At 41.3% G+C, this 120,301-nt stretch overlaps 2 protein-coding genes and 1 pseudogene across 2 annotated transcripts; 2 read left to right on the plus strand and 1 right to left on the minus strand.

Annotated features, from left to right (window-relative positions):
* Nucleotides 1-9,161: 9,161 nt before the first annotated feature.
* On the plus strand, nucleotides 9,162-15,288 carry LOC117512648 (dysbindin-like). The gene is made up of 2 exons (XM_034172797.1): nucleotides 9,162-9,336; nucleotides 14,780-15,288. Exons 1-2 carry the CDS (start codon nucleotides 9,171-9,173, stop codon nucleotides 15,064-15,066), a joined length of 453 nt encoding a protein of 150 aa, XP_034028688.1. The 5' UTR covers nucleotides 9,162-9,170; the 3' UTR covers nucleotides 15,067-15,288.
* A 23,395-nt stretch (nucleotides 15,289-38,683) lies between these two features.
* On the plus strand, nucleotides 38,684-115,208 carry LOC117511491 (cadherin-like protein 26). Its single transcript, XM_034171510.1, has 19 exons — nucleotides 38,684-38,742; nucleotides 50,804-50,869; nucleotides 50,969-51,061; nucleotides 64,895-65,056; nucleotides 65,153-65,300; nucleotides 80,885-81,057; nucleotides 81,898-82,026; nucleotides 82,116-82,301; nucleotides 82,382-82,644; nucleotides 92,959-93,101; nucleotides 93,226-93,456; nucleotides 93,547-93,768; nucleotides 106,007-106,131; nucleotides 107,592-107,669; nucleotides 108,948-109,094; nucleotides 111,794-111,859; nucleotides 114,522-114,560; nucleotides 114,684-114,755; nucleotides 114,863-115,208. Exons 1-19 carry the CDS (start codon nucleotides 38,713-38,715, stop codon nucleotides 115,079-115,081), a joined length of 2,592 nt encoding a protein of 863 aa, XP_034027401.1. The 5' UTR covers nucleotides 38,684-38,712; the 3' UTR covers nucleotides 115,082-115,208.
* Nucleotides 80,249-80,367, minus strand: LOC117513144 (annotated as a pseudogene).
* Nucleotides 115,209-120,301: the final 5,093 nt, after the last annotated feature.

Consider the following 120,301-nt stretch of genomic DNA (forward strand, 5'->3'; position numbering starts at 1 on the left):
GGCAGTCTGCAGTGCCTTTTATGGTCATCTGACAGCAGTCTGTGTCGTCTGCATACGCTCTGGATGCGATCTGATAGGTGTGGACAAGGCAGTCTGGCTGCACTTCGACACTACAGACCACGCCTCTTTTCCTACCGACTGCATCGCATTATGGCAATAGTTGCCGTATTGGGCATACTTCTGGCACATTCTTGCTATGTGTGACGGGGGCTTTACACTACCATCTTATGTGTCTCTTATAACCGAAACAACACAACGGGTTACTGTATGTTTGGATCTTGTACGTAACACAGTCAGTAGGTAAAACTGCCAACAAGTGATGATTTGTTAACAATGACAATAACGCACATTGTTTTGTTACTGGTCTACACCCCCACAATTTCACAAGCTGTAGACCAGTGATAAATGAGACATAGTAATCTGACCTCCACGGGTAAGGGGTGAACAAAGACCTGAGCCGAGTACATCACCACATCTCAGTTAACAACAACAAAAAAAAAAACTCTTTTGCACACCTATTTGAATACATAGCATGTAATTGGTTCTGTTCATATACAAATATAGTAAAAATGATCATGCATACACGCATGTCTGAACAAACTTGCCTATGTTTGCAAGCCATCCTGCTGCCTCAAGGGAATGTGGGCTGTCTTTTGCTCACTCCTGTTCCAGCAAACTTTGATACCTTTTTTCAGTTCCACAGAGGATTTCATGCACATTTGACCAACATGAGGACTATTCTCACGCTTATGCTGATGGTAGGAATGAAATTTTTATGAATATGATAGTGTTGTTACATATAAAATGTTAATTTCTGATCCAACATGAAAAAGCTTTATGCATCAATAATTTGACAGCTTGTTGTGTAGATAATATAAACTTGTAAGCAACAGCAGAAAACATATGAAACAATATTTCTATTTTTGCGGCTTATTCAGCTGAGCAGTATTCATGTAGAGAATGATTTTTAAAATAAGGGCGCATGCAAAACCAGTTCTATGTGTTTAACTGGGAAACACTTAACAATGAGAGCATAAAGGTGTGCATTGTTAAACTCCTCTGTTGATTGCTACGGTCTAAATTATTCAGTTAGAGCTTGCTGTTATCTTTATTGAAGCAGGTGTGGTTGATGTTTCAGCATTAAATAAAGAAATACAAAGCAGCCAGTCACAGGCAAACATGTTTGTATCCATTGTTGCACTCCAGTCAGATATAGTGGTTACAATTTTTTCAGACTTTGTTATGTATTTCATTGCATTCATGTGATTTGGAGTCAACTTTTTACTTTTTTACACGTTAATGTCACTTCTGTTCCTGTAATAGAAAAATGGGTAGAATTTTGTGGTATTCAACTGCAATAAACAGCAATAAACTAGTGATACAAACATTTTATGGTCTTACATTACACATAATTTAAAGGGTTTGACTTTTGCAGCATATTTTCACTGTCAAACAGCCACTGGTTGAAAAATCTGCAAATTTTGTGAGCACGTTACTTTATAACTGTGGATGAAAAAAATGTGTCTTAAGCCCCTTTCACACTGGGTTGCTCCCAGCTGCTCCCGGTTGCGTCGTTATGACGACGCCAGGTGGAAGCAACCTAGTGCGGAGACGATGCAGCTCGGCACCACAACAGTGCGAGGGGTGCAAACAAAAATTAAACATGTTTAATTTTTTTCTGCATCCTCTGCTTTACACAGAATTAAGTGGTTTCAGCGCACGTCAGAGCAATAGGACGGTACTCGGCATGACTGGAAGCCACACCCTCACAAGATGACGTTACCCGATGCCAATTTATGATTTCTGCTGTGTTCTGTTGTTCCCGAAGTATAAAACATGCAGGATTGTTTTTATACCAAGTACTCAATGCAGTAAAAACTAAAAAAAAAAAGGCCACAGGAAAAAAAATGCTGATTGCAGCTGCTGCTCCTCTTTGTGGAGCTGTCTGGTGAAGAGAGGCACTGTGAAACAGCTTCTTCTCTCACAAATGTGTTTAAATAAACTCCATAAAAGTCCTGCTCACAGACTGATTGCCAGAAACATCCAGTAAAAAGTCTGGACATCTCCAGTCCACTCACGGATGGTTCATTCACGCGCACACATGTGAACAATTAAAAGAAAAAACTATCTGCAGGCAGTTAGTTCCTTTCTCTCATCACAGTTAAAAAAAGGACATAAGTCCTGCTCACAGACTGATTCCCAGAGACAGGACATGTCAACATCTCCAGACATCTCCACATTTTGCTCACAGATGGCGAGCTGCACAGATGCGAGATGCACGCGCATCTCGCGGTCAAAGGAGGAAAGATAAACTATAACAGAACTCAGTGCACAGCCCTGCAGCTCAGCACAAGAACACATAAGAGAAGTCAGAGTACACAGTCTGTCTGCAGCCAACCTGTGCACGCTGATTTCTCTGTGCAGAGAACCTGCAGGCTGCGTCCTCACCTCCCCTCTGCCCCCTGCTGCGTGCACCTGATGCAGAAATTCCTGCATCGTCATGACATAACAGGGAGCACCTGGGAGCAGCCCCGGTGTGAAAGGGGCAAATGCGTATTTTTATATGTGTGTGTAACAGATCCACAAAAGCATATAGCAATCTGTGTGTGCGCAAAAGTATTTGCAAATGCATATGCTGATCGCTCTGTGTCTGTGTGTGTGTGTGTGTGTGTGTGTGTGTGTGTGTGTGTGTAAACAGATCCACAAATGCATATAGTAATCTGTGTGTGCGCAAAAGTATTTGCAAATGCGTATTTTGATCTGTGTGTGTAAACAGATCCACAAATGCATATAGCAATCTGTGTGTGCGCATTTTGATCTGTGTGTGTGTGTGTGTGTGTGTGTGTGTGTGTGTGTGTGTGTGTGTGTGTGTGTGTGTGTGTGTGTGTGTGTGTGTGTGTGTAAACAGATCTACAAATGCATATAGCAATCCGTGTGTGCGTATTTTGGTCTGTGTGTGTAAACAGATCCACAAATGCATATGGCAATATGTGTGTGTGTGTGTGTGTGTGTGTGTGTGTGTGTGTGTGTGTGTGTGTGTGTGTGTGTGTGTGTGTGTGTGTGTGTGTGTGTGTAAACAGATCCACAAATGCATATAGCAATCTGTGTGTGCGCAAAAGTATTTGCAAATGCGTATTTTGATCTGTGTGTGTGTGTGTGTGTGTGTAAACACATCCACAAATGCCTAAAAAAAAAATCTGTGTGTGTGTGCATCCGTGTGTCTGTGAAAATCGGGCCACTCGATTGGATGTGTTCTTACACATGACTTTTGCTACAGTTCTACCGCGTTAGATCTGTAAATGCGTGCAGCGATTTATGTATGTGTGTTTGTGTGGTGTGTGTGTGTGTGTGTGTTGAGACTTTTCTGTGTGCTTCCACCAGATGGCGCAAGCACCAATGACATCACTCATCGCTGTAGTTTTAAGCCTGGCTGGTCCCTCAAAGAGATCCAAATACACATTTGCAAATACTTTTCCTACAATAATGGCCCCATAAATGTCCAAAAGAGAAATGTCGGGCTGGAAAAGATGAGACAATCTTCCGAGTCAATGATGCAACAGTGTGTCATTTATGCTGAACACACAGCATAACGACACACTGCTTTGTTTCCGCCCCTGAGACCATCCACCAATCACAGACGGGGACCCGCACAGTTTAATTTGCATGCAGTATTTATAAATGAGTGGTTACACTGGTCTACAAATATTTAGAAAGTGGTCTGCTTCAGAAATAAAATGTGCTATTTATTATGGATTTTGACTTGTTGAATTCAAATATGACAATAACAATGGTTAAATGGCTACTGTTTCCAAGATATACAAGGTTTTACATTTTGTGTCTACATAAGTATATAGTGTTAACTGTAGAGTTTTCATGAAAAATCACAATGTAGCACTTTAAAAATCAGTAAAAGGTTTATATATTAATCCTTTGTAGCACAGTAGTAGCATTTCTTAAAACTACAGCCAATCAATAATTTCAAACATTTTCATTCTCCGTGGCCCAAAACGAGTAAAGTTTGACCATCTTTATTTCAGAAGGCATTTGGCTGTAGATCAGTGGTGTTGGAGCCAGAACCTCATTAATTTTGTTAAATGCAAATTGCATATATGTAGAGAGTCAGTGTTAATCTGTCTGTTTATTTTGCTTTTACAATGAAATTCAATCAATCAACGGTATTTAATTGACGCCGTGCTATGGGGCCATTATTGTAGCAAAAATATTTGCAAATTTAATGCAATCTGCATTTACCGAAACGAATGAGGTTATGGCTCCGATAACCGCTCATTTATAGATTCTGACATGCAAATTAAACTGTGTGAGTCCCCGTCTGTGACTGGTGGATGTCTCGGGGCAGAAACAAAGCAGTGTGTTTTTATGCTGTGTGTCCAGCACAACAACACACTGCTGCATTGTTGACTTGGAAAATTGTCTCCTCTTTTCCAGCCGACATTTCTCTTTGGACCTTTATGGGGCCATTATTGTAGGAAAAGTATTTGCAAATGTGTATTTTGATCTCTTCGAGGGGATCTGCCAGGCTTAAAACGACAGCGATGAGCAATGTCATTGGTGCTTGCGCCCTCTGGTGGAGGCACACAGACAAGTCGCCACACACACAAATCGCTGCATGCATTTACAGATCTAACGCAGTAGAACTGTAGCAAAAGTCACGTGTAAGAACACATCCAATCAAATGGCCCGATTTTCACAGACACACGGATACACACGCACAGATTTTTTTAAGCATTTGTGGATCTGTTTACACACACAGAGATCAAAATACGCATTTGCAAATACTTTTTCTACAATAATGGCCCCATAGTTGAGATGTCCTCCGGGAGGAGTTATACCAGATGTGGACATGTCCTGTCGCTGGCAATCAGTCTGTGAGCAGGACTTAATGGACTTTATTTAACAAAATCCTATGAGAACTTGAGGAGGCGAGCGTGAGTAGCTGCAACCAGGCTGTAATGAGCATTTTTTTACCTTTTTAATTGTTCACATGTGCTCTTGGAGCGGTATAGTGTTACTGCATTCTGTACACAGTATAAAAAGTCTCCATCTGAGGGACTGCATTTTTTGTGTCTGTTCACTCGCCCTTTGTGCCATCCAGAGTAAGGATCTGGTTAGACACCATGTTTCTAAGATTTGTGGGGCCAAGTACAATAACTTCAGTTTTATCTGAGTTTAAAAGCAGGAAATTAGAGGTCATCCATGTCTTTATGTCTGTAAGACAATCCTGCAGTTTAGCTAATTGGTGTGTCCTCTGGCTTCATGGATAGATAAAGCTGGGTATCATCTGCGTAACAATGAAAATTTAAGCAATACCGTCTAATAATACTGCCTAAGGGAAGCATGTATAAAGTGAATAAAATTGGTCCTAGCACAGAACCTTGTGGAACTCCATAATTAACTTTAGTCTGTGAAGAAGATTCCCCATTTACATGAACAAATTGTAATCTATTAGACAAATATGATTCAAACCACTGCAGCGCAGTGCCTTTAATACCTATGGCATGCTCTAATCTCTGTAATAAAATTTTATGGTCAACAGTATCAAAAGCAGCACTGAGGTCTAACAGAACAAGCACAGAGATGAGTCCACTGTCCGAGGCCATAAGAAGATCATTTGTAACCTTCACTAATGCTGTTTCTGTACTATGATGAATTCTAAAACCTGACTGAAACTCTTCAAATAGATCATCCTCTGCAGATGATCAGTTAGCTGTTTTACAACTACCCTTTCAAGAATTTTTGAGAGAAAAGGAAGGTTGGAGATTGGCCTATAATTAGCTAAGATAGCTGGGTCAAGTGATGGCTTTTTAAGTAATGGTTTAATTACCCACCTTAAAAGCCTGTGGTACATAGCCAACTAACAAAGCTAGATTGATCATATTTAAGATCGAAGCATTAAATAATGGTAGGGCTTCCTTGAGCAGCCTGGTAGGAATGGGGTCTAATAAACATGTTGATGGTTTGGATGAAGTAACTAATGAAAATAACTCAGACAGAACAATCGGAGAGAATCTAACCAAATACCGGCATCACTGAAAGCAGCCAAAGATAACGATACATCTTTGGGATGGTTATGAGTAATTTTTTCTCTAATAGTTAAAATTTTGTTAGCAAAGAAAGTCATGAAGTCATTACTAGTTAAAGTTAATGGAATACTCAGCTCAATAGAGCTCTGACTCTTTGTCAGCCTGGCTACAGTGCTGAAAAGAAACCTGGGGTTGTTCTTATTTTCTTCAATTAGTGATGAGTAGAAAGATGTCCTAGCTTTACGGAGGGCTTTTTTATAGAGCAACAGACTCTTTTTCCAGGCTAAGTGAAGATCTTCTAAATTAGTGAGACGCCACTCCTCTCCAACTTACGGGTAATCTGCTTTAAGCTACGAGATTGTGAGTTATACCACGGAGTCAGGCATTTCTGATTTAAAGCTCTCTTTTTCAGAGGAGCTACAGCATCCAAAGTTGTCTTCAATGAGGATGTAAAACTATTGACGAGATACTCTATCTCACTTACAGAGTTTAGGTAGCTACTCTGCACTGTGTTGGTATATGGCATTAGAGAACATAAAGAAGGAATCATATCCTTAAACCTAGTTACAGCGCTTTCTGAAAGACTTCTAGTGTAATGAAACTTATTCCCCACTGCTGGGTAGTCCATCAGAGTAAATGTAAAGATCTTAAGAAATGATCAGACAGAAGGGAGTTTTCAGGGAATACTGTTAAGTCTTCTATTTCCATACCATAAGTCAGAACAAGATCTAAGATATGATTGGAGTGGTGGGTGGACTCATTTACTTTTTGAGCAAAGCCAATAGAGTCTAATAATAGATTAAATGCAGTGTTGAGGCTGTCATTCTCAGCATCTGTGTGGATGTTAAAATCGCCCACTATAATTATCTTATCTGAGCTAAGCACTAAGTCAGACAAAAGGTCTGAAAATTCACAGAGAAACTCACAGTAACGACCAGTGGACGATAGATAATAACAAATAAAACTGGTTTTTGGGACTTCCAATTTGGATGGACAAGACTAACAGTCAAGCTTTCAAATGAATTAAAGCTCTGTCTGGGTTTTTGATTAATTAATAAGCTGGAATGGAAGATTGCTGCTAATCCTCCGCCCCGGCCCGTGCTACGAGCATTCTGACAGTTAGTGTGACTCGGGGGTGTTGACTCATTTAAACTAACATATTCATCCTGCTGTAACCAGGTTTCTGTAAGGCAGAATAAATCAATATGTTGATCAATTATTATATGATTTACCAACAGGGACTTAGAAGAGAGACCTAATGTTTAATAGACCACATTTAACTGTTTTAGTCTGTGGTGCAGTTGAAGGTGCTATATTATTTTTTCTTTTTGAATTTTTATGCTTAAATAGATTTTTGCTGGTTATTGGTAGTCTGGGAGCAGGCACCGTCTCTACGGGGATGGGGTAATGAGGGGATGGCAGGGGGAGAGAAGCTGCAGAGAGGTGTGTGGACTACAACTCTGCTTCCTGGTCCCAACCCTGGATAGTCACGGTTTGGAGGATTTAAGAAAATTGGCCAGATTTCTAGAAATGAGAGCTGCTCCCATCCAAAGTGGGATGGATGCCGTCTCTCCTAACAAGACCAGGTTTTCCCCAGAAGCTTTGCCAATTATCTATGAAGCCCACCTCATTTTTTGGACACCACTCAGACAGCCAGCAATTCAAGGAGAACATGCGGCTAAACATGTCACTCCCCTCCGATTGGGGAGGGGCCCAGAGAAAACTACAGAGTCCGACATTGTTTTTGCAAAGTTCACACCAATTTAATGTTAATTTTAGTGACCTCCGATTGGCGTAACCGGGTGTCATTACTGCCGACGTGAATTACAATCTTACCAAATTTACGCTTAGCCTTAGCCAGCAGTTTCAAATTTCCTTCAATGTCGCCTGCTCTGGCCCCCGGAAGACAATTGACTATGGTTGCTGGTGTCGCTAACTTCACATTTCTCAAAACAGAGTCGCCAATAACCAGAGTTTGATCCTCGGTGGGTGTGTCGTCAAGTGGGGAAAAACGGTTAGAGATGTGAATGGGTTGGCGGTGTACACGGGGCTTCTGTTTAGGGCTACGCTTCCTCCTCACAGTCACCCAGTCAGCCTGCTTTCCCGGCTGCTCGGGATCTGCCAGGGGGTAACTAACGGCGGCTAAGCTACCTTGGTCCGCACCGACTACAGGGGCCTGGCTAGCTGTAGAATTTTCCACGGTGCGGAGCCGAGTCTCCAATTCGCCCAGCCTGGCCTCCAAAGCTACGAATAAGCTACACTTATTACAAGTACCGTTACTGCTAAGGAGGGCGAGGAATAACTAAACATTTCACACCCAGAGCAGAAAAGTGCGGGAGAGACAGGAGAAGCCGCCATGGTAAATCGGCTAAGAGCTAGTAGCTACGCTAAGCTAGCGGATTCCTAAAAACACGCAAAGTGAATAATGTGTAAATAATTTAGAGGTGATTCAGCAGAAGGAGTGCTTTAGTTAAGGCACATAAAGATTACACTGGGAAACAAATCGTAATCTAGGTAACTAGATCAATCTAACTGCGCAGATTAAACAGCTAACAGATACAGCAAAACACCGCTGTGCTCCGGAACAGGAAGTGATACAATACCGCAGTGAGAGCCAACCACCAGTAGAGGCAAGAAAGACAACAAAGCAAAGTGCAGTACACCTGAATGCAGTTTTGGTGCACATGCAAAGTCCAGTGCACCTTTTCTTACAGTAACAGTAGTTTTTATTCATGGCATGATTTTGATGCTCCAGGGATGTGGGCCAAAGAAGCTGCCACCCAGTTCTTTCCTTGTTCTAGTCCTAGTCAGATGGTTCTGGCATCTCTGGATCCTTGACCAATGCCCGGTTCCCACTTTTGGTCTATTGCTTGTGCACTTCGTTTTTTCTATAGATTTTTTTGTGTGAAGAGTTTGTTTCATTAATTTCACAAAGTACTTCACATCTGAAAACAGACGTCACTGGATGCACAATTATGCTAGCGGTATCATGCTTTTCTCTTTAAATCCACAATAATTGTGGTTATCTACAACACTTAAACAATTGCAACATTTAAATTATGATCTCACTGAGATATGAGTGAGAAGCACTCAGTGGAATGTGTGTAGTTGTGCATTTTTTTTAATATTATGACTGTATTTGCAGCTCCCATGGGCAGTATCTCATCCATGGAGGTGAATGTGGACCCACTAGAGCAGATGGATCTGATGGACATCTCTGACCAGGAGGCCCTTGATGTCTTTCTTAACTCGGGCTCTAGAACAGACGCAGCCACTTTAGCATCACCACTACCAGGTGCAGTGTTTGTCATCAACAAACACTAAAACGTCTGGAATAAAAAATACAGTTGTGCTCAAAGGTTTACATACCCTAGTGATTTTGGCCTGATACCATGTACACAAGTTCACACAAACAGGTTTGAATGGCTACTAAAAGTAACCATCCTCACCTGTGATCTGTTTGCTTGTAATCAGGGTGTATGTATAAAACATGGGTGCTCAAGTTCGGTCCTCGAGATCTATCTTCCTGACACTCTTAGTTGTCTCCCTGCTCCACACACCTGAATCCAAGGCTCACTAAAAGCCTGCTAACGAGTCTTTCATTGGACTGCGGTAAACCAGAAACTAGAACATCGTAGTAGTCCAATCTAGAAGAGATAAACTCATGGATCAGGGTCTCACCATCAGCCATAGACAGGATTAGATGAATCTTCACTATATTTTGCAAGTGGAAGAAAGCAGTCCTCGTAATATTTCTAATGTGGAAGTCAAAGGACAATGTAGGATCAAAAATTTCCCCAAGGTTCCTCACTTTGTCAGTGTGATGTATGACACATGCACCTAGGCTCAGCATAAACTGGTCAAATTGATGCCAATTTTACTGGACCAAGAACCATCATTTCAGTCTTATCAGAATTTAAAAGTAGGATGTTTCTAGACATCCAACTTCTCACTGATGCAAGGAAATCTTCTAAGGATTTTATGTGAATGAGATTACCAGCAGTTATCGGCATGTATAACTGAGTATCATCAGCATAGCAGTGAAAGGTAATCCCAAAACGCTGCAATATGTGCCCAAGGGATGCTATATAAAGAGTGAAAAGAAGGGGGCCCCCAAATTTCATGTCATTAAGGTTAGAGGTAGTGTTACTGTACAAAACACAGTAAGAACACCTGGTCAAGCATGACGTCAACCATGCAAGGGCACTCCCAGTAATCCCAAAGTGATTTGTATATGATGATCACCTTATCAAATGCAGCACGAAGATCTGACAGCACCTGAACCGTCGTGGTGTCCAAATCCATTACGAACAGAGACAGCTCTCCCCACTTTAGCGAGAGCCGTCTCTGTGGAATGATATTTTCTAAAAGCAGACTGCAGTGGCTTAAAGAGATTATTCTCAGTAAGATAGTCCACGAGCTGCCGTGACACAACTTTTTCCAGAATTTTATATCAAATGATAGATTTGATATGGGCCGGAGTGTTTCAATACACTAGGGTCAAGATTAGGTTTCTGAAGTAATGGCTTAATCACTGCAGATTTGAAACATTTAGGAACAGATCCAGAAGTTAAAGAAAGATTAATAATTGCCAGCACAGTTGGCTCTAGAGTGGGCCACAGGTCCTTAAACAGTTTTGTTGGTATAGGATCAAATAAACAGGTTGTGCTTTTTGTTGATGTTACGAGTTTCATCAACATGCCTAGTGAGATACTATCAAATTCTGTAAATCTGGGTAATACCTCAGTAATGGCACCCACCTCAATAGTAGGGTGTCATGGCTGGGTTGAGGCATGCTGGGATTTAAACCTAATGTCTTCTATTTTCTTCTCAAAGTAATCCAGGAAATCTTGTGCTGTAAAAGGAGAGCAAGCTACAGGTGGTTGTCCATGAATAAGTGTTGCCACCATGTCGAACAAGAACTTTGAGTTATGCTTGTTTTTGTTGATCAAATTGGAGTAATAGGTCCACTTTGTAGCCAGTAATGCATGCTTAAAGTCTTAGATAGCATCACGCCATGCAAGGTGGAATACTTCTAATTTTGAACTACGCCATTTCCATTCTAGACCTCTTGCTTTATGCTTGAGGTCATGCAGGTAATCATTGAACCAAGCTGACTGCTTTTTGGGGGAGCGCGGTTTTAACACAGGTGGCGCAATCATGTCGAGTTTAGTTTTGAGCACTGTGTTTAAACTATCCACAAGACTGTCTACTGATTGGGTATTTGCCATATGTGAAGCTAAGACATCAGGCAGTCTAGCTTCGAGTTCAGTCTTAGTTGAGGAGTTGATGCATCGCCATAGTGATGTATAAGGTTGTTGTTCCACTAAACACGGCAGTGAAATTGTAAACTTAATAAGTGAGTTATCAGAGACCACTGATGTAAGAGGCATGATGTCAATATTCATGACAGCAATACCATGTGCGAGAACCAGATCCACGGTATTTCCACTAATGTGCGTTGAGTCCTGAATGCATTGCCGAAAACCTAATGCATCCACAATTTCCATAAATGATTTGCAGAGGGGATTAGAAGGCTTATTTATATGAACGTTAAAGTCACCAATGATCAGAATGTTATCTGCACTAGTTGACAAGTTAGAGATGAACGCACCAAATTCATCTAAGAATTCAGAATATGCGCCAGGAGGCCTATATACAGTGACAAAGGAATACGGCTGATTTTTATTCTGACCTTGGCAATGCGTAATATCCTGAGCAGAATGGATAATCAGATGCTCAACAAGTTATATTTGTGACCCCCAACAGCTAAAAGCTAAACCTAGATTTATAAAATAAGAGCAACACCCCCGCCTTGCTTCACATCATGGGGGGGGCTGACTGACTAAATGTATGTGCTCTTGGGCAGGCCTCATTTAAGGGAGACAGCTGTAGGTTTAAGCCAGGTTTTACATAGCCCAATCATATCTAATGTGATCAACAGTGCTCTTATATTAATGAGACCCAGACTAAGGACCTCAGTGGGGTTGACAGTTGAACTGTTTGAGTTTAGGGGTGGTTCCAGAGTAGCACATATAAGATGCCTAGAAGTAGGTTTAGGTTTGAGACACTCCACACGCGTTGTAGGTAGCAGACACGAAATCAGGAAACACCATTTAAATCAAATGACACCTCTTCCAAACGTAATACAAACAAACTGCAATTGATCAAAACGTTTTTTCCTCCCAAAATGAGGCATCCTGCGCTGATGTGCAGCAGCCGGCTGAGCTCAGATCAGTGGTATGTAGTGACATTCATGCCAAAATGTCTGAAAGGAAATGCTTTTGACAAAAACTACAGATTTTATTTATGTCCAGAGATCAAGGATCCAGTGACCAATTTAAAATGTTGTTGACATAAAAAAACTGTACAGCCTACTTTTAGTACACAGAAAATTCAAAAGAGGTATCGATAAGGGAATCGATAAGGAATAGGATCGATAGCGGAGTCAATAATGGCATTGATATCGATAAAATCTTAATACCCATCCCTATTTCTGAGTCATGGGGAAAGCAAAATAATTGTCACAGGATCTGTGGGAAAAGGTAACTGAAGTGTATAAAACAGGAAAGGGATATAAAAAGATATCCAAGGACCTAAGAATGACAATGTTATCATTCATATTCTCTGAAAAATGGCCAAAAAAACCCCAAAACAAAACAATCTGCCAGGTTATGTAAACTTTGAGCACAACTGTAACTGCCAACTGTTCTTCTTTGTCTTTCGGCTGTTCCCGTTAGGGGTCGCCACAGCAGATCAATCGTTTCCATCTCACCCTGTCCTCTGTATCTTCCTCTGTCACACCAACCACCTGCATGTCCTCTCAGCACATCCATGAACCTCCTCTTTGGTCTCCCTCTTCTCCTCCTGCCTGGTGGCTCCATCCTCAGCATCCTTCTCCCTATATACCCTGGGTCCCTCCTCTGCACATGTCCAAACCATCTCAATCTCGCCTCTCTGACTTTGTCTCCAAACCGTCCCACCTGAGCTGTCCCTCTGATATGTTCATTCCTAATCTTGTCCATTCTTATCACTCCCAAAGAGAATCTCAACATCTTCAGCTCTGCCACCTCCAGCTCTGCCTCCTGTCTTTTTGTTAGTGCCACTGTCTCTAAACCATACAACATAGCTGGTCTCACTACTGTTTTGTAAACTTTCCCCTTCACTCTTGCTGATATTCTTCGGTCACAATTCACTCCTGCCACCTTTCTCCACCCACTCCACCCTGCCTGCACTCTCTTCTTCACCTCTCTACCACACTCTCCATTACATTGAACAGTTGACCCCAAATATTTAAACTCATCTACTTTCACCACTACTACTCATTGTAACTGCACTATTCCACTGGGCTCCCTCTCATTCACACACATGTACTCAGTCTTGCTTCTACTGACTTTCATTCCCCTTCTCTCCAAAGCATATCTCCACTTCTCCAGACTAGACTCAACTTGCTCTCGACTCTCACTACAGATCACAATGTCATCTGCAAACATCATAGTCCATGGGGACTCCTGTCTGATCTCATCTGTCAACCTGTCCATCATCACTGCAAACAAGAAAGGACTCAGAGCTAATCCTTAGTGTAATCCCACCTCCACCTTGAATGAGTCTGTCATTCCGACTGCGCATCTCACCGCTGTCACACTAGTCTTGTACATGTCCTGCACTACCCTAACATACTTCTCTGCCACTCCAGACGTCCTCATCAATGCCACAACTCTTCTCTTGGCACCCTATCATAAGCTTTTTCTAAGTCCACAAACACACAATGTAACTCTTTCTGTTCTTCTCTGTACTTTTCCAACAGTATTCTCAGAGCAAACATTGCATCTGTAGTGTTCTTTCTCGGCATGAAACCATATTGCTGCTCACAGATCTTCACCTGTTTTCTAAGCCTAGCTTCTACTACTCTTTCCCATAACTTCATGCTGTGGCTGATCAGCTTTATGCCTCTGTAGTTACTGCAGCTCTGCACATCACCCTTGTTCTTGAAAATAGGAACCAGCACACTTCGTCTCCACTCCTCAGGCATCCTCTCACTTTCCAAGATTTTATTAAACAATCTGGTTAGAAACTCTACTGCCATCTCTCCTAGACATTTCCATGCCTCCATTGGAATGTCATCTGGACCAACTGCCTTTCCACTCTTCATCCTCTTCATAGCAGCCCTCACTTCTTCCTTGCTTCCTGATTTACTCTCACCACATCATCCAGCCTTTTCTCTCGCTCATTTTCGTTATTCATCAACTCTTCAAAATATTCCCTCCACCTTCTCAGCACACACTCCTCACTTGTCAGCACATTACCATGTGCATCTTTTACCACCCTAACCTGCTGCACATCCTTTCCAGCTCTGTCCCTTTGTCTGGCCAATCGGTACAAGTCCTTTTTTCCTTCCTTACTATTCAACGTCTTGTACAGTTCACAATATGCCTTTTCCTTTGCTTTTGCCACTTCTCTTCTCGCCTTACGCCGCATCTCCTTGTACTCCTGTCTACTTTCTTCACCTCTCCGACTATCCCAAAACTTTTTCACCAACCTCTTTCTCCTTATGCTTTCCTGTAACTGCCAACTGTTACTTGGGTAATTTGCCTGTTGACCTTTCTGCAAATGGGCTCACATGTGTTAAATTCCTTTTACATGCATCACTCAATGAAACAGGTGCAGCTGAATGAACTAACACTGGCAGAACAGGAACAAGGAGCAAGGAAGCTTGTTGACTTTAATGTATTCCACAGAAGGGGAGGATGAATATGAAGAGGATGAAGATGCCGAAGTTGTGTACCGGCGGTGTGTTCCCTTGAAGCGGCAACATGAGGTGCATCACAGCTCAAAGTCTCGAATGTCATCGACTTCTTCTGGTTCGTCTGATACCAGTCGAGGTGGAGGCGACACACCTGTGATCCAGTCGGACGATGAGGAAGTACAAGCTGACACGCTGTTGCTGACCTCCACCCCACAAAACAGGGATGATGAGACAGAGGAGGAAGAGGAGGATCGATGCCTTCTAACTTCATCTTCATAAAGACCTTCTGTCAAAAAAGTCCCTCTCAGTCCACTCCTGCAAAGTCTACTCATGAACTCCATCAAGGAAATAATGCTGTCGTTGCCATCTTCTGTTAGTCAGCCAGTTAGTTAATTAGTTAGCTACTTTGTCAACAGGATATCTCAAGAAGACGTGTAGATGTCACTTGGGTTTGGTGGTGACGTAGGCTTTGGTTCAGAGAAATGTTTGGGTACAGATCCAGATAACTGGGTGGTTCCTTTTGATCCTAATCCTGCTTTTGATATCTGATCTGTGATCCCAACTCCTTTAATCCTGTAATCAGAATTGCTGATTAGTTCAGTGATGTGGGTCACAGATCAGGATACACCCTTTGATTGTGTTTCCTTAGAATCAATGAAGACAGACAAATGGTAACAAAGACGACATCCATGATGAGATTTAAAGATCAAAGATAAGATGTGTGATTTGGATCAATGTTCAGCCCTCAGAATGTAAGATCAGGCTCAAGCGAGCATGGTCAGGGTCAAAAGATCACAATCCAAGGTCAGCAGTCAGGATCAAAGATTAAGCTAAACAATGAATAATCAGGCTCAAAGGCCAGAGAACAAATCTAAAGTTCATTGATCAGGATCAATATCACTGAAGATGAGTAATTGGGATCAAAATACGATGAATACAATCAAAGATCAACCACCAGAATCTAAGATCTGGATCAAAACCCAGTGAACAAGACCAAAGTAGAGCAATCAAGATGAAAAAAACATCAGGATTAAAAGAGGTAGCTGAGTTCAAAGGTCAGTATACAAACTAAAAGGTTTGCAACCAGGAGCAAACAACAGGATCAGATCACCAAAAAAAGTTAAGTGACCAGGAACAAAGATCAGGGATGAGAAATAACCATGTGGCAGTGAAAAAAAAATTAAAGGAAAGGAAAATGTCAACAGAGGAAAGATGGCTCTTGATGGAGATATTCGCTGTCTGAGTGCTCTTTTAAATTGAATATTAAGTGCTGTATTTGGTTTTTGCTGAATTATTTGTGGTAGTATCTCAGTCTTTTGATGGATATATGCTCGATTCCTGCCAGTCCCGTGCACAAAGGTGCATTGTTTGAATTATTCACCTTCAGCTGAGCTCATTCAGTTTTGACAACAGGACAATTTAAAAATGGCTTAATGCTGACAGGCGCTCACTCTGCAGCTCTCACACACAAAAGATCCATTAATCTCAAACAGCTTTACCGTTTGAGATTAATGGATCTTTTTTTTCTGTGATTTCAGCAGATGAGGCACGAATGACTGGCTGGCTGAAAAAGTTGCAGTTGTTTAAATGTTATACCATGAATCTGTTGCTGTGTGCATGTGCAGCATCACACTACAGTGTTTGTAAAATGCATGCCACGCCATTCTTCATGTTTGTAACTATAAAGCCTCGGTCCCACCGACTAACAAGCCATGAATAATGAGCCACGCATGGGTGTGTCAGTAATTATTTGAAGAATGATACTTGTTTTAAACTATCATGTATCCGCTACTAAGGCGCCTCTATGTGCCTCTCTGTACCTTGCATGTGCCAGGTATCAGCCTCTAGTGAGCCACGACTGACCTGCCATTTGCGCCCCATCCAGCCTGGAATGGCTCGTGTTGCCACATATGATCCATGCAGCGCCGTGTAACGCAACATTGGTGCATGTTTAGGCATGGGTTTGGTCCAAACCTCCACCCCCCCACACTTGATCCCTTTTAAAGTGTGGGTTTTCAATTCATAGCATCCATTCAAGATGTTCTCACATTTTTTAAATGCAGTCCAAAAGGTGCTCCTGTACAGTCCGGCCGGTGTGCGCATCCATGCGCCAGGCTGCTGTTCACCTGTGTTCCAGAGTGTTTAAATGCAGCAGTTCTATGTTCACCCAGCTCTCTGTGACCAAAAAACACACCACAGTCAGGTGGCCGCTTTAATTACATACCTGCAACTGTGTAGATTGATTAAAAAAAAAAAAAAAAACACACACACACATCCATAACCAGAGCAGCTGGAACTGAGCCACAGGTTCCTGGACAGTCGCCTCTGTGCTTCTTCTCCCTGGCATTATTTCTTCCATGGCTTACAGTCATTTTGACACCATGATCCAACTTTTAACTTTGTGTTCGTCCCCTAATGTCTGCAAAATCGCTCTTTTGTGACCTTGCGTTCTGCGTAAATGCTCGTCTTGAGTGTGAGTCATTGCGTTAGCGCACTCAGAGTGCACCTCATCTGATCCAAGATGTTAAATCTATCTTAACATTTTTACAGCTGCTTATAAAGAAGGAATGAACATGTAACTGTTTTACCAAGCTATTAAAACATTACAAATAATTACCTTTTAGGCTGTTCCAAATACACTCAACAAAAATATAAACGCAACACTTTTGGTTTTGCTCCCATTTCGTATGAGATGAACTCAAAGATCTAAAACTTTTTCCACATACACAATATCACCATTTCCCTCAAATATTGGTCACAAACCAGTCTAAATCTGTGATAGTGAGCACTTCTCCTTTGCTGAGATAATCCATCCCACCTCACAAGTGTGCCATATCAAGATGCTGATTAGACACCATGATTAGTGCACAGGTGTGCCTTAGACTGTCCACAATAAAAGGCCACTCTGAAAGGTACAGTTTTGTTTTACTGGGGGGGATACCAGTCAGTATCTGGTGTGACCACCATCTGCCTCATGCAGTGCAACACATCTCCTTCGCATAGAGTTGATCAAGTTGTCAATTGTGGCCTGTGGAATGTTGGTCCACTCCTCTTCAATGGCTGTGCGAAGTTGCATCGACGAACTGGAGTCAGGTCGAGAACCCGATGAGGACGACGAGCATGCAGATGAGCTTCCCTGAGACGGTTTCTGACAGTTTGTGCAGAAATTCTTTGGTTATGCAAACCGATTGTTTCAGCAGCTGTCCGAGTGGCTGGTCTCAGACGATCTTGGAGGTGAACATGCTGGATGTGGAGGTCCTGGGCTGGTGTGGTTACACGTGGTCTGCGGTTGTGAGGCTGGTTGGATGTACTGCCAAATTCTCTGAAACGCCTTTGGAGACGGCTTATGGTAGAGAAATGAACATTCAATACACAAGCAACAGCTCTGGGTGACATTCCTGCTGTCAGCATGCCAATTGCACGCTCCCTCAAATCTTGCAACATCTGTGGCATTCTGCTGTGTGATAAAACTGCACCTTTCAGAGTGGCCTTTTATTGTGGGCAGTCTAAGGCACACCTGTGCACTAATCATGGTGTCTAATCAGCATCTTGATATGGCACACCTGTGAGGTGGGATGGATTATCTCAGCAAAGGAGAAGTGCTCACTATCACAGATTTAGACTGGTTTGTGAACAATATTTGAGGGAAATGGTGATATTGTGTATGTGGAGAAAGTTTTAGGTCTTTGAGTTCATCTCATACAAAATGGGAGCAAAACCAAAAGTGTTGCGTTTATATTTTTGTTGAGTATATGTTCTCCACCTCAGGGCACAAGACAGAGAGGAAAAAAAACTCCAAATGAAACGTCCTTTGTGATTCCAGAAGTGATTAGAAGTGTTTTAAACATCGAAGCTCTGACAGAAAATGATTAATCAGCTACAAAATAATTAGTTTATATACAGTGTCTGGCACACAAGGCAGGTGGGATTGTAGTGCGCAAGAGGGCGGAGCCAAAATAGCCTGTCCTGACCTTGTAGCTACCAGATACTTGGATAATGGACTTTTAACAGTCTCATCCTCACCACAAACGTGCCTCTAAAGTCCTTGTTTGTCCTTGTGGTACCTCGTACCATAAATGTATGATTACTGTAAATTTTGAACTTCTTGAAATTAGCACCACACTCAGAGATGAGCCTCGTTAACCAAATATTCTGCCTCTCAAAGCCACTATTCTTCCACTGGACTCGTACGGAAAAAAACAACGTGGCTCATTATTCGGTGGGACCAGGGCTTAAGAAATGAAGTAGACAAAATGTCAAATTGCTCCATGTAGTAAAATATGTTGTTACTGTTAATTATGTGCTGATGAGTCATTTATCTGAAAAATATTTCTTTGATGTGCCTGATCTGAGTGTGTAAACTTGAAACATGGGGGATGTGTGCACAAAGGGGTGTTTTCCTCATTGAGTGTGTAGTGACCTCAAAATGATCTTTGGTAATGTGTTTGTCTTTTCCATCTGAACATACTGCTTTGAAGTAAATAAAAGTGGTAATAGAAGATGTTTTAGACTTTTGTATGTTACATATTATTCTGTTTACACACACTGTTTGTTCATTATGGTGATCAGGGGCCTGTACTACGAAGCAGGGTTACTGGCTTATCAGGGTAACTTCGGGAGTAAGTTGATGACGTGTGGAGTAACTTCCCGGTTAACCCGTACTACGAAAGGTGGATAGGTTTTGATCGAGGTATGCTGCCATGGCAATTTACACTGCGTGCCAAACCTGCTCCGAGCAGGTTATGTTCTAGGTTAGCTTGAGGTTTTCGCATAACCACTCCCTTTATAAGTACCGCCCATCCACCTTCAATCACTCCGAAGACAATGCCGGCCTACCTGGATGATCCGTTTGATATTGGGGCACAAATGTGAGGGGCTCTCCTGGGCAGCAAATTGTGAGGGTTTTTAAAGACCGCCAGAATCCGCTGACATACCCGGACGATATTCTCTATCAAAGATATAGATTCTCAGCCGAGGGAATTCGTCATCTTTGTCAGCTGATCAGGCCAGAAGTCTGTAACATCACCCATCTTAGCAATGCCCTGACGATCGAGCAGATAATGTGCCTTGTGCTTACATATTTTGCCAGTGGACAATTTATGTATTCCATCGGTGATGCTGAACATCTGAGCAAGAATACTGTATGTCGTATGATTCGCAAGGTCGTACTTGCTCTATCTAAACTGTTGGATGCATTTGTCGTTTTCCCTGGCCATTTATCTGCAATGCAAATCAAAGAAGGGTTTTATGCAATCGCGGGTAATTACTAATATCAAAATAGGTCTAATGCATGTCCATTAATTAGGCCAGGGGTGGCCAAGTTCGATCCTCGAGAGCCATCTTCCTGACACTCTTAGTTGTCTCCCTGCTCCAACACACCTGAATCCAATGAAAGACTCGTTAAAAGTCTGCTAACGAGTCTTTCATTGGCTTCAGGTGTTTGGAGCAGGGAGACAACTAAGAGTGTCAGGAAGGTGGCTCTCGAGGACCGAACTTGGCCACCCCTGAATTAGGCGAAGTAGGGCTTATCAATGACAATTTCTCCTAGGTTTCCCAAGAGTAATAGGAGCCATTGATTGAATGCAAATCCCAATCAGTGCACCCCTGGGAGAGCACGAGGGCGATTATGTCAATCACAAATCTTTTCACAGTATCAATGTGCAGGTATAGCCGTTCTATTCGGCCTATTTCATATACCCATTATCGTGTAGTCCACTCTAAGCTCACCTTTTCACTTATTTCAGCCACATAAGGGTTGCTTTGGTTTGGTTGATTTTTCTAAATATTCCAATATGCAATTACTATAATTACATATTTCACATTCTTTTTCTCCCCACATGGGACTGTCCTGTTGGATAACCTTCATGCCAAAGTGATATATATGTACCTATGTTAACAGAATGACCATTAATGGCTTTAAATCCTTAGATGACATGTGAGCATTTACCCGATCAGCAATACGTTGCCAACAAGCCTGTCTTGCTTTATTGGCAGACGATGTGTTCGATTTCCCCCTTAACGTTAATTTAAATTCCTCGTAGCTCCGCATAATAATCGTGCATTCTTCTTCAGTAAAGTAAGGTGACCGCGCCATCATTGAAAAATGGTGACGTGTGCTGCAACCTGCCCCTTTTATGGGAACGCGCACAAACTCCAATTAGGTTAACCCAGGTTCAACAAATCAACATCTTACTCAGCGTCGTAGTACCGATTAACACCACTTGAGAAAACCAGGTTTTGTCAACCCTGGTTTAAGAGGTTGACCCTGGGTTACATCTGAGTAAGTTAACCCCGCTTCGTAGTACAGGCCCCAGGTCACATCAGACTTGATGTACATAGTCAGTTAGTGAAGTGGATTTTTACCCCAAATCAGGGGAGGGAAATTACAGATTTCCAGTGTATAAGTCACACCTTTTCTGTATTATCAGCTCTTTAATTTTCGATTTAATGTGCACTGTTGTTGTACTTTTTATTACTGGTATTTATTATTTTATTATTGTAGTTTACGTTGTTTATCACTTTAATACATGGGAAAGCCCTGTATAAATAGTTATTATTATAACAACTGAGTGGATCCTTGTCATTTGATTGGTGTTTTGTATGTCACGTGACATGGATTATGCATTCCATTTATGTTGCGTTGCATTTACCGTGCAAATATGGTTCCATTTACCGTGCAAATTTGTTCCAAACGTTTTGTACCATTGTACGCTGTGAACCCCGCCCACTCACACACTAGTGGGGGCGGCGTTTAACTAAACATGGAGTTTGTTTTGCTGATGGATGATGATTTGAACGAGCTAAATGACAGTGCTAGTGCTCATTCTTCTAACACACATAACACAAAACAAATCCACTATGCCATCAGTCGCCTGGAGGCATGAAGAGCTGTTAGATGAAAACCTGGATGAATTTCTGACGTGATTTTTCACTGGACTGAGGAAGTACACAAATTTGTCTTTTCTTTTTTTTTTTTTTTTTTGAAGTATCTCGGGCTATATCTTCAGAATTATTCCAAGTTGACTGACAACAATTTTGGACTCCTATTTAAAGTTTGTGTTGGACTGTTGATGTCAAAGCACCAGTGACGAACACCAAAATGTAAGTACCTTTTCTATTCTATTTTAGCCATTATACAAAACAACTAATGATGTTTTTACATTCTTTCAATGGAACAAATAATTAATTTGGTGAAAGCTGGAAGGCACCATTCAATGAGGCTTAGCTGATGTTGTATCCGTCACCTGTATGGTTTCACCTTCACACATCATAGCGTCATTATCCCTCAGCTCCACGTGTCTGAAGAACAGTGGTGAGCACAGCTAACCAAAAAGTTAACTTCGATAACCACTAATCCGCTAACTGAAAAGTTAACTTTTATAACATTAACCAATAAACTGCTAAAAAAAAAATTAGCAGAGGTTACAGCTAACCGCTAACCTTTAGTACTGACTCGGTACACTGTCATCTACTAATAAGCCAGTTTCATGTTGGCAATCATAAATCCAAAAACAAACAAGTCAGAGCTTTTGTGTTTATGCCCACTGCCACAAGACATGTCACTTACTTTTCACACATAACACAGACGGTGGCAGAAGAGATCAAACACAAAGCACTTTTCACTCATGGTTTCATTTATAAACAAAACTAATTCAGACAGTTTATCAACATTAACAGCAACGGTGTCATTTTTACAAAGTGAAAATATCGCACATATCTTTTAAAACAGAGGTCTCAAACTTATTCCATAAAGGTTGAAAGGGTGCAGGCTTTCTTTGCAACCACCCACTCAATCAGGTGATTTCACTGATTAACTGATTCCAGCTGCTCAAGTGATGTTAATCAGTGAAATCACCTGGTGGAGTGGGTGGTTGCAAAGAAAGCCTGCACCCTTTCTGGCCTTTATGGAATAAGTTTGAGACCTCTGTTTTAAAGTAATGCACTAATTCTGAAGGTTTGAGCATTAACCGACACACATGCTAAAAGGCATTATTGGAAAGTCTATCTCATAAATCCCCCCCCCCCCCTTCAAAATGCAGAGAATACTGTCATCTGCTGGATGGGAGTGTGAATAGCGACCAACATATTTGTGAATCTCAAATGCACTCAGAATGTCTCAGTATCGCGTAAGTGAGCAAAGCGATGAATGCGTGTGATCGGTGATCCACAAATGGTGAATTACACTTCACAAACAGATTGTTCAATTTTACAAATGCATTTTTTTTTTACAAATGAAAAATGACATATTTACAAATACACATTTATTTGTAAAAACCAACACCCAAGTTACAAATCAGAAATTTGTGTTTGTGGGTCAGAAAACATGTGAAAATCAAGGACCATTTGTAGATCAGCCTCTATGCATGGTATTAATGAGACAATTTTAACTCTACAAATAAGTGTCTTCACTTTAAAAAAAAAAGGTAAAGAATTGTATGTACACTAGCGCAGACACACTGTCGATCGCTGCTATAATGCATATGGGAGTTCCGGGTTGGTCTTTAAAAATGATTACTGTAGTACATGTTGGTTTAGCAGTGTTGTTAGTGTTATAGATTTGTTGTGTTTTGATAGTTCATGTAGTGTAGTTAGTTTGAAGAGTTACATTGTGACAATGAGTGAAAGTGCCTTGCATTTGATCTCTTCTGCCACTGTCTGTCCTTGTGTGGTGAAAAGTAAATGTCATTTTTTGCAGCAGCTCGTCAGCAGCAGCAACCCTACCCTCTTCTGCTAGAGGAAGATTGAGCTCCTGACAGTGGCCTGACTATTGCAAAACACACAACAGACAGAAACTACATGTATGATTTTAGGGTTACAACTGTTTTTGACCATTAGGTTTTACTCACTATGCCACCAAAAAAATATTAGTGGAACTACATATAGCGGAAGCTAATTGGTCCGCTGATGGTTATCAAAGTTAGCAGCTAAACTAATCGCTAACAAAATTTAGCTTTGGCTAATTAGCAGTTAGCAGATTAATGGAACTATGTCCACTGCTGAGGAAGATTGCAGGCTGACACCAACACAGATCCAGAGTTTGAGATTTGAAGGACCAAGACTCCAAACTTGAGACCAGACACTAAGAAAAGTAAACATGACTCCTCAAGCACCATTCTTGGAGTCAAGGTCACCTAGAGAAGTTAACATGTGTTAACCCAGAAATGGTCAGTGCATATAAACTACACAATTGCAAGTTTTTGTGCAATCTGTCTAAAAGGCGTGGCACAAAAGGCTTGTATGCCCATAACGCTAGAGAATTCTTACCAGCATGAAGCCCCAGTGACACTGCTGGCAATGTAACACTCATCTCATCCAAACTGTTTAACAAACTACAGGCCGCCACATGGCAGGCCAACAAGAACCTTATACACTCACCTTGCTCAGTGAAGATACAATCTTACACTGACAGAACTTTGACAATGTCAATCCATGGCCCCCATTCACCTGATAGTGAGTGAGTTTTGTCCATCCAATCTATATATATATATATATATATATATATATAATATATACTTATATATAATATATATATATTATATATATATCCTGGATGTCATCGCTGTAACGCAAGTGTTATTACATGTACTCCTACTAGTCTGTAGCAGGTATGATGTGGAAATGTTTGCCCAGCACCTGATGACATAAATAAACATGTAACTCACTTCCGGTACCCTGTACTCCGCAGCGCAAACAGCTGGTCAAGTCACTTTCACCCGGCTCTGCTGCGTGCTGGCAACGTTGATCAACGACAAATACATAATCCAACTCTGGTATGAATAAATCCCATGTGAAGTGCCATCTCACAACAATAATCCAACTACAGTTGTGTTAAGATGTGTAGCAAAAAGAGAAAGTCCACTGGCTGCATCTGAAAGTTGCGCACATGGGGGAAGTTGGTGCACTGCCAGCGCAGTTCAACAGCAGTTACGGAGTCCAGACAGAAAAATAAAATCGAGCAATGCAAGTACAGGGTGGCCAATAAAATGTTACCACTTTTTAATTCGTACAATTTCCAAAATTAACAAAAATTCTTTTTCATTTACATTTTCAACATCCGTCAGGAAATTCAGAGAATCTCTCTTGAGATGTGTGGCAAATGTCATAAACTTCAATGTGCGTGTTGCAGCTGTAATCCAAAGAAGAGGAACGTGTATTGAAACATGTACATCAATTACTGATACTGTGCGGAAAACAAGAGACAAAGTGGGAAATGTTAATTTGAATGCTTCTGTTACAAGTCTGTAAATAAAATTTTTGAGTAAGTTCTCATTTCAAAAACTTGTGTACGATCAAAAGTGGTAACATTTATTGGCCCACCCTGTATGTACTGATCAAACACCTAAAAGGATTTTCACCAGACTGTACAACAGCAGGCGATCACTGACAGTTGTCAGCCTTTTTGTGCGCTCTGTGGATGGACAGCTCCAGTGCACATGCACCCTACGTGCACACGCGAAGTGGCTGGTACAGCGTTTATGAACACATATACAGTACTGTTCAGAATAATAGTAGTGCTATGTGACTAAAAAGATTAATCCAGGTTTTGAGTATATTTCTTATTGTTACATGGGAAACAAGGTACCAGTAGATTCAGTAGATTCTCACAAATCCAGCAAGACCAAGCATTCATGACATGCACACTCTTAAGGCTATGAAATTGGGCTATTAGTACAAAAAAGTAGAAAAGGGGGTGTTCACAATAATAGTATCATCTGCTGTTGATGCTACAAACTCAAAACTATTATGTTAAAACTGCTTTTTTAGCAATCCTGTGAATCACTAAACTAGTATTTAGTTGTATAACCACAGTTTTTCATGATTTCTTCACCTCTGTGAGGCATTAATTTTGTTGGTTTGGAACCAAGATTTGCTCATTAACTAGTGTGCTTGGGGTCATTGTCTTGTTGAAACACCCATTTCAAAAGCATCTCCTCTTCAGCATAAGGCAACATGACCTCTTCCAGTATTTTGACATATTCAAACTGATCCATGAGACTTGGTATGCGATATATAGGCCCAACACCATAGTAGGAGAAACATGCCCATATCATGATGCTTGCACCACCATGCTTCACTGTCTTCACTGTGAACTGTGGCTTGAATTCAGAGTTTGGGGGTCATCTCACAAACTGTCTGTGGCCCTTGGACCCAAAAAGTACAATTTTACTCTCATCAGTCCACAAAATATTCCTCCATTTCTCTTTAGGCCAGTTGATGTGTTCTTTGACAAATTGTAACCTCTTCTGCACGTGTCTTTTATTTAACAGAGGGACTTTGCGGGGGATTCTTGCAAATAAATTAGCTTCACACAGGTGTCTTCTAACTGTCACAGCACTAACATGTAACGCAAGACTGTCTTTAATCATCCTGGAGCTGATCAATGGGTGAGCCTTTGCCATTCTGGTTATTCTTCTATCCATTTTGATGGTTGTTTTCCATTTTCTTCCACGCGTCTCTGGTTTTTTTTTGTCCATTTTAAAGCATTGGAGATCATTGTAGATGAACAGCCTATACTTTTTTGCACCTACGTATAAGTTTTCCCCTCTCCAATCAACTTTTTAATCAAACTACGCTGTTCTTCTGAACAATGTATTGAACGTCCAAATTTCCTCAGGCTTTCAAAGAGAAAAGCATGTTCAACAGGTGCTGGCTTCATCCTTAAATAGGGGACACCTGATTCACACCTGTTTGTTCCACAAAATTGACGAACTCACTGACTGAATGCCACACTACTATTATTCTGAACACCCCATTTTGTGCTTTTTTTTTTTTTTTTTTTTACTAATAGCCCAATTTCATAGCCTTAAGAGTGTGCACATCATGAATGCTTGGTCTTGTTGGATTTGTGAGAATCTACTGAATCTACTGGTACCTTGTTTCCCATGTAACAATAAGAAATATACTCAAAACCTGGATTAATCTTTTTAGTCACATAGCACTACTATTACTCTGAACACTACTATACATGCAGCTGAGCGAACATTTCGGCCACACACTTGCACACTGCTTTGATCACTTGTTCTACACACGCAAGCACAGGCAGCTCATTCAGCCATTGAGAACACGTGCATGCAGCTGAGTGGACACACAGTCATCGCTCGGCTTGCCTGTTCTATGCACGTACACGCGTGCACAAAATCATGTGAGACACACACTGATGAGATGCCAGTTTAGTGCTGGGAATATGAGGACAAGCAGAGATTTGATTGTGTGGGTGAGTGAGTGACAGCTCCAATGTCGGTGTCATCTGACAGCATTCTCTGTTATCTGACTGTTGTCTGAAATATGTTTGGGCCGCATCCTGCAGGTGTGCACGAGGCAGTCCGGATGTATTTGGACCATGGCTGGCTTCACCTCTTTTCCTCCCGACTGTGTCGGATTATGGCAATATTTGCCGTGTTGGAATGGTTCCTCTACATTCTATGTGTGACGGGGGCTTTAGGGTTAGTCTCAGTGGTATGTAGGGTTTGCTTAATAAAATGTAACTTCTGTTTTCTGAAGCATTTTTTTTATGCATTTATTTTTAATTAGAGATAGTACACGTGTGTATCTGTTTCTGACCAACCTGTAGACACTCCCTCCGTGCCCACAGTGATTCAGGACCAGCATGGGTGGTGAGACACTACATTGTAGGAGAAGTCACAGAAAAGTCCATTTTGGAGATATTGCTGGCACTGACCTGATCAATGAGTACAATATAATATCCTGCAGTTTCTCCAAAATTTTGTTTCAAATTTAAATTTTATTCCTCCGATAGAGCTGCAAGTTGTTTTACACTTAAATGGAAAGGAGTGAATTCACTTTGATGCACTGTGTTCCAGCTATGGTAGATTGTTCCAATTTTTTGCTGTGACAGCCAGAGGGCATATTCCCTCCTACCTACTGTGCTGGTTGTGCACATTTGCAGAAACTATTAATTGCATCTTATGTTATTCAGTAATTTGTAAGGGAAATAAATCCCTTATTGCACACTCCAGTCGTAGGTTTCCTGTCAAAAAGTTTGTTGTAGGTGCTCTGGGTTTGGTGCTTGGTTTTGATCTTTTTTCTGCACTTTTTTGGTAATTGCTTTTGGAGTACAGACATTGGATCAAGTGCTTGGACTCTGCTGGATTTAAAACTTTAAAGAAAATAAGGACTGAAAAAAAATTGTTGCTAATTATCTACTACCCACTAAGCTAACAGCTGACTGGCTGCTAATCAGCTGATCTTGTAATGAGCTGATGGAATTGAAACCAGTAAGGGAGCAATACAGCATGGAACCAAAGAAGACACCATCAGCTGAGAAGGTGGACGACATTAGAAAATCACTTGACTTTCTGTCGGAGGAAGTCTTTGCTGTCAGACTGCTGTCCTGGAGTTGGTTGAGGAAGTGAAAGCTCTCCGATTCTAAAGTGATGAGAAGGACAAGAGGATTCTGGATCATGACTTCTCGGATGAAGCTGTGATCTTTGAGGTAGCAATAAATATGCTGATCGCAGCATTTGAAAAGCTGAGAGACGATTCAGAGGGCCTAGGTTTGTGATTGTTGTTTATCAAGACTAAGCTCAAGGCTTGCAGTGATTTCCTACACTCGGCCATTGGAAATGTATCAGTATGCACTGAAACTGTTGGACATCCACTTGTGTTAGCAGTGACATTTATGTTTCTGGATTTGGACCTAAAAATTTGCTGGGAAGAGGTTATGGAGTCATGAGGCCGACAGACAGAAGTGTGTGGCGATGCAGACACCTATGCAAGAGAAGGAAGTTCCAAGTTTTTAGGACCCTACTGCTTACAGTCCCATGATATGAGTACTTCTGGGCACTGTGTACAATCTATGCGCTAACATCCGTGGTTACAACAAAACATTTCCACAAAGATAAATGTATCTGTTAACTTCTGAAAACTGTCTTCTGCAGAAGAAGCCAGAATATTTTTTCATGGCATTATGGATCATTGACCTGCACTCACTTCACAAATAATACAATCTACATTGTATTTTAATTTTAGTTTAGACTGTAGTCTGGCATCATCCTGCTGTTTCTGAACTTAAACATATTTTAGTAAAACAAGGAATTGCATATAACATTGTTGAATTACTTTGAATTACTGGGTGTAGTTTATATGTATATTTGTGTAATGTGTGTGTGCGAAAGAGTGCAAAGTAGAAATGGATTTTACCCAGACAAAAAGTATACATGCATACATACATACCACTGGAAAACTTTCTCATGGGCAAAGCTGACACTACCGGTTTTGCAAGTGTGCTATGAGTTTATCTGCATATGCACTTTTTTTTATTTTTGCCTGAGTTACACATCATTGAATTTATTCCTTCTCAGTTGTTCCAATACACAGGCTATAAATCATAAATACTGCAGCAGTAAATCCACAGAGACGTTAGAACTCTGATAGCTGACTCTATACTCTTCAGGTTTGAAATGCTCTCCGACCAAGTGACTGTCAGTCTTGTGTTCCTAGCACCACTACTCAAGAGCAAATCAACTTATTACACTCTGTCGTACATCAGCCAGGTGGAAACCTCATTGGTATTTTACAACCGACACAGGTGTTGTTTTCAGGCCAAGCACCTCACCTAAGCTGTAACAAATGTACTTGCACGAATCTATGTTCCCACGGGTGTGCTTGTCATAAACTGCGGTGCAGTGTTGGAGCATTGCAGTCACGAGACAACAGAAAGCAGCTGTACATTAGTCCAACAAAACATAGTCAAAACTTAAGCAGCGGAGTGTGTCTGGTATTTATATGGTGCAATATTTGGATACACCTTAATGCACGTACACTCTGGTTGTATCGGGACAAACACGAGCGGTTTGACGCTCCAAATTTCACCATCTTGGCAGTGCCTGACTGCATCTGATGTCCAGCCGAAGAGAGTAACGAGGTAGAGCATGGGCAAGAATGGTGGGACATAGGTAGGGCGAATGAAGGCCAAACGCACCTCCTATCTCATAGTCACCCAACAAGGCAAGCAGGCTAACCTTGGATTGGTTGTTTGATTAACACATATTGTTGCAGATTGGACAACTGCTTTCATAATGGGCAGTTCTTGTGTGAACATTGCAAAGTACAACATTAAAATGCTAAAATACTACCAAGGTGTATTTACCGACAATGTTTGTAGGTAGGAAAACTTACAAAATCGACATTGTATCACATATTTCCTTTCCCCACAGTATATGGACAAATTCCAGAGAAGGATCCTTCTATAACTGATCTGTCTTTGATCAACTTGCAAATTGCAATTCATCCATCTTCTCTTCACTGTTTGCATGTCTTTTGAATCACTGGCCGCTGCAACCACTGGACTCTGTGTACATGTGCATGGTTGCTTCACTATGGAGCTAAATCCAGGCCAAAAATTTTGTAATCTGAAATAAAAAAAAGATTGAAAAATAAATTTTGAAACTGAAAATTCAATGTTTGTTCTTGAATTTTCTAATCATTTAAAAAGTATTATTAAAATAAAAATAAGTGTAAGATGTATATTTTTCGTGTGATAACTCTTTGTTGTGCTTTTGTTTTGTCATTTTGTTGTTGCTTGTTTGGCCAAAGCAGATGGTCACCTCACTGATTCCTGTCTTCATGAGGTTTCATTCTGTTATCAAAAAATGCCTGAAGAAGTTGGGTTGTCTTTGAGTTTACTGAGGGACATGACTTGACTGTGAAACTGTAATACAAACAATACAGAATACAATGAATCTATACTCTTCAATGTAATTTAACAACCAAATTCTTATCACAAATGCTAAGTATTTACCATGTGCACAATCATCCTTGAATGAGACACATGAACAAATATGCCGTTAAAGTACTAAAGAAATGCTTACGTATACATGAAACAACAGAATCCTGCACATTTTCCAGACTAATTATTCAAGCTAGCTGCAACACAAAACAAATCTGTCTTATTTAGTTTTTCTGTACATATACATAAACATCAGTCTCTAGTAATGTCAAAACAAAAAAATATCACGCAACTTATGATATGGCCTTCAATTCCTTCAATAAACAGAAAAATATTCCTTCCACAGGACACGAGCAGTACTGGTCACTTCTTTATTCAATAAATTAAACTGAACCTTAACTTAAAACAACAGCCACATTGTTATACTTTGCCACTAGATGGCAGTGTTTCATTAAGAAAACATAGAAAAAGACTTATTTATCTACTAAGACATGGCACAGTCCCTGACAGCGTACATTTTGCATTATAGTATTTCAGTCAAAAGTGCCTCAATCACTCTCCTTTTTTTCTGTTATGGATTCACAACCCCAATTCCAATGAAGTTGGGAAGTTGTGTAAAATGTAAATAAAAACAGAATACATTGATTTGCAAATCCTCTTTAACTTATATTCAACTGAATACAACACAAAGACAAGTTATTTAATGTTCACTGGACTGCAGGCAGGCAGCACGGTGGCTTAGTGGTTAGCACTGTTGCCTCACAACGTGAAGGTCATGGGTTCAAGTCCCGCCTGTGGCCTTTCTGTGTGGAGTTTGCGGGTGGGTGTGTCTGTGTTTGTTTGTCTGTTTGTGGCCCTGCGACAGACTGGCGTCCTGTCCTGGGTGTACCCCGCCTGGTGCTCTATGACTGCTGGGATAGGCTCTAGCCCCCTGTGACCCTCAATTGGACTAAGCGGTTGAAGATGTGTGTGTGTGTGTGTGTGTGTGTGTGTGTGTGTGTGTGTGTGTGTGTGTGTGTGTGTGTGTGGACTGCAGGCAGGTCAGTCCATACCTGCACTCTTTTACCACGAAGCCACGCTGTTGTAACACGTGCAGAATGTGGCTTGTCATTGTCTTGCTGAAATAAGCAGGGACGTCCCTGGAAAAAGACATTGCTTGGATGGCAGCATGTGTTGCTCCAAAACCTGGATGTACCTTTCAGCATTGATGGTGTCATCAGAAATGTGTAAGTTGCCCGTGCCGTGGGCACTACCACACCCCCATACCATCACAGATGCTGACTTTTGAACTTTACTCTGGTAACAATCTGGATGGTCTTTTTCCTCTTTTGTCCAGAGGACATCCATGATTTCCAAAAACAATTTGAAATGCGGACTCAACAGACTCCAGCACACTTTTCCACTTTGCATCTGTCCATTTCAAATGAGCTCGGGCCCAGAGAAGGTGGCAGCGTTTCTGGATGTTGTTGATGTATAGTAGAGTTGTAACTTGTACTTGTAGATGTAGTGGCAAACTGTGTTAACTGACAATGGTTTTCTGAAGTGTTCCTGAGCCCACGTGGTAAGATCCTTTACACATTGATGTCGGTTTTTAATGCAGTGCCACTTGAGGGATCGAAGGTCACGGGTATTCAGTGTTGGTTTTCGGCCTTGCCGCTTACGTGTAAAAAGTTCTCCAGATTCTCTGAATCTTCTGATTGTATTATGGACTGTAGATGATGGAATCCCTAAATTCCTTGCAATTGAATGTTGTGAAACATTGTTCTTAAACTGTTGGACTATTTTTTTTCATGCAGTTGTTCACAAAGTGGTGATCCTCGCCCCATCTTTGCTTGTGAACGGCTGAGACTTTTGGGGATGCTGCTTTTTATACCCAGTCATGACACTCACAATTAGTGTCCTCAGTTCCCAAATGCTTATTGAGTGTTGTTAGAAGGAAAGGTGAAGTAACAGTGGTAAATATACCACTGTCCCAACTTTTTTTGGTTGAAATGTGTTGCAGGCATCCATTTCAAAATGAGCAAGACAATGCAAAGCCACATTCTGCACGTGTTACAACAGCATGGCTTCGTAGTAAAAAAAAAGTGCTGGTACTAGACTGGCCTGCCTGCAGTCCAGTAAACATTAAATATCTTGTCTTTGTGGTGTATTCAATTGAATATAAGTTGAAGAGGATTTGCAGTTCATTGTATTCTGTTTTTATTTACATTTCACACAAAATCCCAACTTCACTGGAATTAGGGTTGTACCTACACCACCAAAATTGGTTGGAGGTTCCAGTTTTATACCTGTCTGTCTTCCAGTTATCAGTCTGAAACCAAGGGCCAAAAAGCAATGCCAAATTATGCAGAGCAGAGATAACAATGTTTTGTGGAAATAATCTGGGGCAAAAAAATTCAGAAACCAGAAAAGTGGGGAAAAAATTGGCAACACCACAAAAAAACTTTAATTCAAGTACATGAACTAAATTCATACTCCTGACATTTGATCACATGTAATTTATCATATGAAAAACTACTTCTAACACGACTTTGACCTTGGAAATTTTTTCCAACATAAAATTTTGTGGAATTGGAAGCGAGTGTTGGTGGAGGTTTGCACTGGAGTGCGGTGCTCTAGTTAATTCATGGAACACACAATATTTGTCTTAAGTTGTACCAACTCCAGTGATGATGTTCAAAGTCATCATAGAGTGACAAAAAGATACTTAATTTTATTGAACTTCAAAATAAAATTGTAATTCGCACACTGAAAAAATACTAACTAGCAGAGCAGGTTTATGTTTTTATTCTTAATTGTCTTTCAAGTTATATTTCATTTATACATAAAAGATTATTTTTGGAGATTATACTATATTAGGAAGTGGGTATAAGAGAATGTAATTGATTCTGATGATAGGCTCTATTATTAAAGTGGGGGCAGAAGGAAGTAAACTTAAAGTGGTGTGTGTACATTAAAATTGAGTTTCAGAACCACACCTGCAAAACTGCCTCAAGCACATCAGTGATCTTTATTTGACAATCATAATATAGGGTTAGATCGCACGACAGCCCCACAGCAAGAATTTCCTGGCTGTATTATAGATTTTAAATGTACACACGTTTGTACGAGTTTCTGTTGGTAGATGAACTGCGTGAATGTGCCTTTAATATATTCTATAGATTGTTTCTACACTGTTTTCCAAAAGTGGCCATCAAAAATATATATTTATCATCAGTCAATCCAATTTGCTTGAAATTCATACTTGGTTTCTAATGTCTTGGAGGCTTTAAATGCAGGAATGGATGTATAATAACAAATGAAATTATGTTGACACCACAAAACATAAAATGTCTTGGATTCATACGGTCTGTAATGAGGCAAATGTAAGACATCATGGCATTGTTTGTTTGTATGTTTTTTCCATACCATCACAGCTTTTTCTTATTTGGGGTTGTACCCTTACCAAGCAGTAATGTAGCACAATTTTGGTAAAGCACTTGCTTCCAATACAGAGGAGAGAACCTTGTCATGGGTCATGTTTTTGCTGTCGGGCTGTTTTGTTCAAATCATTCTGACTTATTTCTTGAAATTTTCCCTCCGTTATTTAGTGATGTTTATTAGTCATGCTTTTATTCATGTGTTTGTTTGTTTTTTCCTGTCAATTTGACTTCCAGGTTGTCATCATCCACGCTTATGTGTACCCAAATTTCTTGATTTAATCCCTCCACATCCTTTATAACTGCTGTTAGAATGTCTCATTGTCCAGATTGTATTGGGTTCTACCCTGCTCTCTAGCATTTCATGTTATAGTGGGTTTTTTTTACATTACCAACCTTTGCTATCATTCCGGACTACAATGTTCTTGCCTACTGTTTTTGCTCAGATTACAGTGTTTTTGATTCCACATCATAGACATTTGCTGCCATTCCCAATTCCTGTATTTCATCTGCCATTCGGACTCTGACATATGACAATTTCTGATCATTGAAATTATTCATTGATATCATTGATTTTGATAACTCTGCTGCCAAACCCCTTGAAAGACTGTCAAGACCGGGAACGTTGGTTATTCAACTCTGCCTGGTTTTTGGATTATTTTCCTGTGTTTCCACCCAAGGGGGGGGGGCATTTTTGGGCTGACTATCGTGTACCTGACCCAAGCCAGTGTTACTGACCATTCCTCCTGCCTATCATTTACTGCTGTAGCTGATCAATATTATTGACTACAATAAAACCTGTTCGCAGGACAATGCCAGGCTACAGTCTAAACTAAAATTAAAATGCATGTATTATTTGTGAAATGACTGCAGCAGTGTGTGTTTCAGTTTTCGGACGTTAAAGCCCCCGTAGCAAGAATGTGGAGGAACCATTCCTACACAGCAAATATTGCCATAATCTGACGCAGTCTGGAGGAAAAGAGGTGTGGCCAGCCGTGGTCCAAATGCATCCGGACTGCCTCCTGCACACCTGCAGGATGTAGCCCAAACATATTTCAGACAACAATCAGATGACACAAACTGCTGTCAGACACCACTGATTTTGGAGCAGTCACTCACTCAACCACGCAATCAAATCTCCACTTGTCCTCACATTGCCAGTGCTAAACTGACCTCATCACTGCGTGTCTCACATGACAGAGTGTGCGCATGCACGTGTGTAGCACAGGCATTCCGAGTGATGAGTGTGTCCACTCAACTGCGCACGTGTTCACAATGGACAGCTCAGTGTCACTTTTTTTCATCATCCCGTCACGAAATGAGTCAAATTTTCATGACAGGGTTTTTCTTAACTCACTATTACTAACCCTACACCTACCCCCAACCCTAACCTTAACCATAACCTAATCCTACTCCTTGCCCCCACCCTAACCATAACCACCCCGGCTCCCCGCTTCACTTTTAATTTCATGCAGCCATCACGGAATGAATTAGAATGAATTTGTGCTGCCATGATGAAAATGAGGCACTTTCGTTACAATACCACAAACCAATAGATTAATGTATATTTCGTCCGGCTGAGTCACGACTTGCCATGAGACTGGGTTGCAGTGGCTGAATGAGCCACGTGTGCCTGAGTGTGAAGAACAGGTGATCAAAGCAGTGTGCGAGTGTGTGGCCGAAATGTTTGCTCAGCTGCATGTATATCAGATTGTTTCAGATGCTGTTTTGATGCCGTTAGAATATGTAAATTGTGGTCAGACGGTCGTCAGATTACACATGGATCATTGTCGAATAGGTGTCCCATCTTGACGGTGCCTGGAGAGTTTTGAACATGGGCGTCACCCTTGAGGCCGCCGGCTGATTTTGACCAATTCAATTCAATTTCAATTCAATTAAATTTATTTCGTATTTATTTGCCTCAAGGTGCTTCACACAGGTAAGGTCTAACCTTACCAACCCCCAGAGCAGCAGTGGTAAGGAAAAACTCCCTCTGAGGAAGAAACCTCAAGCAGACCAGACTCAAAGGGGTGACCCTCTGCTTGGGCCATGCTACAAACATAAATTACAGAAATAATTCACAGAACAATTCACGGACGAATATACAAAAATTGCTGTTGGTGCACAGGACAGGAGGATCGCCAACACAACACAACTCCCATCTGCACCCCGAGAACGTAAAGCCCGGGCTGGTACGTAAGGTTTAATTAGGTCAGCTAGGTAGGGAGGTGCCAGTCCATGAATAATTTTATAGGTTAGTAGCAGAACCTTAAAATATGATCTCACTGGGACAGGACGCCAGTGAAGAGACGTCAAAATGGGTGTAATGTGGTCAAACTTTCTGCTTCGTGTCAAAAGTCTGGCTGCAGCATTCTGAACCAATTGGAGACCCCTAATGCTAGACTGAGGTAAACCAGAAAATAGAACATTGCAGTAGTCCAATCTAGAAGAGATGTATGCATGGATCAGGGTCTCAGCATCAGCCATAGACAGGATGGGACAAATCTTCGCTATATTTCACAGGTGGAAGAAAGCAGTCCTAGTAATATTTCTAATATGGAGACCAAAGGACAACGAAGGATCAAAAATTACCCCAAGGTTCCTCACTTTGTCAGTGTGATGTATGACACACGAGCCTAGGCTGAGTGTTAACTGGTCAAATTGATGCCGATGTCTCACTGGACCAAGAACCATCATTTCAGTCTTTTCAGAGTTTAAAAGTAGGAAGTTTCTAGACATCCAACTTCTCACTGATGCAAGGCAATCTTCTAAGGATTTTATGTGAACAAGATTACCAGCAGTTATCGGCATATATAACTGAGTATCATCTGCATAGCAGTGAAAGGTAATCCCAAAATGCTGCAATATGTGCCCAAGGGGTGCTATATAAAGGGAGAAAAGCAAGGGGCCTAAGACAGACCCCTGAGGAACCCCAAATTTCATGTCACTAAGGTTAGAGGTAGTGTTACTGTACAAAACACAGTGAGAACGACTGGTCAAGTATGACGTTAGCCATGCAAGGACACTCCCAGTAATCCCAAAATGATTTTCCAGCCTATCAAGTAGAATATGATGATCCACTGTATCAAATGCAGCACTGAGATCTAACAGCAACAGAACCGTAGTGGTGTCCGAATCCATTGTAAGCAGAAGATCATTCACTACTTTAGTGAGAGCCGTTTCTGTGGAATGATATTTTCTAAAAGCAGACTGCAGCGGCTCAAAGAGATTATTCTCAGTAAGATAGACTACAAGCTGCCGTGACACCACTTTTTCCAGAATTTTAGAGCAAAATGATAGATTTGATATCGGCCGATAGTTTGTCAATACACTAGGGTCAAGATTAGGTTCCTTAAGTAATGGTTTAATCACTGCATATTTGAAACGTTTAGGAACAGATCCAGAAGTTAAAGAAAGATTAATAATTTCCAGCACAATCGGCCCAAGAGTGGGACACAGGTCCTTAAACAGTTTTGCTGGTATAGGATCAAATAAACAGGTTGTGCTTTTTGTTAACGTTACGACTTTCGTCAGCATGTCTAGAGAGATACCATCTAATTCTGTAAATCTAGGTAATACCTCAGTAGTGGCGCCCACCTCAATAGCAGGGTGTAGTGGCTGGGTTAAGGCATACTGGGATATGTTCAACCTAATGTTATCTATTTTCTTCTCAAAGTAATCCAGGAAATATTGTGCTGTAAAAGGAGAGCGAACTACAGGTGGTTGTCCATGAATAAGTTTTGCCACCATGTTGAACAAGAACTTTGAGTTATGCTTGTTTTTGTTGATCAAATCAGAATAATAGGTCCACTTTGTAGCCAATAGTGCATGCTTATAGTCTAAGATAGCATCACGCCATGCAAGGTGGAATACTTCTAATTTTGAACAACGCCATTTCCGTTCTAGACCTCTTGCTTTATGCTTGAGGTCACGCAGGTAATTACTGAACCAAGGTGACTGCGATTTGGCCAGCTTTGTCGGCTTCCGCAGATAGCTGTCAGAACATTTTGGAACTGAAATTCAACACCTTTCGCATGTGTGCATGAGGAAAACAGCACTCCAGTCTGAGATCCAGACATTTGGAGATCAGGCAGTCTGCAGTGCCTTTTATGGTCATCTGACAGCAGTCTGTGTCGTCTGCATACGCTCTGGATGCGATCTGATAGGTGTGGACAAGGCAGTCTGGCTGCACTTCGACACTACAGACCACGCCTCTTTTCCTACCGACTGCATCGCATTATGGCAATAGTTGCCGTATTGGGCATACTTCTGGCACATTCTTGCTATGTGTGACGGGGGCTTTACACTACCATCTTATGTGTCTCTTATAACCGAAACAACACAACGGGTTACTGTATGTTTGGATCTTGTACGTAACACAGTCAGTAGGTAAAACTGCCAACAAGTGATGATTTGTTAACAATGACAATAACGCACATTGTTTTGTTACTGGTCTACACCCCCACAATTTCACAAGCTGTAGACCAGTGATAAATGAGACATAGTAATCTGACCTCCACGGGTAAGGGGTGAACAAAGACCTGAGCCGAGTACATCACCACATCTCAGTTAACAACAACAAAAAAAAAAACTCTTTTGCACACCTATTTGAATACATAGCATGTAATTGGTTCTGTTCATATACAAATATAGTAAAAATGATCATGCATACACGCATGTCTGAACAAACTTGCCTATGTTTGCAAGCCATCCTGCTGCCTCAAGGGAATGTGGGCTGTCTTTTGCTCACTCCTGTTCCAGCAAACTTTGATACCTTTTTTTCAGTTCCACAGAGGATTTCATGCACATTTGACCAACATGAGGACTATTCTCACGCTTATGCTGATGGTAGGAATGAAATTTTTATGAATATGATAGTGTTGTTACATATAAAATGTTAATTTCTGATCCAACATGAAAAAAGCTTTATGCATCAATAATTTGACAGCTTGTTGTGTAGATAATATAAACTTGTAAGCAACAGCAGAAAACATATGAAACAATATTTCTATTTTTGCGGCTTATTCAGCTGAGCAGTATTCATGTAGAGAATGATTTTTAAAATAAGGGCGCATGCAAAACCAGTTCTATGTGTTTAACTGGGAAACACTTAACAATGAGAGCATAAAGGTGTGCATTGTTAAACTCCTCTGTTGATTGCTACGGTCTAAATTATTCAGTTAGAGCTTGCTGTTATCTTTATTGAAGCAGGTGTGGTTGATGTTTCAGCATTAAATAAAGAAATACAAAGCAGCCAGTCACAGGCAAACATGTTTGTATCCATTGTTGCACTCCAGTCAGATATAGTGGTTACAATTTTTTCAGACTTTGTTATGTATTTCATTGCATTCATGTGATTTGGAGTCAACTTTTTACTTTTTTACACGTTAATGTCACTTCTGTTCCTGTAATAGAAAAATGGGTAGAATTTTGTGGTATTCAACTGCAATAAACAGCAATAAACTAGTGATACAAACATTTTATGGTCTTACATTACACATAATTTAAAGGGTTTGACTTTTGCAGCATATTTTCACTGTCAAACAGCCACTGGTTGAAAAATCTGCAAATTTTGTGAGCACGTTACTTTATAACTGTGGATGAAAAAAATGTGTCTTAAGCCCCTTTCACACTGGGTTGCTCCCAGCTGCTCCCGGTTGCGTCGTTATGACGACGCCAGGTGGAAGCAACCTAGTGCGGAGACGATGCAGCTCGGCACCACAACAGTGCGAGGGGTGCAAACAAAAATTAAACATGTTTAATTTTTTTCTGCATCCTCTGCTTTACACAGAATTAAGTGGTTTCAGCGCACGTCAGAGCAATAGGACGGTACTCGGCATGACTGGAAGCCACACCCTCACAAGATGACGTTACCCGATGCCAATTTATGATTTCTGCTGTGTTCTGTTGTTCCCGAAGTATAAAACATGCAGGATTGTTTTTATACCAAGTACTCAATGCAGTAAAAACTAAAAAAAAAAAAGGCCACAGGAAAAAAAATGCTGATTGCAGCTGCTGCTCCTCTTTGTGGAGCTGTCTGGTGAAGAGAGGCACTGTGAAACAGCTTCTTCTCTCACAAATGTGTTTAAATAAACTCCATAAAAGTCCTGCTCACAGACTGATTGCCAGAAACATCCAGTAAAAAGTCTGGACATCTCCAGTCCACTCACGGATGGTTCATTCACGCGCACACATGTGAACAATTAAAAGAAAAAAACTATCTGCAGGCAGTTAGTTCCTTTCTCTCATCACAGTTAAAAAAAGGACATAAGTCCTGCTCACAGACTGATTCCCAGAGACAGGACATGTCAACATCTCCAGACATCTCCACATTTTGCTCACAGATGGCGAGCTGCACAGATGCGAGATGCACGCGCATCTCGCGGTCAAAGGAGGAAAGATAAACTATAACAGAACTCAGTGCACAGCCCTGCAGCTCAGCACAAGAACACATAAGAGAAGTCAGAGTACACAGTCTGTCTGCAGCCAACCTGTGCACGCTGATTTCTCTGTGCAGAGAACCTGCAGGCTGCGTCCTCACCTCCCCTCTGCCCCCTGCTGCGTGCACCTGATGCAGAAATTCCTGCATCGTCATGACATAACAGGGAGCACCTGGGAGCAGCCCCGGTGTGAAAGGGGCAAATGCGTATTTTTATATGTGTGTGTAAACAGATCCACAAAAGCATATAGCAATCTGTGTGTGCGCAAAAGTATTTGCAAATGCATATGCTGATCGCTCTGTGTCTGTGTGTGTGTGTGTGTGTGTGTGTGTGTGTGTGTGTGTGTGTAAACAGATCCACAAATGCATATAGTAATCTGTGTGTGCGCAAAAGTATTTGCAAATGCGTATTTTGATCTGTGTGTGTAAACAGATCCACAAATGCATATAGCAATCTGTGTGTGCGCATTTTGATCTGTGTGTGTGTGTGTGTGTGTGTGTGTGTGTGTGTGTGTGTGTGTGTGTGTGTGTGTGTGTGTGTGTGTGTGTGTGTGTGTGTAAACAGATCTACAAATGCATATAGCAATCCGTGTGTGCGTATTTTGGTCTGTGTGTGTAAACAGATCCACAAATGCATATGGCAATATGTGTGTGTGTGTGTGTGTGTGTGTGTGTGTGTGTGTGTGTGTGTGTGTGTGTGTGTGTGTGTGTGTGTGTGTGTGTGTGTGTAAACAGATCCACAAATGCATATAGCAATCTGTGTGTGCGCAAAAGTATTTGCAAATGCGTATTTTGATCTGTGTGTGTGTGTGTGTGTGTGTAAACACATCCACAAATGCCTAAAAAAAAAATCTGTGTGTGTGTGCATCCGTGTGTCTGTGAAAATCGGGCCACTCGATTGGATGTGTTCTTACACATGACTTTTGCTACAGTTCTACCGCGTTAGATCTGTAAATGCGTGCAGCGATTTATGTATGTGTGTTTGTGTGGTGTGTGTGTGTGTGTGTGTTGAGACTTTTCTGTGTGCTTCCACCAGATGGCGCAAGCACCAATGACATCACTCATCGCTGTAGTTTTAAGCCTGGCTGGTCCCTCAAAGAGATCCAAATACACATTTGCAAATACTTTTCCTACAATAATGGCCCCATAAATGTCCAAAAGAGAAATGTCGGGCTGGAAAAGATGAGACAATCTTCCGAGTCAATGATGCAACAGTGTGTCATTTATGCTGAACACACAGCATAAACGACACACTGCTTTGTTTCCGCCCCTGAGACCATCCACCAATCACAGACGGGGACCCGCACAGTTTAATTTGCATGCAGTATTTATAAATGAGTGGTTACACTGGTCTACAAATATTTAGAAGTGGTCTGCTTCAGAAATAAAATGTGCTATTTATTATGGATTTTGACTTGTTGAATTCAAATATGACAATAACAATGGTTAAATGGCTACTGTTTCCAAGATATACAAGGTTTTACATTTTGTGTCTACATAAGTATATAGTGTTAACTGTAGAGTTTTCATGAAAAATCACAATGTAGCACTTTAAAAATCAGTAAAAGGTTTATATATTAATCCTTTGTAGCACAGTAGTAGCATTTCTTAAAACTACAGCCAATCAATAATTTCAAACATTTTCATTCTCCGTGGCCCAAAACGAGTAAAGTTTGACCATCTTTATTTCAGAAGCATTTTGGCTGTAGATCAGTGGTGTTGGAGCCAGAACCTCATTAATTTTGTTAAATGCAAATTGCATATATGTAGAGAGTCAGTGTTAATCTGTCTGTTTATTTTGCTTTTACAAATGAAATTCAATCAATCAACGGTATTTAATTGACGCGCTGCTATGGGGCCATTATTGTAGCAAAAATATTTGCAAATTTAATGCAATCTGCATTTAACGAAACGAATGAGGTTATGGCTCCGATAACCGCTCATTTATAGATTCTGCATGCAAATTAAACTGTGTGAGTCCCCGTCTGTGACTGGTGGATGGTCTCGGGGCAGAAACAAAGCAGTGTGTTTTTATGCTGTGTGTCCAGCACAAACAACACACTGCTGCATTGTTGACTTGGAAAATTGTCTCATCTTTTCCAGCCCGACATTTCTCTTTTGGACATTTATGGGGCCATTATTGTAGGAAAAGTATTTGCAAATGTGTATTTTGATCTCTTCGAGGGATCTGCCAGGCTTAAAACGACAGCGATGAGCAATGTCATTGGTGCTTGCGCCCTCTGGTGGAGGCACACAGACAAGTCGCCACACACACAAATCGCTGCATGCATTTACAGATCTAACGCAGTAGAACTGTAGCAAAAGTCACGTGTAAGAACACATCCAATCAAATGGCCCGATTTTCACAGACACACGGATACACACGCACAGATTTTTTTAAGCATTTGTGGATCTGTTTACACACACAGAGATCAAAATACGCATTTGCAAATACTTTTTCTACAATAATGGCCCCATAGTTGAGATGTCCTCCGGGAGGAGTTATACCAGATGTGGACATGTCCTGTCGCTGGCAATCAGTCTGTGAGCAGGACTTAATGGACTTTATTTAACAAAATCCTATGAGAACTTGAGGAGGCGAGCGTGAGTAGCTGCAACCAGGCTGTAATGAGCATTTTTTTTACCTTTTTAATTGTTCACATGTGCTCTTGGAGCGGTATAGTGTTACTGCATTCTGTACACAGTATAAAAAGTCTCCATCTGAGGGACTGCATTTTTTGTGTCTGTTTCACGTCGCCCTTTGCGTCCCTCAGTGTATTGTGGCGTTAGGGTGCATAACTCGGTGTAGTCATGATGCAACTCTATGTTGACCTGGTGTGAAAGGGGCTGTGATTGTTAACATTCATTATTTAAGCCCCCGTCACACTTAAGCCCCTTTCACACCGGTGTCGCAGACCGAACGGTCCGCCCCTAAAAATTGGTCCGCCCTGCCTCCACTGCCCATGCATCATTTTGGACCTCAGCAGCTCGTCTGGACAGTTTCTTCACCCAAAGCAATCAAATGGATTAATAGGATTATTGACATCAGATAACATTTCTCCAGGTAACACTGGAGTTGCGTCAGGAAGGGCATCTGGCATAAAACCTGTGCCAAATAGCAATGCGGATCTGGTTGTATCCGTTGTGGCGACCCCGAACACAAAAACAGGAGCAGCCAAATGGACAACCATTGACATCAGATAACAAAGTAAAACCTCTTAAATCATTCTAAAGTCAGTTTTAAGCAGAAAATGAGGCGATAATTGGCAAGTCGTACTGATGCCCTGAAATGACGTAGGCGCCACAGTAGCATGTCGCAGTCTGACGAACAGCTGCGGAGCCCACTTCCCCCGTCTTTTATTATGAAATAATGCTGAATTTATGTGGAAATGATTGTTGATAAAAAGCTTCAGATATCTGTTGCTGAAATAGATGATGACTTGGGTGCAGTTTTAAGTAGAAACAAGGTGACGCTCAGAAATGATGCTGCTGAGCTCCGAAATGACGCATACGCAGTGACGGCAGGGTGGACTGATTTTTAGGGGGGAACCGTTCAGTCGGCGACACCTGCAGAATGCAGCAGGAATATGCAGAATGCACCTCGAATGCCGTATGTATGGTCCGATTGCTACCCAACGTCTGGGTGGAAGACACGCAAGGGGAGGGGCATGGCAGAGTGAGCGTTGTGGTCCTCTCTTTTGAAGACATGCCATTTCTCACTGCTTGAATTCGAATGACATCCAACCCATGGACTGATTACATGTAAACCACATGTTATGCGTGTGGTCAGATTATTATGGACATCAGATCACTGACATTCACATCCACAGCCATTATTAATGGTAAGAACCACCAATCCATGGTGCATTGCAGTAAACCCATGATCAGGGGACCCTGTATTTCATACATCAGTACATATATTGGATAAAATACAGAAACCAGAGGAGAAGTAAGGCAGGTCCTGACATTAATGCATCACCCCCCCCCCCCCCCCCCCCCATGCACATGCGACCTCTCTCTCTCTCTGTCTCTCACCCACCAGGAAATCAGCTGTTTAGCAGACAGCGGGACGCTTCGCTGTTCAGACAGGCTCATGCACATGTAGCAAAGTGATCAGCTAATATGAGCATACACACACGCAGCTGAGCAACATTTGATCCAGCCTCACACATGCGCAGTGGTGCAATCAGCTATCATGTGCTCACGCACAGTGCGGCCAATCATCCAGCTGACATGACAGCTCACAGCATCTGTGACGCACTGCCCACAGTGCATTTGACTGGGATGTTACAGCCATGTTGAACATATTATTACAGATACATTATCTAACCCATAAGTGGGGATGTCAATGTATCTGTAATATGATGCTCATTATGGATGTAACAGCCCGTTCAGCCACGCGCGCAGGTCCACGGCTCTGAAACACTTTGCATCACAGTGATACACTGTGATTTCAGTGTTACTATACAATGTTCACGTCTTGTGCAAATAATGATTGCGTGCCACATACTTTGCACATTACTGGATTTCCTTTGTGCACCCCAAACAGGCTGCACCGAGGTGAAGTCCATCTTATGTGGAGCACAGTCGGGAGGTGCAGGCTGGATTTGGCATGCCTGGACAATTTCGAGGTTCCCTCGAGTACAGTCATAATGCTCTGAATGCTGTTGAGTTGCCATTTCGAATGCTTAGAATGCAGATTGCGGACAGGCTGCACTTCAACCGCCTTTCGAGCGTTTTCCACCTCAAACGCACTTCGAGAGTTGAGTGCATGTGTTCTACATTCAGGCTGGCTGCACAAATGAGTCAGACTATTTGGAATGCACTCAGGTAGCTGTCGGAGGTTTTTGAATGCACCTCAACTTTGCCAAAATGGAGGTCAAATTTCATTCAGTCTGCATTCGGGCTCATTCGGTCTCTAGTGTGATGGGGTATTACAGGATGTGCTGAATGTAATCAACACAGATTGCACTCATTTGTGATTTGAGTTTTATCATAATTTCACTCTTTCTCATTGAGATTTTCTTATGGCTGCTCAATGTAATACATCATATAAGGTTGACAGTTGGGTGGTGACAGTGTTTTAAAGTTTTCATTTCCCCTTGTCTGTATGTATCACTATCGAACTCATACCTTTAGGACCATGTACAACTTTTAATATTACAGCAGCGATTTGCTGCACCCTTTTTTGCATGATTTAAGGAGGTGACACACACAAGAGAATCATTAAAACAAACAATCAAAGCCACAAAAACGGTGAAGGTGACAGTGACAAATTATGGCAAAAACAGTGCCTGTAAAAACAACAAGGGCACGAACAAAGAAGGCAGAATAAAAAGAGAAAAATGATTCATGGGGTGGTGCTCAGATTAATATCAGTAATCACAGACATATGCAGTTTTACATGAATTAAGGGCTATATTGTGGATGAGTGAGCTACATGTGTGTACATATGTGGTAAAGGTAGAAGTGAATATGCAGAGTGTGATAAGTTCTCGTCCTAGAAGACGGTCCCATGTGGGGCATTGGCCTGCATTCTCGGTTGGGTTTCAGGTCCTAGGTTCTGATGTTGGAGCTAGGGGTCTTCACCCTATATCTCATGCTTGCAGGGCTGCTTAGCTCCCTCTTTTAGCTCCCACATGTAGAAAGCTTTAGTGCACCCTCTCATATCCCATAATCCCTTGCATACCAGAGAGTCGCTGTCATCTAAACAACATAAAGTAACCACATGACAACAATTGCAAATGAACATTATGAAATGTAAAAAAGTTAATTTTTATGCATTTCATCACGTTGAAAACTTGCAAATAATCTGTGTCTGCTACGTTTAACCTGCATGGATCTTCATAAACGCAACCTGAATTCAGACATCTATATATTACCCTGGAACAAAGGGTACAAACAGTGCTGTAAAGGACAATAAGCAGGGCGTTAAAGAGCAAACTTCACTTTCCCCCAGAATGTCATGAACAGGAAGTGGTCACGGCTTACAGCGGTTCCCGTTGAAAATATCGGAGCAACAGTCTGAGCTTCTCGAATGTTTACATACACAAACACAATAACAACATCTAAAAACCTAGATAATATATTCATGAGAGTTTTAGGCACAATATATACAAAGAGTTTTATGTTGCAATGTTAATGCTGTTAAATCGTTTAAAGCAGCGGTTAAATTGCAGCCTGATCAGACCGTCTCAATGCAGTTCTCAATGGCTACGTTTACATGCCGTTAATATTCAGGATAAGATCAATATTCCGGTTTCTGAATCATTAGGAATAACCCATTTACATGCTTAAGCAGACAGAGTTACTCCTGTATACATGGCCATTGGTATCATTTGGAATATCCCCATCTAAACAGCGATGCACATCTTCCACCGGTGCTTGATTTGGTCTGTCGTTCATGCAAATCCTGCTTTGCATAACTTTTCGGCCACCTTCTTGTAAATGTCGCTATCTCTGTACTTTCTACCATCAATAAAAGACATTATATTCATGTCTTTCACAATACTAATAAAGTACTTGGTTTCCTCCTCGCTCCAAAAGTGTGATGCTTTGCTGCCGCGTCTGGATTTCCACATGCTTGTTTACCTCTGCTTGTGGTGTCCGGTGGGTTGCGTGCGCCGCGTACAAGTAGTTGCTTGTACCAGCTCCCAATGTAGTTGCTTGTACCAGCTCCCAATTCGGATCAGGGAGACAGACACCCTCTCTACTTTTAGATTAGGCTTAAAACTTTCCTTTTTGCTAAAGCTTATAGTTAGGGCTGGATCAGGTGACCCTGAACCATCCCTTAGTTATGCTGCTATAGACTTAGACTGCTGGGGGGTTCCCATGATGCACTGAGTGTTTCTTTCTCTTTTTGCTCTGTATGCACCACTCTGCATTTAATCATTAGTGATTGATCTCTGCTCCCCTCCACAGCATGTCTTTTTCCTGGTTCTCTCCCTCAGCCCCAACCAGTCCCAGCAGGAGACTGCCCCTCCCTGAGCCTGGTTCTGCTGGAGGTTTCTTCCTGTTGAAAGGGAATTTTTCCTTCCCACTGTCGCCAAGTGCTTGCTCACAGGGGGTCGTTTTGACCGTTGGGGTTTTTCCGTAATTATTGTATGGCTTTGCCTTACAATATAAAGTGCCTTGGGGCAACTGTTTGTTGTGATTTGGCGCTATATAAATAAAATTGATTTGATTTGATTTTGCCATACTCAAAAGACCAAGAGTCCTTGTGGATAGGACATGCGCAGAACACAAAATAATGTTCCTTTCTATGGGTATATCCCGATGCGCGTTTATATGACCTGATATTTGGGTTAGAAAAGGAGTAACCCAGGGGTCATATTTGGGTTTTTAAAAACTGCAATATGAGCATTTTCGGGTTTTTGCGGGTGTTTACATGGCCATGCAGAACCGGATTATTGCTAATATTCTGGTTATGAAAGGGTTATTGGCTGCATGTAAACGTAGTCAATGTTAATGACATCTTGCGGAGTTGTTAACTCTCTGAAGTTTTGCCAAGAATTTGCGGGATTTGAAACCTCAATAGGGCGAATAGACAACCTAACAGAGTACATATTTTACAATTGTTTTGTTGTTGTTGTTTTTGTGTGTGTTTTTTATTTGTTTGTTTTTTAATATTTTGGATGTTATTACCTAGCTAATGGTAGCTAGCTAAGGTTAGATTAGGTAAGACTATGTTAGGTTAGGTAAGACATTTGAAAGCTTACAGTAAACAATAGAAACTATCTAATGGGAGCATTCCTTTGTAGACACTTACCACAGTGTAATTCAGAACCTCTAAACGTATAAAAAGCTAGACATACAGTGGTGCTCAAACGTTTACATACCCTGGCAGAATTTTTGGTTTTTGGCCATTTTTTCAGAGAATATGAATGATAACACAAAAACTTTTTTTCACTCAGGGTTAGTGGTTGGGTGAAGCCATTTATTGTCAAACAACTGTGTTTTCTCTTTTTAAATCAAAATGACAAGAGAACTACCCAAATAACCCTGATCAAAAGTTTACATACCCCTGTTATTAATACTTTGTATTGCCCCCTTTAACATCAATGACAGCTTTTGTGGTCGTTGTGGACGAGGCTCTCTGATGGTAAAGCTGCCACTGAATATGTCTTGGACTTTATTTACATCAATTACGAAGAAATACAAACAATATGGCACTTTATGGTAAATCTGCATGGAGTAGACAGTTCTCAAAAACTGAGTGACTGTGCAAGAAGGAGAAGAGTGAGGAAAGCCACCAAGACACCCAGACAACCCAGAAGAAGTTATAGGCTTACGTGGCTGTGATTGGAGAAATTGTACACAGTGCAAGCTTTGCAATTTGTAGTACCAGTTAAACAGCTTCATGATGAAGTGGTATAGAGGAGAATTTTCTTGAAAAAAAAAAAAAAGACTTCAAAGTTTAGCTAAAAATTGCCAGAAGGTACATCTGAGATGCAAGCCTGGATTTGATCTGTTTTGGTGAAAGAATATCCTTCTCCGCCCTACTTCACTGTGAAACTAAGAGGCTGCACCTGATTGTCTCTATACGCTGACGTGGTTTTAATCCCACACACCAGACAGATACACAGGTAAATAAAGCTTATGTATACTTTGTGCGCTTATTGTACTAAGCTGATTGTGAGCAGAGGATTGTTAATTGTGTGATTCCTCAGTTCATAACTGCTCATCAGTTATATTAGTGGATCACTTGGGTGTCTAGTTTCCTCTTAATGTTACTAGGGAGCAGAGGTGGGACGAAGTCACTGTCAAGTCAATCTCAAATCGTGAATCAGCAAGTCCCAAGTCAGCTTGCAAACAACTGGTGGTCATTATGACTTGAGACTTGACTTGGGACTTGCTGATTCATGACTTGATTGTGACTTCACCCCACCTCTGCTAGGGAGGATGTGCCATCTCTTTTGGGGAGACAGAGCTGGAATTATTTTATTATTATTATTAAAATGAGATCACAGTTTAAATCACTCCTTCCTATTCATATATGGCCTGGTTGAAAATGTTCATACTTGATTTTATTATATATGTCTTCTAATGTAATTTTGAAGGTGACATCCTGGAATGTTAGAGGTATGGTGAAATTGGTTAAAATGAAGGAGGTACTCAGTAGGGTTAAACAAATTATTTTGTCTCTTGTATATCTCCAAGAAACCCAGTTACTGTCAGATGAAGTGATAAAGATAAAAAGGAGATGGTCAGGTCAAGAAATTTCAGCCTCCTATTTATCAAACAATCACGGGGTGATGATTATAAATATTATTCCTGATATCTGAAATGTTCTACCAGTTTGTAGTAGCCAGCGTCCTCTTTTACACATCCAAGAAGGACACATCCAGGCTGGACAAACTGATCAGGTGGGCTGGCTCTGTGGTTGGCATGAAGCTGGACTCTCTGGTGATGGTGGCGGAGACTGAAAATCTCCTTTGTCCCTCAGGCCATCAGACTGTACAACTCCTCACTCAGGGGGAGGAGGAGTAACAGGAAGACAGAGGACGGGAAGGAGAGCAACAGTAGTCACCAGTAAACCAGTAACTAGCAGTATTTCTGTTATTTATATTTATATTTGTAAACTGTTTTTTGTTTGTTTGTTTTTTGTTGTTGTTGTTTGTTTTTTGTTTGTTTGTTTGTTTTGTTTTTACTTTCACTTTTGATTTCTTACCCTGTGTTCTGCTATACAATGCTGCTGGAACCTCAATTTCCCTGAGGGAGTCTTCCCAAGGGATTAGTAAAGTTGTATCTAATCTAAATGCAATATTGAAAAGGGCGCCTTATTTCACTGTCTGTGGGACTGTCCTGAGATATGAAAGTTCTGGAATGAAGTTCTAAAATGTATTTCTCACATGACCCAGAATCCAGTACCCAACTGTCCTGGATTTTGTATTCTTAATTTATAGCCGAAGGACTGTATGCTAAACAGCAAAGAGAAGAAAACTACTGACTTATGTTTAGTACAGGCTAGATGTTTGATTTCTCCATGCTGGAAAGACGTTAGGAGACCTTCTGTAGGTCGTTGGCTGCAAGAACTATTGGCATGCCTTGTCCTCGAAAAGTTACCATACACAATAAAAAAGAAATCAACCAAATTCAAAGAGATCTGGAATCCCTTTCTTGCATTCATAGAGAACTGTGAAGATGAAGAAACTCTGGAAACTTGAAGGTGATATGTCCCTAACTGCTGATACCTTAATCACGTGATACTATGTCATGTGTATAATTATGTAATGTCATTACCTTTTTTTTTTTTTTGTAGTTATCTTTGGGGTGGGGGAGTGGAATATTTTATAGTTTGACTGTGATAAGACTTATTAAATGTTTTAAAATTGTCTTTTTTTGCTAACTGTTAAAACTCAATAAACACGTTTATAAAATCAATTATGCCGAAGGGTGATAGATTTTTTTATTATTATTATAGCCTCTGAGTGTTCCTATATGTTCTCAGTGCACTTTTTCTTGTTGCAGGTTGCATTTGCTGCCCTTGCAGAGTGTCGTGATGACAGTTCCATAGCTATAAAGCACAGCAAATGGGTAACTTTCTTCCCCCAATTTCAATTTCTATCCTTAATATTCTGCATTTTACAGAAAACATGAAATGATAGCAAGTGTTTGCATGATTGAATCCAACAGGAGGTTTTGTCACGTTCAAAAAGAAGATGGGTTTTGTCTACAATTGAATTACAAGAGGAGGATCGTGGGCCATACCCTAAACATCTAGCACAGGTGATGACATTATGTAAACCAGTCATTACACACACCCTCACTGCAAACTAGGATTCCAAGGTTTCTTAATAACTGATGGTAAATAGTATAACCAAATTTGACACAAAGGTGATGCAGCCTAATTAATTAATTAGTTAAGTCTAATATTTAAAGAACTTAGTTTTCTGGTCTACAAGAAGCATGTTGTTTTGGTACGCAGCAAAATCTTAATTGTTAATGTCAATGCAACTCACGTAGTGTTAGTGTTTGCGGACGATGTGGTTCTGTTGGCTTCATCAGATCAGGACCTTCAGCATGCACTGGGGTGGTTTGCAGCCGAGTGTGAACCGTCCGGGATGAAAATCAGCACCTCCAAATCCGAGGCCATGGTTCTCGACCGGAAAAAGGTGCTTTGCCCTCTTCAGGTTGGTGGAGTGTCCTTGCCTCAAGTGGAGGAGTTTAAGTATCTTGGTGTCTTGTTCACGAGTGAGGGACGGATGGAGCGTGAGATCGATAGATGGATCGGTGCAGCATCTGCAGTGATGCGGTTGCCTTATCGGACCGTCATGGTGAAGAGAGATCTGAGTAGGGGGGCAAAGCTCTCGATTTACCGATCGATCTATGTTCCGATCCTCACCTATGGTCATGAGATTTGGCTCATGACCGAAAGAACGAGATCGCGAGTACAAGCGGCCGAGATGACTTTCCTCCGCAGGGTGGCTGGGCGCTCCCTTAGAGATAGGGTGAGGAGCTCGGTCACTCGGGAGGAGCTCGGAGCCGAGCCGCTGCTCCTCCACGTTGAAAGGAGTCAGATGAGGTGGCTCTGGCATCTTTTCCGGATGCCCCCTGGACGCCTCGCTGGAGAGGTGTTCCGGGCATGTCCCATTGGGAGGAGGCCCCGGGGAAGACCCAGGACACACTGGAAGGACTACATCTCTTGGCTGGCTTGGTAACGCCTTGGGGTTCCCCCGGAGGAGCTGGAGGAGGTGTGTGTGGATCGGGAGGTCTGGGCGGCTTTGCTTGAGCTGCTGCCCCCGCGACCCAATTCCGGATAAAGCAGAAGAAAATGGATGGATGGATGGATGGGACTGGTTCTGAGTTTAAGTTACACTTTCAATAGTGTTAAAATATTAACCAGAGTAACTAAAGTTTTGTTTTATTCCATGATTTATTATTTTTATTTTGTTGTTAATTTTTGTTTCCAAGTCAGTTTCATGGTCCTGTGGCATCCCTGTGTGCAGAGTGTACATATGTTATGAATCCACTTGTGAGGCTTTCTGGCTGTTGCACTTGACTGTAAATACCCAATTCGAGCTCACGCCAAGTTCGTGATGACGTCACGAAAAGGGATTTAATCTATTAGCTTGTTATAATGTCATGAAATGTGTTGTATTATCTTGACAGAATCAAGAAATGTTTTCGTGAAGGTATCACGAAATTTGGGGTGACAGGGGGTGGTGGTAGGGGGTCTCATTGCGGTTAAGGTTAGGGTTAAAAATAGTGACCTAAACTTGATTACCTCACAAAAATGCGACGCATTTTGTGATGGTATCATGTAGAGCCCGACCAATATGGATTTTTTTGAGACCTATGCCGATAACGATATTTGGATGAAAAAAATGCCAATAATCGATTAATCGGCTGATTTGCCGATAGCTGATAAATCAGCCAATGTTTTTTTTTTTTAATGAATAAAATGTTCTTTTTTTGGACCCTTAACAAAAAAGGTATGAGCTAAAAGCTGAAGTTTTGTCCTCATATTGATTAACTTTATAACAGAGTAGAATTTTCAAGTTCAAAAAATGCTATTGGAGCAGTTAGGGGGCTATTCAAACGGGCCAACTACTAAGATATCACTCCTGAAAACAATCTTTGCCATATCACGTGAGGTAAATCTGCCCTACGATTGGATTTTGGAAAACCATGTGACGGATAACCAATTTCGATTGGACACTCACATTGCGCACGTCATCACACATCTTCTATGAGGAGTACCAAGATGGCCGACGGTGGATCGAAAGTCCGGATTTAACTTTTCAGCAAAAAAAAAAGAGTAAGTTTCTATCTCATATCATTAAAAAGTTATTTACAGTTTAGTAAAGCTTGGTCCCAGCCGTTGTATAAGATGGCGTTGGCCCCAGAAGGTTAATGGCGAATGGCAGTAATTCCCAGAACCCTTCCGGACGACTAGTGAATCTGAATGTTTCAACCTCTTAGCAGTAAACGAAAGTTTTTCATGCTAGAAATAATGTCTATACAATGTGGGCTTAATAAAAAGCGTGACCGACGCAATGAAGCACATTTAACACATTACTACATAAACTGAGTTAATCAAACTGAGTTGAACTGAAACAGGAGAAATGTGGGATGAATGTAATCGCAAAGTTATTACAAACAACATGCTTTTGTCAGCCGATCAGTGCAGCGTGACGGCGAACTACGGGGGCCAGTAATGAACACATTTAAGCAGGGGTGTAAGCAGCTCTCAGTTGAATGGAGTCAGAGCTCTATCTACTGGACAAACGGTGCAAGGACATTTTACATTGCAGACACAAACATTATTTCAGTAACTGTTCTGTTTATGAGAAATTATCGGTGTTCTATCGGCAAAATTTCGGCCGATAGTGAGTACTTTGAAAAGGGCTTATATCGGCCGATAATATCCGCCAGCCGATATATCGGTCGGGCTCTAGTATCATGGAGGGAAACATGTCACAGGGCGGAGTAGGTACACTTTGCTTCTCCTCCGCCTTCTTGTGTTTTGATGTGGTACCGTCAACTCAGCAGCGCAGCGCCAGACAAAAAAGCAAGGAAAACTGCTGTTATGCACAGGGGCCTACAGACGGGCTCCTGGGAATATTTGAACTCCAGGCTTTGGGGTTGTTAACTTATTTGCACTTTATTGTATTTTCTGTAGTTGTTTTTTATTTTTAATTATTTTTAGAAAAAAAAGTGCACTGAAGGGGAGAAATCTATATGAAAATAGTCACGTGGCCTCTGTGTGTGTATGTGTGCGTGGATGCGTGTGTATATTGATCACGGAGAAACTGGGGACAGCAGACATTTGCCGTTTGGTATCCTTATGTATTTTGGGTCAAGTATGAACACTGGAAAATCAGAAAATTTATAGGACTAATATTTTTGGAGAAATTAGTGATATTAGCTAACAACAGTCAACAATGGATTTTGTGCTGCAATGCACAAAATCCATTTAAATGTTGTTATTGTGGTTCATGTTAGTTTAGCAGTGTTGGCAGTGTTATTGATTTATTATGTTTTTGTAGTTCATCTGGTTTACTCAGCTTAGTTAAGTGGCATGCTGCGGTTACCATGAGTGAAAACTGTAGTGTGTTTGATGTGTTCCACCACGTCTCATTTTGTATGTGTGTGAAATTTTGATTCCGGACAAACTGGGGAGAGTTGACATTTGCTGTTTGGTATGCTTATGTATTTTGGGTCAAGGATGAATGCCATAAAAACAGAACATTGACAGGATGAATATTTTTAGAGAAGCTAACAACACTTGACAATGGACATTGATATTTACATTCTGAACTCACACACCAATCCAGCAGGGAGCAGTAAGTCATCTATACATTAAAAACATGCGTGCATGTGTGATTTTATTTAGTAAGGTCAATGTAAGTACATATTTCTAAATACATTAAAACAAGGATACATGGATAATTACTTGCTTCCACTGCAAAAAAACATGTTTTCACACCACCCTTTACAGATGCTTTGTAAAGCATCTGTAAAGGGTGGTCCTCCTGGATCAAATTAATAATCTCAGATCATCCAGAAAGGGAAAGATAGTTGACATTTATTCCGTATTAATGGGAGAAATGTTGACCACTCTAAATTCCCTCAAAAGCAAGTGGGAGGGTTGACCTTGGCATGAGCATTTCAGACACCCTTTGGTCTAAGATGATTGGGAGAATATATACATCTTCGATATGTATGAAACATACACAGTCAATTTTGCTGAGTAAAATATACTCTGCCGGGATAACATTTGGTCCCAGTGTAAATAGAGTAAAATACATTCAGATATAGAGTGAAATCAGCTCTACCGTCTTGTCAAATAAAGTGTTTCTACTCCCATAAGAGTTGATTTTACACTGTGATAGAGTTGATTTAGCACTGTGATAGAGTATATTTAACTCTATTTGGACCAGGACCAAATGTTATCCCAGCAGAGTAAATTTACTCTGCAAAATCAAATCAAATCAATTTTATTTATATAGCACCAAATCACAACTAACAGTTGCCCCAAGGCGCGTTATATTGTAAGGCAAAGCCATACAATAATTACGGAAAAACCCCAATGGTCAAAACGACCCCCTGTGAGCAAGCACTTGGCGACAGTGGGAAGGAAAAACTCCCTTTTAACAGGAAGAAACCTCCAGCAGAACCAGGCTCAGGGAGGGGCAGTCTTCTGCTGGGACTGGTTGGGGCTGAGGGGAGAGAATCAGGAAAAAGACATGCTGTGGAAGAGAGCAGAGATCGATCACTAATGATTAAATGCAGAGTGATGCATACGGAGCAAAAAGAGAAAGAAACAGTGCATCATGGAAACCCCCCAGCAGTCTAAGTCTATAGCAGCATAACTAAGGGATGGTTCAGGGTCACCTGATCCAGCCCTAACTATAAGCTTTAGCAAAAAGGAAGGTTTTAAGCCTAATCTTAAAAGTAGAGAGGGTGTCTGTCTCCCTGATCCGAATTGGGAGCTGGTTCCACAGGAGAGGAGCCTGAAAGCTGAAGGCTCTGCCTCCCATTCTACTCTTAAAAACCCTAGGAACTACAAGTAAGCCTGCAGTCTGAGAGCGAAGCGCTCTATTGGGGTGATATGGTACTATGAGGTCCCTAAGATAAGATGGGACCTGATTATTCAAAACCTTATAAGTAAGAAGAAGAATTTTAAATTCTATTCTATAATTAACAGGAAGCCAATGAAGAGAGGCCAATATGGGTGAAATATGCTCTGTCCTTCTAGTCCCCGTCAGTACTCTAGCTGCAGCATTTTGGATTAACTGAAGGCTTTTTAGGGAACTTTTAGGACAACCTGATAATAATGAATTACAATAGTCCAGCCTAGAGGAAATAAATGCATGAATTAGTTTTTCAGCATCACTCTGAGACAAGACCTTTCTAATTTTAGAGATATTGCGCAAATACAAAAAAGCAGTCCTACATATTTGCTTAATATGCGCATTGAAGGACATATCCTGATCAAAAATGACTCCAAGATTTCTCACAGTATTACTAGAGGTCAGGGTAATGCCATCCAGAGTAAGGATCTGGTTAGACAACATGTTTCTAAGATTTGTGGGGCCAAGTACAATAACTTCAGTTTTATCTGAGTTTAAAAGCAGGAAATTAGAGGTCATCCATGTCTTTATGTCTGTAAGACAATCCTGCAGTTTAGCTAATTGGTGTGTGTCCTCTGGCTTCATGGGTAGATAAAGCTGAGTATCATCTGCGTAACAATGAAAATTTAAGCAATGCTGTCTAATAATACTGCCTAAGGCAGGGGTAGGCAACCTGTTCCAGAAAGAGCCATGAGAGTGCAGGTTTTCTTTGCAGCCACTGACTCCACCAGGTGATTTCACTGATAATCAGTGAAATGGCCTAAGGGAAGCATGTATAAAGTGAATAAAATTGGTCCTAGCACAGAACCTTTTGGAACTCCATAATTAACCTTAGTCTGTGAAGAAGATTCCCCATTTACATGAACAAATTGTAATCTATTAGATAAATATGATTCAAACCACCGCAGCACAGTGCCTTTAATACCTATGGCATGCTCTAATCTCTGTAATAAAATTTTATGGTCAACAGTATCAAAAGCAGCACTGAGGTCTAACAGAACAAGCACAGAGATGAGTCCACTGTCTGAGGCCATAAGAAGATCATTTGTAACCTTCACTAATGCTGTTTCTGTACTATGATGAATTCTAAAACCTGACTGAAACTCTTCAAATAGACCATTCCTCTGCAGATGATAAGTTAGCTGTTTTACAACTACCCTTTCAAGAACTTTTGAGAGAAAAGGAAGGTTGGAGATTGGCCTATAATTAGCTAAGATAGCTGGGTCAAGTGATGGCTTTTTAAGTAATGGTTTAATTACTGCCACCTTAAAAGCCTGTGGTACATAGCCAAGTAATAAAGATAGATTGATCATATTTAAGATCGAAGCATTAATTAATGGAAGGACTTCCTTAAGCAGCCTGGTAGGAATGGGGTCTCATAGAAATGTTGATGGTTTGGAGGAAGTTACTAATGAAAATAACTCAGACAGAACAATCAGAGAGAAAGAGTCTAACCAAATACCGGCATCACTGAAAGCAGCCAAAGATAACGATATGTCTTTGGGATGGTTATGAGTAATTTTTTCTGTAATAGTTAAAATTTTATTAGCAAAGAAAGTCATGAAGTCATTACTAGTTAATCGCTGGAATCTTGCTTGCCTCTACTGGTGGTTGGCTCTCACTGCGGTATTGTATCACTTCCTGTTCCGGAGCACAGCGGTGTTTTGCTGTATCTGTTAGCTGTTTAATCTGCGCAGTTAGATTGATCTAGTTAACTAGATAATGATTTGTTTCACAGTGTAATCTTCACGTGCCGTAACTAAAGCACTCCCTCTGCTGAATCACCTCTAAATTATTTACACATTATTCACTTTGTGTGTTTTTAGGAATCCGCTAGCTTAGCGCAGCTACTAGCTCTTAGCCGATTTAGCATGGCGGCTTCTCCTGTCTCTCCCGCACTTTTCTGCTCTGGGTGTGAAATGTTTAGTTATTCCCCGGCCTCCTTTAGCAGTAATGGTACTTGTAATAAATGTAGCTTATTCGTAGCTTTGGAGGCCACGCTGGGCGAATTGGAGACTCGGCTCCGCACCGTGGAAAATTCTACAGCTAGCCAGGCCCCTGTAGTCGGTGCGGACCAAGGTAGCTTAGCCGCCGTTAGTTCCCTTCCAGCAGATCCCGAGCAGCCGGGAAAGCAGGTGACTGGGTGACTGTGAGGAGGAAGCGTAGACCTAAACAGAAGCCCCGTGTACACCGCCAACCCGTTCACATTTCTAACAGTTTTTCCCCACTCGGCGACACACCTGCCGAGGAACAAACTCTGGTTATTGGCGACTCTGTTTTGAGAAATGTGAAGTTAGCGACACCAGCAACCATAGTCAATTGTCTTCCGGGGGCCAGAGCAGGCGACATCGAAGGAAATTTGAAACTGCTGGCTAAGGCTAAGTGTAAATTTGGTAAGATTGTAATTCACATCGGCAGTAATGACACCCAGTTACGCCAATCGGAGGTCACTAAAATTAACATTGAATCGGTGTGTAACTTTGCAAAAACAATGTCGGACTCTGTAGTTTTCTCTGGGCCCCTCCCCAATCAGACTGGGAGTGACATGTTTAGCCGCATGTTCTCCTTGAATTGCTGGCTGTCTGAGTGGTGTACAAAAAATGAGGTGGGCTTCATAGATAATTGGCAAAGCTTCTGGGGAAAACCTGGTCTTGTTAGGAGAGACGGCATCCATCCCACTTTGGATGGAGAAGCTCTCATTTCTAGAAATCTGGCCAATTTTCTTAAATCCTCCAAACCGTGACTATCCAGGGTTGGGACCAGGAAGCAGAGTTGTAGTCTTACACACCTCTCTGCAGCTTCTCTCCCCCTGCCATCCCCTCATTACCCCATCCCCATAGAGACGGTGTCTGCTCCCAGACCACCAATAACCAGCAAAAATCTATTTAAGCATAAAAATTCTAAAAGAAAAAATGTGAAGTTAGCGACACCAGCAACCATAGTCAATTGTCTTCCACCACAGACTAAAACAGTTAAATGTGGTCTATTAAACATTAGGTCTCTCTCTTCTAAGTCTCTGTTAGTAAATGATATAATAATTGATCAACATATTGATTTATTCTGCCTAACAGAAACCTGGTTACAGCAGGATGAATATGTTAGTTTAAATGAGTCAACACCCCCGAGTCACACTAACTGCCAGAATGCTCGTAGCACGGGCTGAGGCGGAGGATTAGCAGCAATCTTCCATTCCAGCTTATTAATTAATTAATCAAAAACCCAGACAGAGCTTTAATTCATTTGAAAGCTTGACTCTTAGTCTTGTCCATCCAAATTGGAAGTCCCAAAAACCAGTTTTATTTGTTATTATCTATCGTCCACCTGGTCGTTACTGTGAGTTTCTCTGTGAATTTTCAGACCTTTTGTCTGACTTAGTGCTTAGCTCAGATAAGATAATTATAGTGGGCGATTTTAACATCCACACAGATGCTGAGAATGACAGCCTCAACACTGCATTTAATCGATTATTAGACTCAATTGGCTTTGCTCAAAATGTAAATGAGTCCACCCACCACTTTAATCATATCTTAGATCTTGTTCTGACTTATGGTATGGAAATAGAAGACTTAACAGTATTCCCTGAAAACTCCCTTCTGTCTGATCATTTCTTAATAACATTTACATTTACTCTGATGGACTACCCAGCAGTGGGGAATAAGTGTCATTACACTAGAAGTCTTTCAGAAAGTGCTGTAACTAGGTTTAAGGACCATCAACATGTCTATTAGACCCCATTCCTACCAGGCTGCTCAAGGAAGCCCTACCATTAATTAATGCTTCGATCTTAAATATGATCAATCTATCTTTATTATTTGGCTATGTACCAGAGGTTTTTAAGGTGGCAGTAATTAAACCATTACTTAAAAAGCCATCACTTGACCCAGCTATCTTAGCTAATTATAGGCCAATCTCCAACCTTCCTTTTCTCTCAAAAATTCTTGAAAGGGTAGTTGTAAACAGCTAACTGATCATCTGCAGAGGAATGGTCTATTTGAAGAGTTTCAGTCAGGTTTTAGAATTCATCATAGTACAGAAACAGCATTAGTGAAGGTTACAAATGATCTTCTTATGGCCTCAGACAGTGGACTCATCTCTGTGCTTGTTCTGTTAGACCTCAGTGCTGCTTTTGATACTGTTGACCATAAAATTTTATTACAGAGATTAGAGCATGCCATAGGTATTAAAGGCACTGCGCTGCGGTGGTTTGAATCATATTTATCTAATAGATTACAATTTGTTCATGTAAATGGGGAATCTTCTTCACAGACTAAGGTTAATTATGGAGTTCCACAAGGTTCTGTGCTAGGACCAATTTTATTCACTTTATACATGTTTCCCTTAGGCAGTATTATTAGACAGCATTGCTTAAATTTTCATTGTTACGCAGATGATACCCAGCTTTATCTATCCATGAAGCCAGAGGACACACACCAATTAGCTAAACTGCAGGATTGTCTTACAGACATAAAGACATGGATGACCTCTAATTTCCTGCTTTTAAACTCAGATAAAACTGAAGTTATTGTACTTGGCCCCACAAATCTTAGAAACATGTTGTCTAATCAGATCCTTACTCTGGATGGCATTACCCTGACCTCTAGTAATACTGTGAGAAATCTTGGAGTCACTTTTGATCAGGATATGTCATTCAATGCGTATATTAAACAAATATGTAGGACTGCTTTTTTGCATTTGCGCAATATCTCTAAAATTAGAAAGGTCTTGTCTCAGAGTGATGCTGAAAAACTAATTCATGCATTTATTTCCTCTAGGCTGGACTACTGTAATTCATTATTATCAGGTTGTCCTAAAAGTTCTCTGAAAAGCCTTCAGTTAATTCAAAATGCTGCAGTTAGAGTACTGACAGGGACTAGAAGGAGAGAGCATATCTCACCCATATTGGCCTCTCTTCATTGGCTTCCTGTTAATTCTAGAATAGAATTTAAAATTCTTCTTCTTACTTATAAGGTTTTGAATAGTCAGGTCCCTTCTTATCTTAGGGACCTCATAGTACCATATCACCCCAATAGAGCGCTTCGCTCTCAGACTGCAGGCTTACTTGTAGTTCCTAGGGTTTGTAAGAGTAGAATGGGAGGCAGAGCCTTCAGCTTTCAGGCTCCTCTCCTGTGGAACCAGCTCCCAATTCAGATCAGGAAGACCGACACCCTCTCTACTTTTAAGATTAGGCTTAAAACTTTCCTTTTTGCTAAAGCTTATAGTTAGGGCTGGATCAGGTGACCCTGAACCATCCCTTAGTTATGCTGCTATAGACTTAGACTGCTGGGGGGTTCCCATGATGCACTGAGTGTTTCTTTCTCTTTTTGCTCTGTATACACCACTCTGCATTTAATCATTAGTGATTGATCTCTGCTCCCCTCCACAGCATTTTCCTGGTTCTCTCCCTCAGCCCCAACCAGTCCCAGCAGAAGACTGCCCCTCCCTGAGCCTGGTTCTGCTGGAGGTTTCTTCCTGTTAAAAGGGAGTTTTTCCTTCCCACTGTCGCCAAGTGCTTGCTCACAGGGGGTCGTTTTGACCATTGGGGTTTTTCCGTAATTATTGTATGGCCTTGCCTTACAATATAAAGCACCTTGGGGCAACTGTTTGTTGTGATTTGGATCTATATAAATAAAATTGATTTGATTTGATTTGACTAGTTAAAGTTAAAGGAATACTCGGCTCAATAGAGCCCTGACTCTTTGTCAGCCTGGCTACAGTGCTGAAAAGAAACCTGTGGTTGTTCTTATTGTCTTCAATAAGTGATGAGTAGTAAGATGTCCTAGCTTTACGGAGGGCTTTTTTTTATAGAGCAACAGACTGTTTTTCCAGCCTAAGTGAAGATCTTCTAAATTAGTGAGACGCCATTTCCTCTCCAATTTATGGGTTATCTGCTTTAAGCTGCGGGTTTGTGAGTTATACCACGGAGTCAGGCACTTCTGATTTAAGACTCTCTTTTTCAGAGGAGCTACAGCATCCAAAGTTGTCCTCAATGAGGATGTAAAACTATTGACGAGATAATCTATCTCACTCACAGAGTTTAGGTAGCTACTCTGCCCTGTGTTGGTATATGGCATTGGAGAACATAAAGAAGGAATCATATCCTTAAACCTAGTTACAGCGCTTTCTGAAAGACTTCTACTGTAATGAAACTTATTCCCCACTGCTGGGTAGTCCATCAGAGTAAATGTAAATGTTATTAAGAAATGATCAGACAGAAGGGGGTTTTCAGGGAATACTGTTAAGTCTTCAATTTCCATACCATAAGTCAGAACAAGATCTAAGGTATGATTAAAGTGGTGGGTGGACTCATTTACATTTTGAGCAAAGCCAATCGAGTCTAACAATAGATTAAATGCAGTGTCGAGGCTGTCATTCTCAGCATCTGTGTGGATGTTAAAATCGCCCACTATAATTATCTTATCTGAGCTAAGCACTAAGTCAGACAAAAGGTCTGAAAATTCACAGAGAAACTCACAGTAATGACCAGGTGGACGATAGATAATAACAAATAAAACTGGTTTTTGGGACTTCCAATTTGGATGGACAAGACTAAGAGTCAAGCTTTCAAATGAATTAAAGCTCTGTCTGGGTTTTTGATTAATTAATAAGCTGGAATGGAAGATTGCTGCTAATCCTCCGCCTCGGCCCGTGCTACGAGCATTCTGGCAGTTAGTGTGACTCGGGGGTGTTGACTCATTTAAACTAACATAATCATCCTGCTGTAACCAGGTTTCTGTAAGGCAGAATAAATCAATATGTTGATCAATTATTATATCATTTACTAACAGGGACTTAGAAGGGAGAGACCTAATGTTTAATAAACCACATTTAACTGTTTTAGTCTGTGGTGCAGTTGAAGGTGCTATATTATTTTTTCTTTTAGAATTTTTATGCTTAAATAGATTTTTGCTGGTTATTGGTGGTCTGGGAGCAGGCACCGTCTCTACGGGGATGGGGTAATGAGGGGATGGCAGGGGGAGAGAAGCTGCAGAGATGTGTGTAAGACTACAACTACTACAAAATATAATGTGTACTATCATGCAGTTTAAAATCTTCCACAAAAGTTCAAACGTTTCAATTTTTACCCAACATAAACCCTATATGTGGTTGTTTGAAACAATCCAATGCCACTTTAATCCATATGCTTTGGGAATGTCCTAGGTTATCCAATTTTTAGCTGTTAATATTTGGTACTCTTTCTAAAATTATAGGTAGTGATCTAGAGAAATCGGCCTTCATAGCTGTATTTGCTGTGGTGACACAAAACCTAATTCTGAAAAACTATATACAAAGTTGTCTGGCTTTTGCCACACTCATAGCCAGAAGATAAAATCTGATGAGCTGGAAAGACTGTAATTCTCCAACTTTTATTCAGCGGATTAGACACATGCTGTATTTTATTAAACTGGAGAAAATAAGGTATACTGTCAGGGCAACAGCCGATACGTTTTTACTGATATGGCAACCTTTCTTAAGTCATATTGACATCTTAAGTTCAGATCATTTTCTGAATGAATGACCATAAACATTCATGTTTGTGCTCTTTGGTTCATTAATTGTTGCTCCTCTCTTTTTTGCGCTTCAGTGCCTGTTTGTGCCCCAGATAATATGTTACCTTGGGTCCATAATAATTTGCCGAACTGTATTTTGTTTATTTATTATCACAGTTTTTTTATTTTTACTGTCATTATTTTTCTTATTGTTTCAATTGTTATAATTATTATTGATGATATAATAATTTTAATTAATTATTTTATGTGTTCATGTTATTCATTATTATTCATTATTATTCATGTTATTCATTATTATTATTCTGTTTTCCTTTATGATGACGTGGTTTCCTCAGTGTTACTGTGGGTGGGGATGGGGTTGAAACTTCTGCGTTCCATTAATTTTCAAAATTGTGCTAAATAAACCTTGTTCAAAAAAAAAATGCAATGCCAATGCATTTATTTGCCAGTGCAAATAAATGGACCACTTATTTCCATTGTGGTCCATTTAAAAATCAAATGACAAAATAGAGGTAATAATAAAATAAATAATCATGTGCATATGATAACAAGAATCTAAACAATTTATAAATACATTAAGACAGTAAATTAACATAAAAATTATCCAATTAAGAGGAAATAAAAGGACTGAGTTCTTCCTCTAAAAACTGTTGAGGTCTAAGATTCTAAAAACATTCTGGACTCACACGTCTTTCAAACTCATTATAGAAACTTTGCATAATTTATTACCACCCTTGAAAATTTATAAACACTACACAATCTAGAGCCTGTGAATCGCAACAGGCAACACGTTAATTTTTGTATTGTAGCTTGTGAACACTCTACCTCAAAAAAAAAAAAAAATTGTTTTAATTTGTTCTCGAGTGATTGTTTTGTGCGCTTTAATTTACTTCACGTATTCACTTATCACTTCATTTATTGCACTTTATTAAAAAAAAAATCCAGACATGACAATATATGGGGAAAAATTTTTTTGTTACTGTTCTATTGTTTCTGAACAAAAACATTTATTATGATAAAGTATTTTCTATTTACCTATAAACTTTGCCCAAATTTTTGTCCTGGGTTGTAAGTAATTAATAACCCAAAGGGAAAAAAAATACACATAAAGGTCATGAAATGTCATTGAGATTTAGCAATATGATGATGCAGCCACCTTAGTTATTAAAAAGTGCAAGTATCAGTATCAGCGATGCTGGCCCTGTTTTTACTTAGTATTGGATCTATAGCAAATCTTACAGTATCGCACACCACTACTGAAAACTCACAGCATGCCAAGTGAATATAACAACTTGGGAGAGATAAATTACATGATCAACATTATCTTTAATGGAAAAAAGTAGATAAAAAGCCAAATTTGCACAATACAACCAGATATGAGTTTGATGCCTCTTACAGTAACCTACAGGTTTGAGTGATCAGGCCGGTTCGACCAAACAGAAGATAACAGCTCTGTTGTGTGTGCCTTGAATTAGATGTTTAATGACAAGACAGACAACACACAGAAGGGCCATAAGTTCCGCATAAGTGGAATGGGTGTGACTGAGGAACCGCTGGGAGTGATTTCCATCGACGAGCACACGGGGATTGTGTCTGCCCTCAAATCAGTCGACAGAGAGAAATACGACCTCTTCCATGTGAGCGAACACTTATGTGAAGACTTGTGCTTCCAACATGACATTTACTGATGATTAGTTATTGAAATGCTTTCACATCTATCTTTGTTCCCACAGATCAAGTTTGATATCTTGGACAAGGTAACAGGTCGACTATTAGACAAGGAACTAGCTTTTGATGTGGAAATAAAGGACATAAATGACAATCCACCAAAATTTCAGTCCGATGTCATGAGAGTTGGCATAAAAGAAAACTTTCCTGAGGGTGAGTATCCACTAGCGAAGGGAAGGCTAGTTGTAATAGTCAACTATAACTAGCTAACATTTGACTAGTTGACTATTTTTTATTAGCTGATGAATCAAAAGCCATTTATTAAGTTCATTTGACCCTTAAAAGAATAGACCTGCTGGAGCTGCCATCACCCCCTTCACTCAGTAAATAAAATGTGTGAACCTTCGCAGGAAAGTTAATCAGCTCAAACAGATAGTCTACAGTATTCACAGCACTTTACTTTTTCCACATATTGTTATTTTACAGCCTTATTCCAAAATGGGTAAAAAAAAAAAAAAACGTCTACATACAACACCCTATAGTGACAATCTGAAAAAGGTTTTTTTAATAAGGTTTTGGAAATTTATTTAAAAATAACAAACAAACAAACAAAAAACTAAGAAATCACCCGTCCATAAGTATTCACAGCCCTGCCATGAAGCTCCAAATTGAGCTCAGGGGCATCCTGTTTCTGCTGATCATCCTTGAGATGTTTCTACAGCTTAATTGGAGTTCACCTGCAGTAAATTCAGTTGATTGGACATGATTTGGAAAGATGCACACCTGTCTACATATTAGGTCCCACAGTGGACAGTGCATGTCAGAGCACAAACCAAGCATGAAGTCAAAGGAATTGTCTGTAGACCTCTGAGACAGGATTGTCTCAAGTCAAAAATCTGGGGAAGGGTACAGAAACACTTCTCCTGCTTTGAAAGTCCCAGTGAGCACAGTGGCCTCCATCATCTATAAATGGAAGAAGTTCAGATCCACCAGCACTCTTCCTAGCGCTGGCCGCCTGTCTAAACTGAGCAACTGGGGAAGAAGGACATTAGTCAGGGAGGTGACCAAGAACCCGGTGGTCACTCCAGTCAGAGCTCCAGCTTTGCTCTATGGAGAGAGCAGAACCTTCTAGAAGGACAACCATCTCTGCAGCAATCCACCAATCAGGCCTGTATGGTAGAGTGGCCAGACGGAAGCCACTCCGTAGTAAAACGCACATGGCAGTCCACCTGGACTTTGTCAAAAGGCACCTGAAGGACTCTCAGACTGTGAGAAACAAAATTGTCTGGACTGATGAGACAAAGATTGAACTCTTTGGAATGAATGTCAGGTGTCATGTTTGGAGGAAACCAGGGACCATTCCAACAGTGAAGCATGGTGGTGGCAGCATCATACTGTGGGGATGTTTTTCAGTGGCAGGAACTGGGAGACTAGTCAGGATTGAGGGAAAGATGAATGCTGCAATGTACAGAGACATCCTGGATGAAAATCTGCTCCAGAGCGCTCTTGACCTCAGACTGGGGTGACAGTTCATCTTTCAGCAGGACAATGACCCTAAGCACACAGCCAAGATATCAAAGGAGTGGCTTCAGGACAACTCTGTGAATGTCCTTGAGTGGTCCAGCCAGAGCCCAAACCTGAATACAATTTAACATCTGTGGAGAGATCTGAAAATGGCTGTGTACCGACGCTCCCCATCCAAACTGATGGAGCTTGAGCAGTGCTGCTGAACGAAATGGGCAAAACTGCCCAAAGATAGGTGTGCCAAGCTTGTGGCATCCTATTGAAGAAGACTTCAGGCTGTAATTGCTGCCAAAGGTGCATCAACAAAGTATCAATCAATCAATCAATTTTTTTTTTATATAGCGCCAAATCACAACAAACAGTTGCCCCAAGGCGCTTTATATTGTAAGGCAAGGCCATACAATAATTATGTAAAACCCCAACGGTCAAAACGACCCCCTGTGAGCAAGCACTTGGCTACAGTGGGAAGGAAAAACTCCCTTTTAACAGGAAGAAACCTCCAGCAGAACCAGGCTCAGGGAGGGGCAGTCTTCTGCTGGGACTGGTTGGGGCTGAGGGAGAGAACCAAGAAAAAGACATGCTGTGGAGGGGAGCAGAGATCGATCACTAATGATTAAATGCAGAGTGGTGCATACAGAGCAAAAAGAGAAAGAAACAGTGCATCATGGGAACCCCCCAGCAGTCTACGTCTATAGCAGCATAACTAAGGGATGGTTCAGGGTCACCTGATCCAGCCCTAACTATAAGCTTTAGCAAAAAGGAAAGTTTTAAGCCTAATCTTAAAAGTAGAGAGGGTGTCTGTCTCCCTGATCTGAATTGGGAGCTGGTTCCACAGGAGAGGAGCCTGAAAGCTGAAGGCTCTGCCTCCCATTCTACTCTTACAAACCCTAGGAACTACAAGTAAGCCTGCAGTCTGAGAGCGAAGCGCTCTATTGGGGTGATATGGTACTACGAGGTCCCTAAGATAAGATGGGACCTGATTATTCAAAACCTTATAAGTAAGAAGAAGAATTTTAAATTCTATTCTAGAATTAACAGGAAGCCAATGAAGAGAGGCCAATATGGGTGAGATATGCTCTCTCCTTCTAGTCCCCGTCAGTACTCTAGCTGCAGCATTTTGAATTAACTGAAGGCTTTTAGGGAACTTTTAGGACAACCTGATAATAATGAATTACAATAGTCCAGCCTAGAGGAAATAAATGCATGAATTAGTTTTTCAGCATCACTCTGAGACAAGACCTTTCTGATTTTAGAGATATTGCGTAAATGCAAAAAAGCAGTCCTACATATTTGTTTAATATGCGCTTTGAATGACATATCCTGATCAAAAATGACTCCAAGATTTCTCACAGTATTACTAGAGGTCAGGGTAATGCCTTCCAGAGTAAGGATCTGGTTAGACACCATGTTTCTAAGATTTGTGGGGCCAAGTACAATAACTTCAGTTTTATCTGAGTTTAAAAGCAGGAAATTAGAGGTCATCCATGTCTTTATGTCTGTAAGACAATCCTGCAGTTTAGCTAATTGGTGTGTGTCCTCTGGCTTCATGGATAGATAAAGCTGGGTATCATCTGCGTAACAATGAAAATTTAAGCAATACCGTCTAATAATACTGCCTAAGGGAAGCATGTATAAAGTAAATAAAATTGGTCCTAGCACAGAACCTTGTGGAACTCCATAATTAACTTTAGTCTGTGAAGAAGATTCCCCATTTACATGAACAAATTGTAATCTATTAGACAAATATGATTCAAACCACCGCAGCGCAGTGCCTTTAATACCTATGGCATGCTCTAATCTCTGTAATAAAATTTTATGGTCAACAGTATCAAAAGCAGCACTGAGGTCTAACAGAACAAGCACAGAGATGAGTCCACTGTCCGAGGCCATAAGAAGATCATTTGTAACCTTCACTAATGCTGTTTCTGTACTATGATGAATTCTAAAACCTGACTGAAACTCTTCAAATAGACCATTCCTCTGCAGATGATCAGTTAGCTGTTTTACAACTACCCTTTCAAGAATTTTTGAGAGAAAAGGAAGGTTGGAGATTGGCCTATAATTAGCTAAGATAGCTGGGTCAAGTGATGGCTTTTTAAGTAATGGTTTAATTACTGCCACCTTAAAAGCCTGTGGTACATAGCCAACTAACAAAGATAGATTGATCATATTTAAGATCGAAGCATTAAATAATGGTAGGGCTTCCTTGAGCAGCCTGGTAGGAATGGGGTCTAATAAACATGTTGATGGTTTGGATGAAGTAACTAATGAGAATAACTCAGACAGAACAATCGGAGAGAAAGAGTCTAACCAAATACCGGCATCACTGAAAGCAGCCAAAGATAACGATACGTCTTTGGGATGGTTATGAGTAATTTTTTCTCTAATAGTTAAAATTTTGTTAGCAAAGAAAGTCATGAAGTCATTACTAGTTAAAGTTAATGGAATACTCAGCTCAATAGAGCTCTGACTCTTTGTCAGCCTAACTACAGTGCTGAAAAGAAACCTGGGGTTGTTCTTATTTTCTTCAATTAGTGATGAGTAGAAAGATGTCCTAGCTTTACGGAGGGCTTTTTTATAGAGCAACAGACTCTTTTTCCAGGCTAAGTGAAGATCTTCTAAATTAGTGAGACGCCATTTCCTCTCCAACTTACGGGTTATCTGCTTTAAGCTACGAGTTTGTGAGTTATACCACGGAGTCAGACACTTCTGATTTAAAGCTCTCTTTTTCAGAGGAGCTACAGCATCCAAAGTTGTCTTCAATGAGGATGTAAAACTATTGACGAGATACTCTATCTCCCTTACAGAGTTTAGGTAGCTACTCTGCACTGTGTTGGTATATGGCATTAGAGAACATAAAGAAGGAATCATATCCTTAAACCTAGTTACAGCGCTTTCTGAAAGACTTCTAGTGTAATGAAACTTATTCCCCACTGCTGGGTAGTCCATCAGAGTAAATGTAAATGTTATTAAGAAATGATCAGACAGAAGGGAGTTTCAGGGAATACTGTTAAGTCTTCTATTTCCATACCATAAGTCAGAACAAGATCTAAGATATGATTAAAGTGGTGGGTGGACTCATTTACTTTTTGAGCAAAGCCAATAGAGTCTAATAATAGATTAAATGCAGTGTTGAGGCTGTCATTCTCAGCATCTGTGTGGATGTTAAAATCGCCCACTATAATTATCTTATCTGAGCTAAGCACTAAGTCAGACAAAAGGTCTGAAAATTCACAGAGAAACTCACAATAACGACCAGGTGGACGATAGATAATAACAAATAAAACTGGTTTTTGGGACTTCCAATTTGGATGGACAAGACTAAGAGACAAGCTTTCAAATGAATTAAAGCTCTGTCTGGGTTTTGGATTAATTAATAAGCTGGAATGGAAGATTGCTGCTAATCCTCCACCCCGGCCCGTGCTACGAGCATTCTGACAGTTAGTGTGACTCGGGGGTGTTGACTCATTTAAACTAACATATTCATCCTGCTGTAACCAGGTTTCTGTTAGGCAGAATAAATCAATATGTTGATCAATTATTATATCATTTACCAACAGGGACTTAGAAGAGAGAGACCTAATGTTTAATAGACCACATTTAACTGTTTTAGTCTGTGGTGCAGTTGAAGGTGCTATATTATTTTTTCTTTTTGAATTTTTATGCTTAAATAGATTTTTGCTGGTTATTGGTAGTCTGGGAGCAGGCACCGTCTCTACGGGGATGGGGTAATGAGGGGATGGCAGGGGGAGAGAAGCTGCAGAGAGGTGTGTAAGACTACAACTCTGCTTCCTGGTCCCAACCCTGGATAGTCACGGTTTGGAGGATTTAAGAAAATTGGCCAGATTTCTAGAAATGAGAGCTGCTCCATCCAAAGTGGGATGGATGCCGTCTCTCCTAACAAGACCAGGTTTTCCCCAGAAGCTTTGCCAATTATCTATGAAGCCCACCTCATTTTTTGGACACCACTCAGACAGCCAGCATTGTATTGAGTAAAGTATTGAGCAAAGGGTGTGAAAACTTATGCATATGTGATTTCTTAGTTTTTGTTACTTCCACCAACAAAGTTGGAGGAGGTTATGTTTTCAGCCCTGTTTGTTTGTTTGTCCGTCTGATTGTGAACTGCCGGGAGCCCACAATTGTTTATGTATGGTTATGAAATTTTTACTGAGGATTCATATCCTGATAGACAATAACTTATAAAATTTTGTAGGTCATAGGTTAAAGAGCAACGCCAGGAAAAATCTTGGAAAATTGGAAAAATCCATATATCATATTTAACATTAAGCAAATATTCAAAAATGCATAACTCTATCAAGAAAGATCAAATGTCTTTCATATTTGAGAGTATTATGTAGGATGGTATCCTTTATTAACTGATAAAGTTTGACTCAGATCCGATCCAGATTACAGATTTTGTGGTCCTTTAAATTTAACATTGAAAACCCCATTTAATGTATATTTTACATTATATTTTAATCAAACATGTCCCAATCATTCTCATATTTGAAAGTGAGGTGCAGACTGGCACTCACTATCACCTAACAAAGTTTGATCCAGATCCGATCCAGATTACAGATTTTGTGGTGATTTAAATTTAACATTGAAAACCCCATTTAATGCATATTTTACATTATATCTTAATCAAACATGTCCCAATCACTCTTATATTTGAAAGTGAGGTGCAGACTGGCACTCACTATCGACTGCCAAAATTTGATCCAGAGCTGATCTGGATTGTGGATTTTGTGGACATTTGAATTTAAGTTTGAAAAGCCCATTTGGTGTAGATTTCACATTATATCCAAATCAAAAGTGCTTCAATTATCATGTGTGACAATGAGGTGCAAACTGGCACTCTCAATGAATAGACTAAGTTTGATCCGCATCTGATCTGTGTTGTTGATTTAGCAGGTATTTCATTTTTTAACATTGAAAAGCCCTTTTGATCTATATTTTGTACAACCCCAATTCCAGTGAAGTTGAGACGTGGTGTAAAATGTAAATATACTTTATTGTTTTTGTGCAAATATTTGCTTATTTTGAAATGGATGCCTGCAACATGTTTCAAAAAAGCTGGGACAGCGGTATGTTTACCACTGTGTTACATCACCTGTCCTTCTAACAACACTCAATAAGTGTTTGGGAACTGAGGACATGAATTGTTGAAGCTTTTTAGGTGGAATTCTTTACCATTCTTGCTTGATGTACGACTTCAGTTGTTCAACAGTCCGGGGTCTCTGTTGTCATATTTTGCGCTTCATAATGTGCCACACATTTTCAGTGGGCGACAGGTCTGGACTGCAGGCAGGCCAGTCTAGTACCTGCACTCTTTTACTACGAAGCCACACTGTTGTAACACGTGCAGAATGTGGCTTTGCATTGTCTTGCTGAAATAAGTAGGGACGTCCCTGAGAAAGACGCTGCTTGGATGGCAGCATGTGCTGCTCCAAAACCTGGATGTACCTTTCAGCATTGATGGTGCCATCACAAAAGTGTAAGTTGCCCATGCCATGGGCACTAACACACCCCCATACCATCACAGATGCTGACTTTTGAACTTTGCACTGGTAACAATCTGGATGGTCTTTTTCCTTTTTTGTTCGGAGGACACGATACCCATGATTTCCAAAACCAATTTGAAATGTGGACTCATCAGACCACAGCACACTTTTTCCACCTTGCGTCTGTCCATTTCAAATGAGCTCGGGCCCAGAGAAGACAGCGGCGTTTCTGGATGTTGTTGATGTATGGCTTTCGCTTTGCATGGTAGAGTTTTAACTTGCACTTGTAGATGTAACGACAAACTGTGTTAACTGACAATGGTTTTCTGAAGTGTTCCTGAGCCCACGCAGTAAGATCCTTTAGACAATGATGTCAGTTTTTAATGCAGTGCTGCCTGAGGGATCAAAGGTCACAGGCATTCAGTGATGGTTTTCGGCATTGCCCCTTACGTGTAGAAAGTTCTCCAGATTCTCTAAATCGTCTGATTATATTATGGATTGTAGATGATGGAATCCCTAATTTCCTTGCAATTGAACATTGAGAAACATTGTTCTTAAAACTGTTGGACTATTTTTTCATGCAGTTGTTCACAGAGTGGTGATTCTCACCCCATCTTGGCTTGTGAACAGCTGAGACTTTTGGAGATTCTCCTTTTATACCCAATTATGACACTCACCTGTTTCCAATTAGGTGTTCTTTGAGCATCCATCAACTTTCCCAGTCTTTTGTTGCCCCGTCCTAACTTTTTTGAAATGTGTTGCAGGCATCCATTTCAAAATGAGCAAATATTTGCAGAAAAACAAAAAAAGTCTATTAGTTTGAACATTAAATATTTTGTCTTTGTGGTGTATTCAATTGAATATAGGTTGAAGAGGATTTGCAAATCATTGTATTTTCTTTTTATTTACATTTCACACAACATCCCAACTTAATTGGAATTGGGGTTGTATTATATTGTAATTTATGAAAACAGGACTTTGACCTTGAAAATTTTTTCCAAGGTAAAAATTATTGGAATTGGAAGCTAGTCTTGGCAGAGGTTTGTGCTCTACGAATGCAGTGCTCTAGTTTTTAATCAATTTGCAAAAATTTCAATAAAACTTTTCATGTTGTCATTATGGAGTGTTGTGTGTAGAATTTTGAGGGGAAAAAATTAGTTTACTCCATTCTGGAATAAGGCTGTAACATAATAAAATGTGGAAAAAGTGTAGCACTGTGAATACTTTCTGGGAGCACTGTCTACCTAGTAAATGAATGCAGGTATTGTCTTCATGCTGATGCTGTTTTTGTTTTTGTAATTTTGTGCTTATACTTGTTAAAATAAATGTGACATTTGAGTTTCACCATGAAGATTTGAAATTGGCTCAGTTCATTCAATTTCAAATTTACTCGCCGACTTGTCTCATGGTACTAATGGTACCCGACTAATCGACTTATGATTTTCATTAGTCATCCCAACCCTAGTATCCACGGCTTTGGACCTGCTCACTTTCCTTGGCTGCTTATTTTCCACGTTTGCTTGTTAAATTCAAAGCATTTTGCCAGGACGGTGTTATGTCTCGGACGGAGAACCGACACATAACAGTAGTCTCTGGCCAAACATCACGGACCCAGCGGTAGCAGAGGCGGTACCGCGCCTTGAAGGCGGCAACAGACGTTCAGAAGTTATCCGGATCAGTTGCGGGTGCTCTCCGCCCGGATGGTGCGTGTTTGAGAACCCATTACTGAATACTGCTTTGAGCGCTCTTGCAGCCGTGTTCCTGTGTTGTGCATTATCCGAGGGTCGTGGTGGAGTGTGACTAGCGACGGCTTCGCGTCACACTTCGACCGGATAAGAGGTTTAAACGGGAGCTGCATGAGTGGGTCTGTAATGGGTGAATGCGCACGGCGGAGTTCTGTGGCACGGGTCACTGTGCTTCCTGTGTTACAGTTGTAGCCCCGTTTCCCCGGATGAAGATAACTACTGCGTCTGTTGTGTCAGCTCCGGCGTAATTTAGATGAAGCACATTTTAGGTTGTGTGTTACACACAGCTGCGCACAAGAAAAGCAGCATGAGTTTGTTTTCTCTGTCACCAAAGGGGTTTTTATTTTCAGCACTTTGGCTCCCTCTGTTGGTGACTGAGTCACATTACCGTTAATGCTCTTAAGGTGGAACAGGTGTGTGCCATTTGTTTGAGCTTAACGGTATACGTCACTTATTAGTTTTGTGTTGGTTCATTTTTTGTGGGTGTTTTTTGAGTTGGTTTTTGTGTGGGATTTTTTACACCATTAGTGTCTGGGGTCGTGACCCTGCAGTCTGTCTGGAGCATAAAAAAGGACCCAAGTCACTTTATGTTAGTCTGTTAGTCTTTCTTTTTATTTCTTTTGGTTTCACCTCCCAGGGTTTGATGGGACGGTCCTCTGGGGGGTTCTGGGGGGGTAATTGGGTTGTTTTTTCTTTTTTTTGTTTTTGTTATGCCCCCTCTTCTCCTCTGGCTCCAGCCGTGTGAGCCGTACATGTCGGCGTTGCTGGAGTGGTGCAGTTTGGTTATGCTGGGCATTTCCCAGGTAACCTCTGCACCCGGGAGGGGGGGGGGGGGTTTGGGGTATTTTCTTTTTATTCCCTCTCTTCTCCTCTGGCTCCAGCTGTGTGAGCCGTACGTGTCGGCGTTGCTGGAGTGGTGCAGTTTGGTTATGCTGGGCGTTTCCCAGGTAACCTCTGCACCCGGGAGGGGGGGGGTTTGGGTTTTTTTTTTTATTCCCTCTCTTCTCCTCTGGCTCCAGCCGTGTGAGCCGTAGGTTGTCAGCGTTGCTGGAGTGGTGCAGTTTGGTTATGCTGGGCGTTTCCCAGGTAACCTCTGCACCTGGGGGGGGGGGGGGGTTCGGGGTGTTGTTTTTTTTTGTTGATTCCCTGTTCCACCTCCGGCTTCAGCGCGCCTTTGAGCCGTCTGCCATCGGCATGGCTGAGGTTTGGGGCAGTGGAATATACCCGCAGCTGGTGGCTGGTTTGGAAGTCGGAGGGGTGGCGCCGTTTTGTATCGTCTGCCATAACCGCTGTTCCACTCCTCCCGGTTGACTTCTGGGGTATAGTCCTGGTTGGTGACGCTGGACGTGCTTCCACTTTCCACTGCGCCGAGGGGGTGGGGTTGGGGTTGTTTTGTTTGTTTGTTTGTTTTTTCTCCTTTTGTTTTTCCCCCCAGTTTCCGCCCTCAGGGTTGACTGTGGTGTCCTCTGGGGGGGAAAGGGCTGTGGGTCCATCTAGCCATAGACGGCCGGGGCTGGGTCCGTTGGTCATGAGGGGGGGCGTCTCCTGGGGTTGATGGAGCGGTCCTCTGGGAGGCGCTGGGAGTCCCCGTGGGTGACTTTGGATCCCAGAGGGACCTCGGCTGTGGTTATTACTCCTGGAGCTGGCGGGCTGTCCTCTGGGGGGTGTTGGTCCCTACATGTCGTTGGGGGGGGGGGGGTGTTAGCGTTTTTATTTGCAAGCTTAAGTTTGGGTTGTTTTTCTTTTCTCCCCTTCCCGGGGTTTGATGGAACGGTCCTCTGGGGAGGGGGGGGGGGTGGTTTGGTTGTTTGTGTTTGTCTTTTTTGTTTTATGACTAATCAGACTGTAAACATGGTTGGACAAAGGCTGACCGCACAGGTTCAAGAACTCCTGGCCACACCTGTGCTAATTGACTGACAGAAACAAAGGCAAAGATGCAGTCAGAGGAGAAGATGTCAACCGTTCTGTTGGATGAAGATTCTGTTGGAAGATGAATCAATCAATCAATTTTTTTTTATATAGCGCCAAATCACAACAAACAGTTGCCCCAAGGCGCTTTATATTGTAAGGCAAGGCCATACAATAATTATGTAAAACCCCAACGGTCAAAACGACCCCCTGTGAGCAAGCACTTGGCTACAGTGGGAAGGAAAAACTCCCTTTTAACAGGAAGAAACCTCCAGCAGAACCAGGCTCAGGGAGGGGCAGTCTTCTGCTGGGACTGGTTGGGGCTGAGGGAGAGAACCAGGAAAAGACATGCTGTGGAGGGGAGCAGAGATCGATCACTAATGATTAAATGCAGAGTGGTGCATACAGAGCAAAAAGAGAAAGAAACAGTGCATCATGGGAACCCCCCAGCAGTCTACGTCTATAGTAGCATAACTAAGGGATGGTTCAGGGTCACCTGATCCAGCCCTAACTATAAGCTTTAGCAAAAAGGAAAGTTTTAAGCCTAATCTTAAAAGTAGAGAGGGTGTCTGTCTCCCTGATCTGAATTGGGAGCTGGTTCCACAGGAGAGGAGCCTGAAAGCTGAAGGCTCTGCCTCCCATTCTACTCTTACAAACCCTAGGAACTACAAGTAAGCCTGCAGTCTGAGAGCGAAGCGCTCTATTGGGGTGATATGGTACTACGAGGTCCCTAAGATAAGATGGGACCTGATTATTCAAAACCTTATAAGTAAGAAGAAGAATTTTAAATTCTATTCTAGAATTAACAGGAAGCCAATGAAGAGAGGCCAATATGGGTGAGATATGCTCTCTCCTTCTAGTCCCCGTCAGCACTCTAGCTGCAGCATTTTGAATTAACTGAAGGCTTTTTAGGGAACTTTTAGGACAACCTGATAATAATGAATTACAATAGTCCAGCCTAGAGGAAATAAATGCATGAATTAGTTTTTCAGCATCACTCTGAGACAAGACCTTTCTGATTTTAGAGATATTGCGTAAATGCAAAAAAGCAGTCCTACATATTTGTTTAATATGCGCTTTGAATGACATATCCTGATCAAAAATGACTCCAAGATTTCTCACAGTATTACTAGAGCTCAGGGTAATGCCATCCAGAGTAAGGATCTGGTTAGACACCATGTTTCTAAGATTTGTGGGGCCAAGTACAATAACTTCAGTTTTATCTGAGTTTAAAAGCAGGAAATTAGAGGTCATCCATGTCTTTATGTCTGTAAGACAATCCTGCAGTTTAGCTAATTGGTGTGTGTCCTCTGGCTTCATGGATAGATAAAGCTGGGTATCATCTGCGTAACAATGAAAATTTAAGCAATACCGTCTAATAATACTGCCTAGGGGAAGCATGTATAAAGTGAATAAAATTGGTCCTAGCACAGAACCTTGTGGAACTCCATAATTAACTTTAGTCTGTGAAGAAGATTCCCCATTTACATGAACAAATTGTAATCTATTAGACAAATATGATTCAAGCCACCGCAGCGCAGTGCCTTTAATACCTATGGCATGCTCTAATCTCTGTAATAAAATTTTATGGTCAACAGTATCAAAGGCAGCACTGAGGTCTAACAGAACAAGCACAGAGATGAGTCCACTGTCCGAGGCCATAAGAAGATCATTTGTAACCTTCACTAATGCTGTTTCTGTACTATGATGAATTCTAAAACCTGACTGAAACTCTTCAAATAGACCATTCCTCTGCAGATGATCAGTTAGCTGTTTTACAACTACCCTTTCAAGAATTTTTGAGAGAAAAGGAAGGTTGGAGATTGGCCTATAATTAGCTAAGATAGCTGGGTCAAGTGATGGCTTTTTAAGTAATGGTTTAATTACTGCCACCTTAAAAGTCTGTGGTACATAGCCAACTAACAAAGATAGATTGATCATATTTAAGATCGAAGCATTAAATAATGGTAGGGCTTCCTTGAGCAGCCTGGTAGGAATGGGGTCTAATAAACATGTTGATGGTTTGGATGAAGTAACTAATGAAAATAACTCAGACAGAACAATCGGAGAGAAAGAGTCTAACCAAATACCGGCATCACTGAAAGCAGCCAAAGATAACGATACGTCTTTGGGATGGTTATGAGTAATTTTTTCTCTAATAGTTAGAATTTTGTTAGCAAAGAAAGTCATGAAGTCATTACTAGTTAAAGTTAATGGAATACTCAGCTCAATAGAGCTCTGACTCTTTGTCAGCCTGGCTACAGTGCTGAAAAGAAACCTGGGGTTGTTCTTATTTTCTTCAATTAGTGATGAGTAGAAAGATGTCCTAGCTTTACGGAGGGCTTTTTTATAGAGCAACAGACTCTTTTTCCAGGCTAAGTGAAGATCTTCTAAATTAGTGAGACGCCATTTCCTCTCCAACTTACGGGTTATCTGCTTTAAGCTACGAGTTTGTGAGTTATACCATGGAGTCAGGCACTTCTGAATGAATGCAGATACGGTTTCCAGCCATGGTCCCTGGAGGGGGGTGTTTCTCCTGGGCCAGGTTTGTGTGGTCGACGGGAGGCTTCCCGTGAGGGTGGGGTGCTGTTGTATGGTTGGAGGTGCCTGGCTGCCTTTCGTTTCTGTCTTCTGTTTCTGTCTTTGGCCAAAATGTGATTAGTGGTGTTTCACTCCATACACATTTGTCTTATTTTGCCTATTTATTCATATTAAAGCTGTACAGCCTTTCAAATTTTACAAAACTGACAAAATTTAATTTCTACAGAATTCCCAGCATTATAATGCCCATTTATTTTTGAAATGTGTTGCAAAATTACAGTTTATTTTAATGAAGAGAACTTTATTCCCTCAGGGGAATTCCATAACCAATATTTTATTTTCATTTTAACGCTGTCTGCAGAGGGACGTGTGTTTGCGCATGCATGAAGTATTGAAATAACTGAAACTTACCTTTGACCTTGTCTGATTATCCAATGTGTATATCGCCTGACAAACAAAGAGGCCATGCCCGCTTTGGCATACAACTCACAGTGGTGTGTGAGGTGACTACAACCAGTGATGAATCGCAGGGCGCAATGACACAGCGGGGTCAAAGACTATAGACAACTGAATGAAGCACACCTACAGCATCACCACTGTACAATAAGGACAGGAAGGTAGCAGTTGTCAGGGGCTTCCCCGCACTTAAGAAGAAGTATGACTTGTTTCTGTAAAGGAAGCCTAGCTTCACTCTTAATTTGAAGATTAAGTGTTTAAAATAAATTTTAAAAGAGAGCTCCATGTCAATAGTCAATCCCAAATACTTGTAGCTGCTAACTAGCTCAAGAACATTACCTCAGGCAGTTTTGATTAATGGTATATTCTCCAAAGAAACAGGTGATTTAGAGAAAAACATTATTTTGGATTTTTCTACATTTAAGACTAGTTTGAATTTCTCCAGGCGGTTCTGCACCACATCAAAAGTGGACTGCAAGAATTCACATGCCTGTGTCACTGAGTTTGAGCAACAACTTGAGTGTCTTCAGCATACAGATAATAGAAGGCATTTGATAGGTTTGTACACAGGTCAGTAGTATAAAGTGTGAACAAGATAGGACCCAAGACTGAGCCTTGCGGAACACCTTTCGTTACACTGAGGAAACAGAGTTAACACCAGCCATCTGAACACACATCTGAGTCCTGCTACCCAAATAGTCTGCAAACCAAGAGGCCGCATGTGTAGAGACACCACGTTTGTAAAGAAATTCTAACAAGAGACTGTGGTCCAAGGTGTCAAATGCCTTTGAGAGATCAAGAAATAGTACGACACAAAAATTTTTAGAATACATCATTCAAAACTTTTTGGATAGCAGTTGTGGTGCTATGTTGCTTCCTAAAGCCAGACTGGATAGGGTTTAAAATGTTATTTGATTCTAGGAAGTCCTTCAATTGATCACAGACCAAATTTTCGAATAATTTTGCCAGAACGCACAATTTTGAAATAGGTCTGTAATTGTTCACATTCAAAGGTTCACCTCCTTTTATTAGGGGCTCCACAATGGCAGTTTTCCACACTTTCGAGAGTTTGTTCATGCTTAGGCTCAAATTAAAGATGGGGAGTTAGAGGCTCGGCAATCAGGTCTGCAGCTGAATTTAGAAAAAAATGGATCCAAGCCATCAGGGCGAGACGATTTTTTGGAATCCAGCATCTTCAATGCACTACAGACCTCAGATACACACACAGGTTTGAACTGAAATGGACAGCCAATTGGAGGTCATCTTACTCAAACAGGTTCACTATTTACACCAGGTTTATTTGGTGTCAGTGTTGAGGGAATCAAACAAATGTCCTACTTGAATGCTGTTGTTGTTGGCATTGTCCTTTCGGCTGCTCCCATTTGTTCAGGGTCACCATAGCAGATACAGCCAGATCCCTTGGGTATTTTTATCAAGTCCTATGCCAGATGCCCTTCCTAAAGCAACTCCAGTGTAACCCGGAGAAACACAGCCCCTGGTATTCTGAAGAGGTCTCCCATCCAAGTACTAACCAGGCCCCACACTGCTTAGCTTCTGAGATCTGACGGGATCAGGCTCAAACAGAGCAGACTGGCTGCAAATGTCCTGCTTTAATGAAATGTTCATTAAAGTGATCTGACAGAATAGTGAACTGCTTCACATAATGTCTCAATGAGAAGAACTGGTTCAGAACCACATGGAAATGTATACATTTAGTGATTTTGTAGCACCGTTGTTGGGAGTTCAGAACAATGTAACAATGTTAAACATCCACCACAATACAACGTTGCATTTACATAGTTTGTTTGCTGGGCTTTCTCTTGAGAAGTTCATGAAAATGTTGAAAATTGTTCTATCTCGCAATGTTAAAGAAAGATCTGCCCCTTTGTCCATATCCATTCCCAAATTTAATGGGTTCTGTGTTGGGCAATGACCCACCTCTCTAGCATGTTTGAGCAAAATTGCTTCAGTATTTTTGTGTAATCCTGCTGAGGGACAAACAAACAGCCATGAAAACATACCTTCTTGGCAGATGTAATGAAAGTTCATGCCAGTGGCATAATTCCACTCCAATACAAATATTATTCCTTCAGATGTGTTTTCTTTCCCCAATATTAAGGTTACCTGCCAGCATCGCTTCATGCATTTGACACTGATCAGAAGAACACACCAAATTCTGAAGCAACCATCACTGTGCTTTCCCAAGAACCCAAAGAGCCCAAGATTGATGTGAAACAGGAGAAGGACTCCAACACTGCACAACTCACTTTCACAGGATGCTTTGACTACGACGTGAGAATAAGTGTCTTAGCCAGCAGAGTCTTGTGTTTTTTTGTTTGTGATACCATTGCGAAATGTGTCACACTTTCTTGACATAGCCAAGTTTCAGTCACTGTTTTAACCCTAATCCTAACCATAACACTGAGCCTAACACCCCCACCCACCCACCCACCCACCCTCATGTATCACCCCAGATTTCGCAATACCATCATGAAATAATAACTATCACAAACTAATAGATGAAATCACTTTTCACGATGTCATCACAAACTTAGCGTGAGATCGAGTTGGTGTTATTTGCTACTTGCATATGGGTTCAGAATCTTCATACAACCCCAATTCCAATGAAGTTGGGATGTTGTGTAAAATGTAAATAAACACAATACAATGATTTGCAAATCCTCTTCAACCTATATTGAATTGAATACACCACAAAGACAAGATATTTAATGTTCAAACTGATAAACGTTATTGTTTTTGTGCAAATATTTGCTCATTTTGAAATGGATGCCTCCAACACATTTCAAAAAAGCTGGGACAGTGGTATGTTTACCACTGTGTTACATCACCTTTCCTTCTAACAACACTCAATAAGCGTTTGGGAACTGAGGACACTAATTGTGAGTGTCATCATTGGGTATTTTCAAAATGATCAAATATTTGCACAAAACAATAAAGTTTAGCAGTTTGAACATTAAATATCTTGTCTTTGTGGTGTATTCAGTTGAATATAGGTTGAAGAGGATTTGCAAATCATTGTATTCTGTTTTTATTTACACTTCACACAACATCCCAACTTCATTGTAATTGGGGTTGTAATATTATCATGATCATCTTTTATATACGTTGCAGAAAGCAAACCATTACAAGATTATTGTTCAAGCAACAGATCATGGAACACCGGCGCTCTCCTCCACTGCCACTGTCTCCCTCTTTATTGCTGACTCAAACACTCATCCACCTGTTTTCAAGGAGAGATCGGTAAAGAATTCTTCGGTGTTATTACAGAAACAGCACTAGTTTATAAAATGATGTCCATTGCTGAAGATGGTAATGATTTGTCTTCAAAGTACCATGGTGAAGTCCTAGAAATGGCCAGTGATGTAGACGTGTTAAGAGTTGCAGTGGAGGACAAAGACACACCTAAAACTCCTGCCTGGCGTGCAAAATACTTCTTCATTAAAGGAAACGAGGACAATAACTACAAAATTGAAACAGACCCTGAGACTAATGAGGGTATCTTACATGTAATAAAGGTAACTTTGGTGATTTTTTTTTTATTTTTTTATCATAAACTGCTACCCTGGTGCAAACAAAAAATTTGAATTTCTTCCAGGGGAAAGATTTTGAGAAGACAACTCTTACAACACTGCAGATTGGAGTTGAAAATGAAGAAGCTTTATTTCACTGTAAAGATAAAACAACTCCACCTCCCCCTGTGGATTCAGTCAATATCACAGTCAAAATTATTGACGTCAATGACCCACCTGAGTTTGACAAGAAAAACGTTGATGTGTATCAAAAGGAAGAGGAGGAGCCGGGGAAGGTGCTGCACACTCCAAAGGTTAAAGATGTCGACTCAGATGTGTCTAACATCAGGTGTGTATCTCTGCATGCATGCTGACCTTACCAAAATTGTTTGTATATAATGTCAAAGAGTGGGAAAAGACCTGTTCTTCAGAAATTTAGGGGTGTGCATTTGAGGTAATATCCGCGCAAAGATTGTTTGGCCACAGTGATCTGTTTGAAGGAGTAAAGTTGAGGCATTCAGTGTCAAGAACTGGGTACTGTATGTCAAGCTTGGTGAAGTTAGTGTCATTCTCTGGGGCTGCTATTGGTACCATCGCAAGTGCTGCATGGCACAAAGTCAGTGGAACAATGAAGGAGAACTACCCCAGAAATCTTCAGATAAATCTCAAACCATCAGCTTGATGGTCAAAACACATGGAGAAATTTGAATATTTCAGCAGGACAATGACAACAAACCCACATCAAAGCTGCTTGAGGAAAGAATAAAGCAGATTAACATTACAGTGAAGGAGAACTTTGGGATTTTTCAACATGTGCCCCCCCCACTTGTTTTTAAAGATGTTTTTAGTTAAAATATTTGCTTCTAATAATGATGGTTGGCATGAAGCTGGACTCTCTGGTGACGATGGCAGAGAAGAGAACACTGGACAAACTGCTGGATATTATGGACGATGCCAGTCACCCTTTGCACACCGTCATCATCAACCAGAGGAGCCTCTTCAGCCACAGACTGCTCCTTCCCAAGTGCAGGACCAACAGACTGAAAAACTCCTTTGACCCTCAGGCCATCAGACTGTACAACTCCTCACTCAGGGGGAGGAGGAGTAACAGGAAGACAGAGGACGGGAAGGAGAGGAACAGTATTAGCTAGTAAATCAGTGTTGATCAGTATGTTTGGTATTTATATTTATAGCTATTTTACTTTTTACTTTCACTTTTGATACTGTGTGCTTCTTACCCTGTGTGCTGCTATACATTGATGCTGGAACCTCAATTTCCCTGAGGGAGTCTTCCCAAAGGATCAGTAAAATTCTATCTAATCTAATCTTTAATCTAATAATAACTGAAACACTCATCTTCAACTGCTTAGTCCAATTAAGGGTTGTGGGATCTAATAATAATAAGAAGAAAAATTTTATTTGTATAGCATTTAACAAAGTGAAGTGTTTCACAAACCCAATCACATTATAACAAATTAATAAAAAGAAAAATCATTTAAAATATAGTATATTAAAACCAAATCAAGACACTAAACCAGGGGTGGGCAACTTGTTCCAGAAAGGGCCAAGAGGGTGCAGGTTTTCTTTGCAGCCACTGATTCCACCAGGTGATTTTACTGATTAACTGATTCCACCTGCTCAAAGTGATATTAATCAATCAAATCAGCTGGTGGAATCAGTGGCTGCAAAAAAACCCTGCACCCTGTTGGCCCTTTCTGGAACAAGTTGCCCACCCCTGCACTAAACCATTGCCCACCATCAAGATTTTGTAGGCAGTCAAGAAAAGGTGTTTTTATCTATTTTTAAAAATGTCAATAGAATTTGCCTATCTAATCTCAGCCGGTAGTTTGTTCCACTGCCATGGTGCATGGAATGCAAATGATCGACCATCTGCTGATTTCTTCCTAACTTTGGGACACACAAAAGGCCAGCCTCCTGGCATTGTAGGGCAAGTTCTGGCACATGTGGCCAAATCAAATGGGCCATATAGGATGGCATACAGCCATGTAAAATCTTAAAAATTAACAACAAATCCTTAAAATCTACCCTCATATGAACAGGCAACCAATGAAGAGATGCCAGCTCTGGGGTTATGTGATCAAATATTTTTTTCAAGTCAAAATTCAAGCAACTGCATTGTGGAGGATCTGGAGGAGTTTCACCCCCCATAGTACCCCCAAGAAAATAATTCCTCATTTCTTATTTTAATTTAATTTCATTCCATGTTTTTTTTTTTTTTGTTTTGTTTTGTTTTTTTGGCCTTGTCTACTCTGAAACTGAATTTCTCCCAGGGGCGGTCCTGGAGGCGGGCCGACCGGGCAGCCGCCCGGGGCGGCATCGCGGGGGGGGGGCGGCACGACCGTGCGGAAAAAAAAACGGGGTGGGGGTGTTGTCCTGACGGGGGGGTTCGTGGTTACGTTACGTTACGGCAGAGCGGCGCCCCCACCTTCCCGTCCCATGGCGGCTTTCCTGTCACTCATTCCCGCAGCTTCACAGTGCTATAAACAGTAGCGAAGCAAAGACTGCAGCGAAACGAGACGAGTTATTGGATAAATGCTGGGCTTTGTCCCGCCCATCGGACGCTCAGCGTGTCTGGAGGTCTATGGGGCAGTGGGCTGGCCTCGGCTGGCCCGGACGCTCAGCTTCTGCATGATGATTGGATGATCTGTCTGAGGCTGAATCCCTTTTTGATTGACAGCGAAATGAGCGAATCAGCGATCTTTTGGTGTAAACATCTGGGGGAGCATTTTCATTCTGTTCTGAGTTGAACCGGGGACTTTCTTAATCCTCTTAGCGGCATTTTCTTTGTTAAAAATGACTAGCGACAAATCGAGCTTCTATTTCTGGTGTTTTTTTTGTAGCTGCTTGTGTTTGGAGACTGACTTCTATCACTCTTTCTGACTTCTATCGCAGTTTCTGTCCCTACCGAGCAGCGGGTGCTGCTGAGCTCCTCCACCGTCACAAAGCACTCACAGGCGGACAAACTTCACACTAGCCTCGCGCCAGTCCCAGCTAGCGAGCTGCACATAATGGCAGACAATTTGAATGTTGTGGACCGGATTTTGGTGAAGCCATTTGATCGTCTTCCTTACGAAGAAGCCATGGCTGCTGTCATGGCTTCAGCTCTCAATGGTTTGCAGGCCAAAGTTAAAGCAATAGACCCCAGTGCAATGTTTGTGCATTGCTATGCACACAGACTGAATCTGGTTCTGTCTCAGGGGGCTAAATGCTTATCTGAGTGCAGAATATTTTTTGCATCACTCTCTGGGTTTGCCACATTTTTCTCAAAATCCACAAAGAGGATGTCTTTTCTTGAGTCTGCAGGCTGCTCAAGGTTGCCCAGAAATGCTCCTACTCGATGGAATTTCACATCATGGATAGTGAGCACTGGGGCAAACAATTATGATGCCCTCCTGCAAACTTTTGAGATGATCATTGCAGATAAGTCCATGGATGATGACACATTAGACTGTGCCAATTTCTTTGTGTTTGTTATTGCAGTAGTCATTAAAACTGGAAATTTGTTCTTGAAAATAGCTGTTGTGAGTTAATTTGTGGGATTGTGGGTGTTCTGGACGAAGTTAGTGTTTTCATGGGTGGTGGGGCAGAGGTGGTGGCCACGTTAGTGTGCGCGGGGGGCCGCACGCAGGGGGTTTCGCCTGGGGAGTAAATCACTCTAGGACCACCACTGATTTCTCCTATACAATCTTTTTCTTTGTCATTTTCAAAAATGTTCCATCTGTTCTCACAGATCCTGTAAAACCGTGTGAAAATGCTGTAGTACACATGCCAGGCCTGTATGTAGCGCTGTAACGCTTTTACAAAAAATGGAGAAGAAGACGTGGGGCTAATCAGTGTAGCAACTGAAGCTAAAACTTTAGAACTTTGGTACACAGATTAAATAAAGTCTTTTAATCTGACCTGCTGCCTGGATTCATCATCACATCTGAAAACTGATTTCCGTATGACACCCTTTTTTGGAAGATGATGTCTAGAAATGTGTTAATTCCTTATGATGGAAGTTACTTGTTAAGGGGCTTTTTAAAGGGTTTTTAAAGCAGTGTTTATCTGCTCTGAGTCAGTTTCTCAGACTGAGCTGGAGGACGCCAACACTTTGTCCCACCACCAAGAAGAAAAAAATAATAATATGCTAAATTACAGTGTTAGCAACATGTTACAGAGGCAGAGCGATGACATCATCCTTCAGTTTTCCACAGTAAGACACTTCAGGCATTTTCAGATTTATGTGATTAAATCACTCATAAAAGAAAATAAACATTCATCAACAGAACGGATTGTTTTACACACGAGTGTAACGTGATGTTCAGTGACATCATGTTCGATGATGTCATGACGATGTTGTACTGAGTGTAGTTTCAAGTTGCTGAAATGGTTCGGTTTTTGCTGCGTGACCCGGTGTCACTCCTGACATTTAACCCTCAGAGAACACGGCCTCTGGATAGCGACCAAATCATTGATACTTTTGCTCTTAACCACAACAACAGGCGCATTGTGCTGTTATGAAGACATCAATATTAGGGGAAAGATTTTCTCTCCTCCTGTCGTTGGCATTTTTCCCTGAGGCTATTCAGTACGTTAATGTTTCCCATAATCCCCCTGCGCTTCCCAGAATGCACCGTGGCGCCAGCAGAGTTCCAGCATCTCACAGCGCATGTAAACAATGACAAAGCGAGGGTATGGATGGCGCTGAGTCACAGAGTTCACATGCGATTATGATGATGACACGTTCTCTCAAGTTCAGAGGGTTATCTAGAAGAGGTGTGATGGACTTCTGCTGTGCCTTAATGTTGTCTTGTTGCACATACAGTACTTCATAGCTCCCTCAGAAAAATGCCAAGTTGCCCATAGGACCTGCAGAAAAAAACATCTCTGGAGCCACCACAGGTTGATGTATTTGTAATTTGGCTGGTGCAATGAAGTCAACAGCTTTTTCGTAAAACAAAGTTGAACTTATCTACTAGGGCATCTCAACAGATACTCTGCTTCTGCACCACCTCAAGTTCCCCTGGTAACTTAAGTCCAAAGTTCCTTACAGCACAGGGACCAATGTACCGAGCCAGACACTTTGTCTTCTCCATGTTCCACGGACAATATTATTCAGGAACAATAAAATAAAATGAGTGAATGGTCCAACAGTGGTAAAACAGACATATCTTTCACTGAAATGTTTAAACCACGTGACAACACAAGGTCCAGAGTGTGAGACTCTTGCATGTGTTGGACCAATTCTTCTTTGTCTTTCGGCTGTTCCCGTTAGGGGTCGCCACAGCAGATCAATCATTTCCATCTCATCCTGTCCTCTGTAGCTTCCTCTGTCATACCAACCACCTGCATGTCCTCTCTCAGCACATCCATAAACCTCCTCTTTGGCCTCCCTCTTCTCTTCCTGTTCCATCCTTAGCATCCTTCTCCCTATATACCCTGGGTCCCTCCTCTGTACATGTCTAAACCATCTCAGTCTCACCTCTCTAACTATGTCTCCAAACTGTCCCACCTGAGCTGTCCCTCTGATATGTTCATTCCTAATCCTGTCCATTCTCGTCACTCCCAAAGACAATCGCAACATCTTTAGCTCTGCTACCTCCAGCTCTACCTCCTGTCTTTTTGTTAGCACCACCGTCCTCTAAGCCATACAACAAGGCTGGTCTCACTACTGTCTTGTAAACTTTCCCCTTCACTCTTGCAGATGTTCTTCAGTCACAAATTACTCCTGCCACCTTTCACCACCCACTCCACCCTGCCTGCACTCTCTTCTTCACCTCTCTACCACATAATCCCTTATTTTGGACAGTTGAGCCCAAATATTTAAACTCATCTACTTTCACAACTTCTACTCTTTGTAACTGCACGTTTCCACTGGGCTCCCTCTAATTCACATACAGGTAGGCTGAAAAGTTCTAAGGCTCACTATAATGCAGTTAATGCATTACTCCTTCATGGGGAGCCTTATAACTTTTCAGCCTACCCTCGTACATGTACTCAGTCTTGATCCTACTAAATTTCATTCACCTGCCCTCCAGAGCATATCTCCACATTTCCAGGCTAGACTCAACCTGCTCTCTTGTCTCACTACAGATCACAATGTCATATGTAAACCTCATAGTCCATGGAGACTCCTGTCTGATCTCATACGTCAACCTGTCCATCACCATTGCAAACAAAAAATGACTTAGAGCTGATCCTTGGTGTAATCCCACCTCCAGCATCTCACCGTTGTCACACTATCCTTGTACATGTTCTGTACTACCCTCACATATTTCTCTGCTACTCCAGGCATCCTCATACAATACCACAACTCTTCTTTTGGCACCCTGTCATATGCAAACATTGCATCTGTAGTGCTCTTCCTCTGCATGAAACCATATTGCAGCTCACAGATCTTCAGCTGTTTTTTAAGGCTAGCTTCTAGTACTCTTTCCCATAATTTCATGTTGTGGCTGATCAGCTTAATGCCTCTGTAGTGACTGCAGCTCTGCACATCACCCTTGTTCTTAAAAATAGGAACCAACACGCTCCGTCTCCATTCCTCAGGCATCCTCTCACTTTACAAGATTTTATTAAACAATCTGGTTAGAAACTCCATTGTTTTGTGTGTGTGTGTGTGTGTGTGTGTGCACGCATGTGCATCTGTCAACCGTGTCCTTATGTTTATGTTTGTATTTAGTCCTCTGTCTTGTTTCTGAGTATGCACTTATGTGTTTGTTGCCTATAACCCCCTCTGTGTCTTATTGTCATTGTCTTTAATTGTTCCCACTTTGATTCACTTTGGAGCTCCTTATCAGTTTTCATCTGTTGTATCTTGATTTTGTGTTGGTTATTGTTTAGTCTCTGTCATGGTAGAGTATGTGTTGCCTCCCTTTTTACTCTGTTTCTTGTCTGTCTTTTCACTTTGGCACTTTATGCATTTTTTAGTTCCATGTTTGATTTGTCATTATGTACTTAGATTTGCATTTTGGTTTTGTGAATGTTCTGCTGCTTTGGCTATTTTGTTATCATATGTTTTGTTTTTTTCTTACCCTTAGATGTCTGTTCCCAGTTACCTTCTTGTTGGTTGTTTGTCTCCTGGCCTTTTGACCCCATCTCACACCCATCCTTCATTTATCCATCAGTTGGTTTGGTATTTAAGTAGCACCTGTGTCTCTGTTTACTTGCATGTTTGTTCACTCTCCTCACATTCTTTTCTTTATTCCCTCTGCAGTTTTGTAAGTACCAAGAATGTAATTTGTCACCTCCTGGCAGTTGCATTTTGTTAGGGTGTTTTGTTTGTTCTTGATTTTCGTTGTGTTTGGATTACTCGGTCATGTTTTATTTGGGCTCTTTTTCTATGTTCCTTCATGGGATTATTAAAACACACATCTCAATGACAGCTGAAGGTTTTGTACAACAATCATTTTCACATAAATTCAGCATTATTTCAGAATAAAAGACAGAGGAAGCGATCAGAGCACCACAGCTAGAGGAGCTGCTGCTGATGCGTTCACTGCACCGCTGTCATTTCAAAGCATCAGTAATGACTCACCGATTATCGCCTCATTTCTGATTAAAACTGACTTAAGAATGATTTAAGAGGTTTTACTTTATCATCTGATGGTTAATAATCACATTATTCCCTTTGATCGCTTTGGGTGAAGAGAGCCAGACTCAGACGAGCTGCTGTGGTCCCAAATGATGCATGCACAGTGAAGGCAGGGCAGACTAATTTTTAGGGGGGTGCATTCTGTCTGCGACACAGGATCAACTCCAAAATTCCGGGGAATCTTCCAAGGCCTAATATCTATTTGTGGTGCAAATTTGGTGACAATTCGTGAAGTAGTTTTGACGTAATCCTTCAAAGCCTATTTAAGGTGATATCTTGATCAAGAATCTGGATATGGATCCAGATCACCTCCAAAATTTAATGGAGTCTTCCATGGCCTAATATTTATCTGCAGTGAAAACTTTGTCAAAATCGGTGCAGTAGTTTTGATGCAATCCTGCTAATAACAAATAAATAAATGCTGATGTTTTTATTACGTCCTTTGCAGACATAAAAACTTAATACGCAGACTCTTCTCCCACCTTCATGCCAGATCTGGTCATTGTCCAGTGTATTATGTTCACACTCCACAAAACCCTCAGCAGTCTTCAGTCAGCCCTTCCTCAGCCTTCAGACACTCTACCCAACACATCCACCTATGGGCCAGACTCTGGGACCTCTTCTCCATCACCACTGTCAGCTTCCCACATGCCTCCACACCCAGCGCCCCACATGCTTCTCCAGCCACTGGTGGTCCCCGCAACACCGCAGCTGACAGAACCAGCAGATCCACTTTGGTCGACTTTGGTCCAGATCCACTTTGGCCCTCGCTTGACATCACCTCTGGCTTGGGCGGGGCCAGGAGGAGAAGGAACAAGCGCTGATCTAAGTCCGACAGAGAGGACCACCAGCAGGCAGCTACAGAGGCTGCAGTCATCGTCGGTGCCGGCATTGGGACCAATCCAGGAGGAGACACAACCCCTCATCAGAGCCATTTTGTCGCTCAAGGGTGGTCACAGGGCAACCAAATCAGTCTTCTTTGTGTTGCAGGTTGGTGAGCAGGGCCAGCACCATACCGGAGGTGGCGTAGGTGACCATCTCCACTCCTAAGGACATCACAGAGGGGTCATCAGTCCCAGCCTCTGACAGTGTCACGGGGGGGCAGTCCGTCTTTGAGGATGCTGTCAAGGGGCTGCTTGCCTCTGCACCTGAAGACGTCACAGAGGGGCCATATGCCCCCATCTCAGCAGACGTCATTGGCCCACTGGAATCAGCAGATGTCATTGCATGTGGTGCTCCATTGGGAGCACCCACAGCACCGGAGGGGGCATCTGTTTCTGGACCCGAAGATGTCAGGGAGTCATCAGCCACCACTCCTGAGGGTTTCACTGCGGGGCTGTCTGCCCCAGCCTCTGAGGACATCATTGAGGGGTCATCCGCCCCTACTTCTGAAGGCATTGCCACGGGCCCTGCCGCTTCTGCAGCTGAGCACGTCACAGAGGGACCGTCTGCCCCGCTACTGAGGACATTGCCGAGGGGCATTCCCCAGTGTTCCTGAAAGCCTATTGAGCTCTGATGCTCTTCCTCTTGTTCACATCTGAAGTCATCCTACAAACCACCATCCTATACTGTCTATCTACGCTATACCCTGCCACCACCATACAGTCTCCAATTTCTTTTAGCACCCTGTGCTCCTCCCTTTTCTTAAAGTAGGTATTCATTGCAGCCATTTCCATACTTTTTGCAAAATCACCTACCATCTGCCCTTCTACATTTCTGTCCTTGATACCATATCTATCCATTACTTCCTCATTATCTCTGTTCCCTTCACCAACATGCCCACTGAAGTCCACTCCAATCATGCTTGGGTACTCTCTCCATCACCTCAACTAATTCCAGAAATCTTTTTTCTCCTTCGGCTCACAACCTACCTGTGGTGCATATGCGCTGATGATATTCATCATCACCTCTTCAATTTCCAACTTCACATTCATAACAACAAGTTATGAATGTGTTCACAGGAGTTGTAAAAATCCAGCAATACAAACAATTTGTTAGTGACGTGGCCTTCACAAGTGTTATCCAAATTTTCCCAGCCGTCTTTAACAGTTGCAAAAAAATAGAGGGTGAAAATTGCTCAAAATCTACATTGGCTCTGCTTGGTCCCTTTTGGAGCCACCGCAGCCATGTCTGTCATTCTGGATACACAGGCATAACCCACTGACAGGTGAGGCCCCATTCACAACAAAAGAACAGAAAGCCCCAAAAGCTACCCAAAGTCCAAAGATGTCCCCAAAATGAGAAGCCCTGACCCAGGCATAGATACCTCCTCATTTTCCACGTCTCTGTCGGACCCTCCTGCACCTCCGATCCAGAGAAATAGCCATCAAACAATGCAGGTCATGCAATACATCAACCAACAATGGAGACAAATTTACATCCTGGAAACACGGGCCAAATATCAAAGTATCCCAAATGTTGATCAAGGACTGTCTATCATAAACTAGCAGCATATCAGCACAGCAGGTCAGATATGTCAGTACAATAATCCACACAAATACAAACAGTTTGAGATCACAGGCCAGCAGTGGCACTGCTACTTGGGACAAAAACTAATTTAACCATTCCAGAGTTAGAACACTCACCACTGTGTAGTGTAAGCCTATGTGGAAAGCTAAGAACCTCAAAGTAAACCAGTTCTTGTTACTGCTGAATCGGTGAAAAATGTCATTAAGTGTCTGGGAACATGGATAGGATCCATAAACATGTGGCTGTGTCAGTCCAGTCTCACCCTTTTTTGTGCTCCTGTCAGGAAATGGGTCACATTTTCGTGAGGTTTTTTTTTTTTCTAACCCTACCCTTTCCCCTAAACCTAACCATAAGATAATCCTCTCCCTTCCCCTAACCTTAACAATAACCCCATCAGGATCACCCCCCCATACCCCCCCGTGTCACCTCGGCATGACATTGATGACATTGGGTAAGCAAAAGAATCCCCGTCTTTACCCAGATTTACAATATTTATGATTATTCTGTTTTGTATACAACACAAAATGATGTTGCACATTTATTCATTTTAATTCATCACTTTTTTCTGCTTCATTTTCCAACTTCTACTATCATCAGGTTTAAGTTGTTGGAGGATCCGGCTAACTGGGTGACCATTGATGAGAAAACAGGAAAACTGACTTCAGCGAAGAAGATGGACAGAGAGTCACCTCATGTTAATGACAATGTTTACAAAATTGTCATTGGTGCCATAGATGATGGTATGACAGCATGGCATGTTGTCATTAAATACAAGTTATTCAATCAGGTCTACTAGCCAACTAAATAACAGTTAAACCATAATGACTGATTTCATTCAATAATCTTTTGTTACTGTTTCCCAAGGTGAACCTCAGGCCACAGGGACATGCACAGTCCTTGTCCACCTGGGTGATATTAATGATAACACACCAAAGCTGTCCAAGAATGGAATTGTTATGTGTGGAAACAAGGAGAAGATGATCATGGTGCCAGTCAATGACAGTGATGCTGATCCTTTCTCTGGGCCATTTGCCTTCTTCTTGTCAAGTGATGATACAAAACTGAAGGAGCTATGGAAACTAGACCCTTCCGTTGGTTAGTATATACTGTGCAATTGACTTATTTGAATACATCTGTGTGTTTGTTTCATTAGATGTTCTGCAACACCTGTCTATTTGTGACCAGGTATGGAAGGTGGTCTTGTCAGCCTGAGGATATTAGCTTATGGTAACTACTCAGTGCCCCTGGTGATTCAGGACCAACAAGGTTCAGCTGGACGTGAAACTCTGGTTGTGATAGTTTGTGACTGTGGACAAGGCCAACAGTGCCTTGGCAAATGGCCACTGACAAAGCAATTTGGCGCACCTGGAATTGGACTGTTGTTTCTGGGATTATTAGCATTTTTGCGTAAGTATCCACTCATCCATTTTCAGAACCCGCTTATTCCATTTAAGGATCACTGAGCTGGAGTCTATCCCAGCAATCATTGGTTACAAAGTGGGATACACCCTGGGACAGGTTGCCAGGGTTGGACAGGGCTGACACATATAATCAAACTCATTCACACTCCAATTCACACCTACGACCAACCTAGAGCCATAGTGTGTGTGCAACCAGCAACTGTAAAGAAAACTACAATCTTTATGTTTTATGAAGCCTCACTGAACATCCAACATTTTGCTGCCAAGTCAGATATCTCCATATCAATTAAGTCATTGTCTGCAATCTCCTGATGTATGTGTAATTATGGTATATTTTTTTAGATGACTTAGCTTCAGTCATAAATTCATTGTGATTTTTTCTGAGGTTATTCATAGTTAAAGAACAGCTGGAAAGGAAATACATGGGTTACTTGTAGAAGAGCTTTATACAAAAACAAATCTCATTTTTGTAAACTTTAAAACTGCATAGTGGAGCTATTATTGAATTTTATCATTACTTACAATGTACAGATGACAACAAAATTATCAGCCCTCCTACGAAATTTAATGTTTTTTTCAATATTTTCACAAGTGCTTTTTTAACAAAGGAAGGAATTTTCAACACAGCATTTATAGACATCCAATTGATTGACTGATTGATTGATTGAATGAATGTATTTAGTACAGCTCAATACACATATCAAAGTATGTGCATCAAATAATACATGGATAACACAACAAAAGTGAAAACACTTATTTCCATTGTGGTCCATACATAAAAGAAAAAACCAAAAGCATACAATCGTTAATAGCAGAATACAAGATAAATGAACAATTACGGCAATGTATTAAAAATGTAAAAGAAGTTAGCTGTACAAACACACATAGTTAAGGGCCCCTTCACACATAACAGGAAAGACGCAGAAACCGGAAGGTAATCCGTGAACCAAAAGGAAATGGGGAACCATGAAACATTCCACCTGCTGTGGTGAAGGACGCACAATCGGACAGATGTGTACGATATACTGGCGATGGTTTAGTGCACTTTCGTGTGCGTGGGCAAACACAGTGTATGCAGCTGGACCGTGTTGCACCACCTCTGCTGTGGATAAAAAAGTAAAAACCAGCTGGAACATGTTGCACCACATCGTGCCTCTGCTGTGGAGAAAAAGAAAATAAAAACCACACGCCATAAAAACACAGCAATTTATTGAATCCCTCTTATTGAACAACTATGAACCATCTGTTCCTCTATAGATGACCCATGGTCATAGATGTACAGTCTAACTTGGTCTCATGGCAAGTCGTGATTCAGCAGCATGAAATATACATTAATCTATTGGTTCATGATAATGTGATGAAAAGTGCCTCATTTTCATCACGGCAGCACAAATTCATTCTAATTCATTCTGTGATGGCTGCACAAAATTAAATGTGAAGCGGGGGGTCAGGGGTGGTTATGGTTAGGGTTGGGAGTAGGAGTAGGGTTAGTAATAGTGAGTTTAAAAAAAACCTGTCACGAAAATTGGACTCATTTCGTGACAGGCGCATGAAAAAAATGTGAGACTGGGCTGTACAGTCATGACATGAAAATTCAGTAAGGTATATCTTAAATTAAGCAATGTGCTCTTATTATGTCCACATCTGTTGGCCTGGCGTGTCCAGCTACCCCCGCGTGTGTGTCTGGCCTGACACGCATATCCTATGAGCGGCCCAACGCAGGACAGACACCGCGTCATGTGGAACATAGCTCACGTGGGTGACGTGGCATTCAGATCGCCTGCTGCGTGTTCACATGATCTGACAGTCTGTTTCATCTGGGACAGTCTGTTAATGTGTGCGCTCATTCACTGCAGCCCATCACAAAAGCAATATATGTTTTCATGTATTTTCATGTGAGGACAGCAAGCAGACACACGCGCATCACAGTGGACAGTTGTAAAGTCATGTCCTTCAAAACACGGAATGTGTTCTACAGCTGTGACATCAAGGACCAGAGATCTCAACAGCTGCTGCTGTTGGCAGACACACCCCCTCTCTATTCAGTGCACAAAACAAAGTATCAATCTCTGTTTCTGTGTTATTTTTTTTCTTTTTAGTTATGTAATTGTGTATGTAGTTATTGTAGTAATTATTTATATACCTGTCTTGGCTGTGGTCTCTGTGTTTTAAATGTGACACGCCGTGTGCACTGAGCCATCATTTGTAGCTGTCAGTGAGTCTCTGGGCGTGATCAGCTGAGAGGCGGCTAGCCATGCTGTGTGCACTCAGATGTAGCTGGCCGGTCCCCCCCCACCCCTGCACGCTACATGTGTTGTGGGGGGAGGCAGAGGGGGCACAACACACGTGATACACACGCATGCCACATGTGTTGGGGGGGCATGTGCCATGTCTGACACGCCACATGATGTGTGTAGCTTGGCAAAGCCACAGTCGTGGGGGCACTTAGACAAATTTCACAGCCAGCTTGACAGTGCTCACCTGCTGACTATTTTCATGCTGACTGCGCGAATGGCCCCACATTTCCTAAGTGCTCTGTGAGTGGTATTGGATGTTCATGTGTGGTTCCTGGAATTTGGCCGACACCTGCCGAGAGAGGGATCGAATGGGCACTGACAGGGCACTCTCTGTCTTTTGGCCGCTGGTGTGTGCGAATTGTTGTGGCGACAGATATACATGGCGTTAGAGGTGGAACCAATTTTTCATGAATGGCAAGCAATTCCTCCTTCATGCACTAGTTGGCTTCAATCGTGCTATGTGTGAAGGGGGCCTAAGAGACAAACTAAAATTTGGTTCATTTCAATTTCAATTTATTTAATATTATATAGCGTGATATCACAACAAAGCTGCCTCAAGGCGCGTCACACAAGCAAAAGCTAACCTTTCCAACCCCTAGATCAAGAACACAGGTAACAGTGGTAAAAAAAGGAAAAACTCTCTCTGATGATATTGAGGAAGAAACCTCAAGCAGACCAGAATCAGAGGGGTAACCCACTGCTTAGGCCATTCTAACAGTTATATGGTTTTTACAACGCTTTATAAAGGTGAAGAAACAGAAAACAGGAAATCAAAACAACATGACATAACAACAAAAGAATAGGTATTTGATGAGAAGTCCACGCAGATGGTTATGCTACAGGCAGGGGTCATCCAGCATTCCGCAAGCCATCAGTGGGCCTGTTTCCACTGCAAAGTCCATTCCAAACGCAGACTGCAGTGTGCTGCATCAGCTTCAGGTGTGGCATCTAGCTGTCAGTTCGGCACCCTGTGTTCAGTAACCGTCCCACTATTCGTCCTCGGACAGAGAGAATTTAAAAGCAGATCTAAAAACTACACCTAAGGTATAATTCATCAGCAGTGAATCCACAGGAAAGAAGAGAAAATACTTAGGTGATCGCTGATAGCCCTAAGCTTCACTAACAGATCCAGAATGTAGATAAAATTGAGGCTGAGACCTGTTCCTTTACTAATAAAACAAGTAAGGTCTAGCCTTACTAACCCCCAGAGCAGCAGTGGTAAGGAAAAATTCGCTCTGAGGAAGAAACCTCAAGCAGACCAGACTCAAAGGGGTGACCCTCTGCTAGGGCCATGCTACAAACATAAATTACAGAACAATTCACAGAACAATTCACGGACGAATATACAAGAAATGCTATTGGCACACAGGACAGGAGGATCGCCAACACAAACACAACACCCATCTCTGGATGGAGCTGCACCTTAAACAAAGAGAAAAAACAGAATCAGGCATCAGAAAGAGAAGAAATACAGTATAACTTGTCAGCATTAAACAACAAGAAAAACAGGAAATACTAAGGTGATCGCCGGCCACTAGCTCTGAGCTTCACTAAAAGACCCAGAATTTATTTGAAGTTGAGGCCGTGGCCCGCTCCATTTCCTAATAAAATGAATTAAAAGAGTGAAAAGCGTAGAACTATACTATGCCAGTATGCTAGCCATATGAAAGGGAAAATAAATGTGTCTTAAGTCTGGACTTGAAAGCCTCCACAGAATCTGACTGTTTTATTGATGCAGGGAGATCATTCCACAGAACAGGGGCACAATAAGAGAAAGCTCTGTGACCTGCAGACTTCTTATTCACCCGAGGGACACAAAGTAGTCCTGCACCCTAAGAACGCAAAGCCCAGGCCGGTATGTAAGGTTTAATTAGGTCAGCTAGGAAGGGAGGTGCTAGTCTCTGAATAATTTTATAGGTTAGTAACAGAATCTTAAAATCTGATCTCGCTGGGACAGGACGCCAGTGAAGGGATGCCAAAATGGGTGTAATGTGGTTGAACTTTCTGCTTTGTGTCAAAAGTCTGGAAGCAGCATTTTGAACAAACTGGAGACCCCTAATGCTGGATTGCGTTAAACCAGAAAATAGAACATTGCAGTAGTCCAATCTAGAAGAGATAAACGCATGGATCAGGATCTCAGCATCAGCCATAGACAGGATGGGACGAATCTTCACTATGTTTCACAGGTGGAAGAAAGCAGTCCTCGTAATATTTCTAATGTGGAGGTCAAAGGACAATGTAGGATCAAAAATCACCCCAACATGACACACAAGCCTACGCTAAGCGTTAGCTGGTCAAATTGATGCTGATGTGTTGCTGGACCAAGGACCATCATTTCAGTCTTGTCAGAGTTTAAAAGTAGGAAATTAAATTAACTCAAAGGTGGTTAACCGGGATCCACCTGTTTCACAGTAGGAATAACTCAAACAATCATTACCAGAGACAAGAGGCAGAGTCAAAACAAATGAAGCGGATTGGGGCATTCCAATGGAATACTCAATTCAATTCAATTTTTTTTTTTATATAGCGCCAAATCACAACAAACAGTTGCCCCAAGGCGCTTTATATTGTAAGGCAAGGCCATACAATAATTATGTAAAACCCCAACGGTCAAAACGACCCCCTGTGAGCAAGCACTTGGCTACAGTGGGAAGGAAAAACTCCCTTTTAACAGGAAGAAACCTCCAGCAGAACCAGGCTCAGGGAGGGGCAGTCTTCTGCTGGGACTGGTTGGGGCTGAGGGAGAGAACCAGGAAAAAGACATGCTGTGGAGGGGAGCAGAGATCGATCACTAATGATTAAATGCAGAGTGGTGCATACAGAGCAAAAAGAGAAAGAAACAGTGCATCATGGGAACCCCCCAGCAGTCTAAGTCTATAGCAGCATAACTAAGGGATGGTTCAGGGTCACCTGATCCAGCCCTAACTATAAGCTTTAGCAAAAAGGAAAGTTTTAAGCCTAATCTTAAAAGTAGAGAGGGTGTCTGTCTCCCTGATCTGAATTGGGAGCTGGTTCCACAGGAGAGGAGCCTGAAAGCTGAAGGACTCTGCCTCCCATTCTACTCTTACAAACCCTAGGAACTACAAGTAAGCCTGCAGTCTGAGAGCGAAGCGCTCTATTGGGGTGATATGGTACTACGAGGTCCCTAAGATAAGATGGGACCTGATTATTCAAAACCTTATAAGTAAGAAGAAGAATTTTAAATTCTATTCTAGAATTAACAGGAAGCCAATGAAGAGAGGCCAATATGGGTGAGATATGCTCTCTCCTTCTAGTCCCCGTTAGTACTCTAGCTGCAGCATTTTGAATTAACTGAAGGCTTTTTAGGGAACTTTTAGGACAACCTGATAATAATGAATTACAATAGTCTAGCCTAGAGGAAATAAATGCATGAATTAGTTTTTCAGCATCACTCTGAGACAAGACCTTTCTAATTTTAGAGATATTGCGTAAATGCAAAAAAAGCAGTCCTACATATTTGTTTAATATGCGCTTTGAATGACATATCCTGATCAAAAATGACTCCAAGATTTCTCACAGTATTACTAGAGGTCAGGGTAATGCCATCCAGAGTAAGGATCTGGTTAGACACCATGTTTCTAAGATTTGTGGGGCCAAGTACAATAACTTCAGTTTTATCTGAGTTTAAAAGCAGGAAATTAGAGGTCATCCATGTCTTTATGTCTGTAAGACAATCCTGCAGTTTAGCTAATTGGTGTGTGTCCTCTGGCTTCATGGATAGATAAAGCTGGGTATCATCTGCGTAACAATGAAAATTTAAGCAATACCGTCTAATAATACTGCCTAAGGGAAGCATGTATAAAGTGAATAAAATTGGTCCTAGCACAGAACCTTGTGGAACTCCATAATTAACTTTAGTCTGTGAAGAAGATTCCCCATTTACATGAACAAATTGTAATCTATTAGACAAATATGATTCAAACCACATGCTCTAATCTCTGTAATAAAATTTTATGGTCAACAGTATCAAAAGCAGCACTGAGGTCTAACAGAACAAGCACAGAGATGAGTCCACTGTCCGAGGCCATAAGAAGATCACTTGTAACCTTCACTAATGCTGTTTCTGTACTATGATGAATTCTAAAACCTGACTGAAACTCTTCAAATAGACCATTCCTCTGCAGATGATCAGTTAGCTGTTTTACAACTACCCTTTCAAGAATTTTTGAGAGAAAAGGAAGGTTGGAGATTGGCCTATAATTAGCTAAGATAGCTAGGTCAAGTGATGGCTTTTTAAGTAATGGTTTAATTACTGCCACCTTAAAAGCCTGTGGTACATAGCCAACTAACAAAGATAGATTGATCATATTTAAGATCGAAGCATTAAATAATGGTAGGGCTTCCTTGAGCAGCCTGGTAGGAATGGGGTCTAATAGACATGTTGATGGTTTGGATGAAGTAACTAATGAAAATAACTCAGACAGAACAATTGGAGAGAAAGAGTCTAACCAAATACCGGCATCACTGAAAGCAGCCAAAGATAACGATACGTCTTTGGGATGGTTATGAGTAATTTTTTCTCTAATAGTTAAAATTTTGTTAGCAAAGAAAGTCATGAAGTCATTACTAGTTAAAGTTAATGGAATACTCAGCTCAATAGAGCTCTGACTCTTTGTCAGCCTGGCTACAGTGCTGAAAAGAAACCTGGGGTTGTTCTTATTTTCTTCAATTAGTGATGAGTAGAAAGATGTCCTAGCTTTACGGAGGGCTTTTTTATAGAGCAACAGACTCTTTTTCCAGGCTAAGTGAAGATCTTCTAAATTAGTGAGACGCCATTTCCTCTCCAACTTACGGGTTATCTGCTTTAAGCTACGAGTTTGTGAGTTATACCACGGAGTCAGGCACTTCTGATTTAAAGCTCTCTTTTTCAGAGGAGCTACAGCATCCAAAATTGTCTTCAATGAGTATGTAAAACTATTGATGAGATACTCTATCTCACTTACAGAGTTTAGGTAGCTACTCTGCACTGTGTTGGTATATGGCATTAGAGAACATAAAGAAGGAATCATATCCTTAAACCTAGTTACAGCGCTTTCTGAAAGACGTCTAGTGTAATGAAACTTATTCCCCACTGCTGGGTAGTCCATCAGAGTAAATGTAAATGTTATTAAGAAATGATCAGACAGAAGGGAGTTTTCAGGGAATACTGTTAAGTCTTCTATTTCCATACCATAAGTCAGAACAAGATCTAAGATATGATTAAAGTGGTGGGTAGACTCATTTACATTTTGAGCAAAGCCAATTGAGTCTAATAATAGATTACATGCAGTGTTGAGGCTGTCATTCTCAGCATCTGTGTGGATGTTAAAATCGCCCACTATAATTATCTTATCTGAGCTAAGCACTAAGTCAGACAAAAGGTCTGAAAATTCACAGAGAAACTCACAGTAACGACCAGGTGGACGATAGATAATAACAAATAAAACTGGTTTTTGGGACTTCCAATTTGGATGGACAAGACTAAGAGTCAAGCTTTCAAATGAATTAAAGCTCTGTCTGGGTTTTTGATTAATTAATAAGCTGGAATGGAAGATTTCTGCTAATCCTCCGTCTCGGCCCGTGCTACGAGCATTCTGACAGTTAGTGTGACTCGGGGATGTTGACTCATTTAAACTAACATATTCATCCTGCTGTAACCAGGTTTCTGTAAGGCAGAATAAATCAATATGTTGATCAATTATTATATCATTTACCAACAGGGACTTAGAAGAGAGAGACCTAATGTTTAATAGACCACATTTAACTGTTTTAGTCTGGGAATCTCAAGGAATCACACTCCTTACAAAGGTCTGGCAGTAATTCTGGCAATTTCATGAGGGGATATTTTATTTTATTTGTTCTATATATATATATATATATATATATATATATATACGAGGTCTGTCCGTAAAGTATAGGTCCTTTTTATTTTTTCAAAAACTATATGGATTTCATTCATATGTTTTTACGTCAGACATGCTTGAACCCTCGTGCGCATGCGTGAGTTTTTCCACGCCTGTCGGTGACGTCATTCGCCTGTGAGCACTCCTTGTGGGAGGAGTCGTCCAGCCCCTCGTCAGAATTCCTTTGTCTGAGAAGTTGCTGAGAGACTGGCGCTTTGTTTGATCAAAATTTTTTCTAAACCTGTGAGACACATCGAAGTGGACACGGTTCGAAAAATTAAGCTGGTTTTCTGTGAAAATTTTAACGGCTGATGAGAGATTTTGAGGTGATACTGTCGCTTTAAGGACTTCCAACACAGCGAGACGTCGCGCAGCGCTCTCAGGCGCCGTCGTCAGCCTGTTTCAAGCTGAAAACCTCCACATTTCAGGCTCTATTGATCCAGGACGTCGTGAGAGAACAGAGAAGTTTCAGAAGAAGTCGGTTTCAGCATTTTATCCGGATATTCCACTGTTAAAGGAGATTTTTTTAATGAAAGACGTGTGGGCGGATTGCAGCGTCGGCTCACAGCCGCTGCGACACTCCGCCACAGGAAAAACACCTCTGTTGGAAGCCTTAAGGACAAGTTGGAACATGTCCAGCTGTTAAACAATTTCTCATATACTCTCTCCACTGAAAGCCCTCAAAAGCCGCCTGGATTTTACAAACGGTTATCAACACGGAGGTGTTTTTCCTGTGCCGCCGCACCGCGCCGGCTGCGTCCTGACGCGTGGACCCGTCCGCACGTCTTTCATTAAAAAAATCTCCTTTAACAGTGGAATATCCGGATAAAATGCTGAAACCGACTTCTTCTGAAACTTCTCTGTTCTCTCACGACGTCCTGGATCAATAGAGCCTGAAATGTGGAGGTTTTCAGCTTGAAACAGGCTGACGACGGCGCCTGGGAGCGCTGCACGATGTCTCACTCCGTGGAAAGTCCTTAAAGCGACAGTATCACCTCAAAATCTCTCATCAGCCGTTAAAATTTTCACTGAAAACCAGCTTAATTTTTCGAACCGTGTCCACTTTGATGTGTCTCACAGGTTTAGAAAAAATTTTGATCAAACAAAACGCCAGTCTCTCAGCAACTTCTCAGACAAAGGAATTCTGACGAGGGGCTGGACGACTCCTCCCACAAGGAGTGCTCACAGGCGAATGACGTCACCGACAGGCGTGGAAAAACTCACGCATGCGCACGAGGGTTCAAGCATGTCTGACGTAAAAACATATGAATGAAATCCATATAGTTTTTGAAAAAAATAAAAAGGACCTATACTTTATTGACAGACCTCGTATATATATATATATATATATATATATATATTAGAATCACATCTGTTCAGAGCTCTGTGTTGATTTTTTTCTGTACTGTATTTTTGTTTTATACAATCTGTTACTGTAAAAAATGGCCTAAACTGTGCACCACCTGTCTAAATCTGGTCTGCTTGAGGTTTCTTCCTCAAAAAAAAAAAAACAGAAGAGGGAGTTTTTCTTTACCACTGTCACCTATGTGCTTGCTCAGCTGGTTTGTAAGGTTAGACCTTACCCATGTGCAGGCTTGGGGAGTAACGGAATACATGCATTACGTAATTAGGATACAAAAAAAGGTAACTGTATTCCGCTACAGTTACAGAAAAAAAGACGTATTCAGATTTTATGATATTATCTGTATATAATTTTTTTTTTTTTTTCTTTGAAACAAAACGTCCCTTCATGGAGAGCGACATGACGTCTCCTAACCGGGCAAAATATTGATGAACTACACGGATGTTAATGCATTTTCAATGGAGAGTCGCAACTGAACACACAAAATGCTCGCAAAATATGTGTTAAAATGCCATTTTGACCTCGATATCGAGCCAGTAAAATTAAATTATGTCAGGAAAGTATTCAACTTACTCTGACATACACACATTCCCAAATATTAGTGTTGACAGTTACACGTTACTGCACTGTTCAAGTTGCCGAGCTGAGACATCCTGCTGCAGCTGCTGCTGTTCAACACAGCGCAGCTCCTAAAACCATTACAATACATTTATATATATTATATTTTTACACAATTATCCTTTATTGACCGAGTTTCATTCATGAAGTCAGTGGTGTGGTACACATCTCTCTGTGTGGGTCTGACTGTGAGTGGTACAGTGCAGGTCATTATAATCTCATTATTTTAAGGTGCAAATAAAAATAAAATCCCCCGTCTTGTCAAACAATTTTAATCCCTAATGACAAGTATTTTAACTAGACATTGGTCTAGCAGTGGAAAATATCAACTAGACATAAGTGAAGAGTTAATGGTCCATGTCATCGGGTGACACAGGTACGGCAGGAAACATACGGCTGTACATCATTCAAATATCACGGACAAAGTGACAAGAAGAACCAAAACCACTTACTTATGGAAGGAAATATTGTCTCCCTTGTTCCTCCGTTTGTGGCTTTGCCAACATGCGCAGCTTTCCAGCATATTCCACCTGTTTCTTGAACTTCTATGCACGCAAATCACTAACTTGCCCAGAATTAAAATGGCGATCACACCTCCTTACTGACAGTATTTACTTAATGGTTTTCATTATGCTGTTGTTCTTATTTTGAAAGTTCAATAAGTGGACTGATATGTTAAACATGGTGCGAATTCTATGTGAAAGACTAAGGTAAGATAATTTTATGTTTATTGAACAAGTAGCAGACTTTTTTTGTTTTGTATATTGTTCTGCAAGCCACTTTTAATTATAAATTCATCCGCACACGCCTGAGTTTTCATTATCCTTCATTTGTTTGGCATTTTTTGTTGAAAATTTAGCAGGTGAACACTGGGTGTGTTTAAAACAATATTGTGGGTGCTCTTAATTCATAATGTGAAGTAAAACAGAGCATGTTATGTAAAAGAAACAGTTTTATTTTTGCTTAATAAACTGTACTATGTGGTCAAGACTATTTCTATTTAGTTTCTTTTGTCTGTATTAGCATATTTGATATTGGAGTAATCCAGAAGTAATTGAAAGTAATCAAATTACATTACTTTAATATTATGGTACTTGGATTACGTTACTGACTACATTTTTCAACAGGTAACTAGTAACTGTATCGGAATACATTTTTAAAGTAACCCTCCCAACCCTGCCCATGTGAAGCGCCTTTAGCTGATTTTGCTGTGATTTATCATGATGTAAATAAACTGAATTGGAATGGATCCTACGCTGAGAAACAACATGGGCAAGCCTTAACCCATGATAACCAGGCGAAGGATAGGGAAAGCAAACTGCTGCAAAGAAAAAGATGCGCTAGAGGAGGACAGCAAAAGTAATGTGGGCATATGCCCACAAGAAATGACCATAACGGACAGCCAGCCAGAATCACAGGAAATATACAGCTGTGAATACAGAGGGGTGTGAGGGAGATAATAAAAGTGATTAGAGCCCATAAACCTGTTCAATGCCTTCCCTGTGCCAGGGGGAGGTACATGCAAAGCAAACAGAAAAGACACCACCTGGCTGTTCTGTGTGTCAAAGGTGTGCAAACAAAGACGGGGTTACAGGAAAGGGAATGTGGGGGAAGTACAAAGAAAAGGGTATTACCAGCAAAACCCAGTAACACATCGTGCCAGAGTGAGAACCTACAGGCTCATGACAACCATTAAGTAAAGCTTTCTGAATTTTTTGTTTGATTGCCACATTTGATTAATTCAAATTGATTAATTTGATTGTCTGCCCAACGTGCAATACATCTGCTAGAATCACAGATTGTACTGGTAGAGACAGTAATTGCTGTTTCTTCTGTAATCTTACTTGAGGAGTCTTTTACTGGAATGCTTCCCAGGAGAAACTCTAATTGTAGGCTCTACAAGTTTGAAATTCTACCAAATTATAGTCTGTACTCCAACATATCTTGTGTTCAGTGCCTGATTCATCTAAGGCTGTAAATACATGAACGTGTCCTTTAACATGTACAGTTCATTCTCAGTGACATTTTGATGTGTGTTTGCAGTACTTCTCTTACTTATTGTGTGCCAGTGTGGAGGAAAGACATTCAAGAGCCTCCCTCCAGCGCAGGATGAGGGCAGCCAGACCCTCATCAAATACAACCAAGAAGGAGGAGGATCTGCATGCAAGGTGTGTATGCAAATATATCTGCCGGACATGTTCACAGGACATCAAGCAGCTTTGCTGTTCAGGCTTTCAATCAAAAGGAATCTGCATACTGACTGCGATTGGTATTATTTTGGGAAAGAATTCATCTCTGCTCCTCAGAATTGTCGAGGGATGTTCAGGTGGTGCCTCTGAGAGGACGATGTGTAAAGTATCTGTTATATGTTTCACCTTATTCCAAAATGGAGTAAATTCATTTCTTCTCTCAGAATTGTACTCACAACACCCCATAATGACAACATGGAAAATGTTTTTTTTTGTTTTTTTTTCAAATTTACTGTGATTACATCACAGGACAACATCCTGTGATGTAATCAGCCACACCCTATTTAAGATGGCTTTTCATTCATGGAAATTATTTGCCTGATGATGGCCTTTGACCGAAACGTTGCTTGCTTGTTTGCTTGATTAAATTCACCCTTTGTGTTGTGTTGCAAGTGAGGCAGTGTGCGAGAGTTTTTTTGTTTGTTTAGCAGCCTTTGTGCCTTCTCTTACACACCTGTCGTCAAGGGATGTGCGAAGTGATTTCTTTTTTTACTTTTTTTTTAATTTACTAAAATAAAAAAAAACAAAAAAACAAATCTCATTTATATAAGCATTCACACTCAATATCCCAACCCAATGGTTGGAAGATGCTGGACTGATGATGAATTAGGAGCAGGTGTGGTTTTCAGTAAGACAGACTATTTTCGCAAGCGAAATCTACTGAGTCAGTGAAGTGAATCATTATTTTCTGATTGCTGAACAGCAGTTATGTGATATTCCTATAGATGTTCATCACATTCGTTTGGGTCCAAGTGTAACTAGATTTCTGTTCTGTCAAAACCAAACCACTCCATAGCCTATGTCACTCTAATTTGAGACAGAACTTTTTGGAGACTGGAACTCAATTAAGAGTCAGTTCTTCATCTAAAACCATTTAATGCAGGAGGAAGTAGATCTCTATAAACAGAGGGCATAATGCTCAATGCCTGGGGGTTTTATGTCATTCAATTAGATATAATATAAATACAAATTTCTAAATCAAAGTTAACATCTAGGTCACAGGTCATTTTGAACTATGGACCCATGTTACCATATACAAGTATACTACGTTTGGGTCCACATTGATATTTCCTACAGTTGTGACATAGAAACAATTACAAAGCAAACAATTACAAAGCAAATGATGTTCGGTGGCTTAAACCTGAGATTTAAAGGTACTGACCCTGACCATCACATGCATTTTGACAACACTGATTTGCTTTCATCCGTCTGTTCTGGACATAACAAAAAGACACATGTACATACTCACTACAAGAAAGGAAAAATGGAGAAAAAAGAAACATAGACAATGGTAAACAATGTTGTCATGCTAATGCCTGGAACTGTATTTTATTCCACAACAACACAAATTTTATGGTGGCTACTTGTTTTCCTCACAGGCTGACCCCGCTCTCCTCTTGTCGTCTATCACCAACAAGATGACAGTGATAGACAGTGCCAAACCACAGCCAGCCACGGTAAGTCTCGTTTCCTTTAAATGTTCATTCCTCAACTTGTGTTTTTCACTTTTTCAGGACACGTCCTTAGGAGTGTCAGTGTGTGCATAGTGCAAGTTAGATGTCTGTGCCAAAAGAAGAATGTAACAATGCATCTTTGATTGCTGCACAAAAAACATATAATCCATGCAGTCAGGTACCATACATCAGAGGTTATAAATTATGTGACTGGGTACAAATTTACATTATGAACATGTACAGAGGTTAGAGGGTTTGTATGGGATGATAATAGCACTTGTAGGCATAAACACAGTAAGGGTTTTGGCAATATGACATTTGACCTTCAACCAAATGGTTGACCGCGGGCTGATCTTGCCAGGGCTGTTCTGGAACATTTGATCCAACGACAACAATTTCAGGGCCAACCTTCAGTGACTTACTAAATTTGGTAGAAATCATCAAAAGTACCTAGGAGTTGTAGGCAAACAAACAGTGAGATACATATGACCTTGACCCAGTGATTGACTTTTGGCAAATCTGGTCCTGCTAGGCAATTACAGAACCCACCTCCATGTGCGTGCCACACCTGGTGCAAATTGGAGTGAAAATCTGAAATTGTGTCCTTTGAACCTAATGATTGACCTTTGGCAAACCTCACCTCACCTGGGCAATTTCACCCGGGTCAAATATATCTGTCAGCCAAGGTTGAAAATCACACTTTTGACCTTTAACCCAAATGGCAACCTTTACCAAAACAAACTTGAAGTTGACTGTTATACAATGAAAAAAATGGGGGAACAAACAGATAAATTAACCTATGACCCTTTTTATTTATTTATTTATTTATTTGTCTTTTGCCAAAATAAACCCCTCAAAGGCAATTCTGGAGTCAAATTACAGAACCCAGAAAGTTTGGTGGAAATTGGCATGGCACCATGGAGGAGTAGTGGAACACACACACACACACACACACACACACACACACACACACACACACACACACACACACACACACACACACACACACACACACACACACACACACACACACACACAAACAAACATTTCTCTAACTGTAGTATGTTTGTATGAGGAGTGTTATCATGTTAAAATACAAATTTACTTTGAATTTGTCACACAAATGTCAAAGACCAGGTCTTAATTATTTAAATGAATGACCTATTTTTCAAATCCTGACTCCAAATTATTGTGTTTAATCACAAGTCATTTTAGTGTTCTCTGAAGATGCTGAAAACACTGTGCTGAATGTTTACGATTATTAAATCCCTCCTCTGTTAGATGACTGAGGTCTCTCCCATCACGAGCACAAACATTGAAATCTACAACAGGTCACGTCACAGTATGGTAACAGGTCCTTGTAGGAACAGTTTGTCTTTTATTCACAACCTTTGTAAAGGTCATGGAAGTTCCCATGTAAAATGTCAAAAACAATAAAGAGAAACAGAAATGTACGAAATCAGAGACATAAGCCATGACTTTTTGTGATTATTTCACAAAATGGTCATATTGAAAAATTCTAACTCCTTGGTCACAAAACAAACTTCAAGGTCAACATGTCAAAAATCTGTTTAAAATGAAGGACTCCAGTTATAATTTGAGAGGAACATTATTATTTGATAAATTAAAGACTCAAACTACTGTAAAAAAAAAAAAAAATCACTGTGTTGCTGTAAAAGGTGTAAACATTTGCAACATCTGTCCTGAATATATTAAATTATGCAGTACTGTAGTTGGCTTTAATAGAGTTTATAAATAATAATATAATCTCTTGTTACAGTATGGACAATCAAGTTTATTGATTTGGTATTATTTCTTTTGGATTGTGCATTGTGCACTATTATTTATTTTGTTGTGATGAGAAAATTCTGTTCATTAATCTCAAATGTCTGTGCCTTGTTCCTGCTGGAGATGATGGTGTAAAGTCCAGTTTGTTTTTAGCTTCTTTTTTTGTTTGTTTGTTTTTTTACACTTTTTCAATTCAATTTTAATTTATTTTATTTATATAGCGCCCAAATCACAACAAAGCTGCCACAAGTAAGGTCTAACCTTACCAACCCCGAAAGGCAACAGTGGTGAGGAAAAACTGCCTCTGATGATTTGAAGAAGAAACCTCAAGCAGACCAGACTCAAAGTGGTGACCTTCTGCTACTGACACAGTTGACAATACAAATATAGAGGAAATTTTTCTCTTTTATTTCTATCTGCACCTGCATGAATAACTTATCAGTCCAATGCGTGAGTGACAATCTCTGCATTTGTTGCACGTGTACTGTGATGCCTGCTGAGGCTGCAGCTGTCGCTCCTTCCTCCTAGCTCGTTGCTCAGCAAGACTTTGGTTCCTCTCCTGCTCAGCCCTCTGTGCACCTGTTCTGGTAGTAAGGCGCCAGGCTGCACTGTCTTCTGCACACTGCTCCCACGTGTTGACACTGATGCTGCACATTTTCATGTCCTTCTTGCAGACATCCTTGATGCGCAACCAGCCAAACGAGTGCCCTCTGCCAGCTCACCGTACAGTAAATCTTTACCAGTTGCTTTGACCCGAAGCAACTGGTTTTGAGACTAGTTCTGAGGTGCCAGAAACCCGCCTTCGTCCCTTCGCCTGTCAGTAGATGCAATTCTGCCAGGCTTAGAAGCTAAGCCACACGAGCAGGCCAGGAGCTGGACTATTTGACATGCACGCCATATGGGAGCACTTTTTAGGTAGTGGGAGCTTGTCCCCATGACCACTCCTGGCTGTATATATATATATATATATATATATATATATATATATATATATATATATATATATATATATATATATATATATATATATATATATATATATATATATATATATATACGAGGTCTGTTCGAAAAGTATCCAACTTTTTTTTTCAAAAACCTGATGGATTTGAATCACGTGTGCTTGCGTGAGCCAACCTTGAACCTTCGTGCGCATGCATGAATTTTTTCACGCCTGTCGATTGCGTCAGTTGCTGGCAAGCAGCCTTTGTGTGAGGACGTGTGTAGTCTCTCATCGGATTTTCATTTCAAGTAAAAAGACGGAACGACTGGAGCAGCACCGCATCAAATTTTGCCAGAAACTGAGAGACAGCCAGGTGGAAACCATTCGGAAGATTCAGACGGCTTTCGGTGGCTTTTCAGTCGTGTCAGAGGTGGGCATCATTTTTCTGAGTCCAGTATGTCCTGTGAGGCTTCAACACGAAGGCGCTTTTGCTCCGTCAGCAGCGGCACGAGTTTTGCTACAACTCTTTTCATGGCCAAATCTTCACAGTGGAATGTGCTGAAAAAGTGCTGATGTCCACCTCTTCCACAATTTCTCGGATAGTCACACGACGGTCCCACATCACCACAGTGTTCACTTTGGAAATGATCTGGTCATTTCAGCATACTGATGGCCGCCTGTAGCGTCGGGCATCTTTAAACTGGTTGTACCGCTCAATCTGTGTGACACCCAGAGCACTGTCACCGAAAGCCGTCTGAATCTTCCGAATGGTTTCCACCTGGCTGTCGCTCAGTTTCTGGCAAAATTTGATGCGGTGCTGCTCCAGTCGTTCCGTCATTTTCCTTGCAATGAAAATCAGATGAGAGCACCTCACACGTCCTCACACGAATGCTGCTTACCAGCAAATGACGCAATCGACAGGCGTGAAAAAATCTACGCATGCGCACGAAGGTTCAAGGTTGGCTCACGCAAGCAGGCTTGATTCAAATACATCAGGTTTTGAAAAAAAAATAAGGTCCGATACTTTTCTAACAGACCTCGTGTGTATGTATATATATATATATATATATATATATATATATATATACACACACACAAACACACACTGTCAACATATGTGTAGTTTTGATGTTACATGTATCTTTGAATACGTTTGTCAGGTTTTTTATTTTCCAGAACCTAGATCTGGTGGCTACCAAAGACATAGGTTCATGTCTTACTTGTAACACAGAGAAATGCTTCAAAGCAGCAGGACAATACCCAAACAATACATGAAGTTGGCAGTGTTTATTCGAGGATGCAGACATGACCTTCAAACCTAACTCTACACTGCCATTGCTGTGTTTCATTCTGCCCATTGACCCTGGTTTCATTGAACTCATGTACATCCCTACAGATGAGCAACAACATGGCCTGGGGCAGACAACAACTAACTGCGAGGGGCCAGGGAGGGCTGGGCAAGGTGAGTGATTAACACTTTTCAAGTCAAAATACAATTTAAACATTGAGTCCAACCAGATGTGGGTCTTGTGTCACATACTGTGCTGACTAGTATCTGTGAGCCACTGTGTTTTGTCAACATTATGCATAATGGTTACTCAAAACACAAGGCCTGGTTTCATAAAGCAGTCTAATTTTTTTAGTCTATTAAACTTAGTTGACTAAGGTCAGTTGCCCAACATTAGACGTCTAATCTGTGTTTCACATAGATGGCTGAACTTGTAGATTAGCCTTCTAATGTTAGTCAACGATATACACTGGCATAAGTGGCCTCGCGAGTGTCGTTGCCAAGAAACACCTCCAATGTGAGAGAGTTTTGTTTATTTCCCGGTTGGTCGTCTACTAGAAAAGATATGGACAGTCACAGCCAATGGGGTCCCAGGGGTAGGAAGAGCTGTGGGGTGTGACCCATAAATGGGAGAATGACTCTAGCAGATTCCAGGTAGCGTTGATAATGATCTCATCCCTCCTTTTATCCTATAATTAGAGTCAAAGTGATAAGGATCAAGGATGAAAAGCAGAATTGCCTCTTCATCTGGATCCACACAAAATTGCCCTTGAAGTTGATGTGTTGGAAGCAGGAAAAAGATTTGAGTCACTATGACCAGGATCAACTTGTGTTGGCTAAGATGACTGGGCCAGACCATCTCCAAATCTGCAACTCTTGTGAGATGGTCCTGGTCTGTCGTGGTCCCTACCTACCAAAAGTGCTTCAAGGAAGGAAAAACGGTGAACTACACTCAACAAAAATATAAACGCAACACTTTGGTTTTGCTCCCATTTTGTATGAGATGAACTCAAATATTAACTTTTTCCACATACACAATATCACCATTTCCCTCAAATATTGTTCACAAACCAGTCTAAATCTGTGATAGTGAGCACTTGTCCTTTGCTGAGATAATCCATCCCACCTCACAGGTGTGCCATATCAAGATGCTGATTAGACACCATGATTAGTGCACAGGTGTGCCTTAGACTGCCCACAATAAAAGGCCACTCTGAAAGGTGCAGTTTTGTTTTATTGGGGGGGGATACCAGTCAGTATCTGGTGTGACCACCATTTGCCTCATGCAGTGCAACACATCTCCTTTGCATAGAGTTGATCAGGTTGTCAATTGTGGCCTGTGGAATGTTGGTCCACTCCTCTTCAATGGCTGTGCGAAGTTGCTGGATATTAGCAGGAACTGGTACACGCTGTCGTATACGCCGGTCCAGAGCATCCCAAACATGCTCAACGGGTGACATGTCCGGTGAGTATGCCGGCCATGCAAGAACTGGGACATTTTCAGCTTCCAAGAATTGTGTACAGATCCTTGCAACATGGGGCCGTGCATTATCCTGCTGCAACATGAAGTGATGTTCTTGGATGTATGGCACAACAATGGGCCTCAGGATCTCGTCACGGTATCTCTGTGCATTCAAAATGCCATCAATGAAATGCACCTGTGTTCTTCGTCCATAACAGACGCCTGCCCATACCATAACCCCACCGCCACCATGGGCCACTCGATCCACAACACTGACATCAGAAAACCGCTCACCCACACAACGCCACACACGCTGTCTGCCATCTGCCCTGAACAGTGTGAACCGGGATTCATCCGTGAAGAGAACACCTCTCCAACGTGCCAAACGCCAGCGAATGTGAGCATTTGCCCACTCAAGTCGGTTACGACGACGAACTGGAGTCAGGTCGAGACCCCGATGAGGACGACGAGCATGCAGATGAGCTTCCCTGAGACGGTTTCTGACAGTTTGTGCAGAAATTCTTTGGTTATGCAAACCGATTGTTCCAGCAGCTGTCCGAGTGGCTGGTCTCAGACAATCTTGGAGGTGAACATGCTGGATGTGGAGGTCCTGGGCTGGTGTGGTTACACGTGGTCTGCGGTTGTGAGGCTGGTTGGATGTACTGCCAAATTCTCTGAAACGCCTTTGGAGACGGCTTATGGTAGAGAAATGAACATTCAATACACGAGCAACAGCTCTGGTTGACATTCCTGCTGTCAGCATGCCAACTGCACGCTCCCTCAAATCTTGTGACATCTGTGGCATTGTGCTGTGTGATAAAACTGCACCTTTCAGAGTGGCCTTTTATTGTGGGCAGTCTAAGGCACACCTGTGCACTAATCATGGTGTCTAATCAGCATCTTGATATGGCACACCTGTGAGGTGGGATGGATTATCTCAGCAAAGGAGAAGTGCTGACTATCACAGATTTAGACTGGTTTGTGAACAATATTTGAGGGAAATGGTGATATTGTGTATGTGGAAAAAGTTTTAGATCTTTGAGTTCATCTCATACAAAACGGGAGCAAAACCAAAAGTGTTGCGTTTATATTTTTGTTGAGTATAGAAACACAGTCATGGGCGCCTAAAGCTTGGTGATACCCCTTAGGGCGCAGTGGCTGGCTAATGTGGTCCAATTCAAGGTCTTGTTGCCAGACACCACAACACACCTTCAGATGTCTTATACATCGTCTTTGCCTCAATGGGCCTCAATTGGTGGTGCAAGGGGAACCAATACCATATTAGGCAGGAGGTCACAATGTTATGGCTGATCATGTATATAAATGAAATAACGCTTGTTGCTGACTGCATTTTCTTTATTTCCTCACTTTTAGTATTCTACATGGAGTAAAGCAAGATCGAACTCCTACTGGGTGTGTGGTGCTGTTCAATGATTTCATTTATTTGTTTATGGAAGTAGCTGATATGTAATTCTACTAGACCGCACTATATAGACTTTTAGTTTATTTGCACTATATCTTGGTCTTTCCGAACAGGCCAACACATCCAGGACTACACGTTCCCTCAGTGTGCGGGGAATTCATGACATTGGAGATTACATTGACAGGGTAAGAATCTGTAATTGGTTTAGCACTGGGTGCTCAAAAGCTCCCAAACAAAAACACACAAAAAAAAACCCCAACAATGACCTATTTTTCTTTCCTTACTTCCAAAGAGACTGTATATGATTGATGGAAATGACGTCGAGCACCCCGTGTACCAACCCCATAAGTATGCTTATGAAGGAGAGAGCAGCAAATGCCCATCACTCGACAAACTGTCGCTGAGCAACTTGGGAGAAGACCTGCAATTCCTGAATGACTTGGGGCCAAAGTTCAAGACTTTGGGATCCATCTGTAACCAGACAATACAAAATAAGAACATACAGACTTAAAGTGTCTCATTTTACTGGGATGTTTAATTCACATACGTCATCCCCATTTGATTTGTGATTCTGGCTCTGTAATTGCTGGATTTTTTTTAAAGTTTTCATTTTTTGGATTTAAGCATCTGACCCACGTAGAGCCAGTTACATTCACTGGGTCTAATACAAACAGCAAGGATGACAGTATGTTTCTTTTGTTGATGATGAAAATGGAACTTATGCACTATACAAACTGTTATGCTCTGAGTGTTAGTAACTGGGTGTGTTTGCTTGTTTCTTGCTTTGTGGTTTCTCACACTTCACTTTGAGCCAAGCAGGTATTGTCCGAACAGTATATATATATATATATATATATATATATATATATATATATATATATATATATATAGGTGTTTTTTGTGTTGTGTTTTTTTTTAAAGATGTATGACCCTGGAAATTTTCTGGGACTAAAATTTCAGGGGTGGTGTCCAAGTGGTTAGGGCACTTTATTTTGAGTGCACAAGGTTTCTGGTTCAAACCCCACCCCTGCCACATTCTGGTGGCAAGGTGAATTAGTGGTTAGCACTGGTGCCTCACAGCAAGAAGGTCATGGGATCGATTCCCGGCCTTTCTGTGTAGAGTTTGCATGTTTTACCCGTGTCTCTCTGGGTTTCCTCCGGGCACTCTGGTTTCCTCCCACAATCAAGAACATGTTTATTTAGGGTCTGCTTCTTTCTCTGCCCTGAGCAAGGCAGCATCTACATCTGGAGTTGGTCCCCAGGCACCGGACTGTGGCTGCCCACTGCCCCTAGTGGCTGGATTGTGTCCAACTGTAATTAGTATGGGTTAAATACAGAGGACACATTTTGTTATACGAGGTCTATTAGAAAAGTATCCGACCTTATTATTTTTTTCAAAAACCATATGGATTTGAATCACGTGTGATTGCGTCAGACAAGCTTGAACCCTCGTGCGCATGCGTGAGTTTTTCCACGCCTGTCGGTTGCATCATTCGCCTGTGAGCAGGCTTTGAGTGAGGAGTGGTCCACCCCTCGGCGGATTTTCATTGTCAGGAAATGGCAGAATGATTTGGGCTTTTTTTCCATCAGATTTTTTCAGAAACTGTTAGAGACTGGCAGCTGGAAACCATTAGAAAAATTTATCTGGCTTTCGGTGAAAGCCTCCGCTCCTCTTTCCATGACAAAAACTCCTGTAACAGTGGAATGTGCCGTTCATTTCCAAACTGGACGCTGTGTTTTATCCGGGACGTCGTCTGACTAGCACAGGAATTGTGAAAAGATGTGGACATCAGCACTTTTTCGGCACATTGAGACAGACGTGCGGAGGAATTCCGCGCGTCGCGGCGGTGCCGCATGGCGCAAAGCAACGCCGTGATGAAGCCTCATGGGACATGTTCTGGCATGTACAGGCACATCCACAATTTCTCAGATAATCACTCGATGGAAAAACCACCGACAGCTGTCTGAACGCCATCTCAAAGCCCTCCTGTGAGACCAAAACAGAGGTGTTCCTTTGTCTCGCTCCATCAGCAAATCAGTCGTGACGCGCGAAGCCTCCGCTCGGCTTTCCATGACAAAATCTCTTGTTAAAAGTGAAATCTGCCGGAAAATGGCTGATGTCCAGCTCTTGTGATAACCAGAGAAAGTGCACACGATGGTCTCGGCTCCACAGAGCCATCCGTTTAGAAATGATCCGGTGGTTTGTGGCTCTCGATGGCGGCACGGAGCGCGGCGCGCCGAGCATTCTTAAAGCCATCCTTAAAGCTGTAGTAACAGTCCTTATTCTCTGTGAAGCCCGTAAAATTTTCACCGAAAGCCAGATAAATGTTTCAAATGGTTTCCAGCTGCCAGTCTCTAACAGTTTCTGAAAAAGTTCTGATGGAAAAAAAAGCCCAAATCATTCCGCCATTTCCTGATAATGAAAATCCGCAGAGGGGGTGGACCATTCCTCATTCAAAGCCTGCTCACAGGCGAATGACGCAACCGACAGGCGTGGAAAAAATCACGCATGCGCACAAGGGTTCAAGCTTGTCTGACGCAATCACACGTGATTCAAATCCATATGGTTTTTGAAAAAAATAATAAGGTCGGATACTTTTCTAATAGACCTTGTATGTATATATGTGCAATGACAATAAAGGCTCTATTCTATTTTTTTCTCCAGTTGACGCCTTTACGGTGTCAAATCTTACGCGTAATCACGTTCTCACTGGGGAGCCCGAGATTTCGTTGTCAGTGTAAACAAGCATTTGCAGCAACTTGTTTGCAACATTGTGTCATTATGGAGGTGACTTCAACCAAAATATGTATTTAGGCATTTCACTAAGATAATCGTGATTCTTTAATGTGAGTTTGATTAAAAAAAAAGCGTGTTACGGTTTGCGTGTCAGGAACTGGTTCTTTTCGGGTATCCTTAAGAAATGATTTGATCCATAAGCCTTTTTGCTTAACAATTCCCTTATCGGTCCTTCAGAGTGACCATTGTTTTGGGGGTGTTTGTCAGGAAAATTATCATTTCTCAACATTGATTACATACCCTGCAGCGGGTTTGTAATCAAGCGTTTCTGCAGCACAACTTTGCTTTGAACCTTGAACCAATGAAGCAGTGCTTCAACCTTCGATCTGCTGCTTCGTTGGTTCTTTATTTCACTTTATCTTAATTTTTCCCTGCTAAAACCCTAAAGAGCATATGTCTGCAAGTAATATTTACCTTTTTTTATGTTAAACCAACCTGTTATGGTCTTCTGAAACACTTAATAGATGTATTTTATAACTTAAAAATAGGACCAATGCTAATGCATTAGCATTAAGCTGAGCCATTATCAAGCCTCCTTCCCCAGCGTGCAAAGGATTCTGGGATACTCTAAAACTGTCAATAGCAAAATGTATGAAGTTGTTAGCCAAGTACAACCCCAATTCCAATGAAGTTGGGACGTTGTGTAAAATGTAAATAAAAAAAGAATACAATGATTTGCAAATCCTCTTCAACCTATATACAGTTGAATACACCACAAAGACAAGATATTTAATGTTCAAACTGATAAAAGTTATTGTTTTTGTGCAAATATTTGCTCATTTTGAAATGGATGCCTGCAACACCGTTTCAAAAAAAGCTGGGACAGTGATATGTTTACCACTGTGTTACATCACCTTTCCTTCTAACACACTCAATAAGCGTTTGAGAACTGAGGACACTCATGATTGGGTATAAAAGGAGCATCCCCAAAAGTCTCAGCCATTCACAAGCAAGATGGGGCAAGGATCACCACTTTGTGAACAACTGCATGAAAAAATAGTCCAACATAAGAACAATGTTTCTCATGTTCACTTTGCAAGGAATTCAGGGATTCCAACATCTACAGTCCATAATATGGTCAGAAAATTCAGAGAATCTGGATAACTTTCTACACATAAGCGGCAAGGCCAAAAAACAACATTGAATGCCCGTGACCTTCGATCCCTCAGGTGGCACTGCATTAAAAAACGATATTGTCTAAAGGATCTTACTGCGTGGGCTCAGGAACACTTCAGAAAACCATTGTCAGTTAACACAGTTCGTCACTACATCTACAGTGCAAGTTAAAACTCTACCATGCAAAGCAAAAGCCATACATCAACAACATCCAGAAACGCTGCTGCCTTCATTGTTTTTGGAAATCATGGACATCGTGTCCTCTGGACAAAAGAGGTAAAAGACCATCCAGATTGTTTCCAGTGCAAAGTTCAAAAGCCAGCATCTGTGGGTGTTAGTGCCTATGACATTGGTAACTTACACATCTGTGATGGCACCTTCAATGCTGAAAGGTACATCCAGGTTTTGGAGCAACACATGCTATCATCCAAGCACCTTCTTTTTCAGGGACGTCTCTGCTTATTTCAGCAAGACAATGCCAAGCCACATTCTGCACGTGTTACAACAGCGTGGCTTTGTAGTAAAAGAGTACAGGTACTAGACTGGCCTGCCTGCAGTCCGACCTGTCGCCCATTGAAAATGTGTGGAACATTATGAAGCGCAAAATATGACAACGGAGACCACGAACTGTTGAATAACTGAGAGTCGTACATCAAGCAAGAATGGAAAGAATTGCACCTACAAAGTTGCAACAATTAGTGTTGAAACACTTACTGAGTGTTGTTAGAAGGAAAGGTAATGTAACACAGTGGTAAACATGCCGCTGTCCCAGCTTTTTGAAACGTGTTGCAGGACATCCATTTCAAAATGAGCAAATATTTGCCAAAACATAAAGTTTATCAGTTTGAACATTAAATATCTTGTCTTGTGGTGTATTCAATTGAATATAGGGTTGAAGAGAATTTGCAAATCGTATTCTGTTTTTACTTACATTTTACACAACTTCCAACTTCATTGGAATTGGGGTTGTACTTTACAATGGTAAATCTCTGCAACTTGTTGCTGATTACTTGTTGTCATGGTGATGAGGAATTAACATTGGATGTGGTTTTTACACTTGCCCTGTGGAATACCCTGTTTAGACAATAAAATTGTCCTTTTACTGGATTTTGCCGTGCCAGGAAGATGACGCAATGGAGAGTGTGCGGTTCTTTGTTCTTACAGGGGAATAGGCCTAGCTTTTACAAACAGTAATATCAAATGAATTTGCTTAATCTATTTACTGGATGTTCTGACAGATGACATCTCAGGAACAAGACAACGTAGCTGACACAATTGTCATGTTGCCAGCAGTCAGGTTGCAAAATCAACAACTTAGCTTCAGCCTGCAGGTGAAAAAGAACCATGTCATTCTTCCCGACAAACAGACGATGCATTCACAGCTGTGCGGGTCCAACTAGTTTACAGTTGATGTTTACATCTTATTTTGTACCTCACATCCTGTCACCCCCAGTCTGAGGCCAAGAGCACTCTGGAGCAGGTTTTCATCCAGGATGTCTCTGTATATTGCTGCAGTCATCTTTCCCTCAATCTTGATTACTCTCCCAGTTCCTGCCACTGAAAAACATCCCCACAGCATGATGCTGCCACCACCATGCTTCACTGTAGAGATGGTGCCTGGTTTCCTCCAAACATGACAAACATGACTCTTTCATGCAAAAGAGTTCAATCTTTGTCTCATCAGACCAGAGAATTTTGTTTCTTATGGTCTGAGAGTCCTTCCATGTGCCTTTTGGCAAACTCCAGGTGGGTTGCCATGTGCCTTTACTAAGGAGTGACTTCCAGCTGGCCACTCTCCCATACAGGCTTGACTGGTGG

Source organism: Thalassophryne amazonica, chromosome 6, assembly GCF_902500255.1.
Source record: "Thalassophryne amazonica chromosome 6, fThaAma1.1, whole genome shotgun sequence".
Classification (NCBI taxonomy): Eukaryota; Metazoa; Chordata; class Actinopteri; order Batrachoidiformes; family Batrachoididae; genus Thalassophryne; species Thalassophryne amazonica.

Excerpts from the sequence above, each read along its gene's own strand:
- LOC117512648 (XM_034172797.1), top strand. The coding sequence starts at position 9,171 with ATGACTGTATTTGCAGCTCCCATGGGCAGTATCTCATCCATGGAGGTG. Across the intron at positions 9,337-14,779 it reads TTTAGCATCACCACTACCAG|AAGGGGAGGATGAATATGAA; the intron begins GTGCAGTGTTTG and ends TGTATTCCACAG.
- LOC117511491 (XM_034171510.1), top strand. The coding sequence starts at position 38,713 with ATGAGGACTATTCTCACGCTTATGCTGATG. Across the intron at positions 51,062-64,894 it reads ACCCTAAACATCTAGCACAG|ATGTTTAATGACAAGACAGA; the intron begins GTGATGACATTA and ends GCCTTGAATTAG. Across the intron at positions 93,457-93,546 it reads GAAACTAGACCCTTCCGTTG|GTATGGAAGGTGGTCTTGTC; the intron begins GTTAGTATATAC and ends ATTTGTGACCAG.